The sequence below is a fragment of the Salvelinus namaycush genome, chromosome 12, assembly GCF_016432855.1.
Source record: "Salvelinus namaycush isolate Seneca chromosome 12, SaNama_1.0, whole genome shotgun sequence".
Classification (NCBI taxonomy): domain Eukaryota; kingdom Metazoa; phylum Chordata; class Actinopteri; order Salmoniformes; family Salmonidae; genus Salvelinus; species Salvelinus namaycush.
Window position 1 is genome coordinate 36,664,405 of NC_052318.1, and position 144,179 is coordinate 36,808,583.

The 144,179-nt window shown below is 42.6% G+C and overlaps 4 protein-coding genes, 1 long non-coding RNA gene and 1 pseudogene across 8 annotated transcripts; 3 read left to right on the plus strand and 3 right to left on the minus strand.

Moving 5' to 3' along the window:
* Positions 1-441: 441 nt before the first annotated feature.
* LOC120057515 lies at positions 442-1,091 on the minus strand (annotated as a pseudogene).
* Positions 1,092-5,389: 4,298 nt separating this feature from the next.
* LOC120056574 (non-POU domain-containing octamer-binding protein-like) lies at positions 5,390-9,624 on the plus strand. 2 transcript variants are annotated; one of them, XM_039004761.1, is made up of 10 exons: positions 5,390-5,503; positions 6,195-6,321; positions 6,414-6,607; positions 6,913-7,214; positions 7,323-7,418; positions 7,579-7,775; positions 8,011-8,198; positions 8,437-8,467; positions 8,925-9,022; positions 9,232-9,624. In XM_039004761.1, exons 2-10 carry the CDS (start codon positions 6,195-6,197, stop codon positions 9,337-9,339), a joined length of 1,341 nt encoding a protein of 446 aa, XP_038860689.1. In that variant the 5' UTR covers positions 5,390-5,503; the 3' UTR covers positions 9,340-9,624. The 2 variants fall into 2 exon arrangements, with proteins under 2 accessions (XP_038860689.1, XP_038860690.1); XM_039004762.1 differs by having other exon boundaries at positions 9,235-9,624.
* A 6,382-nt stretch (positions 9,625-16,006) lies between these two features.
* On the plus strand, positions 16,007-66,068 carry LOC120057516 (glycine receptor subunit alpha-4-like). The gene is made up of 12 exons (XM_039006113.1): positions 16,007-16,038; positions 16,265-16,389; positions 16,564-16,750; positions 20,140-20,267; positions 21,171-21,238; positions 21,326-21,549; positions 21,757-21,839; positions 22,039-22,176; positions 22,676-22,890; positions 23,610-23,777; positions 63,319-63,426; positions 64,924-66,068. The coding sequence occupies exons 1-12, from the start codon at positions 16,007-16,009 to the stop codon at positions 65,191-65,193; spliced, it is 1,746 nt and encodes a 581-aa protein (XP_038862041.1). The 3' UTR covers positions 65,194-66,068.
* Positions 66,069-66,787: 719 nt separating this feature from the next.
* LOC120057187 (60S ribosomal protein L36a) lies at positions 66,788-68,581 on the minus strand. The gene is made up of 5 exons (XM_039005670.1): positions 68,471-68,581; positions 68,038-68,143; positions 67,378-67,445; positions 67,061-67,183; positions 66,788-66,857 (listed from the first exon to the last, which is right to left on the minus strand). Exons 1-5 carry the CDS (start codon positions 68,471-68,473, stop codon positions 66,837-66,839), a joined length of 321 nt encoding a protein of 106 aa, XP_038861598.1. The 5' UTR covers positions 68,474-68,581; the 3' UTR covers positions 66,788-66,836.
* A 13,356-nt stretch (positions 68,582-81,937) lies between these two features.
* LOC120057189 lies at positions 81,938-87,706 on the minus strand. Of its 2 annotated transcripts, none has more exons than XR_005477888.1 (3): positions 87,341-87,706; positions 84,028-84,204; positions 81,938-82,682 (listed from the first exon to the last, which is right to left on the minus strand). It is a non-coding gene; the product is annotated as an uncharacterized LOC120057189 (long non-coding RNA). The 2 variants fall into 2 exon arrangements; XR_005477887.1 differs by having other exon boundaries at positions 81,938-82,685.
* LOC120057188 (nuclear fragile X mental retardation-interacting protein 2-like) lies at positions 87,700-95,513 on the plus strand. 2 transcript variants are annotated; one of them, XM_039005671.1, is made up of 4 exons: positions 87,700-88,002; positions 88,813-90,489; positions 94,013-94,045; positions 94,214-95,513. In XM_039005671.1, exons 1-4 carry the CDS (start codon positions 87,972-87,974, stop codon positions 94,264-94,266), a joined length of 1,794 nt encoding a protein of 597 aa, XP_038861599.1. In that variant the 5' UTR covers positions 87,700-87,971; the 3' UTR covers positions 94,267-95,513. The 2 variants fall into 2 exon arrangements, with proteins under 2 accessions (XP_038861599.1, XP_038861600.1); XM_039005672.1 differs by lacking the exon at positions 87,700-88,002 and adding an exon at positions 88,006-88,112.
* Positions 95,514-144,179: the final 48,666 nt, after the last annotated feature.

Below are 144,179 nucleotides of genomic sequence, written 5' to 3' on the forward strand. Positions count from 1 at the left end.
TGCATTTTGGAGCTGCCTTACTCAAGAAAATAAAAAAAGAGACCATGTTTGTATGCGGCTTTAATAACTCAATGATATATTATTTTTACCTTGTTTGTAAATGGATATGAGACACGTATTAATGCTAAAATAACATGCAAAACAGGCCATTTTTGCTAAAAATGTGGGGCTGAATGACGGCTCGCCACTGGATGGTTTATTTGTTCTTTTAAATCCCTCAGTCCAACACCTGTAGCCTTACATAAAAAATAGTTTGAGGGGTACACAGCAGTAAGAGGATGTGTATGTTTTCCTTACTAAAGTTCTGATTGAGTAACCCGTAGATGACAGCATTGAGACAGCTGTTGAAATAGGCCATAAAGTACCTGGTGACAAAGAGCCAATCTGAGATTTTTGCTGCCACCATTCCCGAGTTAATGGCCAGTGCCAGGCCAATAATGTTTAGTGGTCCCCAGCCCACCAAACATTAGGAACACCACAAACATAGTCAAGAAATGACTTTAGTTTCTGCTTGTCATCTGGTTTCACCCTCTGTTTCACCTGGATGATAAACACCCAGATCCTCAGGTAGCAGTAACAGACCACGAGAGGGGCACCAGGAAGTGGATCAGCACCAGAGCTGGTCTAGTAGGAGCTGACAGTCTGGGCGAAGGTGCAGGAGAAGAGGCGTGGGTCATACTGCAGAGAGCCCACTAAGAAGTTGAGCACTGTGGCCATGGCAGTGAGCAGCCAGGTGAGGCCCAGGTAACAGCAGGTGTTCCTGGTGCACAACATGTGGTCATAGTGCAGGCTGTGGCAGATGTACCGGTTGATGGAAATGGCCAAGATGTTAAAGACGGAGCCAATGATACTGAGGCCTATGATAAAGCCACTGAGCTGGCAGTGCATGTCCCCAACGATCCAGTCATTGTGGAAGATGTACAGGAGAGCCAGGGGGTAGGGGTACACTGCCACCATGTCTTCCACCGACATGCTCACCAAAGATGTTTCCTACAAGAGACAAAACAATAATTTTAGTGGTCCAACTTAGTGAATATAAACATGCAGCCGTATTAAATATATCTGGCTGTTCCAGTGCATACTAATATCATGGCCAGACAGTTACTGCGTAATATTTAGAGACACGTGTGTTATTCAGCGCATGTGACAAATAAATTTGACTTGAGACACAGTCGTCCGGTTTCACAAGACTAGGTGCATACTAATATAGTAGTATTTGTTCAGGTAAACTTGAGCAGCAAATCAATAACCTAATCTTAAAAATGTCTAATCCAATGGGACAAAATGTACTGAGCCAATTGAAGCAAAATAATTTCCTGCTGTGGACTCTATGTCATCAGTTTGATTTATGGAGCATGATTCCTCCCGACAGGAGTAGCGTCTGTATCTCTCTCTCCCTCCGATGACCAATGTCCAGCCAGAGAAACACGCACTTCTCAATAATAGAATTGTCTTGACTTGATAATCTTATCCACTTTGCCCTTGATTTTATGTAGGTGCTATTCACCTTCTTTATGTAAACATCATCCAATTTGGATTGTAGATCAGTGTATTTTTGTCATCGACAGACAAATCTGACTTGTTACAAAGAATGGTGAACAAAAATATAAATGCAACATGCAACAATTTCAAAGATTTATCTAGGGCTGTCCCCGACCCAAAAAAATATTGGTCGACCAAGAGTAGTCTGGTCTTTCGACCAATCGACTGGTTGAAGTTTTAAAACGTGTAATTTTCCATACATACACACACCCTATGTGTTTTAATAAAATCAACTATATGTAGGCGACTGAGCTTGTCTGATGCTTTAAGCACGCTGTCATTAAATAATGAAGACACACACAAATGACTCGAAGGAGCCAGAAATCAAGATAGCCTAACCAGAAGAAGAAAAAACCTGTTCCCAAACCTCCTCCTCCAGCTGCTGCTGGGCTTTGCAGATTCTCCTGTTACGCTCCCGAAGTTGCCGGTAATAGGCTACACCAGGGGTCGGCAACCTTTTCGATTTGGAGTGGCAATTTATAAAGTCTTCTCAAAATCATTGTCATGTGATTAATAAAAATGTGATCTATGAAAATTATACAAATCTAGATACAAATCTAAAAGTAATTTATATTGCCATTGCCAAGTATGTAAAAAATAGCCTACAAAAATAGCCAACATATAAAAACATTGCAGCCTGCAGGTAGAAAATATCCTAATAAAATTAAATCACATTTGCTATTCATGGCCTGTCTGCAAGGAACTTGAAACATTGTATCAACAATCAACTTGGTCTAGCCAAAGCTTGCATATTCTGAACCCTGAGAGTTTCCTGCACCAGTGAGCTCAGGACAAACACAGCTGTAAGCCATTTGCACAAGGGATAAGAAGTAAATTGGATAGGCCAATTTTCTGAAGATTCCACTGGAACAGAGCATGACATTTTTTTCCCTTTCACTCTGAATGGTTATCGACAGGGAGAGAGCTGGGAAGATGTCATTCTCAATGGATGTAAAAACAGACTTTGTTTACTTGCATGTTTGAGGTGAAGAAAAAATTACTTTGAGAAGCTTCACAGCTCATTAGTGGTGGTGAGTTAAGACAATCAGAAATACCATCAGATCCCCAAATGGGCATCCAGCATGACGACCTCTGGCAGACTCATTTTGCTGGATTAGAGGAGTTTTTCAAGGACCACATGCTCCCAAAGCTGTCTTTGCATCAGTGAACATCTAAATATCTTATAGTTTTTTCACACAGTTTTTGTTCTTACTTTGAGGTTTTATTCCAATCAGTTTTTTGGGCAGGCTCCGGGTCAGCGTTCTCGTCGCGCCTCCTGTCAGTACCTGTTTCAGGGAAGCCAATGGTTCAAAACTTCCACAAAGTTCATACACACACTAGGCTCCCAGAATAGGTTATATTATACAAGTTTTACTCAAAAGCAGCCAGCTAAAGTAATGTAGTTAACGTAAATTAAATCGCAAAGGCTGGTCTGAGTGCATCTGCTCAGTTTCATTCAGTAGTACAACACAATTCACATTGCATTTTATCATGGGCACAGTTGGAATTTATATCCATGATGTTTAAATTATGTCTTTCCCCCATCACTTCCAACAGATCTCTTTGCTGAGGGTGGCATTTATCATGCACTGCTTTCTCTTGGGGTGAGCCCGATGTTCCGCATGGCACGCCTCATGTCTAAACAACGAGGAAAAGGGGATATAAAGTCCGTTTTGATGCATCTACAAATTCAATGTTTTACACAACATTGTATCATTTGATGAGTTTGTGTCTGTATGGGGAAAACATTGAGGCCACAAGTACTTTGTGAGCTAGCTAGCCAACTTTAGCTCACTATCTAACCAAGGTGTCTAACTAGCTAGCTCACCAGGCGATATTTAGCTAGCTAGCTAGTTAACATTAGTTCACCAGGGCCTCCCGAGTGGCACAGCAATCTAAGGCACTGCAATGCAGTGCTTGAGGTGTCACTACAGACCCGGGTTTGATCCCAGGCTGTGTCACAGCCGGCCGTAACTGGGAGACCCATGAGGCAGCACACAATCGGCCCAGCGTCGTCCGGGTTAGGGGAGGGTTTGGCCGGGCCCGGGATTTCCTTGTCCCATTGCGCTATAGCGACTCCTTGTGGTGGGCCGGGCGCCTGCAAGCTGACTTCGGTCGCCAGCTGTGCGGTGTTTCCTCTGACACATTGGTGCGGCTGGCTTCCGGGTTAAGCGAGCAATGTGTCAAGAAGCAGTGCGGCTTGGCATGTTCGTGTTTCGGAGGATGCATGGCTCTCGACCTTTACCTCTCCCAAGTCCGTAGGGGAGTTGCAGCGATAGGACTATACTTACCAATTGGATATCACAAAATTGGGGAGAAAAAGGGGTAAAAGTACATTTTTTTTTTAAATAAACAGTTCATGTAGTCAGACTTTTCTAAGAGGTGACATGCTAGCTAACCAATTATCCTTGCCGTCGTAACGTTAGCTAGCAAATCTGACTACACAAATGGGGAATTAACGTTAACAAGCTAACGTTAGCTAAATATCCTTTCCCTGGTGGGCTAATGCTAGCTAGCATGTCACCACGTGAAAAAGTATTACTACCAAACTGTGAACTAACTTTAACTAGCTGGCTAGTTCACTAAATACTTGCCAATAAAAAGTTCACAACAGTCTTTATGCTAGCCTATGCTGGTTTTCTTTTTACTTGTAAGGAAGGCAACATGCGTTGTACACGTAACTACAGTCAGTGGTTATCTCGCTCATTTTCATAAACACCTAGCTAACCATAGATCTTTGACCTAACCAAAACAGCTTGTTCGCAACTAGCAAACAGGGTTTACCTTATCACACAGCTCCAACAACGCATCTCGATTACAGAGGTCGGAAAACAATAAAATGCATGTGTGCTTATCGGAGTAGTGGTTACAATCCGGTACATAGCACCGAACCATCCTGGCAGCTGGCTTCAGATCAACGGAGAGGTTAAGGTTAGCTAGTTACTACAAAGGCCAGAGGGTAATTCTAGTAACTAAAAAAATGCTAAAGGTAGCTAGCTAGGTAATTAAAAAAATGTTAAACAAGCATACACACAAGAAATACACAATTTCAAACAATAAAGGTTATAATATTTACTTGCTAGGTTACTGCATGGAGAAATGTGCCTTAAGGGATGATGTCAAAGCTTGAGACAAGATGTGTAGTTCTGTATGATAGCCATATTAGCGGCTAATTAGCGTTTCATTTCAGGCGGTAATTGCAGGCGACTATATTGATAAAAGTGACCTTGTCCATGAGAGCTTTGCACAGTTATCAAAACATCACGCCAGGGTAAGCCCACACGGAACACACCCCTTATTTTAAGTGTTTCCTATGGGAAAAATGAATGGTCGAAAAACGATTGAAACCATTTCCCTGTTTGACTGCTAGGTTTTATGGGTATTATGACTCATACTGTGGTACTATGTAGCAAAGCAGGAAGTAAAATAAGTATAAGCAGGAAGTGTACCCATCAAAATGTGCTGTGATTTGTTGATTCAACGCAACTGACGTTGCAAAAAGTACATTAAATTGCATGATCCACATGAGTTAACATTATCTGAAGGAACATTCTACATTGCATGGAAATTATTGCATCATAATACCAGGCAGCCATTGCGATTGTACCCAAGAGTTTACCAGTCAAATTGCCAGTGTTCAGAGGTTCAGAGGCCAGAGGTTCCAAAACCGTTCAATTCATCTAATTTCAATAGTCATTATTTTCAGATTTCTGACAAAATCAAGGAATGGTCAAAATAGAATATGTACCAATTAGATTGTTAGATTTACTATTCTCTATATAATTGACGGGAATTCTTCCAATCACTGCATGTCTACACTACATCCGCCTTCTCCCAGTCAGCCAATCTGCTTCCTCAGGTGGAATCAAGAGGTTGTTTGTGAAATCCATTATCTGTTCTTTGTAAAGAGCGATTTTCCCTTCTACGTGTGTTGGAATCCCCAAACATTTATTTTGTAAAGGTATGAAACGTAATAGTTGAATATGCAAAAATGTTGCGTTCATCTGAGAAGTTGCTTATATTAGCTAACTAGCAATATGTTACATACATTTGCTAGGAACAAAACGGTTGTGCTAGTTAGCTATGTTAGCTTAGTGGTGAGGATGGTTAGTTTAGTGGTGAGGATTGGTAGCTTAGGTAAGTAGCGAAATTACTAGCCAGCTTCACATAAGTAGCTAACAGTTAACGGACATGTTTTAATTCGTTAGCTAACTAACAGATTGTTCAACAATCGATATTGGTTTGCTAGCTGCCACTGCCCGTCTTGAACTAGTTAGCTAGCTATGCTAGCTAGCAAACAAAGACGTTGGCTTTCACATTTTGGTAACGTTACTCTACAGTAACTAACGTTGGCTAGGTAGTTAATTTAGCTACTGTATATTACATGTTGTTACCTAGCCAATGGTAGCTCTCAACGCCACTCGTTACCATATAAGATTTGCTTGTTAAACGTTAGCCAAAATGTGTTTTAGACTGAAATTATCTGTTATAGCTAACGTTATAACGAAACACGTTGCTAGCCAGCTTAACGTTAGCTATAGCCTTCCTCTGGCTTTGACATCTCTTGTATCCTCATGCATTTTTTTTTGCCCGATGGTATTAGCAATAAAAATCAATGTAGTGACTCTGTTAATGACTGTCCTTTTAATTAGATGCAAGGAAACCAGGGCCCCCGTGGAGAACAGCAGTATCATGGCCCATCTAGACACCAGTTTGAAAACCAGAAACATCCTGGAGTCAACAGCAATGGACAGCATGCAGATGAGCAGGAGAGCCCAAGTAAGATAGGTTTCATTGACTCCTGAGCTCTGTATTGGAAGGAAATGAAATCATCCAGTATTAGATGATTCTAATATTTTGCTTCTCTTTAGATGCAGGGATAACCATAGATCTACAAAACTTCAGGAAACCTGGAGAGAAGACTTACACTCAGCGTAGCCGTCTGTTTGTGGGAAATTTACCAACTGGTGTTACAGAGGCAGAGGTGGAGAAGTTGTTTTCCAAGTATGGCAAGGCAGCTGAGATTTTCATCAACAAGGACCGGGGGTTTGGATTCATTAGACTGGTAAGTAGTTAGTGTAGCGGATGACCAAGTGCATCACTACTGCCTTCCTGAGATGTAGAAGTACCGTCATCCCCGATTCAGAATTGCCTTAGCTTTCTGGGTCAGTTATATTGACAGTGCCTCTTGAGTTTTTGTTACAGTGGGGAGGGTTGTAAGTTTGCACCCCGGTTTGGGCTGAATTTCCACTCTGTCACAGTAGCATGTTCAAGGGATAGAAGTTATATTCCTCAATCTTAAATGAATGGGAAAGCATTCACGTGTGACTACTTTGTAAATGTTCTTATTTTATACTTTAATACCAACAGGAGACAAAAACAGTGGCTGAGATTGCTAAAGCCGAGCTTGATGACACCTCATTCAGAGGCAGACAGTTGCGCGTGCGATTTGCAACACATGGTGCTGCTCTAACTGTGAGGAATTTGCCACAGTTCATTTCCAATGAGCTCCTGGAAGAGGCTTTCTCTGTCTTTGGCCAGATTGAAAGGGCCATAGTCATAGTAGATGATAGAGGGAGACCCACAGGAAAAGGGATTGTGGAATACACAGCCAAGCCTGCAGCAAGGAAGGCTCTGGATAGGTGTGCAGATGGAGCCTTTCTATTGACTGCGTAAGTATTATGCTGGAAATAAAATGAAAACATGTAATGTTTCAAATGCATTTTGTTGTAATGTTTTCAAAATGGGAGAGGTAATGCTGATTGTTTTACGCTTTTCAGATTTCCCAGGCCAGTGACAGTTGAGCCAATGGAGCAGTTTGATGAGGATGAGGGACTGCCAGAGAGGATTGTAAACAAAAACCAAGTGTTTCACAAGTGAGTAATCATAGTTTTTGGGGTTTGGCATACTTTCTCCAAATACATTGGTCAGAACTGTGCATAGAACAATCTTGCACCATGCTGCTGAAAAGAGGTACAATCCATGACAAAGTGTTGCATATTGATCTGGTTTTCTTGTGTAAAATCTCTCTGCCAGGGAGCGGGAGCAGCCACCGAGATTTGCTCAGCCAGGGACATTTGAGTATGAGTATGCCATGCGCTGGAAGGCCCTGATGGAGATGGAGAAGCAACAGTATGAGCAGGTGGACAGGAACATCAAGGAGGCTCAGGAGAAGCTGGAGCAAGAGATGGAGGCAGCTAGACATGAGCACCAGGTTATCTTGATGAGACAAGGTATGTGTGATCTGGGTCCACTCTACCTTATCAATCCAAGGTTAAGGACACTAATAAACACAAAACAGGGTGTCTTATGGAGAAATGTATGTATTTCTTGAAGTGTCCTACCACCAGATGTAGCCCGGATGTCAATCTCATACACCACTTGAATCCAATCCTGTTGGTAATTGATTCATATGGTGTAGGTCTTTTGACTAGGTTACTAACAAATGGGGTGTTCATCTCATTACAGACCTGCTGAGGCGTCAAGAGGAGCTGAGGAGAATGGAGGAGCTCCATAACCAGGAGATGCAGAAGAGGAAGCAGATGGAGCTCCGTCAAGAAGAGGAACATCGCAGGAGGGAGGAGGAGATGAGGATGCACAGTGAGGAGATGATGAGGCGGCAGCAGGAGGGCTTCAAGGGGAACTTCCCTGGAAATGTGAGTCATTGCTATTTGACACTGGTTTAAATACTCTGATAAAAAAATATCTATCATTATTCCTCTATACATGATTGGAAGTTGCCTAAATGTGTCTAAGCACCTTTGCAATTGTGTTTGTGGTTAAACAATTGGAAAAAGGACTAAAACAATATTTTGTTTGCTTTTTCTAAGCTGTCTATTGTTTAATCTATCTGATTAAAGAATGCATTTTTTAATGTGTTATCATTTTTCTTAGCGGGAGCAGGAGATGCGGATGCACATGCAAGGTAAGGTTTACATTAGCTTTCAGATCTTCACTGAGCTCTCAAGGGTGATGGTCACCATGTTATCTAGTATATACAGTGGGATCTGGAATTATTGGAACCCTTGATAAAGATGAGTAAAAAAGACAGTGTAAAATAATTATATTGAAAAATACAGAAAATGTATAAAATATGAAGAATTCTATTTTATACTGTCTTAGATCCCTCCCAATGTGTTCTCTTGAACCCCATCTTTTTTTAGAATTTTTAAAAATTACTTGTTAAGCAACCTCTTTCGCTGAGCAATTGCATTAGGATAAAATATATATTTAGTATTTTATTTTTAGCATACAATATAGCTCAGTATTTGTATTTATTTTAGTATTTTTTTGCTAATTTTAATCAAGGGATCCAATCATTCCTGACCCCACTGTATTGTATTGGTTTGCTGATGTGCTGTCTGTTTTTTGGTTTGGTGTAGGTCAAGGAATTAACAGAAACTCGATGGGTGGTGAAGGAAACCCCAGCGTGCCCATCCCTGGAGCTGCCAACATACCTGCCGAGAACCCCCCTTTAATGGTAATGTTAGACATTTTAGAATAACAAACAATATATTTACATACCAAGATCAACACATTTATTGTGCCAACAGGGATAGGGTAACCAAATATGTATTTGATCATTTCACCTCTGTGTTAATCTTGTAAATCTCATGTAAATATATAGCTGCAAGAGACTTTCATTTGTCATTATCACTCATCTTGCGTGTCTTTTCTGTTTTCTCCCAGCAGGGGGCAGGAAACAACAACATGCCCGTAGGAGGCCAGCCTGTGTTCCCAAGAGTCCCTGGCCAAGGCCCTGCAGACTTTGGTGCCAACAAGCGTCGCAGATTCTAAAATGGTCAATTACATTTTTTTAACTTTTGAAACTGTACTATATTTAAAAATTCATACATGGTATGTTATGTACTGTGAAAATTGCATGGGAAATATTCAGAATGTTTTTGTTTTAAAATAGCATCACGAGTTGGCATTTTCGTATTTCAGATGTACTGATTCTGTATAGACTTTTTTTTTTATTCCTCCAAAGCAATGTTTTATATAGCAATAGTAAATGTGTCACTCATTCTCTCTCAATAAGCCTTTCTGAACAGTTTTAAATAAAATTGTAATTCCTTGGTACTTTTTCATGTGTTTTATTTGTGGGTTAACCGTGTTAGAATGTAATCCTTTCCTTCAAAAGGCTGGTTCAGCGAAGGAGTCAGGAGTATTTTGGTCTGTAATAAAACCCTTTTGTGGGGGAAAACTCATTTGTATTTGTTGTGTGGCACAATGTATTGCTTAAACAACTAATATAAGGACAGGACATGAGACGGGAGTAGAAATTAACGTGGGCATTGTTTAATGCGTTTCACAGGAAGAACATTCCAAGCATTTCAACGTAGGTAAGCAAGGGGGGGTTACAGGTGCCCTAAAGGGACAAAACTAGAATATCAATACACAACAGTATTGGCTGGGCCTGGCTCCCCAGTGGGTGGGCCTATGACCTTCCAGGCCTACCCATGGCTGCGCCCCTGCCCAATCATGTGAAATCCTGATTTCCTTCTATGAACGTAACTCGGTAAGATCTTTGAAATTGTTGCGTTCATATTTATGTTCAGTATACTTCAAAACACTGCTACGCTTCTCAGTGAAAATGATATGGAATAGAAATAGTATAAAGGTATATTTGTCTTATAAAATAACATTGTTCCTCTTGTCTAAAATACTGGTGTACAGTAAAATAGGGCTTTTAACTCTATGGCCATTTAAACATTGAACTCAAGTGTTTGTCCAACAAACATCAACTGTTTTTTTTGCCAGTCTACCACAGGAGGTTGGTGGCACCTTAATTGGGGAGGACGGGCTCGTGATAATGGCTGGAGCAGAATTAGTGGAACGGTATCAAATACATCAAACAAGGTTTCCATGTGTTTGATGCCATTCCATTTGCGCCGTTCCAGCCATTATTATGAGCCGTTATCCACTCATCAGTCTCCACTGCAGTCTACAACATACCACATTGACAACTTGCTCTTACTATTTATTTGCAGATCAAAACAATAGCGTAAATGTTTTGACATTTTTCAGGTCTGTTAGATTTCTCTTTAATAGTTGGCCATTAAGCAAAACAATGCGAGCTTTGAGGTATTCTGTATTTCCTGAGTCAGCAAGAATGTAACGTGACTGGACATCAGGCCTGGACCCAGATTATGCTGTTTTTAGTGCAGACCTTCATTTAGCCACGAGACAGTCCCATATTTCTCAAGAGTAGCTGGTTAGCTTGATGTGTAGTTTTGTAAGACTTTGTATGTTTCAACTCCTAAGTTACCATCCAGGATCTCAGAAAGGTCTTAGAAGTAGGGATGTATCCTGATTCAAGCTTGGACCACACTGGTGTATCTTTAGAGAAAATTGAATAAATGGTACACCAATATTCACTAGATTTGAGAGAACTTAAAGTGTTACCATCGAAACAATACATTTAAAGTAAGACACTTCAAGGACAACAAGACTAGCTCACCAAGTGTCACTTCAAAAGCACCAGGGGATAATACTAGGATCTCTAAGATGCTGCTGAATTAAAATGTCAGCGTGCAGGAAAATATCTGAAAGAGATTGTATAAACAGATGAAAGGGGGATATAAACTCAAATAATCACATTTAACCCAAAACCTATAACCCACATTTTAATTTGCATATTTGAAGGTGGAATGAAACTGTACCTTATTCTGTCCATTCCAAGTGCAGGAAATAGGTTTTGACCACTACCAATTAAAGATATGTTGATGTAGTAGATAAAATGTCCAACGTACCTAAAGGGAAAGAGGTAGAACATGCAACTGACGTGAAGTTTAGCCTTACGAAAGTATTCATACCCCTTGACTTATTCCACATTTTGATGTTACAGCCTGAATTCAAAATGGATTCAATAGATTTTTTCTCACCCATTTCAAATCAAATCAGATTTTATTTGTCACATGCGCTGAATACAACAGGTGTAGTAGACCTTACAGTGAAGTGCTTACAAGCCCTTAACCAACATTGCAGTTTTAAGAAAAAGAAGTGTTAAGTAAAAAAATAGAAAATAAAAGTAACAAATAATTTAACAGCAGCTGAAAATAACAATAGCAAGGCTATATACAGGGGGTACCGGTACAGAGTCAATGTGTGGGGGCACCAGTTAGTTGAGGTAATTGAGGTAATATGTACACTACCATTACAAGTTTGGGGTCACTTAGAAATGTCTTTGTTTGGAACGGAAAAAATAAATTGTCCATTATAATAATATCAAAATTTATCAGAAATACAGTGTAGACATTGTTAATGTTGTAAATGTTGTAAACTATTGTAGCTGGAAACTGCACATTTTTTATGGAATATCTACATAGGCGTACAGAGGCCCATTATCAGCAACCATCACTCCTGTGTTCCAATGGCACGTTGTGTTAGCTAATCCAAGTTTATCATTTTAAAAGGCTAATTGATCGTTAGAAAACCCTTTTGCAATTATGTTAGCACAGCTGAAAACTCTTGTGCTGATTAAAGAAGCAATAAAACTGGCCTTCTTTAGACTAGTTGAGTATCTGGAGCATCAGCATTTCTGGGTTCGATTACAGGTTCAAAATGGCCAGAAACAAAGAACTTTCTATTGAAACTCGTCAGTCTATTCTTGTTCTGAGAAAGGAAGGCTATTCCATGCGAGAAATTGCCAAGAAACTGAAGATCTTGTACAGCGCTGTGTACTACTCCCTTCACAGAACAGCGCAAACTGGCTCAAACCAGAATAGAAAGAGGAGTGGGAGACCCCGGTGCACAACTGAGCAAGAGGACAAGTACATTAGAGTGTTTAGTTTGAGAAACAGATGCCTCACAAGTCGTCAACTGGCAGTTACATTAAATAGTACCTGCAAAACACCAGTCTCAACGTCAACAGTGGAGCGGCGACTCCGGGATGCTGGCATTCTAGGCAGAGTTGCAAAGAAAAAAACATCTCAGACTGGTCAATAAAAAGAAAAGATTAGGATGGGCAAAATAACACAGACACTGGACAGAGGAGCTCTGCCTAGAAGGCCAGCATCCCGGAGTCGCCTCTTCACAAAAAAAATGTGCTTTTCTTTCAAAAACAAGGACATTTCTTAGTGACCCCAAACTTTTGAACAGTAGTGGACATGTAGGTAGAGTTAAAGTAACTATGCATAGATATTAAACAGAGAGTAGCAGCAGTGTAAAAGAGGGGTCTGGGTAGCCCTTTGATCAGCTGTTCAGGAATCTTATGGCTTGGGGATAGAAGCTGTTAAGAAGCCTTTTGGACATAGACATGGTGCTCCGGCATCGCTTGAAGTGCGGTAGCAGAGAGAACAGTCTATGACTAGGGTGGCTGTAGTCTGACAATTTTTAGGGGCTTCCTCTGACACCGCCTGGTATAGAGGTCCTGGATGGCAGGAAGCTTGGCTCCAGTGATGTCCTGGGCCATACGCACTACCCTCTGTAGTGCCTTGTGGTCGGAGGCCGAGCAGTTGCCATACGAGGCAGTGATGGAACCAGTCAAGATGCTCTCGATGGTGCAGCTGTAGAACCTTTTGAGGATCTGAGGAACCATGCCAAATCTTTTCAGTCTCCTGAGGGGAATAGGCTTTGTTTTGCCCTCTTCACAACTGTCTTAGTGTGTTTGGACCATGTTAGTTTGTTAGTGATGTGGACACCAAAGAACTTGAAGCTCTCAACCTGCTCCCCTACAGCCCCGTCAATGAGAATGGGGGCGTGCTTGGTCTTCCTTTTCCTGTAGTCCCCAATCATCTCCTTTGTCTTGATCAGGTTGTTGTCCTGGCACCACAAGGCCAGGTCACTGACCTCCTCTCTATAGGCTGTCTCATCGTTGTCGGTGTACTGGCCTACCATTGTTGTGTCATCGGCAAACTTGATGATGGTGTTGGAGTCATGCCTGGCCATGCAGTCTTGAGTGAACAGGGAGTACAACAGGAGGATCTGCGAGGCAGATGTGTTGTTACCTACCCTTACCACCTTGGGGCGCCCCGTCAGGAAGTACAGGATCAAGTTGCAGAGGGAGGAGTTTAGTCCCAGGGTCCTTAGCTTATTGATGAGCTTTGAGGGCACTATGGTGTTGAACACTGAGCTGTGGTCAATGAATAGCATTCTCACATAGGTGTTCCTTTTGTCCAGGTGGGAAAGGGCAGTATTGAGTGCAATAGAGATTGCATCATCTGTGGCTCTGTTGGGGCAGTAGGCAAATTGGAATGGGTCTAGGGTTTCTGGGATAATGGTGTTGATGTGAGCCATGACTAGCCTTTCAAAGCACTTCATGGCTACCGACGTGAGTGCTACGGGTCGGTAGTCATTTAGGCAGGTTACCTTAGTGTTCTTGGGCACAGGGACTATGGTGGTCTGCTTGAAACATGTTGGTATTACAGACTCAGTCAGGGACAGGTTGAAAATGTCAGTGAAGACACTTGTCAGTTGGTCAGCGCATGCTCGGAGTCTGTCTAGCCCTGCGGCCTTCTGAATGTTGACCTGTTTAAAGGACTTACTCACATCGGCTACGGAGAGCGTGATCACACAGTCGTCTGGAATAGCTGATGCTCTCATGCAGTGTTAGTTGCCTCGACGCGAGCAAAGAAGTAAATTGCTGTAGCTTGTCTGGTAGGCTCGTGTCACTGGGCAGCTCGCAGCTGTGCTTCCCTTTGTAGTTTGTAATAGTTTGCAAACCCTGCCACATCAGACCAGGTCGGAGCAGGTGTAGTACAATTCAATCTTAGTCCTGCATTGACGCTTTGCCTATTTGATGGTTCGTCGGAGCGGGATTTCTTATAAGCTTCTGGGTTAGAGTCCTGTTCCTTGAAAGCGTCAGCTCTACCCTTTAGCTCAGTGCGGATGCTGCCTGTAATCCATGGCTTCTGGTTGGGGTATGTACGTACAGTCACGTACATACGTCATCGCACTTATTGATGAAGCCAGTAACTGATGTGGTGTACTCCTCAATGCCATCAGAAGAATCCCGCAACATATTCCAGTCTGTGCTAGCAAAACAGTCCTCTAGCTTAGCATCTGTTTCATCTGACCACTTTTTTATTGACTGAGTTACTGGTGCTTTCTGCTTTCGTTTTTCGCTTGTAAGCAGGAATCAGGAGGACAGAATAATGGTCAGATTTGCTAAATGGAGGGTGAGGGAGAGCTTTGTACACATCTCTGTGTGTGGAGTAAAGGTGGTTTAGAGTTTTATTCCCCTCTGGTTGCACATTTAACATGCTGGTAGAAATGAGGTAAAAACGGATTTAAGTTTCCCTGCATTAAAGTCCCCGGCCACTAGGAGCGCCGCCTCTGGATGAGCATTTTACTGTTTGTTTATGGCGTTATACAGCTCATTGAGTGCAGTCTTAGTGCCAGCATTGGTTTGTGGTAGTAAATAAACAGCTACTTAGAATATAGATAAACTCTCTTGGTAAATAGTACAGCTTATCATGAGATACTCTACCTCAGGCGAGCTAAACCTCGAGACTTCCTTAGATATCGTGCACCAGCTGTTGTTTACATATATGCATAGACCCCGCCCCGTGTCTTACCAGAGCCTGCTGTTCTATCCTGCCGATAGATTGTATAACCCTCCAGCTGCATGTTCTTAATGTCGTTGTTCAGCCACGACTCGGTGAAACATAAGATATTACAATTTTAAATGTCCCGTTGGTAGGATATACGTGCTTTGAGTTCGTCCCATTTGTTTTCCAGCGATTGAACTTTAGCTAGCAGGAGGGAAGGCAAAGGCAGATTAGTCACTTGTTGCCTGATCATCACAAGGCACCCTGATCTTTTTCCGCAAAATCTCAGTGTCCTTCCCCAGCGAATGACGGGGATCTGGACCTGGTCAGGTGTCAGTAGTATATCGCTCCCGTCCGACTCATTGAAGAAAAACTATTTGTCTAATCTGAGGTGAGTAATCGCAGTTCTGATGTCCAGAAGCTCTTTTCGGTCATAAGAGACGGTAGCAGCAACATTATGTACAAAACAAGTTACGAACAATGCAAAAAATAAATAATAACAGCATGGTTGGTTAAGAGCCGATAAGAGACGATCCCATGGCACTAATCGTAAGAGTAGGGGTGTTAACCCGAGTGTCCTGGCTAAATTCCAAATCTGACCATCATACCATTATGGCCACCTAATCATCCCCAGCTTCCAATTGGCTCATTCATCCCCATCCTCTCCTCTGTAACTATTACCCAGGTCGTTGCTGTAAATGAGAATGCGTTCTCAGTCAACTTACCTGGTAAAATAAGGGTAAAATAAATAAATAAAACATTTAAATAATAAAACAAGCATGAAATTCAAATTTAAAAAATGTCCGCTGTCGTTTTCCAAGACATAAACCTCAGTAACAATGAAACATTTCATTTTGGAGGTACTTTGTATGCAAGTGTCAAGCCTCGAAATCAGACACAAAAATACAGGTGGCTCATAATTAGGCATGCCTCTTCATTCTTTTGTGTGAAATTGCACAAGCTAAAAAACAATGGGATACTACTTAGCTCTGAAGCCGGCAGCGTAGCTGGCTCGGTCAAAGTGGCTATCGGAGGGTCTAATGAGCCCCTACACCCTCCCTAATTTTCAATGCCTCAGCTTTGGGATACTTGTGCATATGCCAGAGGCGCATGTGAACGCACAAATGGAGGGGCGAGGGAAGGGAATAATTTGGGATTCAGCCAATGATTCCCTCTCCGTTGACCTCTGAACCCTGACTATGTATCTCATGTCCTATTGCGTCCCACAGTAGTGACCTGGGGCCTGATGTAGGCTATGAGTCCATTGGGATAGTAGAGAGTAACCTTCCAAGTGTTGGAGTGTTTGCCAAAGCCACTGCTAAGAACACCCCCAAAGCTGCCACAGAGAAGTCAGGTATGACCTTCCACAATATACTGATTTACAGTCAACATCTGATTCTACAGAAGGACCTCTGTGTACTTTACAAATCAAGAATAAATATTTAATATCCCCCCAAAACAATTGATTTGAAGACATAGACTGAGCGTCTTTCCTCTGATTGCTGTAATAACTGGAATCCGTTGAGAGAGACTGAGGGGATGACCAGTAGCCCTGTAGCCTCTTCCACCTGTGCACCCCCTCCAATACCCCAGCAGAAGGACGACTACGGGAAAGGAGTGAACTTCTATCTCCGAGACAAAGTGGTGGTAGGCACAAAGTGGTGGTCGGCATTATCCTGTGGAACGTGTTCAACAGAATGCCCGTCGCAAGGAAAGTGAGAACCGTCACAAATGTCTGAGGATAAATATTTTCTCTGTTCTAACACTTTTAGTGTCACCAAAGTGAAGTTGAAAACAGAGTTAAATATAGACTGATTTGCTTTGCATTCATGTCTTTGCAGATCATCAAAGATGGAGAGGAACATGCCGATCTGAATGAAGTGGCTAAGCTCTTCAACATTCACGACGACTGAGTCTTCTCTCCTCTGGGGAGGCTGAGCCTATGCTGGGAGATGTACGCTGTCACTACTCATGAAGGCTTTGAACTTTCACAGTCATCGCCAGGCTTTGGCAGACCCTAATATGATGATACATTTGAAAAGAAAAGGGAGACTCTCTGACACATCTACTCTGTACATGTACATTTCATGTCGCTGGAATATTTTCAATGTTGGTAATTTATATCACATGCATCTGTTTTTTTTATTTTCTATTCAAGATAGTGAATAGTAATATTCACCCTGTCTAATCAATCTATAGTTTAAATGTTGCATTTTGTGATCAAGGTGAAATTGTTCATCCCGGGAATACAGATGACGGTGTACAAAGTACTAACAATATACTGGTACGTGGAGGTTATTTTTCAGTGTGATCAGAGCAGTTCATTATGTTAAAGGCTGCAATAAAAATATTTTGAATTATCCTACGATTTGCATTATTATGTCCAAAGATATGACCTCTCAGTTAGGGGAACTGGTTCTGATATGGGATGTTAGCACTATAGTCTAGCACTTTGATACACATTTTCTTGGAAATGTACTTTATTAAGACATCACGGTTTCGCATCGTTGAAATGTTGGTAATTAAATTACACAAGCTCAAATTTGGAATCTATTATGCAAGGTTTCACCATGTTGAAACACAGTTTAGTTAATCAAAAGAGCCATTCCCAAATTTCAACCATCACTACTAACCTGCCTGCACTGCTCCTACAGACTGTTCCTGGCTTGGTAAAAGTGCCATGGCTCTCCTTGGAGTCGCTGGGAACAGGCAGTCCTGCTCAGAGAGTACCTGACCTGTGCGGGTTATAGCATACAGAACCACTCACTGGTAAAGTAGGTCTGCAGTATGCTCTGCAGAATACGTTATGCTCTAAAGAAGGCTGCCACATTAAAATTAAGGCCGGCCTACTTAACCACTATGGAACTGGAAATTGTTTTACGTGCAGAAAACTTACTGCATGATTGTAATGATTTTTCCCCATCCACTGACACTTTGGCTCTTAAACACCTTCCTGTGGGAAGGTGGGAAAGGTCTTACAGATGTGAGGGAAAGGTCTTATGACAACATGTGCAGCTAACATCCCTGTTGCTAAGGTAGTCGTAGGCATAATTACTATTTTTTAAAACTGTGTGAAATGTATTGCCGCCTTATGTCTGACTTTTACTATAAATCTGAGTTACATTTATATTTTAGTAATTTAGCAGACTCTCTTATCCAGAGAGACTTACAATTAATGCATTCATCTTATGATACTATAGCTAGGTGAGACAACTACACAATCATATCATGTACATTTTCCCTCAAAGTATTTATCAGCAAAGTTTGTACTGGTGGTAAAAGGGAAGTGTCTTTATTTTTAATATATATTTTTTTTTTGGGGGGGGGGGGGTTACTACATATAGGTGTTGTAATTTATCTAGGTGTTCAAAGATACTGAAGTGATTAACCTGTGAACAGAAAATGTAACCCTTCGAGGGAGAGTTTAATTAACTAGTTGAGACAACTAACATTTCTCATAAGAAAGAAATATGCAAAATATCTTCCCCTTTTGCCCATTTTTATTTGACTCTTGCATTTGACTGCCTTGAGTGCCCCTCTTCTCATGCTAGACTTCAAAATCAAAATCCTTTTTACCAATTAATATTTATTTAATAAATAATTATTGAAATGAATTACTATTTTAATAATGGAAGTATCTATAAATATATATTTGGGGAATGTATGTCCACGTTCTCTGTTATGAATGTGTTTTTACTTGTGGGGGGAAAAAAGGATTTATTCCACATAAAATGCCATCATAAGAGTGTGGATCCAAACTGTGCTCAAAGTCTAAAGCCATCATAAGATAAAATCTCAAGGTATTTTGGGCCCAAAAGTGCACTGAAAAGAGAGTCTAAAATGCTGCTGTCTCTTTAAATATTCCTGACGTAATTCCTGCAGCATGCATGTGGCTATGAAAAAGAGATAAAGCTTGTGGTCTTCCACACAAACTCTCATATAGCAAAACTTCCCCAGACCTTGAGTTATAGACAAGCATCGTCTTGGATGTTACACCTGCAGAGAGCGGGAGGTTCAGAGAGCTCCATAAGGATTTGTCTGGGTAGCGGAGCAATACCATGGTTCTCTGCATAGGTTCACAGACTCTTCACTGAGTTATATGCCTCTGAATACTTAATAAAATTGTCCTTTATTTGATGTGTATTGCTGTAAGCAGAGAATGCTTTCACTAGTCCCATGGATGGTATGGGTTTCGTCTGTCTGCTTTCTACAAGGCAGGTAAGACACATCTAATTATTGTCTTGCCCTTAGGCTTACTAAGCCTTTAGGTACTTATTATTGTTTTATTATGGCCTATGCCTCTGGCTGTTTTGAGTAAAATTGGGGAGGAGACAAAAAAAAAACTAAATATGTTGTTTCAGTGTACATTTATAATGTGTAATCAAATGAAGAAATATAGATCAGCTACTTTTGAAGTGAGAGAAGTTGTTGAACCATAGGGAATTTACAATGTTTTGCCAATTATATGAAAATCAGGCTAATTACCTACAGAGAAATATAGTTATTTGAAAGGTTCATGTTATTTAAATGTGCCTAAGGAACACATGTAACATATATATTTTATTGAGGTGATGAGCTAAACATGTTTTACATTGCATTTTGTAAAAGAAATGAGCAATAACTAGGATTTGTAAACTGCTGAGAGACGGAAAGAGACGATTTGGAATGTTGGGAAAGACACAGTGGAGATAGGATTTTGTCCATTGGATGAGATATACAACAGTCTACATAAAGGGGCAAGCTACATGACCTGCGTGTTTCTAATTTCAATATAATATATAACTGATCACTCCCACTGAAGTACCATCCTTTTAATTGTAATTATATGAATATTACAATTGTATTACCAAAAACAACTTTACTTTAGTGCATGTGGTTCATTACAAAAAGATGGCAAATACAAAGAGCATATCTTATTTCCTTATATTTTCTGAGAAATATTTTAGCAGAAAATCACTTGAGATACAGAGTGTAACTTCTCACCTTCACCTGTATGAATCAAATCCCTTTATCATGGCCATCATCTGAAGCAGTAGTTGCCCATCAGTTCCAGATAATAGCACTCCTGCTTTTCCTCTCACGGTTTCCTCCTCCCCTTTGGCAGGCCTGGGTCCTGTAAGGAGATTAAGCTACCTAGCAGGGTAGGGAAGGCCCCTTCCCCATCTGACTTCCTGGATAAACTTATGGGAAGGACATCTGGGTATGACGCCCGCATTAGACCCAACTTCAAAGGTATATTGCAATACATAGTACAGTAGATTACGCAGTACAGTAATAAACATTACAGTATAGTACACCCTAAACAGGTGGGTATAGTACAGTAGTTTTACAGAATAAATCTAAGACACAATGTGACATAAATCAGAAAGATTTCCACTTTCTATTTATTGTGGTACTTGAACCCAGAATAACTCAGAGTGTTTGTTTTTGGTTAGAAGTGTCATTTTGAATGCATGTTCACCCACAGGCCTAGTTCATTTTGTTTCTTCACAGCCAGCGAAGCCAGCAGATTCCCTCTGACATACTTCCTCTTCATTTCTCAGGGGTCACATCTCGTCATATATATTTCATGCTTGCTCCACATCACTGAAATATGCCAGTACATGCCTTGCAGGGTAACTCCCTGCTGATGTCTATAAATACACTAATGTAACTCAAGTAGAATTAATAAATTATACCCTCTTAGGAAATTATATTATGAAAAATGTAGGATGTCAGTAGTTGAGAGATGCAATATACTAATGGGAGTGTATTGGAAATGACAACACCATTTTATTCTGTCTGTTTGTGATAACTCAATCTAATACAAGACAACTTGCCCCAATATGCATGTAAGAGAGCTGTTATTCCATTATGCAATCGTAGACAATACAATCCTCATGTCATTGCAATTTAGATACTGTAGACCTGAAAATGTTTTCTGATCAGTTTGTGTTTGCCACAGATGCTGCATCTTTTCAGTGAGATAATAAACATGTATGAATGAACATGTATAAGTAATGCATTTTACTGTACATCTGAAGCTAAGAACACTGCCTGTTTCAGAAAGCAGCATAAAGTGAAACATGGCATTTATATTTATATTACAGATATATCACATATGAATGGCTGAGTTTCTTATGGACGATTTTTCAGGTCCTCCTGTGAACGTCACCATTAACCTCTTCATCAACAGCTTTGGATCCATCACAGAAACCACAATGGTGAGGGTCTTTTCACTATCCACCTTTCATCCAAACAGTGGCTGTTCGCTCCATTTAATAGTCTCTTTTATACAATAACTACCATAGGATTATCGTCTCAATGTGTTTCTACGTCAACAATGGAACGACCCGCGACTGGCCTATAAGGAGTACCCTGATGACTCTCTGGACCTGGATCCTTCCATGTTGGACTCCATCTGGAAACCTGACCTTTTCTTTGCCAATGAAAAGGGGGCAAACTTTCACGAAGTCACCACAGACAACAAACTGCTGCGGATATTTCAAGATGGGAATGTCCTCTACAGTATCAGGTGACCAGTGTCTCTAAAACAGTAGTCTCCTCATAATGATAGATAATAAAATGTTATAACGTGATCAGTAACAATAATTAGCAAAAGTTCACATCTTTGACTTTCTACACTCAATTTGAAGCCACAGGTAATGTTAGATTGTACAAAGCTCCCCATACCTGTCTTCGATTCATCTTCTCACTATGTGCTCCTGGTTCTGTGAGCCAGGTTAACTCTGATCCTGTCCTGCCCCATGGATCTGATGAATTTCCCCATGGACATTCAGACATGCTCTATGCAGCTGGAAAGCTGTGAGTTTTCTTTTCCCTCTTTTTATCTATTCTTTGCACTTGGCTAGTTTCACTCCCTGATGCCTCTTTTTCCCCATTCTCTACACTTGACTAGACAGGCTTTTGCTGTTGACAACTTTATAAATAAACTCCCTCTGTCGCTGGCTATACCATGAATAAAAGAAACCCATGTTCTCCCTTCTTCTCCTCTGTGCTCTAGTTGGCTACACCATGAATGACCTGTGTTTCCAGTGGCTGGACATTGGTCCTGTCCAGGTGGCTGATGACCTGATGCTTCCTCAGTTTGTGTTGAAAGAGGAGAAAGACTTGGGCTACTGCACCAAGCACTACAACACAGGTAGATTCTGGACTCCCAAATGGTATGCTATTGCCACACTTTGCTTAAAACCTCTACAGGATCGGTGTCCCCGCGCGGGACGTTTGAGCTAACGTAGGCTAATGTGATTAGCATGAGGTTGTAAGTAACAAGAACATTTCCCAGGACATAGACATACATTTTGGCCTTTCACTTGCATTTCAAAGATGGGGGGGTCTAATGTGTTATATTCTCCTACATTCATTTCACATTTCCACAAACTTCAAAGTGTTTGCTTTCAAATGGTATCAAGAATATGCATATCCTTGCTTCAGGTCCTGAGCTACAGGCAGTTAGATATGGGTATGTCATTTTAGGCAAAAACATTTTTTTAAAGGGTCCAATCCTTAAGAGGTTATGACAGTGTCGCAGCTCGCAGTTGTAAATGAGAACTTGTTCTCAACTGGCCTACCTGGTTAAATAAAGGTGAAATAAAAATAAAATAAAAAATGTCATCTCCAACCATCTGGCATGCTGGCAGGTAAATTTGCCTGCATCGAGGTAAAGTTCCACCTGGAGAGACAGATGGGCTACTACCTGATCCAGATGTACATCCCCAGCCTGCTAACCGTTATCCTCTCCTGGGTCTCCTTCTGGATCAACATGGACGCCGCCCCGGCTAGAGTGGGCCTTGGTATCACCACAGTGCTCACCATGACAACCCAAAGCTCTGGGTCCAGGGCATCCCTGCCTAAGGTCAGAGAGAAATTATATTGTATTCTGCTCAGGTGTTCTGTTTGGACAACCAACATATAGTCAATAAACATTTATTTAAAAATATGTTTTAACTCAGAAACTACCAGTTCTATACTTATTACCCAATTATCACACATTATTTATTTTATTTTTTACCCCTTTTTCGTGGTATCCAATTGGTAGTTACAGTCTTGTCTCATCGCTGCAACTCCCGTACAGACTCGGGAGAGGCGAAGGTCGAGAGCCGTGCGTCCTCCGAAACACAACCCAGCCAAGCCGCACTGCTTCTTGACACAATGCCCACTTAACCCGGAAGCCAGCCGCACCAATGTGTCGGAGGAAACACCGTACACCTGGCGACCATGTCAGCGTGCACTGCGCCCAGCCCGCTACAGGAGTCGCTAGTGCACGATGGATCAAGGACATCCCTGCCGGCCAAACCCTCCCCTAACCCGGATAATACTGGACCAATTGTGCGCTGCCCCATGGGTCTCCCGGTCGCGGCCGGCAGTGACAGAGCCTGGACTCGAACCCAGGATCTCTAGTGGCACAGCTAGCATTGCGATGCAATGCCTTAGACCACTGAGCCTATCGGGAGGCCCCCACATTATTTCAGTGGTGGGAACGTTCCTGTACTAAGAGCACCATCACCGTGTTGTTTACCTGCATGTAAAAGTTGTGATTCTAACCATTATTAATTTATTTTGTGGGTTGTGTAGGTGTCTTATGTGAAGGCCATTGATATCTGGATGGCTGTGTGTCTTCTTTTTGTGTTCGCTGCACTGCTGGAATATGCAGCAGTAAACTTTGTTTCACGGCAACACAAAGAGTTCTTCAGACTGAGGAAAAGGATCAAAGAACAACAGCGGCAGAGAACTGTGAGTACAGTACAATGATGTATATAAACATTGCATTGCTGATGCTATATATTGGCCATTGAGAGGCTTTGACGCCACTGGGTAGCCATATTTGCACTCCCCAGTAAAAGCAATCCTCCATAGGAATGAATGGAATTGTGCAGTATTTCAATTAAATGTTTCAAGGACAAAATGTATGTATTTAAGTATTTAAATGTTGTAGTGTCAGTAAGATTAGTATTACAAAACAGTATGCATTAAGGTGTCTGTAATAGAATACATTTGGCAAAAACAAATGTAGACATTAATAAATGCATTTCTATAGCTTCCAAAATGTTTTTTTTACAATGGTGGGGGAGTGCCAAGATGGCGGCATGGTGGCTTCAACTCAGTGCCCTCCTATCAGTCATCTAGTGTATAAATCATTGGTACAAGCCCCTGTGCAGCCCACCCCCTCAGGCTGCTGTCGCCTGCTATTCCATCTAAGCCCAGTTATGCAGCAGCTACACAGTTCAGCTGGCTGTCGTATCTCATGCTGGGAGATCCACAGATCCACTGGCCTGTGCTAAATTCAAGTCCTTTTCTTTCTTCTTCTGGCTATAAGTGCTCTGCACAACAGCTTAGCTTGCCGTTTCCCTTTGCATCTCAAAATAATGAGACAAATATGAAAATAAACAAGTAACGCAAAAGAGAATGATCAAAAGAAAATATTGTCAGGAATTATTTAACTGAATTGTGGTAGTAGTTTGTGTGTCGCTCCAGAGCTAGCCTGCCCACAATATTATGACAATTCTGGTAACACTTCATTTTAAGTAGTCGTTATTATAGTGTAATAGTTACATTGTAACAAGTATTGTTATTAATTGTAATAATTCATAGTTACACTGTAATAACAACTGTAACTGGTGGTAATTGCAGTCTGTAATTACAGGGGTGTAACAACGAATGCTCGTTACAAATCTTAAAGTTTCCGATAGCATCCAAACGCACCATATTTCAGCCTGCACAAACCATATGATAAGTGTAAGCCAATTGAAAACCGACCACCTCATTGACATAACTCTGCAATAAAGATCTGGAGTCTGATGCCCAGGCCCAATGGCAAAAACAGGTTCACAAACGGTTCACCTCAATAAAATACTTTAAATTGTTAAATCCTTTAACGGTGCATTTGACAATGGATCAATTACTTTAACCATCAATTAAATATTTTTAGACTCATAAACAAACTACAGTTAAAATTGTGAGATAGTCATTTGTGCTTGACAAATTGTAAGCCTATAGACGGGTTAGCTGACAACGTCATGAAAACGATGTGCGAGCTTCCATTGGGCAGAAGTCAGCTATTGTGATTCTGGGTGGCCAGATTGCTAGCAAGAATGGCAAGAAATGGCCATGTGGTGAATCGTAAGAGGCTGGTTTCATCTTGTTCTTTATAACACGTCTTGTTTTGAGGTGTTTTGATTGATTTCATGTCAATGCTAATATGGCAAAACATTTGCTAGCTAGCTAACAAACAACTGTAACAAAGTATTTGAGAGACAACAAGTGCTCATTGTGCAAATGTTTTTATGTTTTTAATAAACATTGGAAATTAAATATAGTTTACATGTCAATAATCTAAGCCAACCTCGTATGTTCTGCCCCATAGTTACCCGGTCTAGTTAAAATTTCTAGCCCAATGACTACTCAAAACGCCCTGAAAGCTAGCCAAGATGGGGTTTTTTCACAGCAAGAGAGAAGTTGCCACATTTAGCCAATAAACCCTTTTTCAATAACGTTATTGAGTGAAATAAGAAGGGATATCGACTTAACTTCTAACGACCAAAGAAGGTTTTCCATCAAAATAATCAGTCTAGTAAGCTATAATGTGACTAATAAAGGAATTTGAATATGTTGCAAGAGAAAATATAATTTGCCCTTATTAAACTTTAAAAAACTAATGTGTCACGTTCTGACCTTAGTTCCTTTTTTATGTCTTTATTTTAGTTGGTCAGGGCGTGAGTTGGGGTGGGCATTCTATGTTGTTTTTCTATGTTTTGTTCTGTTGTTATATTTCTATGTGTTTGGCCTAGTATGGTTCTCAATCAGAGGCAGGTGTCAGTCGTTGTCTCTGATTGGGAGCCATATTTAGGTAGCCTGTTTTCTATTGTGTTTGGTGGGTGGTTGTTTCCTGTGTCTGTACCATACGGGACTGTTTCGATTTTTCGTTTGTTCATTCACTTTGTTATTTTGTATTTTTGTAGTGTTCAGTTTTATATATTAAAATGGACACTTACCACGCTGCACATTGGTCCGATATCTCTTACTCCTCGTCAGAAGAAGAGGAAAGTCATTACAAAATGTTAGGCTATTTTCTAGCAATTGTGCCCTTATTATGTGCCAGATGTTATGACTACAAACCGTTATAAATGGCCTATTTGCTAGATTGACTTGTCATTTCCATAGGCATAGGCTCGGCCTACTGACTAAAATCTGGGTTTATGATTGTAATTCAACTTTGCTATGGTTTGGCTAGCTAGATGCAGGTAGCCTATAACGCCTGATAGGCCTACATCTCATGTCAGATAGCCTATAGTAGCCTAGGCAAGATGTAGGTAAGATGAATGATTTAGCAGCTTGCTTAGTTCAAATTGACAGACTAATTTATTCAACATGAATAGTGAGGAGATTGACGTAAGAAGTGCTTCCATTGCCCAATAGCCTTTTGGAATAGGGTCATCATTTCAATCACTGAATCAAATTTTAATTATATGGATATGAACTGACTAGGCCTATGCTTGTCAACAACAGCCAGTGTTTTCTTTACCTGTAGCCTAATCTGACTGACTGTTACCTTCAATCTAATGCATTCTATTAAAAATTATATAAAAAATTGTGATAGAACTGTAACCATGATCACAATTAATAACTTTCAATTTAATTTACTAAACATTGGCATTAATAATTGCATAATAACACAAGGCTACAACAACAATAAACTGAAGTTATAAAATAGCCTATTTATTAAATCAAGTGGTGTAAAGTACTTAAGTAATAGTACTACTTAAGTCGTTTTTTGCAGAGTATCTGTACTTTACTATTTATATTTTTGACAACTTTTACTAGGAATGTAGTGAAGTATGTACTTTTTACTCCATCCATTTTCACTGACACCCAAAAGTACTCGTTATATTTTAAATGCTCAGCAGGACAGGAAATTTGTCAAAATCCTGCACTTATCAATAGAACATCCTTGGTCATCCCTACAGCCTCTGATCTGGCGGACTCACTAAACACGCATGCTTCATTTGTAAATTATGTCTGAGTGATGGCAATAGCCCGTGACTATCCATAAATAAATAAAAACAAGAAAATGGTGCCGTCTGGTTTTCTTAATATAAAGAATTTGAAATGATTTATACTTTTACTTTTGATACTTAAGTATATTTTAGCAATTACATTTACTTTTAAAAATTAAGTATATTTAAAACCAAATCCTTTTAGATTTTTACTCAGGTAGTATTTCACTGGGTGAATTTCACGGGTACTTTTTCCACCACTGATTAAATCCGTTTGACAGCTCCAGGTGTCACGCCCTGATCTGTTTCACTTGTTCCTGTGATTGTCTCCACCCCCTCCAGGTGTCACTTATTTTCCCCAATGTATTTATCCCTGTGTTTCCTGTCGCTCTGTGCCAGTTTGTCTTGTATGTTTAGTCAAGTCAACCAGCGTGTTTTCCCTGTACTCCCTTTTGCTATTCTCCTTTTTCTAGTCCTCCTGGTTTTGACCCTTGCCTATTTATGGACTCTGTATCTGCCTTCCTGACCATTCTGCTTGCCTTGACCACAAACCTCTCTGCCACTCTGTACCTCCTGGACTGTGATCTGGTTTTGACCTTTTTGCCTGTCCATGACCATTCTCTTGCCTACCCCTTTGAATTATTAAACATTGTAAGACTCTAACCATCTGCCTCCTGTGTCTGCATCTGGGTCTCGCCTTGTGCCTGTCAGGTTTTGGCCAGGACTGTTCAGGTTTTGGTCACTAGATGTCCCCATTGCACCTTTTTTGTACCTTTTGTTTTTCCTTGCTCTAATTATTGTTTGCACCTGTGTGTCGTTCCCTTGTTAGTATTTAAACCCTGTGTGTTCCTCAGTTCCTTGCTCAGTGTTTGTATGTTAGCACCCAGCCCCAGCCCAAGCCTTGTTCTGAACATATGATTCTCTTATTGGATTTTCCAGAGGTTCTCTGGTTTAGTTCTTGTGTATTTTTGAGTAGTCTTTTGAGGTTTGTTTTTCCCTGCTGTTTTTACCACTTTGTGGAGTTTCTTTGTATTTTGGAGGATATCCATTTTGTGCTTCTTGGCTTTATGTTTGGACATTGTGGATTTAGATTCTTTGCCTGAAGATTTTGTTCTTTAATTAAACCACCATCTCTAGTACTGCTGTGTCTGCCTCATCTTCTGGGTTCTGACGATTATTAGTGACTGTTTCTCGCACCGGGTCCTGACAGAAGCACTACCCCCTTGCGACTTTCAGTTTCCCAACACCAGGAAGTGATGAACTTTCATCTGATCTCCTGTTCCGAGTTCCCTCTCGTCCTTGGTTACCCCTGGCTTCACAGCCATAACCCTCACATCGACTGGTCTGTGGGCACTATCAAGCAGTGGGGTCCTACGTGCCAAGCCACTTGTATCTTCCCGAGTTCCCCGAGTTCCCCTCCCGAGTCTCTAGAATTCATCGACCTGTCCCGAGTTCCCGAGTGTTACCATGACCTCAAACCGGTATTTAGCAAACAGAGGGCCACCAAACTACCACCCCATAGACCTTACGATTGCACCATCGACCTGTTTCCGGGGACCTGCCCTCCCAGGGGTCGGATCTTTTCCCTTTCTCCTCCCGAACGAGCTGCTATGGATACCTACATCAAGGACGCTCTGGCAGCAGGCCTCATGCGTCCATCTACCTCGCCGGCGGGAGCAGGGTTTTTCTTTGTGGCCAAGAAAGACGGTGGATTACGACCTTGCATCGACTACCGGGGACTCAATGCCATAACCGTCCGTAACCGCTACCCGCTACCCCTTATGGCCACAGCCTTTGAGCTGCTCCAGGAAGCAGTTGTCTTCACTAAGCTTGACCTGCGGAACGCATACCATCTTGTGCGGATCAAACCCGGGGACGAGTGGAAGACCGCTTTCAACACGCCTACTGGTCACTACGAATACTCGGTGATGCCCTTCGGCCTGACCAACGCCCCGGCTGTGTTCCAAGCGCTCATAAACGATGTGCTTAGGGATATGCTTAACATCTTCGTGTTTGTTTACTTGGATGACATCCTCATCTTTTCGAGCTCCCTTCAAGAACACACTAAGCATGTCAGACAAGTGCTCAAACGCCTCCTAGACAGCCATTTGTACGTTAAGCCGGAAAAGTGTGAATTCCATTCCTCTCGAGTACAATTCCTGGGATTTATAGTGGAACCCGGTCGAGTCCAGATGGACCCCAAGAAGGTAGGGGCGGTAGCGGATTGGCCCACCCCCAAGTCCGTTAAGGAAGTTCAGCGTTTCCTGGGCTTCACCAACTTTTACCGCAAGTTCATCAAGAACTTCAGCTCGGTGGCAGCCCCTCTCTCAGCTGTAACCAAGGGTGGCAACACAAGGTTTCTGTGGGGAAGAGAAGCTGAGACGGCCTTCCAAGGACTCAAGCAGCGCATCCTCTCTGCTCCCATCCTGACACTACCAACGGCGGATGAACCTTTTGTGGTGGAGGTAGACGCATCAGAGGTTGGTGTTGGAGCTGTCCTGTCTCAGAGGGGTGAAGACAAGAAGCTTCATCCTTGCGCCTTCTTCTCTCACCGGCTTACCCCGGCCGAGAGGAATTACGATGTGGGGGATCGTGAACTCCTAGCGGTTAAGATGGCATTGAAGGAATGGAGACACTGGCTCGAGGGGGCTTCTCAACCGTTTCAAGTGCTTACGGACCACAAAAATCTGGAGTATATCCAGCAGGCGAAGCGGTTGAACTCCAGACAAGCTCGATGGTCTCTTTTCTTCAGCCGATTTCAGTTTATCCTCACCTATAGACCCGGGTCGAAGAATCTCAAACCGGACGCCTTGTCACGAATCTACTCTCCTGCCATTCGAGAAGATACTGACATGACTGTCCTTCCTGCCGCTAAGATCGTGGCTCCGATCTCGTGGCAAGTGGAGGATACCGTGAAACAAGCTCAAGCCATCGAACCGGGCCCTGGAGGAGGTCCTGCCAATCGGTTGTTTGTTCCCAAGGCAGCAAGGTCCCAAGTCCTTCTGTGGGGGCACTCCTCTCGCCTCACCTGTCACCCGGGCGTAGGTCGCACCTTGGAGTTCATCCAGCGTAAGTTCTGGTGGCCCACCATAAAAGAAGACGTTGCCACTTTCGTCAAGGCCTGTTCCGTGTGCTGCCAGGGCAAATCTTCTCACCTCCGCCCTCAAGGACTCCTTCACCCTTTATCTATTCCCCACCGACCCTGGTCCCATATCTCGTTGGACTTTATTACTGGCCTTCCTCCGTCCCATGGTAATACTACGATCCTAGTCATCATCGACAGGTTTTCTAAGGCGGCCAGGTTTGTTCCCTTGACCAAATTACCTTCTGCCAAGGAAACAGCTGAGTTGGTGATTAACCATGTGTTCCGAGTCTTTGGCATTCCGCAAGATATGGTTTCCGACAGAGGTCCCCAGTTCGCCTCAAGGTTTTGGAAGGCCTTCTGCCAACTCATAGGGGCCACGGCCAGTTTATCTTCAGGGTACCATCCGGAGTCCAACGGCCAAACTGAGAGGATGAATCAGGAGCTGGAAACCACCCTCAGATGTATGGTTTCCAACAACCCGTCCACATGGTCATCCTTCATTGTTTGGGCCGAGTACGCGCACAACACCTTGTGCTCCTCCTCCACTGGTATATCCCCGCATGAGTGTCAGTTTGGCTATGCTCCTCTATTGTTCCCGGACCAGGAGGCAGAAGTCAGAGTGCCTTCAGCCTCGAGGTTCATCAGACGCTGTCGGCTTACGTGGAAGAAGGCACGTCTTAATCTTCTGCGTTCCTCACAGCAGTACCAACGACAAGCCAACAGACGTCGCCGTCCCGGTCCTACCCTGTACCCCGGCCAGAGAGTATGGCTCTCAACAAAGAACTTACCGCTACGGGTGGAGTCTCGCAAGCTGTCCCAGAGATTCATCGGTCCCTTTAAGATTGCCAGGAGAGTCAATCCCGTTACTTTTCGCCTGCACTTACCCAGATCCCTTAAGATCAATCCAACATTTCACATTTCTTTATTAAAACCTGTTGTTTTTTCTCCCCTTATCCCGGCAGGCAGACCTCCCCCTCCGCCCCGTGTCATCGGTGGCCAGTCGGCTTATACCGTCCACCGGATACTGGATTCCCGCCGGGTGCAGCGGTCCTGGCAGTATCTGGTGGACTGGGAAGGCTACGGTCCCGAGGAGCGCTCCTGGGTTCCTGCCAAGGACATACTGGACCCTGACCTCATTCGTCAGTTCAGGACCCTCCACCCTGAGAAGGCTGGTAGGAACGTCAGGAGCCGTTCCTAGGAGGGGGATTCTGTCAGGTTTTGGCCAGGACTGTTCAGGTTTTGGTCACTAGATGTCCCCATTGCACCTTTTTTGTACCTTTTGTTTTTCCTTGCTCTAATTATTGTTTGCACCTGTGTGTCGTTCCCTTGTTAGTATTTAAACCCTGTGTGTTCCTCAGTTCCTTGCTCAGTGTTTGTATGTTAGCACCCAGCCCCAGCCCAAGCCTTGTTCTGAACATATGATTCTCTTATTGGATTTTCCAGAGGTTCTCTGGTTTAGTTCTTGTGTATTTTTGAGTAGTCTTTTGAGGTTTGTTTTTCCCTGCTGTTTTTACCACTTTGTGGAGTTTCTTTGTATTTTGGAGGATATCCATTTTGTGCTTCTTGGCTTTATGTTTGGACATTGTGGATTTAGATTCTTTGCCTGAAGATTTTGTTCTTTAATTAAACCACCATCTCTAGTACTGCTGTGTCTGCCTCATCTTCTGGGTTCTGACGATTATTAGTGACTGTTTCTCGCACCGGGTCCTGACAGTGCCTTGATAATACGAACTGGCCATGACAGACCCAGCAGACTTGGACCAGCTCCGCCACGCTGTCTCCCTGCAGGAAGCCACCATTAGGAGACATGAGGAGCTGGTACAGGGCCTTTTGGAAGGGCTCAGGTCCTTGACGAAATACCATGACCATGGGTTAAAGGCTATTATGGAGCAAATCAGGGAGTTAGCTCAGAGGCTACCTGCCACCTCTGGAGAAAAAAAATCCCCCTATCTGTGGTGAGTTTGTACAGCCTATCCCGGCTCCCCGAGAAACCCGCTTACCTCCCCCGGAACGATATTCGGGGAATCCTGCCGGGGTTTTCTTTCTCAGTGCACGCTTATTTTTGAGCTACAGCCATCTTCGTTTCCTTCAGACAGATCGAAGATAGCGTATATTATTACGCTAATGTCGGGATGGGTGCTCTCTTGGGCTACGGCAGTTTGGGAGCAACAATCTGCCATTTGTGGTCATCTGGAGGAATTCACGGCAGACGTGAGAAAGGTATTTGAGTCTCCGGTTTCTGGGAGAAAGGCGGCCAGTAAACTGCTTGATTTACGTCAACTCCCGTAGTGTGGCAGACTATGCGGACTGATTTTCACAGGTTGGCCGCCGAGAGTGCCTGGAATCCGCAGTCTCTTTTTGATACTTTTTTGCACGGATTATCTGAGGTGAAGGATGAGCTAGCTGCTCGGGAATTGCCGATGGATCTGGACTCCCTCATCGCCCTTACCATTAAAATTGATGGATGCCTAAGGGAATGCAAGAGTGAGAGGAGGTCTGGTCTCGGGCACACTCGTGCACCCGCTTTGGCACGTTCACCTCCAAGGGAATCCGGAAGTTTCCGAAGGTAGCTCTTCAGAGAGGATTCGAAGCCAACCGAGCACTCTCGGGAATCTACGACGGGTGAGTTGGATACTCCTGAGCCTATGCAGTTGGGAAGAGCTAGGTAATCAATTGGGGAATGCTCACGAAGGATGAATAATAACTGTTGTCTGTACTGTGCCCGTTCAATTACGGATTTCTGGTAAACACAGTGAGACAATACAGTTCCTCCTCATTGCATCTCCCCATGTTTTGGGATTTTCCTCGCTTTAAAAGCACAATCCGATGATTGACTGGACCACAAGCTCCATCCTGGGTTGGAGCCCATTTTGCCATTCCCACTGCCTTCAAGCAGCACAGCCTTCCTCAAGTCGTCTTCCTCTGGATGTTAGCAAGACTGTGGATGTCTCTGCTATCCCCACAGAATACCATGACCTCGTCCTTATGATTGTGCCATTGCTCTTCTCCCAGGCACTACACCACCTCGGAATCGATTGTATTCTCTGTCCAGACCAGAGACCAAAGCTATGGAAGAGTACATAGAGGAGTCTCTGGCCACTGGGGCCGTCTGTCTGCATCTCCTGTTGGCGCAGGGTTTTTCTTTGTGAAGAAGGACAAGACCCTGCATCCGTGCATTGACTTCCGGGGACTTAATGACATTACTGTCAAGAATCGTTACCCCCCTTACCTCTCCTCTCCTCGGCGTTTGAACCTCTCCAGGGGGCCACCATATTTTCCAAGTTGGACCTTCGAAATGCCTACCACCTGGTTTGGATACGCGAGGGGGATGAGTAGAAGACAGCCTTCAACACAGCCAGTGGACATTATGAGTACCAGGTCATGTTTTCTAGGCTTTGGTCAATGATGTGCTTCGGGACATGCTAAACCGGTTTGTGTTCGTGTACCTTGACGACATCCTGTTTTTTTCCCCAATCTGCACAAGAACATGTTCTTCATGTCACACAGGTCCTTCAGCGCCTCCTGGACAATCAACTGTTCGTGAAAGCCGAGAAGTGTGAGTTCCACCGCTCTGCAATCACCTTTCTGGGATATGCCATTGCTGAGGGCAATATTCAGATGGATCCTGGAAAGGTGAAAGCAGTGGTGGATTGGCCTCAACCAATCAAGTCAAAGTTTATTTGTCACGTGCGCCGAATACAACAGGTGTAGACCTTACAGTGAAATGCTTACTTACAGGCTCTAAACAATAGTGCAAAAAAAGGTATTAGGTGAACAATAGGTAAGTAAAGAAATCTAACAAAAGTAAAAAGACTATAGGCTATATACAGTAGCGAGGCTACAAAAGTAGCGAGGCTACATAGACACCGGTTAGTCAGGCTGGTTGAGGTGGTATGTACATTTAGTTTTGTGGAAAAAGGGTTGGAAATAGGTGTCTCCATAATGACAATCTAAATAGCCTACCTACAACTGGTAAAACGACATGCACATATGCTGCTCTGTCTCCTCTCACTCATGTGGCTCAGCTGCCTGCTTGCAGTGCTCATTCTGAACGCCCTCCCCACCACTCACTTACTCAATTTAATTCAATTCAAAGGGCTTTATTGGCATGGGAAACATGTGTTTACATTGCCAAAGCAAGTAAAATAGATAATAAACAAAAGTGAAATAAACAAAAAATTAACAGTAAACATAACACTCACAAGTTTCAAAGGAATAGAGCTATTTGAAATGTCTTATTATGGCTATGTACAGTGTTGTAACAATGTGCAAAAGGGAAAATAAATAAGCATAAATATGGGTTGTATTTACATTGGTGTTTGTTCTTCACTGGTTGCCCTTTCTTGTGGCAACAGGACACAAATCTTGCTGCTCTGATGGCACACTGGTATTTCACCTAATAGATATGGGAGTTTGTCAAAATGTGATTTATTTTTGAATTCTTTGTGGGTCTGTGTAATCTGAGGGGAAATATGTGTCTCTAATATGGTCATGCATTTGGCAGGAGGTTAGTGCAGCTCAGTTTCCACCTCATTTTGTGGACAGAGTGCACATAGCCTGTCTTCTCTTCAGAGCCAGGTCTGCCTACTGCCGGCCTCTCTCAATAGCAAAGACATGCTCACTGAGTCTGTACATAGTCAAAGCTTTCCTTAATATTGGGTTAGTCACAGTGGTCAGGTATTCTGCCACTGTGTACTCTTTGTTCAGGGCCAAAGCATTCTAGTTTGCATTCTAGTTTGCTCAGTTTTTTTGTTAATTCTTTCCAATGTGTCAAGTAATAATCTTTGTTTCTCATGATTTGGTTAGGTCTAATTGTGTTGCTGTCCTGGAGCTCTGTGGGGTCTGTTTGTGATTGTGAACAGAGCCCCAGGACTAGCTTGCTTAGGGGACTCTTCTTTAGGTTAATCTCTCTGTAAGTGATGGCTTTGTTATGGAAGGTTTGGGAATCGTTTCCTTTTAGGTGGTTGTAGACTCTAACGGCTTCTATTTTCTGGATTTTGCGGAGTATCGTCCTAATTCTGCTCTGCAAGCATTATTTGGTGTTTGTACCATTTTGTGAATTCTTGGTTGGTGAGCGGACCCCAGACCTCACAACCATAAAGGGCAATGGGTTCTATAACTGATTGAGATATCATAATTGTGATGTCAAATTTTATGTTCCTTTTGATTGCGTAGAAGGCCCTTCTTGCCTTTTCTCTCAAATCATTCACAGCTTTGTGGAAGTTACCTGTGGTGGTGATGTTTAGTTATAGTTTGTTGTGTGCTCTAGGGCAATGGTGTCTAGATGGAATTTGTATTTGTGGTCCTGGCAACTGGACCTATTTTGGAGATTAACTGTCAGCGCCCAGGTCTGACAAACTGTGCAGAAGATCGAAGTGCTGCTGTAGGCCCTCCTTGGTGGGGAACAGTAGCACCAGATCATCAGCAAACAGTAGACATTTGACTTCAGATTCTAGTTGGGTGAGGCTGGGTGATAATCAAATCAAATCTTATTGGTCACATACACATGGTTAGCAGATGTTAATGTGAGTGTAGCGAAATGCTTGTGCTTCTAGTTCTGACATTGCAGTAATATCTAACATCTAACAAGTAATCTAACAATTCCACACCAACTACCTAATACACATAAGAATATGTACATATAAATATATGGATGACCGAGCGGCATAGGCAAGATGCAATAGATGGTATGAAATACAGTATATACATATGAGATGAGTAATGTAAGATATGTAAACATTATTAAAGGGGCATTATTTTAAGTGACTAGTGATCCATTTATTAAAGTGGCCAATGATTCAAGTCTGTTTGTGGCAGGTAAGATGGAGGTGATATGATCCTTGACTAGTCTCTCAAAGCACTTCATGATGACAGAAGTGAGTGCAGCAGACTGTTCTAGTGCCCTTGCCAATTCGTTGATATATATATATATATATATATATATATATGTTGAAGAGGGTGTGGCTCAAGCTGCATCCCTGTCTCACCCTACAACCCTGTGGAAATAAATGTTTTTTTTGCCAATTTTAACTGTACACGGATGTACATGGATTTTATAATGTTGTATGTTTTTCCCCCAACACCGCTTTCCATCAATTTGTATAGCAGGCCCTCATGCCAAATTGAGTCAAAAGCTTTTTGAAGCATGAGAAGACTTTGCCTTTGTTTTTGTTCGTTTGTTTGTCAATTAGGATCCGACCAGTGGAGGTGGGCTGCAGAGGTTTTGTGGCAACATCTACAACCAGACTGCTTAGAGACCTGGGAATTAAGGGCCAGAGCCAGCGTTCGGCAATCAAAGCTGTATCAGAGGCGGCAGAAGGCAGCAGTCAATGGCTCTGGATGAAGAGGAAAGACCCCAGCTGGGCCCCGAAGTGAGAGGGCCAGGAGGTATGCGGTCAACAATGCTTGACTCAGGGAGGAGGACGCCCCTGCCATGCATAGTCCCATGGGATGTTGGCTATTAACAACAAGGCAACTCCTATGACTAATTGGGAATGGGACGCAAGCGTAGGATTGATCACCCTGTCGCTGGCCGCCTTTGGGGAGGGTGTATAGTGTGAAAGGCCGAAACACCCTAGGAACCAAAGGTACACTACTGACGATGCGCTCCCCAAATTTCACCGGGCTCACTGTTCATGAACTCTTGGAAGTGCTTGCACAAAGGATAGTAACATCTCATCCTGTGTTCTTGGAATCTGAATATCTGAACTAGTCCAGTGACTGCTGAGAAAGATCAGCTGACAACAGGGGAAAGTCCTTGTGGCGGCACGGAGAGACGGCTGACAGGAGGGAATAGACCCCACTGGGACAGTCATGGGGTAGCTTCCCATTTCTGTAGTTTCCCATGCTTCGCAGTATGTTGGAAACACCCGCTTTAGCTACAGAAAGTCAACATACGAGAATACCCCTAGAGTCTGCGAGAGCGGGGGCGGAAGATGACTCATCGGCTGACAACATGGTAACGACTGGACCGGAAACGACTACGAGTAATGAGAGCACAGCACAAGAGAACACCACAGCAACTGTCACAAGTTCCGCTGCAACAGCGGGCCACAAACAGATGCAGGTATGTGTCTGTGGTTGGAGGAAAGTTACATCACACCATGGGTTGAGGATCCACCAGAGGAAGAAGGGGTGTTTGGGTAAAGAGAGACAGAGGCCTCGCATTGATCACTTTCTGCGAAAGCGATCAAATCAGTCGAATGAAGCACAGCAACTGGACGCAAACCATAGTTTGCAGTGCATCAGTACCACTGTCATGGAGGACGTAAACTCAAGCACCGAAGAAACAACTGAGGTGGAACCAACAACAGGAGTGGAACTCACCCAGCCTCCCAGACCTGCAGTCGAGAGGAGACTACCAGGGCACAGACCGTATGTGAAGTGGCCTGGCGCCAGTGACAAGGAGTTGTGGGAAGCAGTGAATACTGACCTTACCTTGACCCTCGAGAAACTTCGAGGCACAGTGGAGAAGAAGTTGGAGAGGATGGGGGACATCATCTATGAGTACGGGGCAGAAAGCTTTGGAGTGCAAGAGGCAAAAGGCGGGAGAAAGGTTCCAACCCCACCAGTTTCCAGGAGGCAACAAGAAATCAAGCGCCTCGTTCAAGAAAGGAGACAGCTTAAGAAACAGTGGAAGAAGGCCTCGGAAGTGGAAAAGGAGGGCATAGAGGCACTTCAGGCTGACATTAAAACCCGGTTGGCATCCCTCCGTAGAGCAGAGAACCTACGGAAACGCAGAAGGAAGAAAGAACAAACTAGAACTCGATTTTATAAAAATCCCTTCAAGTTCCTTAAAAGTCTCTTCACGAAGGAAAAAAGTGGAGCTCTAAAAACAACAAAGAAAGACCTAGAGGAGCACCTGATAACAACAAACTTTAACTCAAAGCGACATGACCATCTGGCCATCCCATCAGATATCCCACCCATTGAACCCCCGGAACATCATATTGAGACCAGCCCTCCGACATGGAAAGAGGTGGAAAACACAGTTCGACGGGCAAGAACAGCATCAGCCCCGGGGCCAAATGGAGTCCCGTACAAAGTGTATAAGAACGCACCAGACGTCCTGAGGTTCCTCTGGAGGCTTATGAGAACAGCTTGGCAAAAGAAGATAATACCCAAAGTGTGGCGTAGGGCAGGCAGGGTCCTGATCCCTAAGGAGAAGGATGCAGTGAACATCAGCCAATTCCGCCCAATCTCCTTACTGAATGTCGAGGGTAAAATCTTCTTTAGGGTCATTGCCCAGAGGATGGCCGAGTACCTGCAAAGGAATGCGTACGTCGATACATCTGTACAGAAGGCAGGAATATCAGGGTTCTCTGGCTGCTTGGAACATTCCAGCATAATCTGGCACCAGATCCAAATGGCCAAGGTGGAGAAAAGGGACCTCCATGTAGTCTTCCTCGACCTCGCCAATGCATTTGGCTCTGTGCCCCATGAACTCCTGTGGTCTGCCTTCAGATTTTTCCACATACCGGACACCATCACAACCCTGGTGAAGTCGTACTTCCAGGATCTGCAGTTCTGCTTCACCACCTCAGAGTTCACCACCTCATGGCAGTGCCTGAATGTAGGTATAATGGCGGGATGTACCATTTCCCCGTTGGCATTCATAATGGCAATGGAGGTTATCATCAGATCCTCAAAATGGGTTGCTGGTGGACAGCGAGTCGACTCTGGTTTCCGCCTCCCTCCACTCAGAGCCTACATGGACGACATTACAACATTGACCACCACTGTCCCATGCACCAGGAGACTGCTCAGAAAACTCGAGGAGAACATCAGCTGGGCCCGTATGAAGATTAAACCATCCAAGTCACGCAGCATCTCGATTGTAAAGGGAGTACTCTCTGACCTGAAATTCTTCATCGGAGATGACCAAATCCCAACAGTGTCTGAGCAGCCGGTAAAAAGCCTTGGAAGGTGGTATGATGCAAGCCTGAAGGACAAAGACCAGGTGCAACAGCTGCGCAAAGACATCAGTAGTAGCCTACAGTCCATCGACAACACCCAGCTACCTGGAAAGTTAAAGGACTGGTGTCTGCAGTTTGGTCTCCTACCCCGGGTGTTGTGGCCCCTAGCAGTGTATGAGGTTCCAATCTCAACAGTTGAGAAGATGGAAAGAGGAGTCACAGGCTACTTAAAGAAGTGGCTCGGAGTTCCACGATGCCTTACCACCATAGGCCTCTATGGAGATGGTGTCCTCAAGCTGCCCCTCACCAGTCTAACAGAGGAATTCAAGTGTGCAAAAACCAGGCTCCAGATGACACTGAATGAATCTCGAGACCCAGTGGTGAGCAACAACGCGCCGACCTTGGCAACTGGGCGCAAATGGAGGCCAGGAAAAGCAGTCCAGGAGGCAACAGCAGCCCTCAGACATGCTGACATTGTGGGTCATGTTCAGCAAGGGAGAGGAGGCCTTGGGCTAACTAGCCGTGCTGCTTGGAGTAAGGCCACTGCACCAGAGCGGCGGAAGATGGTAGTGCAGGAAGTACGCCATCAGGAGGAGGCTGCAAGGTGGGCCAAGGCAGTCTCTCTTGCCAAACAGGGACAGTGGACTCGATGGGACAGTGTGGAGAAGAGGAAGATCAGCTGGAAGGATCTGTGGGCCATGGAAGCGAGGCGGTTCACCAATGGTATGGTGAAGATCCGGACTGTGCCCTCTGTTCTATGCCAGCCAACCTCAGGCATATTCTCACAGGGTGTAAAACAAGCCTCACCCAAGGACGCTACACTTGGCGTCACAACCAAGTACTTAAAAACCTTGCGTCCGCCCTGGAGGACAAGCGAGCTGCCACCAACTCCCTACCACCCCCAACAGCATCACAACCCTTACGGGCGACCTTTGTCCGCGAAGGGGCTAAACCACCGAAGAGCGGCTCTACACCATTAGAGCGAGACCAGCTGCGCTTGGCCCGCGACTGGAAAATGCTAGCTGACATTGGCCGGCAACTTGTGTTTCCTCCGGAGATCGCAACCACCACCCTAAGACCTGACATGGTGCTCTGGTCCCGTTCGCTCAAGAAGGTCTTCATCATTGAGCTCACAGTACCCTGGGAGGACTCAGTAGATGAGGCTTATGAGCGAAAACATCTGTGCTATGCCGATCTAGCTGCCGAAGCACGGCATCATGGCTGGAACACAGAAGTCCGACCAGTGGAGGTGGGCTGCAGAGGTTTTGTGGCAACATCTACAACCAGACTGCTTAGAGACCTGGGAATTAAGGGCCAGAGCCAGCGTTCGGCAATCAAAGCTGTATCAGAGGCGGCAGAAGGCAGCAGTCAATGGCTCTGGATGAAGAGGAAAGACCCCAGCTGGGCCCCGAAGTGAGAGGGCCAGGAGGTATGCGGTCAACAATGCTTGACTCAGGGAGGAGGACGCCCCTGCCATGCATAGTCCCATGGGATGTTGGCTATTAACAACAAGGCAACTCCTATGACTAATTGGGAATGGGACGCAAGCGTAGGATTGATCACCCTGTCGCTGGCCGCCTTTGGGGAGGGTGTATAGTGTGACAGGCCGAAACACCCTAGGAACCAAAGGTACACTACTGACGATGCGCTCCCCAAATTTCACCAGGCTCACTGTTCATGAACTCTTGGAAGTGCTTGCACAAAGGATAGTAACATCTCATCCTGTGTTCTTGGAATCTTAGGGTGTGCAGGGTGAATACGTGGTCTGTCGTACGGTAATTTGGTAAAAAGCCAATTTGACACTTGCTTAGTACATTGTTTACACTGAGGAAAGGTGCAAGTCTGCTGTTAATGATAATGCAGATGATTTTCCCAAGGTTGCTGTTGATGCATATCCCGCGGTAGTTATTGGGGTCAAATTTTTCTCCACTTTTGTGGATTGGGGTGATCAGTCCTTGGTTCCAAATGTTGTGGAAGATGCCAAAGCTGAGGATGATGTTAGAGTTTTTAAGTATAATCATTTGGAATTTGTGGTCTGTATATTTTATCATTTCCTTTCGGATACCATCAACACCACATGCCTTTTTGGGTTGAAGAGTTTGTATTTTGTCCTGTAGTTCAGTCAATGTAATTGGAGAATCCAGTGGGTTCTGGTAGTCTTTAAAAGCTAACTCTAAGATTTTTTATTGATCATTTATATGCTTTTGCTGTTTGTTCTTTGTTATAGAGCCCTAAAGATTGGAGAAGCGGTTTATCCATACATCTCCATTTTGGATAGATAACGCTTCGTGTTGTTGTTTGTTTAGTGGGTTCCTATTTTCCCAGAAGTGGTTAGATTTCATGGATTCTTCAATTACATTGAGATGATTTCTGATGTGCTGTTTCTTCTTTTTTCATAGTGTATTTTTTTGTGATTCACCATAGTTGTCACACCCTGACCTTAGAGAGCCTTTTTTTTCTCTCTTTGTTTAGGTCAGGGGGCATTCTATGTTGTTTTTCTATGTTTTGTTCTGTTGTTATATTTCTATGTGTTTGGCCTAGTATGGTTCCCAATCAGAGGCAGCTGTCTATCGTTGTCTCTGATTGGGAATCATACTTAGGCAGCCTGTTTTCCTTGTTTTTGCACAGTAGCTGTTTAGCCCTGCAGAACTTTACGTTCGTATATATTTTGTTTTTTTGTCTGTGTTTCAGTATTAAATATCATGAACACTTTCCACACTGCGCTTTGGTCTCATTCATTCAACGACAATAGTGAAGGTGTAGCTCAGGTTTTCTGGGTCTCTGTTTTTGGTTGGATAGGTTTCTTAGGTTTTTGCATTCTTCATCAAACCATTTGTCATTGTTGTCAATTTTCTTTGGTTGCCTGATTTGAGATTTTTGATTTAGTATTGCTCTGTTCAAGTAGACTGTGATTTTGCTGTGATCTGATAGGGGTGTCAGTGGGCTGACTGTGAACGCTATGAGAGACTCTGGGTTAATGTCAGTGATAAAGTAATCTACAGTACTACTGCCAAGGGATGAGCTGTAGGTGTACCTACCATAGCGGTCCCCTCGAAGCCTACCATTGACTATGTATAGACCCAGTGTGTGACAGAGCTGCAGGAGTTGTGACCCATTTTTGTTTGTTGTTTTGTGATAGTTGGGTCTAGGTGGGCATATTTGGGAGGGAATGCTGTCACCTCCAGGTAGGTGTTTGTACCCCTGTGTGCTGAAAGTGTCAGGTTCTTGTCCAGTTCCGACATTTAGGTTACCACAGACTAGTATATGTCCTATATATATATATATATAATTTGTTTTTTTTTAAAGACTAGTACATGTCCCTGGGCCTGGAAATGTTTGAGCTCCCCCTTTAGGATGGAGAAGCTGTCATTGTTAAAGTATGGGGATTCTATTGGGGGGATAAAGGTAGCACACAAGGCCTTTTTCGCTGTTGAGATCATTTCCTTATTAATTTCTATCCAGATGTAAAATGTTCCCGTTTTGACTAATTTAAGAGTGGGTTAGGTCTGCTCTATACCCAAATTAGCATACCCTGAGTCTCTACCCTGTTTCACACCTGGTAGTTTAGTGGATTGGACTACCAGCTCTCTGTAAACTAGAAGGCAACCAGTGGGTCCGTCTCCTCTATACCATGTTTCTGTAGGATGACAATGTCTATATTTCCAATTTCTTTGAAGTCGGGGTTCCTGCTCTTTAGGCCAAAGGCAGATGACCTCAGACCTTGTATATTCCAGGGTGAAATAGTCAAAGCTTTGTGTTCCATAATGTCTAGTGTTGTTTTCGTATGGTTGAGGCTCGGACCATTACAGTAAGTGTGAGCAGAGCACTCACTCTCTCACTCACTCAGCAGCAGCAGGTCACAGTGAAAATATATTTAGAAGAAATTGCCATGGTGGCCGCAGTGCAATTTAGAAGTAGCCCAAAAATGATTTAGCCCAAGAATTAAGGCATCATGTCAAGATCTGCCCATCTGCACAACACGTTTGAAATAACGACGACCTCAAACGTGCACACGTGTTGACACTGTAGTCATGTAACAGTGCAAAAAGAACGGGGTCGAGAAGGTCAATGTGCAAAATCCAGACATGAAATATTGCCGCCAAAGAAACAAAGTGTTGTAGGTCAAAAGCCTCAACACAGGAGAGAGAAAGTATGTTTTCCATGCAATTTGTTTTACTTTTTTGGATACATGAATTCTGCTGGAGGATTTAGCATGACCAAAAGTCATGTCTGTCAGCTCGGCGACTATCTCGTTCCAAAATCATGGGCATTAATATGCAGTTTGTCCCCCCTTTGCTGCTATAACAGCCTTCACTCTTCTGGGAAGGCTTTCCACTAGATGTTGGAAAATTCCTGTAGGGACTTGCTTCCATTCAGCCACAAGAGCTGTATTAGTGAGGTCGGGCACGGATGTTAGGTGATTAGGCCTGGCTCACAGTCTGTGTTCCAATTCATCCCAAAGGTTTTCGATGGGGTTGAGGTCAGGGCTCTGCGCAGGGCCAGTCAAGTTCTTCCACACCAATCTCGACGGGTGTGGCTGAAATGGCCAAATCCATTAATTTGAAAGGTTGCCCACATACTTTTGAGTTGTATTGGAATAGATAGCACTCTACCTAGCATTCTAACTACTCCTAGCTAGCTAGCTACCTAAAGTGGGCAAATATAATATGTTCGCTACTCGCTAGCTAACTAGCTAGCTAATGTCAGCTGGGCTCGATGGTGTTATCTTCCCTGAACCTTGCTCTCAGGGTATCCGTACCCCAAGGTTATTTCGTGAGACACCACAAGCACTATTATTGCTAGCTGGATAATACAACAATTAGCTAGGCCTAGGCAGCTATATGCCTAAATTATGTAAATAATGTTTATGATAACTAGGGGTAATGTATAGTGTCTATGTTAAATTATCATAATGTTCTTCTCTACCACACATTGCCACAAGGCCTCAGACTGCAGAATGGAAAAATGCTTACAAGAAAGGAACAGATGAAGACTGAGTCAAAGTTCTCGATTTCCATTGTTTCTTGTAATGTTAAAAAGGGAAGAAAAAGACAATCCCATGTGTCTAATTTGGCTAGCTATCTAGGCTACTCACTATACTATAGGCTGCAGATTTGAGTCATCACTATAATTTTTATTTTATTGAGTAGCCTATATCTTTGTATAATTTAATTAATCAAATTATTAATCTAACAATAAAATCCTTATTATTTTGTAAGAAATGTAAGGTATTTTTATACCCTTACAAAAAAGTCCTAGAGGAATCCTGAACGAAAAATTCTGCAGGAATCCTCCAGAATATATATCCTGCAGGAATAGGAAGACCTGCAGGATATACCACAGGATTTTCGGGGCCACTTTCCTGTGGGAATCATGCAGGTAGTCTTTTAGAAAAACAATCCTGCAGAAAGTTCTCAAATAAATCCTGCAGGATTGTTTCCTCAAGGACTACTTGCAGGAATTGTCCTACACAAAAATGGCCCCAAAATCCAGTGGGATATCCTGAAGGTAATTCCACAAGATTTCCAGGGTCATTTTCCTGTCGGACAACCTGCTGAATTCCTTCCTCATCCTTCAGAAAAGTTCATGTAGGACAATCCACATTCTTTCAAAAGAATGGACGGATTGCACAAGATATAAGATTGCATGGCAATTTTATTATCCAATGAAGCAACAGCTGACATGTTTGATTGCCCATATCACCAGCACTGCATAAAATATGATTTCTAGGAGAAAGAAAATGAGATCTTGAATAAATTTGGAAAAGCATATATTGTAACAAGAGCGAGTAAAGGTGTCATCACATGAACAGCTTATGGGTATTGGTTTGAAGGGAAACTGCTATCTGCAACTTGGTTTTAATATGGCTGGTACAACAACATCTGTGAGTATGCATGTTACGCTCCGTTTTAAAGGAAGAAATGAGAGGCTGAAACTGTGTGTGGTGTTACCTGCGCCTGCATGGCTGTCTAGTGCTGCCTTCTGTGGTACTCGGTCTCACTATTGTTTACAGGCTCTGTTTTAACTGGGCAGGACAGGAGAGAGATGAGAGGGGCAGAGTTCAGAATATAACTGCAGAACATCTGTGTGTTACATGAAAAACAGTGACAAAATAGTGCAAATTATATATTGTAGTAGTAAAAGACAACCTACTCACCTTTAACTAGTAGACTAATGTACTAATTGAGCTCCAAATCAGACAAAGAATCAGAAACAGATGAATTAGTAAAAAAATTAATAAAAGACATATTGTCTTCTCATGCATTTACCATCTCTAATGCGGTATGGTGGCCTTCTGCTAAACTGTTAGAAATACAAAGAATGTAAAGAATTACAGTGAAATACTAGGTGTGTCTGTTTTCTGTGCTCCCTGTAGTTTAAGCTGTAAGGGAAAAGATAACTCACATGGTGGTGGTGAAACTGTCCAAGCAGCTAAAAGTAAAACAGAAAGAAAGTCATGTTAAAATTATACATTTCTATTTAAATCAAACTATTTGTATATTCAATTGAGACCTAATATATTTCAGTGAAATTTGTGATATTTCATAGATAAACGTTGCCTGTGTTCCAAATTGCATATGTGTTCTATCTAGAGCGTATAGCGAGTATGGAAGTGAACTGTCATTTTTCAAGTGCGATTCTAAACCTAAGAATGTGTAACGGCAAGTATGTACTAGGTTTGCCTGAAGTTCTATAAGCGTACTTGGGGGGTCTGGAAAACAAAGCTGTCACGTCGTTCGTAATAATGGTCGGACCAAGGCGCAGCGTATGTAGAGTTCCACATATTTATTTAGAAAACCAAACTTAGAAAACCAAAAACAATAAAGAATAAACGAACCGTGACGACAATGCAGTGCTAACAGGCAACTAAACATAAACAATATCCCATAACCCACAGGTGAAAAAAATGCAACTTAAGTATGATCCCCAATTAGAGACAACGATTACCAGCTGCCTCTAATTGGGAATCATACACAAACACCAACATAGAAAATGAAACCTAGAACCCCACATAGAAATAATAAACTAGACTAAAAACCCCTAGTCACGCCCTGACCTACTCTACCATAGAAAATACAGGCTTTCTATGGTCAGGATGTGACAGTACCCCCCCCCCCCACAAAGGTGCGGACTCCGACCGCAAAACCTGAAACAAAAAGGGAGGGTTAGGGGGGGTGTCTAGTGTCGGTGGTGGCTCTGGTGTGGGACGAAGTACCCGCTCATCCTGCGGATCCAGCCATGGACCCAGGCTGAACACTGTGTCTGGACTGGGCATCGGCGCAGGGGAAGGCTCCCGCCATGGAGCGGGACTGGACGCTGTGCCTGGACTGGGCACCAATGCAGAAGAAGACTCTGGCCTTGGAGCTGAACTGGACGCCGTGCTCAGACTGCGCATCGGCGCAGGGGAAGGCTCCGGCCATGGAGCTGGTGGTTCCAGACCGTTGACCGTCGAAAGGAGGTTCCGAACCGTTGACCGTCTCAGGAGGTTCCGTACCGTGGACTGTCTCAGGAGGTTCCGAACCGTTGACCGTCTCAGGAGGTTCCGGACCGTTGACCGTCTCAGGAGGTTCCGGACCGTTGACCGTCTCAGGGGGTTCCGGACCGTTGACCGTCTCAGGAGGTTCCGGACCGTGGACCGTCTCAGGAGGTTCCGGACCGTGGACCGTCTCAGGAGGTTCCAGACCGAGGACCGTCGTTGGAGGTTCTGGACTGTGAAACGTCGCCGGAAGCTCTGGACAGGGAACTGTCGCCGGAAGCTCTGGACTGGGAACTGTCGCCGGAAGCTCTGAACTGGGAACTGTCGCCAGAAGCTCTAGACTGGGAACTGTCGCCGGAAGCTCCGGACTGGGGATCGTCGCAAGAAGCCTGGTGCGTGGGGCCGGCACTGGTGGTACCGGGCTGGTGACACGCACCTCAAGGCGAGTGCGAGGAGCAGGCACGGGACGTACTGGACTGGGGAGGCGCACTGGAGGCCTGATGCGTGGGGCCGGTACAGGTGGCACCGGACTAGTGACACGCACTTCAGGGAAAGTGCGAGGAGCAGGCACAGGACGTACCTGACTGGGAAAACGCACTTGAGGGAGAGTGCGAGGAGCAGGCACAGGACGTACCGGGCTGTGGAGACGTACTGGAGACCTGGTGCATATAGCCGGCATCAATGGTACCGGTTCGATGACACACCTCGCCCGGCAAGTGCGAGGGGCTGGCACAGGACGTACTGGGCTGTGAAGGCGCACGGGAGACACGGTGCGTAGAACCAGCACAGGACTTACTGGGCCGTGGAGGAGCACTGGAGATCTGGAGCGTAAAGCTGGCACAACATGTCCTGGACAGATGACAACCTTCGCACGGCAAGTGCGGGGAGCTAGCACAGGACGTACCGGGCTGTGGAGGCGCACTGGAGACACGGTGCGTAGAACCGGCTCACATTGTACCGGAACGATGACACTCTCCTCAAAGCGAGTGCGGAGAGCTGGCACAGGTGGCATCGGACGGCTAATACGCTCCTCAGGGCGACTGTCTTGCCTCTCCGGTCAAACCAACAGCTCTCTCTCATCACTCTCCTCAACTTTCGCCAACCAGTCCTCGCTCAATCTGTCCAAATATTCCTCCTCGGTCTCTGACTCACCCCTCTGCGTCGCCGACCACCCCGTGTGCCTCCCCCCCCCCCCCCCAAAAAAAAAATTGGGCTGTCTTTTGGGCTTACGTCGTGGCCGCGAACCCTGGCGTCGTCGCTGTCCTTCCCTCACCGCTTGCGTCTGCTTCCACGGAAGGCTTTCGTCTCCAGCCATAATTTCCCCCCAAGGCCAGAATGTCTTCTCCTCCTGGGCACGCTGCTTGGTCCTGTTTTGATGGGATATTCTGTCACGCTGTTCGGAATAATGGTCGGACCAAGGCACAGCGTATGTAGAGTTCCACATATTTATTTAGAAAGTGAAACTTAGAAAACCAAAAACAATAAAGAATAAACGAACCGTGACAACAATGCAGTGCTAACAGGCAACTAAACATAAACAATATCCCATAACCCACAGGTGGAAAAAATGCAACTTAAGTATGATCCCCAATTAGAGACAACGATTACCAGCTGCCTCTAATTGGGAATCATACACAACACCAACATAGAAAAATAAACCTGGAACCCCACATTCAAATAATAAACTAGACTAAAAACCCCTAGTCACGCCCTGACCTACCCTACCATAGAAAATACAGGCTTTCTATGGTCAGGATGTGACAAAAGCACGCAAGGGATCATACATTCTCGTTCCCTTCGCCGGGAAGGCTATCCCATAAAACCTTGCGACACAGCGAAAATTCCCAAAACTTCTGAATTAATGGCGGACTGAAGTCCCGGCTTGGGAGAAAATGTTCCAGAGGAATAAGGAATAACTTTGTAAAATGCAAGTATTACGTTTATTTATTCAACAAATTACTTTAACATGAATTTTGAATTCAAATGTTGAGTCACTGCTGTTTATCAGCCTGCTAGCCAAGCTAATGGGCATGATACACTAGCACAGGATGCCTCGCGGTGAAACACCGCTTCCCATTCATAGCTCGTCGGACACGATGGCTAGCTAGCAGGCGATCTCATCCTGGTTATCAGCTGTTTAGGGATGACTAACTAATCGTAAAATTAGCGGTGTCAACTGTGAAGACCCGGACAGTTTTTTTAAAATCCTGTATTGGTGAACTTTATAGGCAGCTAATGAGAAATGTAGCAAATCTTTTTGTTCATTTGTTTTCAGGGACAGATTGCAACTGATGCGTTCATTTCAATCCATGGCATTGGCATGGATTGGCATGGCATTGGTTTAGAGGTTTGACATTTTAATGACATCTGATTAAAAACATAGGAAATGCAGATAGCCGTTGTCGTGTCTTCGGCTATGCCGGATTAAGTGATATGACATGCTATTCTATAAAATAATTTCTCTGTAATTCATATTACCTGATTAAGCTAATCCTGTCTCAGACGCCAACTGAACTGACATCATATTCATTAAGTCCCAACGCATATTTTCAACTAGTTGTATTACCGAAATATGGCTCCGTTTCCCATCTTTTGATGTCATCAAACTCTCTCTCAATGTTAACAAAGGGATTTTCAATAGTTACATCGGTAGAATAGAGAGAGGAAAAAGGGGAAGGTATTTATGGGGGTCATAAACCTCCCCCCTTAGGCCAACGTCATGACACCATGTTTTGTTCAATCTAGGCTTGTTAGCCAGCCAAGTTATTTGTGCATTCTTACATGATCAGTAAATGCATACAGTGCATACAACTTTCTTCTTGTCACTTTCCCCTCCCCTCGTGTTTCACCATTGCATACAATTTTTTTTTTTAAATAATGAAATTATTAAATAAAAGTAAATCAGTGACAACTTGATCAAGCCTATGAATATGTAAAACTGTCTACAAAACCATTGCACATTAACAAAGCTATTTGTGGTTCTCAGCAACTTGAACCAGCACTCAAATTTGAGCAGTGAGGTTCATTTCTCCTCCCTTGGCCTTATATGTCTGCTCTGTTCGCCTCAGGTTGAAGCACATCCCACCCCATCACCCAGACAGATGTAAAGAACTTGGGAACTTCCCATCCACCATGAAAATCACCCTATCCAGGAGTTTATTCAGCAGTGTGCAACATCGCTATGTTAGAAGTAGATTCACACATGTTATTCTCTATCATGCAGAATTGTCAGCTCATTATAACATATGAAGCTCATTCTAAAATACAGACGTGGATGATTTCTGCTATGTACAAGTCTTTATTCCTACCAAGCAAACACCATGTATGTTCAACTATTCATCGTCTAAAATTTAGACCACAATTAGTTGAATGAGGTGTACTGAACAAGCTTTTGAATGTTAATCTCCTTGATGTCCCTCACTTGGGGATTCTAAAATGTGTTCCATTCTACTGAGCCATTTATTTTATATCCGTATTAGCTTTTATTTCTTATTGTTGTTTCAGTGTCGAGAATGAACCTGCAAGTAAGCATTTCGTTGGACCATGTGTATCCTGTACATACGATTAATACAACTTTTCTACAATGATCTGTGATCATGCACAGATACAGGAAAACCAATAAAATGGTGAATATCTATAAAAAATGACAAGTATTGTAACGATCTTCTTTGGGAGAAAGAGAGGAGGACCAAAGCGCAGCGTAGTAAGTGTTCATGATGAAACTTTAATAGAACAAACTGAACACTGAATTACAAAACAATAAACTGAACGAACGAAAACAGTTCCGTGTGGAACACACAGACACGGAAGACAACCACCCACAAAACACAACAGAAAACAAGCTACCTAAATATGGTTTCCAATCAGAGACAATGACTAACACCTGCCTCTGATTGAGAACCATATCAGGCCAAACGAGAAACCCAATATAGAAACACAAAACATAGATAACCCACCCAACTCACGCCCTGACCACACTAAAACAAAGAAATAACACAAGAACTAGGGTCAGGCTCTGGCAGCTCCTGACTGACGGACGGCTCTAGCGGCTCAGGACAGACGGGCGGCTCTGACGGCGCTGGACAGACGGGCGGCTCAGGCGGCGCTGGACAGACGGGCGGCTCAGGCGGCGCTGGACAGACGGGCGGCTCAGGCGGCGCTGGACAGACGGGCGGCTCAGGCGGCGCTGGACAGACAGGCGGCTCAGGCGGCGCTGGACAGACGGGCGGCTCAGGCGGCGTTGGACAGACGGGCGGCTCAGGCGGCGCTGGACAGACGGGCGGCTCAGGCGGCGTTGGACAGACGGGCGGCTCAGGCGGCGCTGGACAGACGGGCGGCTCAGGCGGCGCTGGACAGACGGGCGGCTCAGGCGGCGCTGGACAGACGGGCGGCTCAGGCGGTGCTGGACAGACGGGCGGCTCAGGCGGCGCTGGACAGACGGGCGGCTCAGGCGGCGCTGGACAGACGGGCGGCTCAGGCGGCGCTGGACAGACGGGAGACTCTGGCGGCGCTGGACAGACGGAAGACTCTGGCCTGCTGAGTCGCACAGTAGGCCTGGTGCGTGGTGCCGGAACTGGTGGTACCGGGCTGGGGACACGCACCACTGGGCGAGTGCGGGGAGCAGGAACAGGGCATACTGGACCCTGGAGGCGCATAGTAGGCCTAGTGCGCGGTGCCGGAACTGGTGGTACCGGGCTGGGGACACGCACCTCAGGGCGAGTGCGGGGTGCTGGAACTGGAGGCCTGGTACGTGGCGCCGCCACCAGAGGGCTGGTGCGTGGGGCTGCCACAGGAGGGCTGGTGCGTGGGGCTGCCACAGGAGGGCTGGTTCTTGGAGAAGGCACCGGATAGACCGGACAGTGGAGGCGCACTACAGGTCTCGAGCACCGAGCCTGCCCAACCCTACCTGGTTGAATGCTCCCCGTAGCCAGGCCAGTGCGGCGAGGTGGAATAGCCCGCACTGGGCTGTGCTGGCGAACCGGCGACACCATGCGTAGGGCTGGTGCCATGTACACCGGCCCGAGGAGACGCACTGGAGACCAGATGCGTAGAGCCGGCTTCATGGCACCTGGCTCGATGCCCACTCTAGCCCGGCCGATACGAGGAGCTGCTATGTACCGCACTGGGCTATGCACACGTACTGGAGACACCGTGCGCTCTTCCGCATAACACGGTGTCTGCCCGTACGCTCGCTCGCCACGGTAAGCACGGGGAGTTGGCTCAGGTCTCCTACCTGGCTTAGCCACACTCCCCGTGTGCCCCCCCCCCAATACATTTTTGGGGCTGCCTCTCGGGCTTCCTTGCCAGCCGTGTTCCCTCGTAACGCCGGTTCCCTTTTGCTACTACCTCCGCTCTCCTGGCTGCCTCCACCTGTTCCCATGGCAGGCGATCCCTACCAGCCAGAATCTCCTCCCATGTGTAACATCCCTTGCCGTCTAGAATATCCTCCCATGTCCATTCCTCTCCAGATTTCGGCCGCTGCTGCTGCTGTTGCTGCCCGTTACCACGCTGCTTGGTCCGGTTGTGGTGGGTGGTTCTGTAACGATCTTCTTTGGGAGAAAGAGAGGAGGATCAAAGCGCAGCGTGGTATGTGTTCATGATGAAACTTTAATAGAACAAATTGAACACTGAATTACAAAACAATAAACTGAACGAACGAAAACCGAAACAGTTCCGTGTGGAACACACAGACACGGAAGACAACCACCCACAAAACACAACAGAAAACAAGCTACTTAAATATGGTTCCCAATCAGAGACAATGACTAACACCTGCCTCTGATTGAGAACCATATCAGGCCAAACGAGAAACCCAACATAGAAACACAAAACATAGATAACCCACCCAACTCACGCCCTGACCACACTAAAACAAAGAAATAACACAAGAACTAGGGTCAGAAAGTGACAAGTATTGATGTCTCCCTACTGTTCTGGTTTGAGGCTTGGGAATTTGGGCTGCAGTTCATCTGTCTAATCCCCTGTAGGGAGAGAGTAATAATATTACAATGGTGTGTTAATTTAATATTATTCCTGTTTGATATGCATGCATATAATTAAAGTGGACATTGCCAGTGTTTGTTTTGTATCCAATACATTTAGCTTACATTAGGATGAAATAGTCTAGGCCCTCCATACTCATCTGGCGGAACGGATCCGGACACAGAACGGGGTCAATACGTACCGCAGATTGACACACCCCCAAAATAGTTTTTTATTTTATTATTTATTTTACTCGGTCGGGCTTCGACCCCTGGTATACTATAAACACACACAAGACATGGAAAAATGCATATAATTGCAGGAAATGAACTTTAAAACAGCCAAAAAAATCCGCCCCGTGCTAAATGTGTAGAATTGCTGGAAATTCACTTTAAAACTGCAACCTTTTCTCACTGCCAACAAGAGGGGTGTGAACATTTTGGGGTCGCATCGGTTGCGAGGTGGGGGTTTGTTACAACGCCGATAAATTACATTATCCATCCGGACCTTTTCCACCAAGGAAATGTGTTTGACTGGACCTCAAATAGTACTTTAGTACCCCTGGTCTAGGCCTTCTAATCTAGTTGTATTGCATCATGTCGCCTATCATTTAGTTATCAATGCATAAGGTGAATATAAAACCAAGCTAATCGTGAACATCAGCATCATTTAATAATATGCATGGGTGTTATAGTTGTATGAATTTATCACAATGCAAACCTGCTCATTGGAAATAAAACACCAGTGGTCCTAAGGTGCAATGTAATTTTAGCTTCACAGCGAAACACCACTATCCTGGCTATTTATCATTCTTAAACGTAAGCAAAATAATTTATTTTACAATAATTTATTTTTTGCTTCTGCCTCTGTACAATGTATGAATGTACAATGTAGACCACATTATCGACCAAAAGAGATCTCATCTATATTATTCGTAGCAGTCTATTTATGACCACAAACCGATGCTGGCACTAAGGCTGCACTCAACCAGCTGTATAAGGCCATAAGCAAACAAGAAAATGCTCATCCAGAAGCGGTGCTCCTAGTGGCCTGGGGACTTTAATGCAGGCAAACTTAAATCCGTTTTACCTCATCTCTAACAGCATGTCACATATGCAACCAGAGGGAAAAAAACTCTAGACCACCTCTACTCCACACACAGAGTGTCACGACTTCCGCCGAAGTCGGTTCCTCTCCTTGTTCGGGCGGTGTTTCGGCGGTCGACGTCACCGGTCTTCTAGCCATCGCCGATCCACCTTTCATTTTCCATTTGTTTTGTCTTGTTTTCCCACACACCTGGTTTACATTTCCCTCATTACTTGTCATGTATTTAACCCTCTGTTCCCCCCATGTCTGTGTGTGGAATTGTTTATTGTTTCGTGTTTGCGCACGTTAGACTGGTTGCGCTGGCTTATGTCAACCCATATTGTGTTTAGTGTTCTTTGTGCCGTGTGTTTTGTTCGCCTAAATAAAAGGCTCCGTTTGCTCCCCAAATTCTGCTCTCCTGCACCTGACTCCCTTACAGCTAGTTACACATACCTAACACAGAGATGCATACAACGCTCTCCCCCGCCCTCCATTTGGCAAACCTGACCATAATTATATTCTTCTGATTCCTGCCTACAAGCAAAAACTAAAGCAGGTAGTACCAGTGACTCGCTCAATACGGAAGTGGTCAGATGACACGGATGCTACGCTACAGGACTGTTTTTCTAGCACAGACTGGAATGTGTTCCATGATTCATCAAATGGCATTGAGTAGTATACCACCTCAGTCATCGGCTTCATCAATAAGTGCATTGACGACGTTGTCCCCACAGTGACCGTACATACATATCCCAACCAGAAGCTATGGATTCCAGGCAACATCCGCATCGAGCTAAAGGCTAGAGCTGCCGCTTTCAAGGAGTGGGACGCTAATCCGGACGCTTATAAGAAATTCCGCTATGCCCTCAGAGTAACCATCAAACAAGTAAAGCGTCAATACAGGATTAAGATTGAATCCTACTACACCGGCTCTGACGCTCGTCGGATGTGGCAGGGCTTAAACTATTACGGACTACAAAGGGAAACCCAGCCACGAGCTGCCCAGTGACGCGAGCCTACCAGACGAGCTAAATGCCTTTTATGCTCGCTGAGAGGCAAGCAACACTGAAGCATGCATGAGAGCACCAGCTGTTCTGGACGACTGTGTGATAACGCTCTCGGTAGCCTATGTGAGCAAGACGTTTAAACAGGTCAACATTCACAAAGCCATGGGGCCAGATCGATTACCAGGACGTGTACTCAAAGCATGCGCAGACCAACTGGCAAGTGTCTTCACTGACATTTTCAACCTCTCCCTGACCGAGTCTAATACCTACATGATTAGACTCGTCAGTGTGGTAGTAAGGCGTAGGCAACAACACGTCTGCTACGCTGATCCTCAACACTGGGGCCCCACAGGGGTGTGTGCTTAGTCCCCTCCTGTACTCCCTGTTCACCCACGTGACCATGCATGACTCCAACACCATCATTAAGTTTGCTGACGACACAACAGTGGTAGGACTGATCACCGACAACGAAGAGACAGCCTATAGGGAGGAGGTCAGAGACCTGGCAGTGTGGTGCCAGGACAACAACCTCTCCCTCAATGTGAGCAAGACAAAGGAGCTGATCGTGGACTACAACAAAAGTCCGGCCGAACAGGCCCCAATTAACATTGAAGGGGCTGTAGTGGAGCAGGTTGAGAGTTAGGGTATCAGGGTCCAAACACACCAAGACAGTCGTGAAGAGGGTACGACAAAACCTTTTCCCCCTCAGGAGACTGAAAAGGTTTGGCATGGGTCCCCAGATCCTCAAAAAGTTATACAGCTGCACCATCGAGAGCATCCTGGCCGGTTGCATCACTGCCTGGTATGACAACTGCTCGACATCTGACCGTAAGGTGCTACAGAGGGTAGTGCGTCCGGCCCAGTACATCACTGAGGCCAAGCTTCCTGCCATCCAGGACCTATATACTAGGCGGAGTCAGAGGAAAGCCCAAAAAATTGTCAGACTCCAGTCACCGAAGTCACAGACTGTGTTCTCTGCTACCGCACGACAAGCGGTACCGGAGAGCCAAGTCTAGGACCAAAAGGCTCCTTAACAGTTTCTACCCCCAAGGCATTAGACTGCTGAACAATTAATCAAATGACCACCAGATTATTTACATTGACGCCCCACCCCCCTCCATTTGTTTTGTACATTGCTGCTACTTGCTGTTTATTATCTATGCATAGTCACTTCACCGCTACCTACATGTACAAATTACCTTGACTAACCTGTACCCCCGCACATTGACTCGGTACCGGTACCCCCTGTATTTAGCCTCGTTATTATTTTGTTGTTACTTTTTTATTATTTTTTACTTTAGTTTATTTGATAAATATTTTCTTAACTCTTTCTTGAACTGCACTTTTGGTTAATGGCTTGTAAGTAAGCATTTCACGGTAAGGTCTATTCGGCGCATGTGACTAATAAAGTTTGATTTGATTTGAAAGATTACCTGTCATACGTCCACAATGATGTAGCAGCACAAAACATTTTTTTTTTTATGTAGCAGCAGACCAAGCAATTTGTGAGAGGAGGACCCAACCTAAAATTATTCTGGTTGGTGTCAGCTTAATTCACTAACAGGTACAGAGAAAATCGATTCTGTTACTTGTTATTCATGTTAAATATTTCCATTCTGGGATAGTTGTTCACTGAATTGCTAGCACTAGTTGCTACAATGTAAACAGATGTAGCTAGCTAGCATAAAAGCTAGCTTTGTTGGTGTCGGCTGCATGATGATGCAGTTTCCTATTTAGGTTAGAGGTCATGTCGAAGTACGTTTCAAATGTAACAGATTTTAAGCGCTCTGCGCTCTCTCCTATACTAGACGGTATGCTCTCTCAGGTGTTCTTGGAAGATCACCCTTGAAAGAACGGGAAAACGCAAGTATGCAATTTGGAACATTGTTTTAAACAATGTTTTTAACCCCCCTTTACCACTTAAATTCAATCACTTCCTTATTTATACGTCATGTTCAGTCTTGTGACTTGGTTACCGTCGTCAAGTGCAAGCCAATAAGCAATGAAACATTATAGCCTAACTTGTGACAACAGTACTAAAGAGACAGAGCAGGGGGGATATCAAACCTCATTTGTCACTTTCCATGGAAGCAAAAGTTAAATGTTTTGTTTTGTCAATGCTATGTAGAGCACATGCTAGCTAAGATAGCTAATTTACTCATAAAATATTCTGCAAACATAAAAAAATAACTATGCGACCCCCTAACATGTTTATATAGACATTTGTTGCAGTTTTAGTTAGAGGTCGACCGATTTATGATTTTTCAACACCGAAACCGATTATTGGAGGACCAAAAAAGCCGATACCGATTAATCGGCCGATTTATTATTATTTTTATTTGTAATAATGACAATTACAACAATACTGAATGAACACTTTTCTTTTACCTTAATATAATACATCAATAAAATCAATTTTCTGTCACGATCGTCATAATAAGCGGACCAAGGCGCAGCGGGATATGAGGACATCTTTTATTAGAGATGACGAAACGAACACTTTTACAAAACAAAACAACAAACGTGAAGCTACAAACGTTAGTGCATACACAAGCTACAAACGTTCAACATAGACAATTACCCACAAACACCTAAAGCCTATGGCTGCCTTAAATATGGCTCCCAATCAGAGACAACAATAAACAGCTGTCTCTGATTGAGAACCAAATCAGGCAACCATAGACTTTCCTAAACACCTACACTGAACACAACCCCATACATACTAAAAACCCCTTAAACAATACACACACCCTAAACTAGACAAAACACACAAACATCCCCCATGTCACACCCTGACCTAACTAAACTAATAAAGAAAATCAATATAACAGAGGCCAGGGTGTGACAGTACCCCCCCCCAAAGCTGCGGACTCCGGCCGCAAAACCTGACACAGAAGGGGAGGCTCCGGGTGGGCCTTCCTATGGTGGCGGCTCGGGTGCGGGACGTGGACCCCCCTCCACCATAGTCACTAACCGCTTTGGTGGCGCCTTTGGAACGGCGAGTCCCGGACTGAATACCATCCCAGAGGGCGCCACTGGACGGAGGGGCAGCTCCGGACTGAGGGGCAGCTCCGGACTGAGGGGCAGCTCCGGACTGAGGGGCAGCTCCGGACTGAGGGGCAGCTCCGGACTGAGGGGCAGCTCCGGACTGAGGGGCAGCTCCGGACTGGCAGATGGCTCTGGCGGATCCTGGCTGACTGACGGCTCTGGCGGATCCTGGCTGACTGACGGCTCTGGCGGATCCTGGCTGACTGACGGCTCTGGCGGATCCTGGCTGACTGACGGCTCTGGCGGATCCTGGCTGACTGACGGCTCTGGCGGATCCTGGCTGGCTGGCTCTGGCGGATCCTGGCTGGCTGGCTCTGGCGGATCCTGGCTGGCTGACGGCTCTGGCGGATCCTGGCTGGCTGACCCTGGCTGGCTGACGGCTCTGGCGGATCCTGGCTGGCTGACGGCTCTGGTTGGTCATGGCTGGCTGACGGCTCTGGCTGGTCATGGCTGGCTGACGGCTCTGGCTGGTCATGGCTGGCTGACGGCTCTGGCTGGTCATGGCTGGCTGACGGCTCTGGCTGGTCATGGCTGGCTGACGGCTCTGGCTGGTCATGGCTGGCTGACGGCTCTGGCTGGTCATGGCTGGCTGACGGCTCTGGCTGGTCATGGCTGGCTGACGGCTCTGGCTGGTCATGGCTGGCTGACGGCTCTGGCTGGTCATGGCTGGCTGACGGCTCTGGCTGGTCATGGCTGGCTGACGGCTCTGGCTGGTCATGGCTGGCTGACGGCTCTGGCTGGTCATGGCTGGCTGGCGGCTCTGGCTGGTCATGGCTGACTGGCGGCTCTGGTAGATCCTGGCTGACTGGCGGCTCTGGCAGATCCTGGCTGACTGGCGGCTCTGGCAGATCCTGGCTGACTGGCGGCTCTGGCAGATCCTGGCTGACTGGCGGCTCTGGCAGATCCTGGCTGACTGGCGGCTCTAGCGGCTCCTGGCTGACTGGCGGCTCTAGCGGCTCCTGACTGACGGACGGCTCTGACGGCTCGGGACAGACGGGCGGCTCTAATGGCTCGGGGCAGACGGATGGCTCAGATGGCGCTGGGCAGACGGATGGCTCAGATGGCGCTGGGCAGACGGATGGCTCAGATGGCGCTGGGCAGACGGATGGCTCAGATGGCGCTGGGCAGACGGATGGCTCAGATGGCGCTGGGCAGACGGATGGCTCAGATGGCGCTGGGCAGACGGATGGCTCAGATGGCGCTGGGCAGACGGATGGCTCAGATGGCGTTGGGCAGGCAGGCAGCTCAGACGGCGCTGGGCAGACGGATGGCTCAGATGGCGTTGGGCAGACGGCCGACTCTGACCTGCTGAGGCGCACAGTAGGCCTGGTGCGTGGTGCCGGAACTGGTGGTACCGGACTGGAGACACGCACCTCAAGGCTAGTGCGGGGAGCAGGAACAGGGCACACTGAGTTCTCGAGGCGCACTATAGGACTGGTGCGTGGTACCGGGACTGGTGGTACCGGACTGAGGGCACGCACCTCAGGGCGAGTGCGGGGAGAAGGATCAGTGCGTACAGGGCTCTGGAGACGCACATGAGGCTTGGTGCGTGGTGCCGGAACTGGTGGTACCGGGCTGGGGACACGCACCTGAAGGCTAGTGCGGGGAGAAGGAACAGGGCATACTGGACCCTGGAGACGCACATTAGGCCTAGTGCGTGGTGCCGGCACTGGTGGTACCGGGCTGGGGACACGCATCTCAGGGCTAGTGCGGGGAGCAGCAACAGGACACACAGGACTCTGGAGGCGCACAGGAGGCTTGGTGCGTGGTGTAGGCACTGGTGGTAATGGGCTGGAGACACGCACCTCAAGGCTAGTGCGGGGAGCAGGAACAGTGCGTACAGGGCTCTGGAGACGCACATTAGACCTAGTGCGTGGTGCCGGAACTGGTGGTACGGGGCTGGGGACACGCATCTCAGGATGAGTGCAAGAAGCAGGAACAGGACACACCGGGTTGTGAAGGTGTACTGGAGACCTGGTGTGTATAGCCGGCATCAAATCTTCCGGAACTTTAACACAAGTTTCAAGCTGAGTACGAGGAACTGACACAGGTGGCATCGGACAGCTAACACGCTCCTCAGGGAAAATGCCATGCATACTCTGCCAAATCAACAGCTCTCTCTCTTCACTCTCCTCCAATTTCGTCAACAACTCTTCGAATGTCTCATAATCTCCCCTTCGTTCACTCTCCTCCAATCTGTCCAATAACTCCTCGACAATCTCAGACTCACCCCTCAACTTCGCCGACTGCTCCAAGTGCCCCCCCCCAATAATTTTTTTGGGCTATCTCTCGGGCTTCCTACCGTGTCGCCGTGCTGCCTCCATCTCTGCCTTGGGGCGGTGATATTCCCCTGGCTGTGCCCAGGGTCCTCTCCCGTCTAGGATTTCCTCCCATGTCCAGAAATCCTGCGATCGCTGCTGTTGCTTTTTATTCCGCCGCTTGGTCCTTTGTTGGTGGGTAATTCTGTCACGATCGTCATAATAAGCGGACCAAGGCGCAGCGGGATATGAAGACATCTTCTTTTATTAAAGATGACGAAACACGAAACAAACACTTTTACAAAACAAAACAACAAACGACCGTGAAGCTACAAACGTAAGTGCATACACAAGCTACAAACGTTCAACATAGACAATTACCCACAAACACCTAAAGCCTATGGCTGCCTTAAATATGGCTCCCAATCAGAGACAACAATAAACAGCTGTCTCTGATTGAGAACCAAATCAGGCAACCATAGACTTTCCTAAACACCTACACTGAACACAACCCCATACATACTAAAAACCCCTTAAACAATACACACACCCTAAACTAGACAAAACACACAAACATCCCCCATGTCACACCCTGACCTAACTAAACTAATAAAGAAAATCAATATAACAGAGGCCAGGGTGTGACATTTAGCCTCAAATAAATAATGAAATATGTTCAATTTGGTTTAAATAATGCAAAAACAAAGTGTTGGAGAAGAAAGTAAAAGTTCAATACGTGCCATGTAAAAAAAGCTAACGTTTAAGTTCCTTGCTCAGAACATGAGAACATATGAAAGTAGGTGGTTCCTTTTAACATGAGTCTTCAATATTCCCAGGTAAGAAGTTTTAGGTTGTAGTTCTTATAGGAATTATAGGACTATTTCTCTCTATTATACCATTTGTATTTCATATACCTTTGACTATTGGATGTTCTTATAGGCACTTTAGTATTGCCAGTGTAACAGTATAGCTTCCGTCCCTCTCCTCGCCCCTACCTGGGCTCGAACTAGGAACACATCGACAACAGCCACCCTCGAAGTATTGTTAGCCATCGCTCCACAAAAGCCGCGGCCCTTGCAGAGCAAGGGGAACAACTACTCCAAGTCTCAGAGCAAGTGACGTCACCGATTGAAACGCTATTAGCGCACACCTCGGTAAACTAGCTAGCCATTTCACATCGGTTACACCAGCCTAATCTCGGGAGTTGATAGGCTTGAAGTCATAAACAGCTCAATGCTTGAAGCACAGCGAAGAGCTGCTGTCAAACACACGAAAGTGCTGTTTGAATGAATGCTTACGAGCCTACTGCTGCCTACCATCGCTCAGTCAGACTGCTCTATCAAATATCAAATCATAGACTTAATTATAACTTAATAACACAGAAATACGAGCCTTTGGTCATTGATATGGTCGAATCCGGAAACTATCATTTCGAAAACAAAACGTTTATTCTTTCAGTGAAATACGGAACCGTTACGTATTTTATCTAACGGGTGGCATCCCTAAGTCTAAATATTGCTGTTACATTGTACAACCTTCAATGTTATGTCATAATTATGTACAATTCTGGCAAATTAATTACGGTCTTTGTTAGGAATAAATGGACTTCACACAATTCGCAATGAGCCAGGCGGCCCAAACTGCTGCATATACCCTGACTGCTTGCACGGAACGCAAGAGAAGTGACACAATTTCCCTAATTATAAGAAATTAATGTTAGCAGGCAATATTAACTAAATATGCCGGTTTAAAAATATATACTTGTGTATTGATTTTAAAGAAAGGCATTGATGTTTATGGTTTGGTTTTGTGCAACGACAGTGCTAAATCATCACCCGTTTGGCGAAGTAGGCTGTGATTCGATAAGAAATTAACAGGCACCGCATCGATTATATGCAACGCAGGACACACTAGATAAACTAGTAATATCATCAATTATGTGTAGTTAACTAGTGATTATGTTAAGTTTGATTGTTTTTTTATGAGATAAGTTTAATGCTAGCTAGCAACTTACCTTGGCTTCTTGCTGCCCTCTTGTAACAGGCAGTCAGCCTGCCATGCAGGCTCCTCGTGGAGTGCAATGTAAGGCAGGTGGTTAGAGCGTTGGACTAGTAACCGGAAGGTTGCAAAAACGAATCCCCGAGCTGACATGGTAAAAATCTGTCGTTCTGCCCCTGAACAAGGCAGTTAACTAACCGTTCCTAGGCCGTCATTGAAAATAAGAACGTGTTCTTAACTGACTTGCCTAGTTGAATAAATAAAAAAATAAAAATCGGCCAAATCGGTGTCCAAAAATATCGATTTCCGATTGTTATGAAAACTTGAAATCCTATTATATTACATGATATTAGATATTACATGTACTCTGTGGTGTACTTGTGTTTATTTTCTCACTTGGATGGGGTTTCCAGAAGCTTTAAAAATGAGGGTCAGGATGGGTAACATACAATATAAGTACACATTAATTACAAGTACCCAACATACTCTAAATTTTAACTACCTAAATCCTGTGTAGTACCTAGTATTTGCATTGGTCTTACAGATATTACATGCATTCTGGTGTACTAGTGTGCTTATCCTCCCACTTGGATGGCGCTTCCGGAAGCCTTAAAATGAGGACCAGGTTGTCAGAATGGGTAATGTACTATGTAAGTTCACCTCAAAATACACTTTATTGTAAACAGCTAAATCCTGTATCACATTGTATCACATTACATTGTACTTATGGATTCATCCTCTCACTTGGATGGCAAGGAGGTTCAGGTTGTCATAATGGGTATTGTACACAAGTTGTATTTATATATACAGTTGAAGTCGGAAGTTTACATTAACCTTAGCCAAATACATTTAAACTCAGTTTTTCACAATTCCTGACATTTAATCCTAGTAAAATTCCCTGTCTTAGGTCAGTTAGGATCACCTCAGTGGACACCCAGTGCACAAAAGATTATAGTCCTTGTGATAGTTATCACTAAATGCGATGCAGCAGGGAAGAAACGAAACACTAGATAGGTGAATTTAGTAGAAACTTGCCCATTTGTAACAAGCATGGTAACAAGCATTTGTTGTTACACCTCTGTAATTACAGACTGCAATTACCACCAGTTACATGTTATTAAAATTAACTACAATACTTAGTGTAATTACACTGTAATAAGGACGCCTTAAAATGAAGCATTACTAAAATTCTCTATCTTTCCCTGACACTTGCATCTATATCAGTTCCAGGGACCAGGTAGCCTACTGTTTCTCCTAGTTCTCCTGTTATTTTGAGATCTTTACACACTCAGTTGATATGTCGGACTTTATTAAATGTACAACATTTGAAAAATGAATGTAAATCAGTAATGTGTCACTGCATGTTGTTTAGATTGAATCACAGTATTCATGTATGCCTGCTAGACCTCCATGTTGCTCTGGGTTTATTAGCAGAGAAGTGGAAGTGGGAAGAGCAGCCAAGTGAAAGGTAACAACTTGCCAGGCAACAACTCCTCCCAGGGGACCCTGCCTGGCCCTCAGCAGTGCAGCGTCTGTGCCAGGGTAAAAAAAACTACATTTCTCATGCTGACTGGAGTTTAGTTTAATGGGGTATTCCACTGTTTGTTCACTTAGAAAAACAAAATGGTAGTGCCTTCAGAAAGTATTGACACCTGTTGACTTTTTCCACATTGTGTTACAGCCTGAGTTTAAATTGAGATTGTGTCACTGATCTACACACAATACCCCATAATATCAAAGTGGAATTGTTTTTAGATATGTTTACAAATGAATAAATGAAAAGATTAATGTCTTGAGTCAATAAGTATTCAACCCTTGTGGCTAGCCTAAATACATTCAGGAGTACAAATGTGCTTAAGTCACAAGTTGCATGGGCTCAATGACTACCCCATCTCTGTACCCCACAAAAACACTTATCTGTAAGGTCCTGCAGTCAAGCAATGCATTTCAAGCATAGAGTCAACCACAAAGACCAGGGAGGTTTTTCAATGGTTTGCAAAAAGGGCACCTTTTGGTAGATGGGTAAAGAAAAAAGCAGACATTGAATATCCCTTTGAGCATTAATTACACTTTGGATGCTGTATCAATACACCCAGTCACTACAGAGATACCGGCGCCCTTCCTTCAGGGATTTCATCATAAGGCCAATGGTGATTTTAAGACAGTTTAATGGCTGTGATAGGAGATAACTGAGGATGGGTCAACAACATTGTAGTTACTCCACAATACTAACATAGAGTGAAAAGAAAGTCTGTACAGTAGGCACTAAAGTAAAACTGAAAATGTACTTTTTGTTCTGAATAGCAAGAATTGTGTTTGGGGCAAATCCAACAACACTGAGTACCACTTCATATTTTCAAACGTGGTGGCTGCATTATGTTATGGGTATACTTTTCTTTAGCAAGGACTAGGGAGTTATTTTTATACAAATAAATGGAATAGAGAAGCACAGGAAAAATCCTTGAATGTTGACTGGTTCTGACTAGCCTAGTTTATAAAGTTTAGGTTTGAAAATCTATGGCAAGAATTAAGTGGCTGTCTAGCAATAATTGACAGAGCTTGAAGTATTGAAAAATTGTACAATCCCAGTGAGCAAAGCCCTTAGACTTACCTAGAAAAACTCAGCTGTATTCGCTGCCACAAGTTATTCTAACATGTATTGACTCGGTGAGGTTGAATATTTATCTAAGACATTTTATTTTCCATTAATAAAAAATAAAAAATAAAATTCCAATTTCAGAGTATTGTGTAGATTGTTGACAAATTGCAATTAAATATTTTTCTATCACACTTTAAATGTGGAAAAAGTCAAGGGTTGGGAATACTTTCTAAAGGCACTGTAGATCTCATTTAGTGTTAAGGTTGTCTATTTAACCTCGTGTAATGTATTTATCACAAAATCCAATTCTTACAAAGGCCTTGTTGACTTTGCAAGACTTGAATCATAATCCAGTATGCAGCAAGTAATGTGGAGAAAATATTGCAGGTTATGACTGAGGGTGACAGACATTTGGCCCTTTTCCTTTTGTTCTTTCTTAGGAGCAGGAGCTGGTGGAGCAGAGCCAGGCCTATTTTCTCCATAGTTATGGAGTAGCAGGCGATGCACCACCAGAGATGGATGCCCCAATCTTTCAGGCCTTACCTCATGGGTTCCCACTGTATGACATCCGCAGGCAGTTTGTAGATCGGGCAAAAAGGATCGACACCATATCTAGGGCTGTGTTCCCTCTGAGTTTCCTCTGCTTCAATGTTTTCTATTGGCTCACCTACAAAGTGCTGCGGAATGAAGCCATCCGAGCTACTCTGTGACAAACCAACATGAGGACTGAATTACAGCACTAAAAACCAATATGGAGTTGAACCTAGTCTTCCACAGAACTCTTTTACAGACAATGTAAAATCCATTCGCTGTGCCAATGGAAAAATAATTGACTGCATGTCCAGTTCCATTCATTTTTTCACTAAAGTTAGCAAACCTGATGTAGTCCAAGTGTCATCCTTAAGGGGGCAATCTGCAGTTTATATAATAACAAAGTTTCACCCCACCACTGATTTGGTAAACAACCATGGGATTGGGCTGGAGAAATATAACCACTCAAATGTGTAGACCGCTCTGGATGCAATTAATGACCCTCCAAGAAACTTAAGAATGTTTTTAGGCTAGTGCTTTAAGAATCAAATGTGTAGATATAAATTAAGTCCAAATGCATATTGCCCCTTTAACTTTCTATTTTTTACAATTCCAGTCGAATGCACTAATTAGCACAAATATTGTAGTCCTTGTACTATGGACACTTAATGTCACCCTCATGGAGCAAGCACAAGCCCAGATATTGAGGCAGGACTGCATGGAAATGTTGGATTCCCCTCCTCCCCGGAATTGTATTTTGTACTCGTTTCTGGCAAATTGTTAATAAATCCCTACAAATGATTTCAACCTAATATGGAATACTATGTAATGGGACAGTACTATTGGTACATGAATCAACAGAAGTGAATGCTGGACATTTTGAATTGTCTAGTTAGGCGATGTCCTTCGTTAATTGTCAGCCTTTTCTTTATGCACCTTGTCTTGGATGTTTCTTTAAATGTCAATGGCTAGCGTAAAAATGAATAATTTGTTTAAATATAAAACCATGGCTGTTGTCACCACTACAAATTCATGCAGATGTCCCAATGTTTCTAAGCTTGCTTCCATTGAGGAATTTTTTTACAAGTCAGTGAATGAAAACATACATAAGAGGGGAATGAAAGTTCAGGATGAAGCAACTATTCCATTAGAAACACTGAATAATACATAGGCATTATCTAGTTTATTTTCCTTCACAAGTATTTAACAACTAGAAACATTCTGCCCCCTAGCAAGATAACTATGTAGCAATTTGCTTCACACCATTGAAAGTCAATTCGGGCGAAGGTATCATCACCAAGCTTCACTACACATATATTGCTACAATGTATCTTTTTGGGCAACCTGACCAAATTTCACAGAAATGTGAGTTATAGATCAGTCATTCTCATTGAAAGCAGGTCTAAGAAGCAGTAGATCAGTTTTATGTGTGCTATTTCTATGATTCCCGATCTTAAGTTTCATTTTGCGTCTTATTTTCAGTTTTCTATACCAGCTTCAAACAGCTGAAAATACAATATTTTAGGTTATGGAAAACATATTTCAGTTATGGTACAATGATTCTCTACACAATTACTGTTTGATTTGTCAAAATGAAATTAGGCAAACTATTCGAATTTGAGCAACTAGGAAATGGTAGCGTAATTTCTGCATATTGCACCTTTAATGTGTAACTACATGTGCCAGACAACTCAAGATCCCTTATCTGATTGGTTCCAATGTTTCAACGCATAAAGGTTTATTAACTGACAGTAAATACAGTACAAGTTCAAGTACAGTTAGAATACATATTTTATTGACAAGTGACCCAAGAAAAGAGAGCTCAAAACTGGATGACCTGGCCCTGAAAGAGTGAGAAAAAGACATAAGAAATTGGTATTTCAGATTGCTGCAAAGAGATTCAAATCACCACCCATTAACTCAATTTCATTAACACCACCGTCTGCCTACTGCCTTATTTCCAAACAATGCTCTGGTTTGCCATTAGGCTTCGAGTAGAAGCAAAGGTTGCTGGCTCTCAAAACTGAGGAGAACCAGTATGCTTACCTTTCTCTTCTTGTCTCCTCCCAGTTCAAAGTGTTTGCATCTCTTGATGGGCACCATTCTCTTTTGCCGACAGTTGGGCTCCACACACTCCAGCCTCAAAACGATCTTCTTTGTAGTTTTAGCCTGCAGGAGAAATCACAAGGGTTTGAGCAAGTAACATAAAAAGATGGAAATGATATGTTCTGACTAGTAGACTGAGTATTGACATGGAAACTAAAACCGAAGACAGTGGCAATTTGCAAACAAACATGTCCCATCGGTAGGAGGGGAAGACGATGTGAATTTATAAATCTTTTCCCATTATGATTCTTCCATACCTTCTTCCTGAAAATAGGCTTGGTCTGGCCACCATAACCAGATTGCTTTCTGTCATATCTCCTTTTGCCTGAAAGACAGTTACCTGATAAATGCATGCCAAGGTAGATACCACACATAATACATGTTCAAGCAGACAAGGGAAGTAACGTTAGACCAAAGATGTTTTATAACTAAACCAAGATAGACCACAGCCTGTCGTTTCCAATGGGAACAAATTAGTCATATCATGCAAGGAGGGCAGAGCCAAGCACGTGCTAGCGAGATCCTACTGGCCGTTTCTAGCATGTATCTGCATATATCCGTTAGGGACTGCCTGCCCTGTGAGGTGCATGTGCAATAACTCAATTTACCTTTGCACTTCTAAATAACATTTTTTTTTTTTTTTTACTTTGGCAAAAGGTAAAGTCCACAAAATGTAGTCGACTGTTTAACAGATTATAGTTGTGGGAACAGATAACTATTGAAGTCAAATGTTTCATGGATGAGAATTTCAGAATGTCAGCCAAAATCCATCTCCTCCCACTGCCTGCCACTGGGCTTCCTCTCAGTACCATATTTGTTAGTGAGTGGAAACAAAATTTGGATGATTCACACTTATACATCCGGTGAAATATCTGTCTCGTTGCTCTATTTGTGGTTCGACTCTATAGCAAACTTACCCTGTGCATACAGAGAATCCTTCCCCTTCTTGTACTGGGTAACTTTGTGAGTTTGATGTTTCTTACATTTCTTGCAGTAAGTCCTGCGGGTCTTCGGTACGTTTACCTAGATAAGTGATACAAAAATAAGTAAATGACTGTACCAAAGATACCATAGTTAAGGCTTCTCTTCGATGTAACATTTGCCCCGTTGCGTTCTAGCAATTTCAGCAACGTTAGCTTAACCACATTGCATTGGAAGTGTTTGCTTAGCTAACGTTCGCTAGCTAATTCCTGTTAATACGCTCTAGGGCCACAACCAACTGGCTCGTATGAAACGGGAGGGAGAACAATAGTTGCAACACATTATCTCCTACATACAATATAAACTAGCTTAAATACATATTTTAAATAGTTGTGGGTTACAAATTAGCAATTGGTAGCGAAAACGTACCATGACTGCACACTCTTGATGCAGGAGGTCAAAGGAAGAAAAATAAGTCAGGAGACCGCATGTAGATGAAACCGGAAATCCGTGTGTGAGCTGCACAGAAGAGATCTGTGCAATACAATAGTGCCGTCCTGTGGATTAAGTCCGCCTAGCAGAAGAGAAAATCATTTCATGGAAAGTACTGGCACAGAGTTTCTAAAACCATACTAAACCATCTTTGTTACAGGTAAGTGATTTGTATGGCTGTTCTCAGTCCACAGATGTAAGAATGAAGAAATTACTTGTAAGCCTACATTGTGACAATGAAATCTGACTTTCATTTACTGAAACCAGTACTGAGAGACTAGAATATGTAATATTGACATGAATAACTGCATTTGGAAAATAATTATGTTAGAAACATTGAATTATGAATTCATTAATTATTGAAAATGCAAAAAATATCAACATCATGAAATATTACGTCAACATAGAACATAGACAGACTGGCCTGATACCATAAAACAACACATCAGATTTCCATCCAGTAACGTTAGACTGATTTTGTAAAACAGGGTCATGATTCTCATCATTAGCCTGTTTATTCATTTCAATGTGTATTAACCCATTCACGCCAGGGTACGGTATTTAATACAATATCAAAATGCACCACTGAACAAATTATGTTTGGTGTTATTACATGAAATTTGGTGTCAACATAGTACAAGTGTCTACACAGGCCACATTGAAATATTAAGATTGTCATTATCTATCATACTTCCACTGTCAATCAAAGTTGGGACTTTGAGACCATTTTTAAAAAATCATTAAAATGACTTCAGCATATGTATTTTAAAATACTTTTCAGAATGATTGTTTAAAAGCATATAGTATTGTTATTTGACCTGTGCCAAATATGATTCAACTCATTGTTGTTTGAACTACAGCTGTTTCTATATTTTACTATATTTAGTCTCTGGACACGAGGTAAATTTTTTTTTAAATACACATTTCACAAATCAAGTGAAGTGAATACACATTCAAATAATCAGATCTTAATAATTTGTGGTATATAGATTGTCCGGACCAATACACTGAGTGTACAAAACATTAGGAACACCTGCTCTTTCCATGACATAGACTGACCATGTGAATCCAGGTGAAAGCTATGTTCCCTTATTGATGACACCTGTTAAATACACTTTAATCAGTGGAGATGAAGGGGAGGTGACAGGCATTGAGACATGGATTGTGTATGTGTGCCATTCAGAGGGTGCTTTTGAATGGGGTATGGTAGTAGGTGGAAGGCGCACAGGTTTGAGTGTGTCAAGAATTGGGTTTTTCACGCTTAGTAGTTATCTGTGTGTATCAAGAATGGTCCACCACCCAAAGGACATCCAGACAACTTGACACAACAGTGGGAAGCATTGGAGTCAACAGTGGCCAGCATCCCCGTTGAATGCTTTCGACACCTTGAAGAGTCCATGCCCCGACAAATTGAGGCTGTTCTGAGGGCAAAAGGGGGTGCAAGTCAATATTAGGAAGGTGTTTCTAATGTTTTGTACACTCAGTGTAGATTTCACCAATTTCTAGAACTTTGGCTACCAGCTTAGTGCACAACCTCCAGATGTTTTTTCAAGTTTGATGTGGTGTTTCCGGACGAAGAGATCAATGCTGCCTTTCCAGAGTTTGTATTTGACTGATCTCCTCGATTAACAAAAAATAAATGGGAGCATTTCCACAAGGAAAAGATTTAGCAGGGTAACACAGCTGCCATCTTGCTTTGATTTTTGGCTTTACTATAGCCTATTGGAAACAAGTTAGCCTACAGAATGAATTCCATTACCATGAGACAAGGCATTAAACATGTATACTGTATATAGAGATATGCTTCAAAGTAATAAACGGGTTACTTGAAAAAGTAACTAATATTACAATATTTAAAGACAGGAACTTATATTACACCCAACACTGGTCCTGAGTGACTGTTCTGTTTTTGGAACAGAATCTGTTTTTGGAACTCTGTTGTGTATCAGAAGCAACACTACCACCTGGGCCATGTTTCAGCAATAAATTAAGAATGTTACAGATAGAAATGCAATGATGAGAGCTGATGTGATTCCTAATGAGACACGTTTGTTCTACATGGTATGTGGTGTGGATGCTCAGCTATATAGAATTCTACCGATTCCCATCTTTCAATGTGAAACAAATTTTAATTAGAACAGATAGGTGTGGTGTAATTTATGCCAAATAATGACGTTAACATATACTGCTATGAATGTGAGAGTAGGGTGACTCTTCTAGTGGGTATTGAACGCAGGCCACCAGCACCAACGTTTTCTTGCAGCGTTCCCATGAAACGTTTGTAGAACTTTAATACTGTATCTTACATTCTGAGAACATGGCAACCATGTTCTGAGTATGTTTGGTGGGAAGTTGATGGAATATTTCCCTAACCCTCAGAAAACTGGACACATGAATGTTCTTGCAACATCCCATCAAACATGTCTAGAACTAAACGTATTATGTTCTGAGAACACGGCAACAATGTTCTGTGTATGTTTGATGTGACATTGATGGAATATTCTCCAAACCATCAGAAAACTGGACACATGAATGTTCTTGCAACATCCCATGAAACGTGTCTAGAACATTAATATTGTATATTCTGAGAACATGGCAACCATGTTCTGTGTTTGTTTGGTGGAACGTTGATGTAATATTCTCCTAAGGGATGAATCAACATGTACAGAATGGTTACATGGAGGAAAATGGGGGAGGGTCATGCTTTTTCAATTTCAAGGGGAGGGTTTAGTATTTACTAAATCTAGTCCAGGGGAGGGTCATGTAATTTCAATAATTCTACACTTAGTACTGTAGTATTCTATAGTACACTTCAGCACACAACGTCCAGGGGGTGAGCACGCTCTACTACCACTAAGTAACAGTTTAGTTGGCACAACGTAAGACAGTCTCGTGTTCCAATTGTTTGTTTTAGTAGCGTGAATGGTTCATGTTCAAACCGAGGTGACATGGCCGTAACTACATAGGACACTTACCGGACCTCGGTAATCTTTTCACACTTAAAAAAAAATATATATATATATCGTTTGTACACACTAAAGAAAATCAATTACGGGTCAACATCTAAACATTGCTCCTAGCGTTGATCAAAGCTCCGAACCCTTATATTCTTGATCTGACTGAATTATATTAGCGCCTGCCTCTGCAAACGAGTGGGAATCATACACTGTGTTTTTTTCGTTATTTTCTCCTGCGTCGCCCAGATTTGACACTTGGATTTGCCTTTATAGCACCACATTCACCACTCGCTCAAACAGCTAACTCCACCCTCTCGTGGGACAAACCGAGAGCCTGAGATGTGAAACGAACTACCCCATCTTGGAGTCCGCTCAAATTGGTAACTAGAGATGCTGCAGACAGTGTGTTTGCGAGATACTGGAAAAATGCCATCTTCAAACCGTCCCGCGACTCCTGACGTGTCTACATACAACCACCAAACAAACAAAAACCAGACTCAGAGAATGAGTGCAGAACTGGTAAATAGTAGCTTATAGATATGTCATGTCAGTCAGTCAGGTGGCTAGCTGCCGGTAGAGACGTATTGCAGTAACGTTGAAGGGCTCTGGCTAGTATTACTTAGCCAGCTAGAAGGATTAAGTAAGAAGTTAACGTTAAACGGAGCCTAACTCAGCAGGAGCAAAAAATATGCTTCTAAATTCTCATAATAACTTTGCTTTACAGAGTACGCTACTGAGACAAACAGTGATGTGGCGCTCAGTGGTGAGGCTGAGGCAGGCTGCAATGCATGCAGGAGGAAGAAGAGGAGACAGAGTGAGAGAAAGCAAGCAGAGAGGTTATTAATGTCGTTCCCAAATTTGGGGTCCCCTGAGAAAATCTGTAATAATCTTATCAAACAAGTTAGGAATTTACTAAAATAAGATGTTTCAATATGAACATCTCCCCTGTAGGCCTACATTAAAATGCAAGCAATACTGTTCTAAAAATGTAATATGTTTTTATTTAGTCACTTTTTAAAATGTATTTTACTAGGCAAGTCAGTTAAGAACACATTCTTATTTTCAATGACATCCTAGGAACAGTGTTCAGGGGCAGAACGAACGATTTTTACCTTGTCAGCTCAGGGATTCAATCTTGCAACCTTCCAGTTACTAGTCCAACGCTCTAACCACAGGCCACCTGCCGCCCAGACTTGACTTCTACTTGTCAGTGTGAATAATCATATTTCCCCCCTTTCAGGGATATAACATTAGAATTGTATAGCTAATAGGCTATGTGTTTGTAGAGCGACTGAGGTGAATTAACCTACAGCAGCCAAGATGATAATGGCTGGGGTCATTTTTGCTTGTTTTTGCTGTTCTCCAAATAGCATTTTAACGTTTTTTTATTTTATAGAAATGCATAAAATGAGCTTCAACTTTCAGAAAATTTCCTGGGAGCCCCCTTCTGGACCTCACTAAAACTCAAACCCTGGTTACAGCCCATGAGAGGTGAAATGTAGAATAATTGAAGGAATGAATCCAAGCCTCACGCTTATAACCTATGGAAGGCGGGGCTTCCAGCGAGGTGCAGATTTCATTGGCCTTGTCTGGCGAGATTGTAGATGCTTCAACCGAAGTCACGAGAGAGCGACTCCCCATAGTATGTTGTACGGAAGTTGACTGAAAGGGAACTCACAGTTCTCTCTGGTCTCTAACAGGCTGACCACACCACTTGCGTCGCGTGTGATGCAAAATAAGTGTAGAAATCTATGTTATTCAATTATTGCACCCACACTGCTTGTGCGCGCCAACGAGCGCCTGCGTTGCCAAGGGCTAAAATAGAAATCAGTTCTATTTCTGACGCAGATCGCGCTGCAAGTCCTGCCTCCCATCTCCTCATTAGTTTATAGAAGCAGGTACCCACGTGCCATCTCCTCATTGGTTATACCCACGTAGGTGACTGAAAGACGAACGAGGTCAGTGGCGGTAATGCACCTAATTTATGAAAATTGCCAATCGCAATAAAGTCAAGAGAAGGAAAAGCCTAGAAGGAAGAGAGATGACTAGAAACAATTCAGTTGACCATTTTATGTGTGGATTAATTGGCAGAGTAGAGGACCTTGTGCATTTCAGGTAAAATAACTCAATGTTTATATCCCAGGACAAATTAGCTAGCAACAGCAAGCTAGCTAAATAGGACAAATTAGCTAGCAAGTGCAAGCTAACTAGCTAAATTGCCATAAATGTTTAATACTTTTCGACCTGTCCCCAAATTAATATAATTGGTTCAGAGTTTGTTTTGATATTTTAACCTGCGTGTCATGATCGTGTTTGGTGTGGGGGGACAAAATAAATGTATGCACGATGGCGCACGCGCACAGCCGGTTTGGGTTCCGTGTAGGGGAAAGACGTTCTTCAGTTGCTCTATGGCCTGTTGAAGGTGATGGAGCAGGGTGAGGCCAGCCTAAGGCCGGTCATGCTTACACAGAGGGAAAACAAAGGCATGAGGGCTCCCTTTTAGACAGGCCCCTAATGCCTTTTGACAGTTAATCCTCATATCAAACTAGCATACTATGTTACCTGGGGGTTCTGTGTTGCTGGCTCCTGTGCTTAGCTGGCTCCCCAGCTGGTCTCTTTGTAACACCGATGATGGGGTTCCAGTTTTTATATTGTCCTTGGAATCCTCTCTCTCTAAACATATACTAATATCATGAGGAAATAAAAGGATGCGCCTTCATGTGGATAGGACTGCATTCAAGGCATCCCCCTATCTGCTATCCTCTGACTGGGACTCCCTGTTGTAGAATCTCCCTGAGCCGGTAGAGCTGGGACTCTAGCTCCTTGTTGGGGTACTCCAGGATCTGCATGCAGGTTTCCAGCCTGCCCTGATGGTACCTCAGGTCCCTGGCCCCAGCCAGCAAGGCCTGGTTCTGGTAGTCCTACTGCTCCACGGAGCCCACCCTCAGATGTGGTCAGGCCTGGCCTCAGCATGCTGCCACTCTAGATGTCAGTACTCCCCCTGCAGTACCTTGGGGGGGAATTACACTTTTGTGACCCGAGGAACTTTGTGTTTTATGTCTACAACTGTGCTCTGACATGATGGCAGATCTAAGGTAAAACACTGCCTGAAGAAGACTCTTGTAGTACTCGAAACGCGTTGCAGTTGTGCGTCCTGATGTAAACTATAGGCTGATTGGCTCCTACTTTATGTATATATTATCTGTAAATAGTTCACTAAAGTTTTCTGCATCGTACTGGCCGCCTACTTGTTTTCTTTCTTAGATCTGAGGTAAACCCATTATGATTAGATTCTCTGGGCCCGGTTTTTCAAAAGTTATCTGAATTCTGCCTATTGGATAGGATTAAATGCATAAAAATAGAATGATTAGAACGGGAGTCCCCATTAAAGTCAATGATTTGTCTGTTCTAATCATTCTGTTTCTATGCATTTAATCCTATCCGATAGGCAAAATCCAGATAGATAACCATTGAAAAACTGGGCCCTGATGCCAGAAATATTTTTATTTGGGTGTGATTGGACTGACTTTGGTACTCATAAGATGAAAAGGACATGAGGGTTCGTGACCTCTCACCTGTTCTCATTCTACAGCATGGCCAGTGTTTTCTGCAGCTCATCCTCGGTCTCACAGCCTGTATAACCCAGGTAATGGTCATAGGATGCCAGGGAGTCCTGATCCAGGCGGTCAAGATACTGATCCTCAACCAGAACAGAGCGAAGGACAGAATGAACTATGCGGACGTGAGGAAACCTGAGTGAAGCTAATCTAATGTTTTCTAACACAGTCTCATCTTGTCGTATCGTAAGAGCTTTATATGATAAACTCACAGGCTCTCAGTGAAGAAGGAGCAGTTCTGGTTCTCAATCTCAACGAGTCTTGAACAGAAGCAGAGTAAAAACATAGTTCACTGTAAAATGAATGTGTCATGGGAGGGAATTCCAAGAAGTGCAAATCCAGCAGTCTTAACATTACAAAAGGGAAACCCTAGCTGTTGCTGCTAAGTCAGGTTTATGTGCTTTTCTGTAAACACTTTATTTGTCAGAATTACATTTCTGTGCTTTCTTCACTCATTGCTTACATTTTATAAACATGATCTGGCAGAGAACGAGGACACGCCCGACCAAATGTTTTAATATGATTAAACCCAAACAAAGGAGTCACGCCACTCCACCATACTCATTAGTGGCATCATGTTCATCTGTGTGGAGAAGATTATTTCATAGAAAAGGCACATTGTGGGCAGTGCTGCTGAGGGAAGAATATAATGACAAAGACTGCATGCATGTATAATGTACAAATTAAAATGAAGGTGTTAGCCTACTACAGATAACTTTTCCCCCTGACATTTAAGTAAACTGACAGATGCGTAGCTGATCTAAGACTTGCTCTGTTGAAGTAAACATAACGGTGCCGGGGCTACCCTTTGCATGCAAGTAGTGTTCACTATGCACAGTCTGCTGATGTTAACCCAGTTGGTTCAAAGTATAGTCTGCAGGAGTCATTGCCTGATAAAAACTGGGTTATGAAGTTCTGCGGACCCTGCTGATTTTCAGCGTGCTCTCCTGTGCTGTCTGGTAGGGCTGGCTCACTTCTCTGAGCCTTATTCACAGCTGTGTTACAACTTATCAATACCCCTGGGGTGAAGCCTACTCAACTAGTGGGCAGCAGCAGGCGGGTGATGCTATAAAATATTTCTTGACTCATACCTACAGGTATAGTGCTCAATTCTGGAGTGTGTGTCTGAGAGGGGAAGCCTTGGGGACGAGCTGGACCTGACGGAAGCACAGAGATGTCTATCAAAATAAGGAGTGTCAATCTGTGCTGACAGTCTCTGGATGTTCCATCACATAAGACCTCCCAGGCTTTAGGACTAATTATCCTCACTCCCTGCCACCAAGACAGGCTGTACATTTGAACTTGTAGACTTTCAAGTACTCAACCAGGTCTGATTTCATTACTACTAAAACAGTAATGAAATCTCTTACACTTCAATGTTGTGATGCGAACTTCCTGGCGAAATGCATAGCACAGAATAAAAAAGGTTTTACCAGATATTGTTCATCTTGATCAGACAGTTTTTTTTTTACATGGACGATATATTGGAGATAATATACAACAATTACTTGAAACAATTGAACATTATGAAACATCAAATATACCAGGCCTGGTCTTCAAAGCAGATTTTGAAAAGGTGTTTGATAAAGTACGACTATAATTTATATATAAATGCCTGAATTACTTTAATTTAAGTGAATCTCAATTACAATGGGTTAAAGTTATGTACAGCAACCCCAGATGTAAAATAGTAAATAATGGTTACTTCTCAAGCTTTTAAGAGGAGTAAAACAAGGCTGTCCGTTGTCTCCAAATCTATTTATTATGGCCATTGAAACGCTAGCTATTAAAATTAGATCCAACAAGAACATCAAGGGGTTAGAAATCCAGGGGATAAAAACAAAAAAAAGTGTCAATGTATGCTGATGACTATAGTTTTTTCTTAAGTCCACAATCTGGATCCCTGCACAGTCTCATTGAAGATCTTGATCACTTTTCTATCTTCTGGACTAAAACCTAATTATGACAAGTGTACCATAATACGTATTGGATCATTAAAAAGACAGTGTTTACACTACCTTGTAGTTTACCAATAAAATGGGCGGATGGTGCAGTAGACATACTTGGTATTCACATCTCAAAAAATATAAATCAACTTATCACAATCAATTTCAATAGAAAGTTTGTAAAAATTGATAAGATTCTGCAACCGTGGAGAGGTAAATACTTGTCTATTTATGGAAAAATCACAATGATTAACTCTTTGGTCCTATCACAGTTTACTTACGGCACTGCCTACTCCAGATGACAATTTTTTTTAATCATATGAGCAAAAAATATTTTTATTTTTATTTGGAATGCTAAGCCAGAAATTAAACGTGCCTAATTATATAATGAATAAGAGTTTGGGGGGCTAAAATGATTAAATATTAAAGCTTTAAACCTCTCACTAAAAGCTTCACTCATACATAATACTTAAACCTAAACTGGTTCTCCAGTAGATTTGTTCAAAAATTGCCTTTATACAGATTACAACTTCTAATTTCCGACTAATTGAAAATTACATTTTGTTTAAAGTATCACCCTTTCTTAAACAAGCCATACAAAGCTGGTTACAATTTCTGTTTTATCCTCCAGAAAAGATAGAACAAATATTACAGCAAATGTTATGGTTAAACTCAAATATACTGCTTAATAAAACAACATTCTTTATGGATTTTTTATTTTAAAACTGTATTATATTTATTAATGATATTAGGAATAGAAACGGTGGAGTTGTCACATACAGTGGGGAGAACAAGTATTTGATGACCTGCAAAATCGGCAGTGTTTCCTACTTAAAGCATGTAGAGCTCTGTAATTTTTATCATAGGTACACTGCAACTGTGAGAGACGGAATCTAAAACAAAAATCCAGAAAATCACATTGTATGATTTTTAAATAATTAATTTGCATTTTATTGCAAAAAAAAAGGTTTTCATCTTTAGCTTACAATCTGTGGAAACTAAAGCACACACATCCCTGAGTCGATCGTCTTTTCAGTTTGCTGCAGCTAGCGACTGGAACGAGCTGCAACAAACACTCAAACGGGACAGTTATCTTAATCTCCTCATTCAAAGACTCAATCATGGACACTCTTACTGACAGTTGTGGCTGCTTTGCGTGATGTATTGTTGTTTCTACCTTCTTGTCCTTTATGCTGTTGTATGTGCCCAATAATGTTTATACCATGTTTTGTGCTGCTACCATGTTGTGCTGCTGCCATGTTGTGTTGTCATGTGTTGCTGCCATGCTATGCTGTTGTCTTAGGTCTCTCTTTATGTAGTGTTGTGTTGTCTCTCTTGTCGTGATGTGTGTTTTGTCCTATATACATTTTATTTTTAATCTCAGCCCCCGTCCCCGCAGGAGGCCTTTTGCCTTTTGGTAGGCCGTCATTGTAAATAAAAATTTGTTCTTAACTGACTTGCCTAGTTAAATAAATGTTAAATAAAAATAAGAAATATACGATTAGAAAGGTTCAATGTATGTAAAACATCACAATTGAAAAGTATATGACACATGGAAATCAAACTAGGGTGGTCTATGGTGATAGGTGGGATGGGCTGAGAGTGGCTGGGATGGGCTGAGAGTAGAGGTCAACCGATTATGATTTTTCAACGCCGATACCGATTATTAGAGGACCAAAAAAGCCGATACCGATTAATCGGCCGATTTTATATATATATATATATATATATATTTGTAATAATGACAATTACAACAATACTGAATGAACACTTATTTTAAGTTAATATAATACATCAATAAAATCAATTTAGCCTCAAGTAAATACTGAAACATGTTCAATTTCGTTTAAATAATGCAAAAACAAAGTGTTGGAGAAGAAAGTAAAAGTGCAATATGTGCTATGTAAGAAAGCTAACGTTTCAGTTCCTTGCTCAGAACATATGAAAGCTGGTGGTTCCTTTTAACATGAGTCTTCAATATTCCCAGGTAAGAAGTTTTAGGTTGTAGTTATAGGAATTATAGGACTATTTCTCTATACCATTTGTATTTCATTAACCTTTGACTATTAGATGTTCTTATAGGCACTTTAGTATTTCCAGTGTAACAGTATAGCTCTCCTCGCTCCTCCCTAGGCTCGAACCAGCAACACAACGACTACAGCCACAATCGAAGCAGCGTTACCCATGCAGAGCAAGGGGAACAACTACTAGAAGGCTCAGAGCAAGTGACGTTTGAAACGCTATTAGCGCGCGCTAACTAGCTAGCCATTTCACTTCGGTTACACCAGCCTCATCTTGGGAGTTGATAGGCTTGAAGTCATAAACAGCGCAATGCTTGACGCACAACAAAGAGCTGCTGGCAAAACGCACGAAAGTGCTGTTTGAATGAATGTTTACGCGCCTGTTTCTGCCTACCACCGCTCAGTCAGATACTTGTATGCTCAGTCAGATTATATGCAACGCAGGACACGCTAGATAATATATAGTAATATCATCAACCATGTGTAGTTAACTAGTGATTGATTGATTGTTTTTTTATAAGATAAGTTTAATGCTAGCTAGCAACTTACCTTGGCTTACTGCATTTGCGTAACAGGCAGTCTCCTTGTGGAGTGCAACGAGAGAGAGGCAGGTCGTTATTGCGTTGGACTAGTTAACTGTAGGTTGCAAGATTGGATCCCCCGAGCTGACAAAGTGAAAATCTGTCGTTCTGCCCCTGAACGAGGCAGTTAACCCACCGTTCCTAGGCCGTCCTTGAAAATAAGAATATGTTCTTAACTGACTTGCCTAATTAAATAAAGGTATAAAAAAAGTTTAAAAAATTGGAGAAAAATAAAAACACATTTATTTTTTTTAAACAATCGGCAAATCCGCGCCCAAAAATACCGGCCCTAATTAACATGCATGAAACCAAGGCTTTTACAGTTACAGAAGTCAACAACTGATAACCCCCAGTTCCACTCCTATTCCCCAGGTGCTACAGGGCCTGCGTTAACCTCTTCATCACCAGAGGAACAGAGAAGGAGTAGCATTAAGGGTACGGCTAAAGGCTATAAAGACTAGTGTTAGGGTTGCGAAAGTTCAACTGAGATAGGAACAGTAGCACACCTGAACTTGGTTAAAATAATTGTTTAATTCAAAAGTTAATAAATGGCAAATACAATTTCCGTATATACGGGTTCAATGTTTCATCACGCAGGATAAGACAGAACTGATTTTTTTCTGACAAAGATAGTATATTATACTCGTGACAGAGGTTAGTTCCCGCTTCCGAGCCGGCCTGTCAGAGTAGAGACTGGGCGTGGTTTAGACTCACCCAGCCTATCGTTGATGTTGGCACATAAGCTGGTCCCAGCTTCTTTGCGCTTTCTGGTGTCCTTTCGCTGTTGCTGTGTAGATTACGCTCCCTCACCCCAGAGACTGGGGTCAGACAGTTTTATAACATTGTCCGAGATATCTGCACCTGTATACAATGTCCACTGTTCTCGCTCAAGGCTAACTACAGCTTCCCAGCACTCTTATCTGAGCTAACTGTTACTTCCAGCACACACACACAGACATCCAGGCGCCCAGGCCAACAGTTAGCTAATATTCAATCACATATGATATAGTTGCTAATCACGTTTGTTATAGTATTCAATCACATGTAATACAGTTGCTAATATTCAATCACGTGTGTTATAGTATTACTCAGAACCTCACATATGTTCTTCGTGTGTATAGCTTATCTGTTATAGTCCATTGTACACCACAGTCAGCAGTCTCATGATTCACCCCCTCCTGTGTCTCTCTAAGATTAGCACAGTCTCGGTCACACAGTACAGCTTCACACTACTGATACATTTGTTGCATACACACACATATTTCATACACACACATATTTCAGGCTGTGGCCTCATGGTTAGACAGAGCACTGGTAAGAGTAGAGACTAATGGAAAATGCAGGTTCACATGAGTCAGTAATTCAAACTTTAATGCATAAGAAACCCTACTAGCTTATAGTTAGTTAAGCATGTCAAAAAAAACTTATAAAACCCCACACTAGTCATCTAGTACGTTGGGGACAGAATAAGAGGAGCAGGTTTCTGGGCGTGGTAGAATAGATTCAAGGCATAATGTACAGACAAGGGTATGGTAGGAGGTGAGTACAGTGGAGGTACACCTATGTGTTGGGTGACGATGAGAGATGTTTCGTCTCTGGAGGCATCAGTTAACCAGGTGAGGTCTCTGCATGCGTGTGGGGTGGGATGAAATAGCTATCCAAGGCATTTTGAGCGGGACTGAGGGCTCTACAGTGAAGTAAAACAATAAAAACTAGCCAAGACAGCAGTAGACAAGGCATATTGACATTAGAGAGAGGCATAATGCAATCACAGGTGTTGATCAGGAGAGCTAAGACAACGGGTAAATGGTGATGAATGGGCAGAGCGGGTCAGTTAGTTACATACAGGACCTGAGTTCGAGGCTGGGGCCGACAGGTAAACAAAAAGAGGTACCGTGTTATTGAAACAGTCCAGGGGCCATCAGCTGCGTAGCCGAGTGATAATAGGTTCAAAAGAGCAGCAATAGGTGAGTCAGGGTGCTGTTCGGTCACTACTATGCTAGGCGAGCAGGGGACACAGCGTTCAGAAAAGCTAGCGGGTCGGGGCTAGTAGATGGTTCTTTGTGATATTGTAACAGAATAGCCTGTTGAGACCACATCGGTCGATCACGTCGGCAGTCCAGTCGTGATGGATCGGCGGGGCTCTGTGTTGACAATAATGGTAAAGAACATCTAGCCGGTCAAGAGCACCCTTACCTGTCGATCTATAAATTACTTCTCCGTAATCTAGCATGGGTGGGATGGTCATCTGAATCAGGGTTAGTTTGGTAGCTTGGGGGAAAGAGGAGCGATTACGAGGAAACCAAGTCTAGATTTAACTCTAGCCTGCAGCTTCGATATGTGCTGAGAGAAGGACAGTGTACCGTCTAGCCATACTCCCAAATACTTGTATGAGGAGATAAATTAATGATGTACTGTAGCAAACGCTGTAGTCTCATTGATGTCAGAGAGAGTCGCCAATCCTACACTGTGTGGATAGGAAATACATTTTGAAACAAACACTAATCTTGTATTTTTAAATATAGCATTTCTCAAAAATCATGTGAAAAGTTTGAATCTGTGAAATCATTGTGTGGGGGGGGGGTTAATGGATGTGTTTGAAATGTACTGTAATGACTTCCTCCTCACACCAGACCAAGCCTACCAGCTACAGACAAAGATGCCCTAGTGACACATGACCTGACCTCAGCCTCCAGAGCCAATCAATACCCTGACAGAGGCCGCCTCTGAGCCCAGCAGTCTGAAAGATGGAACCCTCAAACGCTCAATCCAACATGGCAATGACAAGTAACACTCTTCCAGGGCATGTTTCCCTCTGTTATCTATGATTGAGCAACGTCTACTTTCTGTCAGTTCAACGTCAACACCAGCAATCAAAATGCTAAATCCAGCCTGTCTAAGTGCTGTGAGAGTCAGTGGGGGTCCCTTCATGGTTCATGTGCCAATTAAAGCCTCCGGGATAAGCTGTGTGTTAGCGCAAATTTCTCCGCTCTCCATATAACTCTGGCTGGTTCAATGAGATCCATCCTCCTCGGTAGGGACAAAAAAAAAAAAAAAAAAGCACAAATGAAGTAACAATTTACCAAAACTGTAAACCATAAACAAACAGGAAAATATGGAATTGACAAACAGGGCCACAGTAACAGGTACAGAATGTCAGGGGCTAAATGAGCAGATAGCAGATAAGTCACATGATATAAACACATCTAGAAGGGCACATCACAGCACATTTGCTAAAGACAACACACCCCAGTTAAGGATACTGTGGACTAAGTATCTATTATGTGATGTTAGCATCACACAAAGGCATCCTTCAAACTATCCGGGTTGAGCTTGACTTCTACTGGCATCACAATAAAAAGCAAGATGGGTTGTTCTGTATTGAAGCTGAAAGCTAATGCCAGGGGAAACGCATGGTTGCGTCTCTTCTTCTGCTTGACTAGCTTACCTTATGTATTCATTAACCCAGAAACAGTCTTAGCATCAGCGTACACAAGGCACACACATGAACAGGCACAAACAAGCAAGCACACAGACAAGTACACACACACTACACAAATACACATGTTCTTTGTGGACTCTTATAGACCAAGCTCGTATAAAGACCCAACTCATATACATAATATTATGCAAACACATTCATGCAGAATATTTTACATTAAATACAGTTCATAGTAAGTATGTATGGTCTCTGCAGACCCAAGGCCAACAATAACATTTCAGACAGGGCCCATCAGAGATAAATCCCTTCTGCTCAGTGCTATACAATTCTCTCTCTCCAAGCATTAGGAATAATGCGTTATACACAAATCTAATACATCAGACTGTGATACCTCTGAGACAATGCTGTACATTTATTTGGAAAATGTACTCTCACGAGATCTACAAGCCAGAATGTTGAATAAATGTCATTTGAACTACCGGTTGTCTACCGGTTTTCTGTGCTGTTGGTCCTTATGAATCTACAAATTTGAGAAAAAATATCCACAGGATTATTAAACTGACTTTTCAAAACACTGGTACTGCCATTGAGATTTCTATCACCTGACATGTGCAAAACCATGTAAACACCTGCAAGACTTCCAATAGTATACACTTCCGTCTTGTGCATGTGCCTCAAACAAATTGAGAGAGACACACTTGGAGACCTGCATTTTGAAGCTGGTTTAATAATACTTTCCTGTTGATATTTTGGCTAAAATGTTCAACGGCAGAAGAACAACATAAAGCAGACAACAGGTAGAGTAAATTAAAATGATGTTTATTCAACATTTTGACTTGTAAAGGGACTGTATACCAGAGACGAGTAAGGAGACTTCCACACTCGGATTCAAAAGAGGCCAACACAAACCTTCCATTTGCACTGTCCTACCTGGTGTTATGAGGATTCTGTTGGACTTCCCTACACCAGAACCACATCTGAGTCTACAAACTGCCTTCCCTGCTGGTTGGCTGGTCCTCTGCCAGAATGGTCCCCAGCACCCCACTGACCCCCCAGGGTGTGGCTGTGGCTCACACGGACACTGTGGCATGGAGAGGCGTGCCCGAGCTAGAGGAGACAAGCAGGGACACATGACAGTATAGTCAGATGGCCATTAAAATACAGATAACAAATATAGACACATATGAGTGAATCTTAAAGTGATTTCTTCCTGCAAACCATATACTGTATCTGTTCTGACCTTTATGAATGGTTGTGATACTGTTATGGGATTTTTATGAATAATGACTAAATGATGTATACATTTAACTAGAAATATAACTAACAGAATTATATTTCTGTCTGATGAAGAATGTTTGTCCATAAGAAAGAGGGACTGTTAGTAGGCAAGGAACTGTGGCAGACAACTTGTGACCACTGTGGAACTGATAACAGGGAAGGAAGTCTCTCCAACCAGGGAGGGGAGAAACCTTGGGCTTGTACAACAGGTGGCAGGCAATATATGAGAAGGACTTGTAAACTATATTATCATTGTATTAGAGGGACATTTATGACGAAATGAGAGGTATATAAACCAATGTACATGTAATGATTGGCAGAACGTTCCAGTAAATAAACATTTGACTATTGTAGACTGGGCCTCTGTTTTTATTTCTATCAGTATCCTACAAATCCTGATATAGCAGACTGAGTAATTTAATTGGTTAAAGAATGAGAACTTAATTCTCCTAACAGATACCCACTAAGCCACTGTACACACTACAGTATGATTTGTTATTATTTTATTTAACTAGGCAAGTCAGTTAAGAACAAATTCTTATTTACATGACGGCCTACCCTGGGCAAACCCTAACCTGGACGACGCTGGTCCAATTGTGCGCCGCCCAATCACGGCCGGTTATGATACAGCCTGGAATCAAACCAGGGTCTGTAGTGACTCCTCCAGCACTGAGATGCAGTGCCTTAGACCGCTGCACCACTCAGGAGCCCTGAAAGATGTGCCACTGCAAATAAGGAAACCATTCTATGAGACTTGGCATTACTGCAAACTGGGTAAGGGGGGATACCTAGTCAGTTGTACAACTGAATGCCTTCAAATGTGTCTCCCGTATTTAACCCAACCCCTCCGAATCAGAGAGGTGCGGGGGGCTACCTTAATCGACATCCACTGCTTTGGCGCCTGGGGAACAGTGGGTTAACTGCCTTGCTCAGGGACAGAATGACCCTGTCAGGGTCGGGGATTCGATCCAGCAACCTTTCAGTTACTGACCCAACGCTCTAACCACTAGGCTACCTGCCACCGGGTGTCATGCGCTCCAGCACTACTACCATAAGGCATGGATTATGGTAGTAGTGCTGTTTGTGAGAGGATTACCCTCTCACAATATTAAAAACATAATTTTGATAACAATTGAGAACCTTGCCTATGGTTGCAAAATGAGTGATGTTTCCAAAGGAACATGGGGATTGGCTAGTGCGGGAAGAGCTCTGTTGCCTGACAAGAAGCAAGTTTGTCTCACACTGTCTGCTCTTTGATACGTGACCTGATACAAGCCTTTTAGATGCTATTTACGGCTTAGGACCAGAACTTTTGAATGAGTGAAATGCCCTTAATTAAGAATGAACATAAAAATAAAACTTGTTGGCACTTACAAGTGCAACCTAAGGAATTACATGACAGAAAAAAGTGTTGGCATGTATGCATATGAATATCTGCTGCTGTGATGAGCACACAACTCATTACATCAAATTCCCTGAGTGAGATCTGATCTTCTCTGATTGAAAGGGTTTTGTCAACAGTTTCCACAATGGTGGTGGTCCACACACAAACCCACACCAAGGACCACCAAACCTCTATGTGGCTCCTGTGAGAGAACGTCCAGTCCGCTCACTGCCACCCGTCCTACTGCATCACCCACAGTGCCAAAATGGAGGAGCGAGATTGAAAAGCAAATGAAAGAAAGAAGCCAGCAGCAACGGAACCGACGAGGTATTTCACATTGACGCATCTTCACTGCACTCAAGTAGACTTCCAGACGGCAACACAAGCACAGTGACCTCCGGCACATTAGAGAGCAGGCTGGGAGAGGAGGGGTGAGGGTGGCTGAATTACTCGGACTTGGTCCTCTATGTGATGTGCATAAACCAATATTACATCTCTGTGGTGAGATGTCAAGTGGTGCTGGTGCCTTATGTTCATCAATAGGTAACGGGAAATACCGGGTCTATCTTCATGGTGTATGAAAGCTATTCACAGTTTAATCCTTCTTATGGCATAGTAGTACCCTTAGGTTATATGTCTGTACAATAATTTGTTTCATTATGTGCTTTTAAAATACAAATTGAGTGGTCACTTAGTGGTCAAACAATGACTACCAGTATTTGAAGATTAGGGTGGGATGAAATCTCTAAACTACGAAATGCCACCACCTGGTGCCTGGATAGCAATTTACAGTAGCTCTGACAGGAAGAGCTGTCCACCACACCATGTCAGATGGCTACAAAGCATATTCCAAATGTGTTAAACTATATTTTATAATTGGTATGCTTTTTACACAGACAGTATTTGTATCTTGATTAAATTGTTTCCCGTGTCAGTTGAATGCCGGCTAGAATGATGCATGATATAGAATTATGTATTGTAAAATCCAACCAACCACAATGTGATACATGCATAAACCGTATATGGACACGTCTCAGCAGGTCTCAATGGTGTGTGTGACTGGACCACTTAGGGCAGTTCAGATTTGTTTGAATAAAATATAATCTCTACGCTTCTGATTTATATAATATTTCCAGTTGTTCAACCTGCATGAATGTATATATTGACAATACCTTCGCAATGTTGCTGGGGGAACCACCAACATTTTTTAAATACTTCTTAGATATACAGCTGACGAATACAGAGACCTCGAATAGCTTCCGTTTGTCAGTGGCGTTGATTGGACAGTTCAATAGTCTGCTTTCCCACTTGCCCAGTGAGCGGTGCACACTGGTAGACGAGCTCGGATATTATATTACACTTCAATGGAGGAACAGCCCAAAGATCGGGCACAAGAGAGACGATATCACCACCATGGAGAAGAAAGAAACCCCATTCAATACAAAACATCTCTAAAAAATGATCAGATCTACTTCCAGTACCAGCATCAGGAAACGCAGACGAAGAAAACAGGTTGGGCCATCCGGAAAAGTTAGCAAGCTAGCTAATGTCAATGACTTAGCTAGCCAGTTTATTACTTACGTCGATGTAGCTTGCGTGACTCATAGCAGAGTGGTTGCAAGCTGTTAAAAAAACATATTTAGCTCATTAGTTAGCTGGGTCAAGCGCTGCATATTGCTGGATGGGGTAGTTAAACGTCGCGTGACAGCTGATGGTTTGACAGATGCGGATTGACCTTGTGCGCCGGTTTCCCCACCCATTTCTACATTTATGCTACTCCCTGACAAAATTCACCTGTGTTACTAATTAGTCATTTTGTAGTTCAATTATTTTGTCACGTGCATACATTGACTCTGTCAAAAAACTCATGCAAATTTGGTCGGAATTCCGTGAAATATTTTGCTAACAAAAACAAGCCGGCTCCACTGGAATGTTCTGAGTTGCCATTTCCCGTCGGCCATGTTAGAAAATGCGAGATAGAAAGCTAACGAGCTAGCTAGTTAATCCTAGCAACGAGAGTGAGATTTGTCCATAAAACAAGTTTCAATTTTATTTTGTTTACTACCACCTGGCTGCAGACAGGTCTGCAAAAGCAAGATGGCTAACTAACTAACTTTTGAGACTTTTCGGGGATTAAGTAGCTGGTTCGTGCCAGACATTTTACACTTGCAAGCAGGTTCGGCTGGGTCGGGCCTGTTGCGTTTATTTAACCATGATGAAGCCACGCAAACATGTTAGCCTGGGTAGGTGATTTGACGACATAGCATTTTCTTGCTAGCAAGCGGGCTGATTCATGGGATTTTTATTTTAATAAACAATTCAGAACCAATTTCTGCTTGTTTTAGCTAACTAAGTACGTGACTTGAAATGTAATTGTAGCCAGTTTCTTTCGATAAGTTCACACTTGATGGCATGCATAAAACAAAATGTTACATACCTTGGCTTCAGTTCAGAAAAGAAACTAGAACACCATTTAACACAATTTTTGTTATTCTGGCTATAACATTAAGATGTTATTTGTTAATCAATATTTTATACAGGTATTTTAGGCGCAATGACATAATCTTTCATCTAGTTTAAAATGTTGTCTTTAGATGCTAGTATGGAACGTATTTTAGTATTAGCTAGCGAAGTCAAGCCTAGTTACATTGTCAACCACCTTCCCCTTATCAAACGTTATAGGACAATGTAATGGTAATTTCTACCTACAGCACACATTTTTCTTCAGTGATTTATGTATGGTATCTAGTCACAAGTAGGCTATGGGACTACTATGTTCAAGGGAATCTGATCTGGCACTGGTGTGTGGTTGTTTGCTGCCAGCTGACCTATTCAGTCTAAATAGTCATGATACAGCATTTTATTAAGGCCTTGCCATGTTTCCTGTAAAAGGAGCTGCGAGCTTGCATTCTTGTAGACAGATTAGGTATGTTAGTCCCTTTTGATATATTTGGAGAGTGAGGTGGTAGGGAATTATGGACTTTGCTTGGACTTTATAGTCTAAAAAAGTATTATTGACAGTGCAACTAACTTTCTTTTGTTTTCTTTTACAGGCAATGGAAAAATAAACACCGGGGAGGTGGCGGGGGAGAAGATTCTGTCTGCAAAGGATTTTGTTGGTATCCCTCTTCCCACCAACAGCAATGGTAACAGACATTTGATAAATGCTAACGTAAAACAGAAGTCAACACGAAATGTTTTTACCACTCTTTCAAAAGTGGGCAGCAAAGTGGGTCTTGTTCACAAGAAGAATATGGACCGCATAAATGACAAGGCCCTGGATTTCACTAATCACTATGAGGGAAAGTTTTTGGACAAAAAGGAATCTGCTTTGTTTCTGAATGGGGTGGTAAACTCTGCTCATATTACAAATGGTTACTCCAGCAAGACACCCCCTGATAATGATGGCAGTGGCTCAGAAGGTGGATATACTACTCCTAAGAAACGCAAGACCAGACGCAACAGCATCAAGAACACAGAGCATGTGACAAGAGAAAGGGAGAGAGTCATGCAGCAGGGCAATGCCACACAGGAGCCAGAGGTTTCTGGACTTGAACCAACAGAGAAATTGGTGAGCTCGCGAGTTGTCCATAAAGCAGACGCCCAGACAGCAGTCAAGCGGATGGATGCTCCAGAGGTGGCTATGGGTGAACTGCAGAAGAAAAACTCAGACAGTAAGACTGCTGCAGGTGCCTTTGGTAAAAAGTTTGAGAATAGGCCTAAAGCCAAGCTCTCCTCCTCTTCAAAAGAGGACTCTTGGACTTTATTCAAGCCCCCTCCAGTATTTCCTGTGGACAACAGTAGTGCTAAGATAGTGCCCAAGATTAGTTATGCAAGTAAAGTTAAGGAGAACCTCAACAAAGCAGCCCAGGCTGGAGGAGAGGTGCAGCCTCCTCAGGTGCCTGGTAGACTCTCACAGGTCCCCATGTCTGCTATGAAAACCATCATCTCAGCTAGCTTTACTAATGGCCCCGTTTCTGGAGATGGAAATAGTTGCCCGTCTGTTGGTACCTTCTTCACTCCCGCTGCTAGTAGTATTCCGCCAGCCCCCTCTCTCCCATGTGGGGAGAACGTAGCATCCACTTTGGACAATGACTATAACTCTTTAACCAACCCTGCAGCTGTAGATCTGAGAAAGTGTACTCTTTTCATTTACCCCCTAAACCCTTTAAATATGCAACCTGTGCTTCCTAGTGCTCGCCAATTGGACACCCAGGCTGCTCAGACAAATCAGAAAGCCTTGGGGGACATTTTCCAGAATCAGTGGGGGCTGTCTTTCATCAATGAGCCAAACGTGGGGCCAGAAGGAGGAAGCGGGCCGGTGGCTGCCGTGGAGGGCAAGGCTGCGGTGGTAACATTTCAAGGGGAGCAATGCCCTGCTGCCAAGCCAGGCCTTGACTCTAATCTATCAATCCCAGAGCCTTTGCCTCTCACTTTGGCTCAAGACTCAGAGAAAAGGACTAGTGCCCCAGCTTGCCCACCTGCTACAGTGAAGGGTGAGGATGGGGAAAAGGCTCAGCTGTCTAGACAGGACAAGACAAAGGGTGAGGCTAAGAGTCCAGGTGCAGTTTTTTTGGCCTCTTGTAAAGACATTAGTGCTGTGCCTGCCCAGGCCCCCCTGACCAACCTGGTGTTGGGTCTGTCTAAAGAGCCGCCCCATTCTAAGAGCCTGGACAGAGGTAGCTGGGGGTCGTTTGATCTGAAAGCTGCTGTTACTTATCACACTAAAGGTAACTCCTCTTCCCCTGCTTTATCAATTCTATGAACATATTAGAGGTCGACCGATTTATGATTTTAACACCGATAGCGATTTATTGGAGGACCAAAAAAAGCCGATACCGATTAATCGGCCTAAATATTTATATATATATATATATATATTTGTAATAATGATTATTACAACAATACTGAATTAACACTTTTTTTATAATACATGAATAAAATCTATTTAGTCTCAAATAAATAATGAAACATGCTCAATTTGGTTTAAATAATGCAAAAACGCAGTGTTGGAGAAGAAAGTAAAAGTGCAAAATGTGCCATGTAAAAAGGATAAAGTTTAAGTTCCTTGCTCAGAACATGAGAACATATGAAGCTGGTGGTTAAATATTCCCAGTTCTTCAATATTCCCAGTTAAGTTTTAGGTTGTAGTTATTATAGGAATTATGACGCGTCGACCATTTCTCTACCATTTGTATTTCATATACCTTTGACTATTGGATGTTCTAATAGGCACTTTAGTTTTGCCAGCCTATTCTCAGGAGTTGATAGGCTTGAAGTCATAAACAGCGCTGTGTCTCAAGTAGAGGTCGTCCGATTAATCGGAATGGCCGATTATTTAGGACCGATTTCAAGTTTTCATAACAATCGGAAATCTGTATTTTTGGACCGATTTGGCCAAATTTAAATATATTTTTTAACACCTTTTTATTTAACTAGGCAAGTCAGTTAAGAAAACATTCTTATTTTCAATGACGGCCTAGGAACGGTGGGTTTACTGCCTTGTTCAGGGGCAGGACAACAGATCTTTACCTTGTCAGCTCAGGGATTCAATCTTGTAACCTTACGGTTAACTAGTCCAACGCTCTAACCACCTGCCTCATGAGGAGACTGCCTGTTACGCGAATGCAGTAAGAAGCCAAGGTAAGTTGCTAGCTAGCATTAAACTTATCTTATAAAAAACAATCAATCATAATCACTAGTTAACTACACATGGTTGATGATATTACTAGTTTATCTAGCGTGTCCTGCGCTGCATATAATCGATGCGGTGGCATTCGCAAAAAAGGACTGTCGTTGCTCCAATGTGTACCTAACGATAAACATCAATGCATTTTTTAAAATCAATACACAAGTATATATTTTTAAACCTGTATATTTAGTTAATATTGCCTGCTAACATGAATTTCTTTTAACAAGGAAAAATGGTGTGATTTCTCTTGCAACAGAGTCAGGGTATATGCAGCAGTTTGGGCCGCCTAGCTCATTGCAAACTGAGTGAAGACTATTTCTTCCTAACAAAGACAGCCAACTTCGCCAAACGGGGGATGATTTAACAAAAGCGCATTTGCGAAAAAAGCACAATCGTTGCACGACTGTACCTAACCATAAACATCAATGCCTTTCTTAAAATCAATACACAGAAGTATATATTTTTAAACCTGCATATTTAGCTGAAAGAAATCCAGGTTAGCAGGCAATATTAACCAGGTGAAATTGTGTCACTTCTCTTGCATTCATTGCATGCAGAGTCAGGGTATATGCAACAGTTTGGGCCGCCTGGCTCATTGCGAACTAATTTGCCAGAATTTGACGTAATTATGACATAACATTGAAGGTTGTGCAATGTAACAGGAATATTTAGACTTATGGATGCCACCCGTTAGATAAAATACGTAACGGTTCCGTATTTCACTGAAAGGATAAACGTTTGGTTTTCGAGATGATAGTTTCCGGTTTCAACCATATTAATGACCTACGGCTCGTATTTCTGTGTGTTATTATGTTATAATTAAGTCTATGATTTGATAGAGCAGTCTGACTGAGCGATGGTAGGCACCAGCAGGCTCGTAAGCATTCATTCAAACAGCACTTTTGTGCGTTTTGCCAGCAGCTCGTCGCTGGGCTTCAAGCATTGCGCTGTGTATGACTTCAAGCCTATCAACTCCCGAGATTAGGCTGGTGTAACCGATGTGAAATGGCTAGCTAGTTAGCGGGGTGCACGCTAATATCGTTTCAAACGTCACTCGCTCTGAGACTTGGAGTAGTTGTTCCCTTTGCTCTGCATGGGTAATGCTGCTTCGAGGGTGGCTGTTGTCGGTGTTCCTGGTTCGAGCCCAGGTAGGAGCGAGGAGAGGGACGGAAGCTATACTGTTACACTGGCAATACTAAAGTGCCTATAAGAACATTCAATAGTCAAAGGTATATGAAATACAAATCATATAGAGAGAAATAGTCCTATAATTCCTATAAGAACTACAACCTAAAACTTCTTACCTGGGAATATTGAAGACTCATGTTAAAAGGAACCACCTACTTTCATATGTTCTCATGTTCTGAGCAAGGAACTTAAACGTGCTTTGTTTTTGCATTATTTAAACCAAATTGAACATGTTTCATTATTTATTTGAGGCTAAATTGATTTTATTGATGTATTATATTAAGTTAAAATAAGTGTTCATTCAGTATTGTTGTAATTGTCATTATTACAAATACATTTTTAAAAATCGGCCGATGAATCGGTATCGGCTTTCTTTGGTCCTCCAATAATCGGTATCGGCGTTGAAAAATCATAGTCGGTCGACCTCTAGTCTCAAGCATTGCTAAGAGCTGCTCGCAAAAGCAGTAAAGTTTGAATGAATGCTTACGAGCCTGCTGCCGCCTACCACCGCTCAGTCAGACTGCTCTACCAAATCATAGACTTAATTATAATAAAGACAGAAATACGAGCCTTTGGTCATTAATATGGTCAAATCTGGAAACTATAATTTCGAAAACAAAACGTTTATTCTTTCAGTGAAATACGGAACCAAACCGTAATTCTGGCAAATTAGTTCGCAACGAGCCAGACGGCCCAAACTGTTGCACATATCCTGACTCCGCTTGCAATGAACGCAAGAGAAGTGACACAATTTCCCTAGTTGATATGGCCTGCTAACATGAATTTCTTTTAACTAAATATGCAGGTTTAAAAAAATACTTCTGTCTATTGATTTTAAGAAGGGCATTGATGTTTATGGTTAGGTACATTCGTGCAACGATTGTGCTTTTTTCGTGAATGCGAGTTTGTTAAATCATCCCCCGTTTGGCGAAGTAGGCTATGACTCGATGATAAATTAACATGCACCGCATTGATTATATGCAACGCAGGACAAGCTAGGTAACCTAGTAATATCATCAACAATGTGTAGCTAAATAGTGATTATGTGAAGAGAAGTTTTTAATGCTAGCTAGCAACTTACCTTGGCTCCTTGCTGCACTCGCATAACAGGTGGTCAGCCTGCCACGGAGTTTCCTCGTGGAATGCAATGTAATCGGCCATAATCGGAGTCCAAAAATGCCAGTTACAGATTATGAAAACTTGAAATCGGCCCCATTTAATCTAATATGTATTACACATTAGTAGCGTTAACCTACTATTTCACTTGCACCAAAAGCTTTAAATCCATTAGCTTCACATTAAAGACAATGTGTCTAATAATAAAATTGTCTTATGCATCTGGAGATGATAATCAGTTTTTTTTTTCTCTACAGAAATGGAATATGTTTTCAATTTGCAAAAACAAGGTAAAGTAAAAGGTCTCTTTTCTGTGTAGTGTATTTTTAAAGATGTGAAGTTGGGTTTTCTATTTGATGTTCAAAGGTATACAGCTGAAGTTTGAATAACATGCATTATGCGTTAACTAAGTTCCCCAGGGCCTACACACTCAATTTCTGTCCTTCTCCCCCCCCCAGATCCAAAAAGAGTAGTCTGTTATGACAAGACCAAGGATGGACCTGATCTGTGAGGTAGTGCATGTCAACAATTACATGTACCTTCTCCCTACCTGGGTGCTGCAGATGTCTTCTTTGGCGGTTATGATCCCTTTGGAAAACAAAATTGAGTCAACTGTGATATTGGGACAGAAAGATGTGTGTCCTGTGACATACATTTATTGGAATACAGAATGGGATAATGGGATTCGTTTTTGGGGGGTGCGTCAGAGAAGAGGAAGATGACAAGGGAAGGTGTAATATGAGGAAATATTAATCCAATTATTGGCATTAAGTTGAGCGCAGGAGCTTTGGCTGACGCTCTGGACTACACAAAGACTCAAACACTTGAAAGAAATTTTGGGTGCCTCTCCCATGTGAATGGACACTTGTGACACTTTCTGCTGTAATAGATGTTGGTCTCATAGCTCCTTCCTCTGGGTGTTGGGGACATAAGACTGAGGAAGGTGCAAACTGCACCTCCCGAGCCTTTATCCTCTTGCCCATTGAACTGTGGTGACTGTATGACAGTAGGATGCCTCAATCGTTTTATTTCCTCATGCATTCAAATTAGTCCAATATATGTACATTTGTGTATGTGTTATGATTTATGCATACACATCAGTATATGTGCACATTTGAATACATTTTAAAAGAAAATTAACTCAATTCTAAGAACGCCTTGAAATTTACAAAATGTGAAGATTATGAGAAGGCTGGTAGTATTGATAGTCCTGTTAGGCTGCAGGTTAAATGAGAAATATATATGTTGAGGGAACGCATTTGTCTTAATTACTTTAGTGAAATAACTATGCCCAGCAAAGACCTGACTGCTTGGTATCAGTTTTGACAACTATTTTACTCTGTTTTGTATGGTTTAGCGATTTCAGATGTGATCTACAGTAGCAACAAGCTCCCAGAGCACAGATAGAGACGTGTCAAATCAGAATGAAACTAAAGCCATGTCATAATCTCGTGGTTCGGTTGTCAGTTTTTGGTAGCTGTGCTAATCAGTAAAAAAAGTTTTGGCATTAATTGTCTGAGTTTAGCTTTATTTGTACTTTTATTTCTTAACACTTGCTGTTTTCAGTCTACAAATTTCATTAATTTCAGATTACGATTGATGTAGGCTGTTCCTTAATTTTAGTTGTAGGTTCTCTTGAGCTTTTCACTTGATTGTGGGAGTTTTCGGGAAGATGAGAGAAGTGACATTGTGGAGCAAGGGCTATCTATGTAAGTGATATTTCAAAAAAAAAAAAAAAAAAAAATGTTTGGTGTATTTCATCAGTAAGGAGGTTCAAAATGTCTAATTCATTAGGCCTGTCTAAGCTATATTTGCTGACACCATGTGGAGAAATGGCAAATTTCCTATTTTCTTTCTCAAGCAATTTGCTTTTGATTTGCTGACCAACCTGTTCAGCATATGATACTATTTGCCCTTTCAGCATTTGGTCTTTAATCTCTCTCTTATGACAATGTATTTCTTGCATGTGTGGATGAGATGTGAGAAGTTGCAGTATAATATAACCAAGCAAATTTTAGACAGAAAACAATCGCAATAGTAATCATTTCATGTCCCAGACCAGCCGCTCTTTGTTATACTGTGCATAGAGATTTGGTGGTGATGACGTTTCATAATACTGTATCATCGAGTTAGTCTTTGATCAAAGTGACTGTGTCAAGAGGCCTAAACATTTCAAGGCAGGCCAAATTTGGCAATACAATGAGTGGACAACCACGATGTCATTGGTACTACCATCTCCCTCTGTTGGGTTTTTGGTTTTGCGCTAAGGAAGGACATTAGTTTCTTTTCTCTAGCATAAATTATTTGGTTGTGTGGATTAATAGCACTTTATTTAACATAGTTTTTAAAAAATCTTTCAATTACTACAGATATACAGTACCAGTCAAGTTTGGACACACCTAGTTGTTCAAGGGTTTTTCTTTATTTTTACTATTTTCTGCATTGTAGAATAACAATGAAGACCTCCAAAACTATGAAATAACCAAAAAAGTGTTAAACAAAGTAGCCACTCTTTGCCTTGATGACTGCTTTGCACACTCTTGGCATTCTGTCAACCAGCTTCACCTGGAATGCTTTTCGAACAGTCTTGAATGAGTTCCCACATATGCTGAGCACTTGTTGGCTGCTTTTCCTTCACTCTGCGGTCCAACTCATCACAAACCATCTCAATTGGCTTGAGGTTGGGTGATTGTGGAGGCCAGCACTCCATCACTCCTTCTTGGTCAAATAGCCATTACACAGCCTGGAAGTGTGTTGGGTCATTGTCTTGTTGAAAAACAAATGATAGTCCCCCAGATGGGATGGCATATCGCTGCTGTGGTAGCAATGCTGGTAAAGTGTGCCTTGAATTCTAAATAAATCACTGACAGCATCACCAGTAGAGCACCATCACACCTCCATGCTTCACGGTGGGAATCACACATGCGGAGATCATCCGTTCACCTACTCTGCATCTCACAAAGACACAGCGGTTAGAACCAGAAATCTTACATTTAGACTCCTCAGACCAAAGGACAGATTTCCACCAGTCTAATGTCCATTGCTCGTGTTTCCTGGCCCAAGTAAGTCTCTTATTATTGGTGTCCTTTAGTAGTGGTTTGTTTGCAGCAATTAGACCATGAAGGCCTGATTCTCCTCTGAACAGTTGATGCGGAGATGATTCTGTTACTTGAACTTTGACGCATTTATTTGGGCTGCAATCTAATGAACTTATCCTTTGCAGCAGAGGTAACTCAGGGTCTTTCTTTCCTGTGGCGGTACTCATGAGAGCCAGTTTCTTCATCAGCGCTTGATGGTTTTTGCGACGGCACTTGAAACTTTCAAAGTTCTTTACATTTTCCGAATTGACTGACCTTCATGTCTTAAAGTAATGAGCTGTTCTTGCCTTAATATGGACTTAGCACTGTTTGGTAAAAGACCATCTTCTGTATACCACCCCTACCTTGTCACAACACAACTGATTGACTCAAACACATTAAGAAGGAAATAAATTCCACAAATTAACTTAAGGCACACCTGTTAATTGAAATGCATTCCAGATGACTACCTCATGAAGCTGGTTGAGAGAATGCCAAGAGTGTGCAAAGCTGTCAAGGCAAAGGGTGGCTACTTTGAAGAATTTAAACTCTATTGATTTAACCCTTTTTTGGTTATTACATGATTCCATGTGCTATTTCATAGTTTTGATGTCTTCACTATTATTCTACAATGTAGAAAATAGTGAAAATAAAGAAAAACCCATGAATGGTGTGTTCAAACATTTGACTGGTACTGTGTATATATTTATATAATGGCATACTAACTTCTTTTAAGAATGGCTTTGGTTGGGCTGTTCTTTTTAAGAAAAATAAATGAATAAATACAAAATGTCACTCAGGTAGCATTGGTAAAGCCATGACAAAGTTGGAACAATTTTGTTTTCTGCCAAATGGTTCAGAACAAGATCCTCATATTGTGCTAAAATATTGAATTGGAGTCATATTTAATACTAAACTACAGAGCTGTGATAAAATACCAAAATATTTAGCTTACAGAAAACACTGACATTGCTTGCAAGCAGCTGTCATACATGTTATGTAGGCTTCAAACCTTTTAAGTTCTCTGTTTAGGCAATTTCACTTTAAGCACACTGATTTGCACCGTTTTCCACCTGTTATTGGACAGGGTGATCTCTTACTGTCCTTGATTCTTTTGTCATTCATGACCTGAAGCACTTCTCTGTGTTCCCAGTCCAGGTTATATGCAATGGCAGGAATCTATGTCTGTGCTTCCTAGTCCAGCCCTCTCTTGGGTTTTCTGGTCACGTCATGGCTTGTTCTTGCAGACTGAGAGGGAACTACAAGAAGGTCACACATACCCCTGCTGTGTACAAAACTGTGTCTCACATACACTTAAAGGGCAATTCTGCCACTTTTCAACCTCATTCATCATCTCCGCACCATACCAGTGTCTACATATGAAAAACGCACATTTCTGTGTTTTAGAAGAAAGGTCCTAAAAAAATGCTTCTCTGTGACATCACAGGGTAGGTTTTAAAAGTAAGAAACTGATTTTCCAAAACCTGCAACAAGTTTCTAGCCAGAGGGAGGGTATTTTCTTGCTCCCCATGTCATTGTGAATCTCATTGCATTTGAAAAATTGCTGTTATCAGGTAGAACTTTTTAGTAATGCACCATTTTCACATATGTAGACACTGGTATTGTGCTGGAGATAATGACAATTAGGTTGAAAAGTGGTGAGATTGCCCTTTTTTAAGTTACTTCGCTGTGGAATTCAAAGCAAAGGATAGACCTCTGGATGTGGTATTTTACTAAGTGTTATCAGATGGGGAAACTCTTATCGAGCAAAATAATATCTGATTTGGCTAATGCTGGACAATGGCGAAATTGATCTGTTTTATTTTGTCTTGATCGGCAGTGGGAATTGTTTTTGCGATGGGCAACCAAGTTTGAATAGTTTGCAATGGTGACATTGACAGCAAAAAAATTAAATGTATATCTTTTTGAATTTTTATTACTTGTACTCTGAATGTTCATGCAGTCGATTTATGTTTCTTTACTTGGTTCCCCAAAATATTGGAATAGAAAACACCAGATCATACCACGGAGTAAAAAAACAAAACAAGTTTGTCATTTTCATAACCCTAACCTCTTTTTTTTAAATTTTATTTTTATTTTTTAATCCTGAGTGGGAGAACAAGTATGCTTCTTTGTGAAAGCGGGCATGCAATCTCTTTGGAGCCGGTGTGCTCTAACAGTCCTAAGTACATATTATGTTCATTGTTTTGATCCAGACAACAGTCCCCTTTTATTTGATTCTTAAGAGGGCTCATTGATCTCTAGGGAAATAACACAAAAGTTTTCCCCCTTAGATATTTTAAAGCACTTAAGTAAAATGGGTATTTTTTGTATTTAAGAAAATAATATAGCTATATTACTTGAACGATAGTGTAGTAGGATGTAAACCAAAAACTGGTTCTTAATAGAGGAGTTGGTTTGAGAAATACTCTGCTACAAGAGAGCGCGTTTGTGCTTTGTGTGGTAAAAGAAAATCGAGAAAGTGATTTCTGTCTGTATTTTCATCCTCCTTAGGACGTGCAATCACCTCAAGGATACTCGCACAGTCCTCTGAGTTCTGAATAGGAGGACTGCTGTTTGATGTGTGTGTAAAAGTGAGCTCTTCCAATTATATGCAAGTTTCCCCTTTTTTTTCAAGACCCTTGTATCATGTTTATGTGCCTGTGTGAAAAGTATGCTTTTACAGTGATTAGGATCTTTTCTTCTTTTAAAAAATAATAATTTGTGCCATGTTTTTTTGTTTAAAAAAAAAATCTACATTTGCAATGCTGTTTAACATTTTTTACAGCTTCCTTTGCTGCTTCCTTTCACTGACATGGAAGAAGCTGAAAGCAATGTGCGTTTTTAGATGTTTTGAAGGAAAATTTCACAGCTCAAAATCGAATGATGTGCAAAATCTTTCAGTGAGCTTGCATTTTAATGAAAACTGCTTGGTGGTATATTATAGTCTGTCCGTCGTTAAGTTAGTAGAGCAATTTTGAATTTTACTTTTGAATTGATCTAACGCATTAATGTATTAACTTTGTATGTTTAATAAGCTGTTTTTGTTTTATTTTGTGTCACTTTAATTTATTTGTAGATGCACAACTAGAATGGAACTATTTTGCGTCAAAGGAAAATGATGGGGAGAATTAGGCTGTCTCATTTTTTAAATCTTAACAAGTACCTACTTTTTAAAGACCATTTCATTATTGAATCTCAATTCTCATAATTTTATATACAGCCCCAATGTTCAGATCTTTGTGTCTGAAAACAAATGGTAATGGTGGACATATGAGCAATGAAAGAAATCCAGAGTGTTCCTATAAAGAATTTGTACTGTTTGACAACTCTTATTTCGCGTTCGCCAAAGGTACACTACTCGGATATTCAGCCGCTGTATGGTCCATGCTCTTAGATTGGAAAGACTGATGGTTTAAGCCAGCCTTTGTCTGAGCCAACAGCAGCTGAATGCCACTGTGGGAGTCTGTGTTGGTATGAGTGAGGACAAATCTAAAATAAAACAACAACATGTAAATAGAAATCACAAATACCGAAAGTGCTGCTTCTTCATCCAGTTATCGATTGTCTGTAATGGGAAATGCTGGACTTAAGGTGAAAATGGAGTGAACATGGTCTCCCATGCCTCCTGTAAAAACATTTTTTTTTGGGGGGGGGGTTGGGATGGGGCCATTTTGTTTACTCTCTTTGGCACATGAGAGCTATTTGTAGATGCACATTATGTTAAAGACAAGGGAAAAGTGTTTATTTCTGGGGCTCCACAGTGCTACTGTTCTTTTTGAAAGGTGGTGTGGTCATACTGAGATGTGTGTCTGAAGAAAACAGCTGTGTGTGGTGCCAAGTCCATCTTTGTACTCTCTGTGCCTGTTGATGGTTTATCAATTGGCCCCTAGGAAATTTGTCCCTCAGAATTTGAGGCATTTACAAGTTGACATTTACAAGTTTTAGAGTGTGAAATGGTTTCATTTTCTGAATTTAACAAATGCTTCTTTTTTTTTTTTGCATGATAATATCCCTCAATTCCCAAACAAATGTAATAAATGAAAGAAATTCAGTGTTCACAATTTCAGTTTCCATTAAAATGTAAAATTTTCTTTAAAAATCCTCACTGGTTTGTTTTTTTGTTCTCCCCTAACATTTTCAATTGAGATCTCATTGCAGGAAAACAAAGGATTTCACAGTAGGTCCGGTACAAGGCGTGGAAAATTAAGTGCACCTCACTCACCTATTGCTGAATTTTCCATGAAAATGGAAGTTTGCTGCAGCACCTAACGTCATGGTACATAGGCTATGTTGGTGAGCATTGATATCATGTTTGATTTCTGGTACCATTCTGCCATTTATATCAGTATTTTGGGATTAACAAATGTTGAAACATTTGCCCTGGTCTGGCAAGTAACAACAAAATGTTGTTTGTAATTCTAAACACAGTTCCTTCTATGCTACAGGTAGAGGACAAAACATGGAAACTGGGAAATGAGGAACAAGTACCCAAAGCAGAGGCTACTTTAGAAAGCAGGGAAATACTTCAGATAGCAGAGAAACAGTCTGTCATTTGTGTATGTCTAAAAAATGAACACGGGTTGTGAAGCGCTGTCTGTTACCCTGAGAACATCCCCCCATCTCCTGGCTGTTCTGAACCACTACAGTATAGCCAGTCATACATTGTGGCAGGCAGCGCCTTGGGATTGAGTTTGCTGTTAGCTGGAATGATGTGTAATGATGCCTGTGTCTGGGCTTTCTGTTTCTCTGACTGTCACAGGGGCTGCATAGCAGATCTTAAATTTTTCTCTGATCTAGTTTGACTGTGTCTGCCTCGCTCGGTGGCATTGGTGGCATCCATCCGCAAAGCCCAACTGGAGTGTAGCAACAGGAGGGAAGAGAGTGGATTTGAACCTCCATTCCTGAAGCCAGAACAACAACCCACTTGTCAAATATTGGTCTCTTCTCTGTTTCATCCATTGCCTCCTGTGCTTTCTGTTATCCTTAGTTTAGTATTTTACTACTTTTCTTTCTGCATGTGTATAATATGTTTGTAGCTAAGTTAGTTGTGGTTGAAATTAATCACATCTGTTATCTGACAAATCCTCTTCCAGGCCCACAGCCTCATCCAGCAAGTATGGCTGCTGTTCAAACAAATTCACTGTAGACTTGATATTTATCTAAGAATTAAGGCAATATGAATAAATAATACATATTTATTTTCAATAGTGTATGATCCATGTACTGTATGAATACTGCTGAAGTTTGATTTGGTACAAGGGACGCTTGGTTCTAATAATATCCTGTACAGTTCCTGCTGGGCCTTGCTCTCCCTCTCCATCCCCCATCCTTTCCTGTTCACTGCCACTTTGAACCTGCCTCAGCATTGTTTAAGCTAGGGGCAAGGCCTCCAAATTTGAGGTAGCTGAGGTAGAACAAAACAGTAACCATGCTTTTTCATCTCCTATTTATGAAATGGATGGTTGTGTAAAAATATATTACTGAAAAAGTGGTTAAATTAACCAGATTTCCATCCAACCTTTTTGTGTAAGTAAAGTACATGTTGAATAAAAAATGTAATGACAGGCCTGATGGAAAATCTTAACTACACTACTCACTGTTTAGCACATGACCTCACATGTGACTCCTTAAAGAGATGGGTGAGGCAGGCTTAAGAGGGAGTGAAAAATGCTGAATGTGTGTAGACAAAGCTCTCCAGTAGGTACCAAAACAAACAAGGTGGGATCTTTTTGTATCGATGAAATGAATTATGCGAGAAATGTTGGTGGAAAAGCTTTTATGCGCAATTATGGATATAATAACCATATCGAAGTAAACTTGGAGTCAGTCACACGATGAGCTTCATGCTCCTTTCCAATAAATATCAAGGGTCTTATTCTGGTGACATATTAATTAGTGCTTGACTGCCGTTTTAAAAATACAACTTATCTCGCTCTTTTGTCCATAATAATCTCACCATGTAGGCTATACGTGCGCTCCAGCCAGCAGCGCTGTTGGCTAGGGCGCACCAGAGTGGGCACACTCACTATAGCCTCCTGAGACCCAGCAATTCATTTTTGTCCTCTAGTGGACATCAGTTCTTGGTCCGTATCTCTGAGGCCATACAAGCCACTGTATTAAGTCCTATTGTCCTTTTGAGAGGACATTCTGGGCTTTTCAATTATATATGTGTGGGGGTGTGACCTTGACAACTTTATCTCCCTGGTTTTTAAAAAACCTCTGCCATCAAAATGTGCACATTTTATGGAAATTTAAAATGAAGTGTGTGTAATTATTAATTAGAATGAACAAAAATATAAACGCATCATTCAAATTGTTGATCCCATGTTTCATGAGCTGAAATTAATGTTCCATACGAGCAAAGCGCTTATTTCTAAAGAATTTGGTGCCATACCTGTTAGTGAGCATTTCTCCTTTGCCAAGATAATCCATCCACCTAACAGGTGTAGCATATCAAGAAGCTGATTAAACAGCATGATCATTACACAGGTGCATCTTGTGCTGGGGACAATAAAAGGCCACTGAAATGTGCAGTTTTGACACACAACACAATGCCACAGATGTCTCAAGTTTTGAGGGAGCGTGCAATTGGCATGCTGGCTGCAGGATTGTTCACCAGAGCTGTTGCCAGATTGAATGTTCATTTCTCTACCAACGTCGTTTTAGAGAATTTGGCAGTACGTCCAACCGGCCTCACAACTGCAGACCACACGTAACCACACCAGCGCAGGCCCTCCATATCCGGCTTCTTCACCTGCGGGATGGTCTGAGACGAGCCACCCGACAGCTGATAAAACTGTGAGTTTGCACAACCGAAGAATTTCTGCACAATCTGTCAGAAACCGTCTCAGGGAAGCTCATCTGCATGGTCGTAGTCCTCACCAGGGTCTTGAACTGACTGCAGTTCGGTATCGTAACCGATTTCAGTGTGCAAACGCTCACCTTCGATGGCCCACTGGCACGCAGGAGAAGTCTGCTCTTCACAGATGAATCCCGGTTACAACTGTACCGGGCAGATGGCAGATAGCGTGTATGGTGTTGTGTGGGCGAGCGGTTTTCTGATGTCAACATTGTGAACAGAGTGCCCCATGGTTATGGTATGGGTAGGCATAAACTACGGACAACGAACACAATTGCATTTTATCGATGGCAATTTGAACTCACAGAGATACCGTGAAGAGATCCTGAGGCACATTGTCGTGCCATTCATCCGCCACCATCACCTCATGTTTCAGAATGATAATAATGCATGTTAAGGATCTATACACAATTCCTGGAAGCTGGAAATGTGTCAGTTCTTCCATGGCCTGCATACTCGCCAGACATGTCACCCATTCAGCACATTTTGAGATACTCTGGATCGAGATGTACGACAGCGTGTTCCAGTTCACGACAATATCCAGCAACTTTGCACAACCATTGAAGAGGAGTGGAACAACATTCCACAGGCCACAAACAACAGCCTGATCTACTCTATGCGAAGGAGACGTGTTGTGCTGCATGAGGCAAATGGTGGTCACACTAGATACTGACTGGTTTTCTGATCCACGCCCCAACCTTTTTGTTTAAGTATCTGTGACCAACAGATGCATATCTGTATTCCCAGTCATGTAAAGTCCATAGATTAGGGCCTAATGAATTTATTTAAATTTACTGATTTCCTTATGAACTGTAACTCAGTAAAATCTTTGAAATTGTTGCGTTTATACTTTTGTTCAGTGTTGTTACGGCCGTCTGAAGAATAAGGTGACTAAAGCGCAGCGTGGTAAGTGTTCATGATTTATTAATAATACTGAACACTGAATAACAAAACCAACAAAGAGAACGACCGAAACAGTTCTGTCTGGTGCAGACACAAAAAACAGAAACAACTACCCACAAAACACAGGTGGGAAAAGGCTACCTAAGTATGGTTCTCAATCAGAGACAATGATAGACAGCTGCCTCTGATTGAGAACCACACCCTGCCAAACACACAGAAATAGAAAACATAGAACACAAAACATGAATGCCCACCCCAACTCACGCCCTGACCAAACCAAAATAGAGACATAAAAAGGATCTCTAAGGTCAGGGCGTGACAAGTGTATAATTTGTGTGAGTGATATTGAAATTGTTTCTTGTAAGTGAATATATCAGAAATAGTTAAGTGAGTTGTCAGGGCTGTGTAATAATTGTTTCATTGTATAGCTTATCAAGAAATGTCCTTTGTAGTGGATACCCAGATGCTGTAACTGTTTTTAACCTACTGTACCCATTGACTGTAATGTAAATTCTTTTATATTTACATCCTAATGACCACTACAGAGGACAATTAGATTTTAAAAAATCCCAATTTTTGGGGGGGGTCGGGTCTCAGAATGCAATTTTTTGTGAGAAAACCATCAGTAGAGTTGCGATGGAAACCCATTTAACAAAATGTATTTTTATGTGCACTATGTCATCACGCACAGCCTTTTATGTGCAACATGTCAATTTGATGGAAACATCTCTGTTGGGAAAATATACATATTTTTATGCGTATTTGAGAATATTCGCATGAAAATCTGTAACCAATTGGATGGAAACCTAGCTAGCTAGCGATAGATATTGTGAGACCCCCTAAACTCAGTGCATTCGGAAAGTATTCAGACCCCTTGACTTTTTCCACATTTTATTACATTACAGCCTTATTATAAAATTGATTAAATCGTTTTTTTTCTCTCATCAATCTACACACAATACCTCATAATGACAAAGAAAAAACAGGTTTTAGAAATTTGTATTAAAAATAAAAACTGAAATATAACATTTAAATAAGTATTCAGACCCTTTACTCGGTACTTTGTTAATGCACCTTTGGCAGTGATTACGGCCCCGATTCTTCTTGGGTATGAGGCTACAAACTTGGCACACCTGTATTTGGGGAGTTTCTCCCATTCTTCTCTGCAGATCCTCTCAAGCGCTGTCAGGTTGCATAGGGAGGGTTGATGCACAGCTATTTTCAGGTCTCTACAGAGAAGTTTGATCAGGTTCAAGTCCAGGCACTGGCTGAGCCACTTAGGGACATTCAGAGACTTGTCCCGAAGCCACTCCTGTGTTGTCTTGGCTGTGTGCTTAGGGTTGTTGTCCAGTTGGAAGGTGAGGCTTTGCCCCAGTCTGAAATCCTGGGTGCTCTAGAGCAGGTTTTCATCAAGGATCTCTCTGTACTTCGTTCTGTTCATCTTTCCCTCAATCCTGACGAGTCTCCCAGTCCCTGCCGCTGAAAAACATCCCCATAGCATGATAATGCCACCACCATGCTTCACCATAGGGATGGTGCCTACGGTGAAGGAATAAGGTTTTGAAGTGTCTCCTATATCTAGGAGATATAAGAAAACTAAGGATATATATTTTTTGTACCCTTTATTGAGGGGCACAAAAGTACCTCAATTTTTATTTATTTTTTAAAAACCGGTACCGGTTACCTTCGGAGAAGTCGTAGAGAACACCATTGTGTTCATGAGAATCTCCCCATTCCACAATGGAGTCACATTCGTTTATAGCCCAAACCGTTTGGACGCTATAAACAGAAGTTGGCACATCAACCATACCGACATCAGACGAGTCCCGTCTGGCTTGTGGGGGTCATAGGGCAAAACGGAGATTCTCATCTTTCCATAGAGTGGTCATATTAGTTTGTAGGCCCACCCTTTCGGATGCTACAGACGTTTTCGTGAGAATACCGATTTCCAGGATGTCTCATGGTCTGACAAACACCGCTGTTGCTCGACCACCTTCCACCGCTGATATCTCTAGCTTGAACTGACTGATTTTTTTATTATGTTACTAACAGTGCTTTCGGAAAGTATTCAGACCCCTTGACTTTTTCCACATTTTGTTACGTGACAGCCTTATTCTAAAATGGATTAAATTTCCTCAGCGATCTATACACAATACCCAATAATGACAAAGTGAAAACAGGTTTTAAGATATTTGGGTCAATATCACAAAACAGTATCATTTGGACCATGCAACATTTAAAAAATTGTAGAAAAATATGTTGGCCAAGCTCCAGGAGTTAGATAATTATAAACACATTTTCAGTGAATCAGCCATATTGTCACGGCCGTCGAAAGAAGTGGACCAAAGTGCAGCGTGGTAAGCGTACATTTCCAAGAAACCAAATAAACGACCGTGAAGCTTCCGAGGGCTATAGTGCCACTAACAAAGTCAACTACCCACAATCACAGGTGGGAAAAAGGGCTGCCTCAGTATGATTCCCAATCAGAGACAACGATAGACAGCTGTCCCTGATTGAGAACCATACCCGGGCCAAAACATAGAAACACAAATCATAGAAATAAAGGACATAGAATGCCCACCCCAAACACACCCTGACCAAACCAAAAAGAGACATAAAAAAGGCTCTCTAAGGTCAGGGCGTGACACATATGCTATATCCACCCTGTTACGGACATGCACTTAACTGTCTTTAATTACTTTCATTCAACTATTTTAATAATATTTACATTTTCATAAAGCTATTGTGTCCCCTTGTCAACCCTGTCCAGTTGTTCTGGTCAAAATATAAAGAAATAACAGATTTTGTATACAATGCGTGGTTTTATACAGAGCTTCATCTAATTTGCACCTTATCTTTCTAAATTGAGACAGGTATTAATGATATTTTATCCAAGTTTATAATTGTGTTGTGTTGTGTTGTCTTACTCTTTAAAATACATTACACACATTTTTGATATTTGACAATGTAACTGAATTAATTTGAAAAAGATTCCAAGATAACAGGGTGGATGGCTGTAACGGGACAGAACATAAATTAAACCCTGAACACTGAATACTGAACACTGAATAGACATCTACATAGTAATAGATGTACATTGGAACTGCTATTTAGTTACATTTTCAAAAACAACAACACAAAAATACATATGCCGGTACAAAATCATTGGAATTAGCATTAAAACACATTCTTGTGCCTCTCTTCCTCTCCCCCTCTCCCCCTCCCCCTCTTTCCATCTCTCCCCCTTTCACCCCAAATGCTCTTCCACATGCTTTATTTTTCCATCTGCACAGAGCGTTTAACAGCCTGTGGCTCTGGCATCAGACAAGGTATCTGTCCATCAGAGTACCAACAAATATCTTCCTTTGGACTTGGCCAGAATAATTTGTTGATGCCATTCCGGTGCATGCACTTCACCTTACTGTTGTGTTCCTCTACATCCATGATGATGCCAGGGTATCCTTCATGGTCATAATGGACACACCACTCCCCTACGTGATTAAGTTCAATGGTGCCAGGTCGCCATGTGGTGTCAGCCTTGTCATGAGATGCAGGGAGCTGGTTAGATGCTGCAGGGTCACCCAGAGTTGCCTCTTAAAGTTGAAAACAAGGACAGTCCAACATGCCACTATCCTTGCACAGTAATGTCCCTGTATTTTATCTGGCCTGGTGAGACACTGACAACCTGATGAATATTCATCGTTCCTTTAATGGCATCTAAGGCAGGCATCTGAGGTGAGAAGAGATAGCATATGATAAGATATAAAGAGTAACAAACACCTTACACATTTCAATACTCAACCAGCTACTGTACAAAAAAAATGTATGTGTGTAAGGGGAGGAAGGAGGGTTACCTCTGCAGACTGCAGCAACGCATTAGCCTTGGCCCTGGCTCTGAGTATCCTTTTTGAATCTCTCCATTTCTTCCTTTCTGCACACTGCACTCTGTCACTGAGTTCAGCTATTGCCTTCTTCTTCCCTGTCTCTTTATCTTTCCTCCATTTCTCCCTCTTTTTCTCTAGATACTCTCTCCTTCTTTCTGGGTCAGCATTATGTCGTTCTCTGTAATGCCGCTGTCTTTCAGATGCGCTAAGAGGAGGTGCCATTCCTTCAGAAAGAACTGATTCAATTGATATGTATTTATTCTTAAAATACTATACATGCTATATATACTAGTAATTATGTAATACAATTTATGAACAAAAACACATATTTTGCAAGATATCCATTTGTCCACCCTGTTGAGTGCATGTCCACCCTGTTACACGTACATGGATAAAAGGGTGGACAATAACAGGGTGGACATTTTTAGCTAAAATGAGCAACTATGCTCCAAGTGATCGTGATGAAGCTAGGATAATGGCTGCCGCTTGAAAAGGAATTTGCATTGTTTGACAAATAAATATGGAAATTATGAAATTCGATTGTCATCTTTTGTATTTTTGCTTAACAGGGTGGACATGTTATGCTTTCCCACATCACATCACCAACATATAATGATGAAAATATAATAGTATGAAATCTAGATACTCACCAAGTTCCCCACAGTTGTTTTCCCGCTAAGGAAGTGACATAATTTCCTGTTTGTGATGTCATTGACTTTGAGGACGTACAGAAAATAGTCAATATTCTTATAAAAAGTGCAGCATTTCACATAAAAAGACTATACACAAGATAACATTTAATGAAGAAAATTAGAAATTGTTGAAATATTTTTTTTTATGTAGAATTTTACTCCGAAATATTCTCGTTGAAGTTGATTGTGCAGCACTTGGGACATTGAAAAATTGCCATCTTCCACTGAAATAAAATAGTAAAAAAATTATAAAATTTACTTTGAAGTTTATGTCATTATGCTTCTATTATCATGAAGGCATACACACATAAGGATCCTTTTGAAATTTGATCCAGTGTATATTTTTTATTTAGAATGATTTATCTTGCGGACAAAAATAACACTTTTAATGATATTGACCCATTTTTTGCCAATTAAAAACAAAAACAGAAATACATTATTTACATAAATATTCAGACCCTTTCCTATGAGAGTCGAAATTGAGCTCAGGTGCATCCTGTTTCCGTTGATCATCCTTGAGATGTTTCTACAAATTGATTGGAGTCCACCTGTGTTAAATTCAATTGATTGGACATGATTTGGAAAGGCACACACCTGTCTATATAAGATCCCACAGTTGACAGTGCATGTCAGAGCAAAAAGCAAACCATGAAGTCCAAGGAATTGTCCATAGAGCTTGGAGACAGGATTGTGTCGAGGCACAGATCTGGGGAAGGGTACCAAAACATTTCTGCAGCATTGAAGGTCCCCAAATACAGGTGTGCCAAGCTTGTAGCATCATACTCAAGAAGACTCGAGGTTGTAATCGCTGCCAAAGGTGCTTCAACACTGAGTAAAGGGTCTGAATACTTATGTAAATGTGATATTTCATTTTATACATTTGCAAAAATTTCTTAACCTGTTTTTGCTTTGTCATTATGGGGTATTGTGTGTAATGGGTGCGTGTTGGTTGCAGGGAAGTCAGGCGCAGGAGAACGAACTTGGTAATAATGGAGATGTTCAATAAATGCTGATAAAACTCCAAAAACCAAAATGTACAAAATAACAAAAGTGGGTACAAAACCCGTCGCACACCAACATAATACATGCATATCACATACAATCAAACAATCTCCGACAAGGACATGAGGGGAAACAGAGGGTTAAATACACAACATGTAATTGATGGGATTGGAACCAGGTGTGAAGGAAGACAAGACAAAACCAATGGAAAATGGATCAGTGAAGGCTAGAAGGCCGGTGACGTCGACCGCCGAACACCGCCCGAACAAGGAGAGGGACCGACTTCGGCGGAAGTCGTGACATTGTGTGTAGGTTGATGAGGGGGGAAAAACTGTTTAATAAATTTTAGAATTAGGCTGCAACCTAACAAAATGCGGAAAAAGTCAAGGGGTCTGAATACTTTCCGAAGGCATAGATTGATGCACCGGTGCGTCAATAGACTCTTAATTAAGTATGCTCAGGTGTGTTGGAAGCTCCAACTAATTTGCCACACCTGATCTTAATGAGTGCTTGTTGCCTTTGAAATGGGGACCATTGGAATAGACTAAAATGAACAGCTTTGTATGTGTAAAAACATGTCTTGCTATCTCCATCCTGGTGGTGCCTAAGACTAATTCCATTGATAGAGAGCAGAAGATTATAGGTTCAAATCTCACAGATGTCGTGTAACAATAATAAAATAAATGTGTTTGTGTGATTAAGGTTTAAAGAAATCAATTTCCATGTGTGCTATCTGTGCTTGGAATAAATAAATAAAAAATAACCCAAATACACTAGCAGTCTTATTAAAAGTCTTACTGAAACATTCAGTGAAAGTTTTAAGGAAGTTATTAAAAAACCTCCAAATACCCTATAATTTTTGTTCCCAGAGCGTTAATAAAACCTCCCAGGAAAACTTTCAACGAACCGAGTAAAGCATTCTCAGAACCTCCCTGCAAACTAAAAATATATGTTCCCAGAACAGGCAAAATATTCACTTCTGTTACCAGATCGTAATTTTCTTCCTTCAGTTTTACATGTCAGGAAACGTATGGCTTTGTTCCCACAACCAATGTGAAACCAAAAACATACAGTATGTTCCCACAACTTCCAAGGAAGCAAATGTGCTAGCTGGGGAGTGTGTGCTAACAGAGTGAGAAGAGAAAGTAGCCAGTAGTGGTTGTAGTCCTGGGGCCTGACTTGCGCAGCTAACTGGGCATTTTGGGCAAGCTGCAGCGACAAGGGCAGTAACCTTCCTGTATGGCTGGCAGGGTATTCAAGGCTGTGTGGTGATCAGTTTCCATTTCTATAACAGTTGGGTGCAGGCACTCAGCAGATGCAGCTTGCATGCCAATAAGTAACTGGAATGTTATCAAATGGTTGGTTGTCTGGTTGTGAAGGAGAGTCTGTGAAAGGGCTGTCACAAACAGACCTGCCTGTACATCTTTCCAACACTTTATTGACCTGCGGTTGAAGTTTTTTATGTTGAATGTGGCAGAAAGTCCTGCAGGTCACATGCTCAATATTGCTTTATATTTCTTTGGAATCAGGTACACTCTTAGAAAAAAGGGTTCCAAATGGTTCTTCGGCTGTCCCCATAGTAGAACCCTTTTTGGTTCCAGGTAGAACTCTTTTGGGTTCCATGTAGTTCTACCAGGAAGTTATACCAGGAAGCAAAAATGGTTATTCATAGAGTTATCCTATGGGGACAGTCAAAGAACCCCTTTAAGGTTCTAGATAGCACCTTTATTTCTAAGAGTTTAGGATGATTATTTGGCTGATATTTACTGTGGGTAGTTGGTTGTGATTATTGGCTGGGGCAGGTCAAGCAGAAGATGAAGAGAGTGACAGAACCTAGAGGTTACTTAGAATGTAGGTCATAGACTATGACTATAAAGCATTGGTTATGAGGGACGTAGCACATAAACATTTGAAGATGGTGCATGGGCTTTGATGGAAAGTAAAGGGGTTGAACAGGTGGTGGAACTGATCAAACATGGTGCACAAAGACCACTCTCACAGTCAATACCCAGCCACCGTAAACAATCACATACAGCATCTTTGTTTAACTTTGACTATCCTAAGGGGCCATAGATGGAATTTTTGGGCTCCCGAGTGGTGGAGTGGTCTAAGGCACTGCATCTCAGTGCTAGGCGTCACTACATACTCTGGTTCGATTCCAGGCTGTATCACAACTGGTCGTGATTGGGAGTCCCATAGAGTGGTGCACAATTGGCCCAGGGTCGTCCAGTTTAGGGTTTGACCGGGGTAGGCCGTCATTGTAAATAAGAATTTGTTCTTAACTCTTTTGCCTAGTTAAATAATTTGTATTTTATTTCAAATTATGTCCTTGTTGGGATAATTGAACAGTTTCCCAGACCAAAACATAAGTCACCACAGCATGAAAGCTCATTCAAATTTTAGTTTTTTACATTTTATTTATTGAATATTGAAACATACAATATACTTGCAGCGAAGCCGCTCAACAACTACACCATACCAGTCATCCAACAGACTCCCATTCAGAGCAACACACATAAGCATCCGGGGTCAATGCCCTGCTCAAGGGCATGTTGACAGATCTCCCACCAGGCCAAAGAATGTGAATCCGAACCCTCCAAGATCCCTGCACAGTTCCCCAATAGCTGTCCCTCAACCATTCGAAACCCCTCCCACAGTCCCCCCCCAAGAGGAAAAAGAAAATAACATTTTTAATTAATTCCATTCCCCACCCCCAAGAACCCCCCAATGCACCAACAATCAAGAGAATGAACTAAAGAGAAAAAAGAAAAAGACAGAAGAAAACAGCAAACAACAATGCAAAATAATAATTTTAAAAACAAAGGACATCAAGGACAACTACAATCATAACAGCAATGCCAACTGTATATGTTTGTGTGCATGTCTGGCACTATTACATGTATGTGTGTGTTCTTTTATGCGTTTATTTGAATGAGAGTGTGTATATGCACAAACACCTGCACGGCATCAGCCTCAGGCAAACTGCATTAGCTGTAAAAACACTGCCCCTCACTGTCATTCAAACATACTTTTTAATACACTGCTCAAAAAAATAAAGGGAACACTTAAACAACACAATGTAACTCCAAGTCAATCACACTTCTGTGAAATCAAACTGTCCACTTAGGAAGCAACACTGATTGACAATAAATTTCACATGCTGTTGTGCAAATGGAATAGACAAAAGGTGGAAATTATAGGCAATTAGCAAGACACTGCCAATAAAGGAGTGGTTCTGCAGGTGGTGACCACAGACCACTTCTCAGTTCCTATGCTTCCTGGCTGATGTTTTGGTCACTTTTGAATGCTGGCGGTGCTTTCACTCTAGTGGTAGCATGAGACGGAGTCTACAACCCACACAAGTGGCTCAGGTAGTGCAGCTCATCCAGGATGGCACATCAATGCGAGCTGTGGCAAGAAGGTTTGCTGTGTCTGTCAGCGTAGTGTCCAGAGCATGGAGGCGCTACCAGGAGACAGGCCAGTAGGCTGCCACCTCATATCACCGCCGCTCAGCTTTCGCTGCCTCCAGTTCTTCCTTGGGGCAGAGATATTCCCCAGCCTGTGCCCAGGGTCCCTTACCGTCTAGTATCTCCTCCCATGTCCATGAGTCCAGAATCCTCTGCTCCTGTTTACCACGCTGCTGGGTCCTTGGTTGGTGGGTAGTTCTGTAACGGCTTTCGTTGGTGGAAGGAGAGGAGGACCAAAATGCAGCGTGGTAGGTATCCATAATAACTTTTAATGAGAATGAATACAAAATACAAAAAGAACAAGAGAATCAAAATGAAAACCGAAACAGTCCCGAATGGTGAAAACACTAAAACAGAAAACAACTACCCACAACCCATAGTGGGAAAACAGACTACCTAAGTATGATTCTCAATCAGAGACAACGATCGACACCTGCCTCTGATTGAGAACCATACTAGGCCAAACACATAGAAATATAACACACAGAACAAAACATAGAAAAAACAACAGAATGCCCACCCCAACTCATGCCCTGACCAAACTAAAATAAAGACATAAAAAAGGAACTAAGGTCAGAACATGACACACCTTTCTTTAACCAGGTAGGCTAGTTGAGAACAAGTTCTCATTTACAACTGTGACCTGGCCAAGATAAAGCAAAGCAGTGTGACACAAACAACAACACAGAGTTACACATGGAATAAACAAACATACAGTCAATAATACAATAGAAAAAGTCTATATACAGTGTGTGCAAATGAGGTAGGATAAGGGAGGTAAGGCAATAAATTGGCCATAGTGGCAAAATAATTACAATATAGCAATTAAACACTGGAGTGATAGATGTGCAGAAGAGGAATGTGCAAGTAGAGATACTGGGGTGCAAAAGAGGAAAATAAATAAATAAATAACAGTATGGGGATGAGGTAGTTGGATGGGCTATTTACAGATGGGCTATGTACAGGTGCAGTGATCTGTGAGCTGCTCAGACAGCTGGTGCTTAAAGTTATTGAGGGAGATATGAGTCTCCAGCTTCAGTGATTTTTTGCAGTTCGTTCCAGTCATTGGCAGCAGAGAACTGGAAGGAAATGCGGTGACCAGTGAAATGTACCTGCTGGAGCGCATGCTGCGGGTGGGTGCTGCTATGGTGACCAGTGAGCTGAGATTAGGCGGGGCTTTACCTAGAAGATACTTATAGATGACCTGGAGCCAGTGGGTTTGGCGACGAATATGAAGCGAGGGCCAGCCAACGAGAGCATACAGGTCGCAGTGGTGGGTAGTGTATGGGGCTTTGGTGACAAAACAGATGGCACTGTGATAGACTGCATCCAATTTGCTGAGTAGAGTGTTGAAGGCTATTTTGTAAATGACATCGCTGTAACGGTGTTCCTCCTCCTCTTCATCCGAAGAGGAGGAGCAGGGATTGAACCAAAATGCAGCGTTGGAATATGACATAATGATTTATTAAACAAGACGAAGACGAAACGAAATACACTTGATAAACTACAAAACAAATAAACGATGTAGACAGACCTGGACACGAACTTACATATAACGTGAAGAACGCATGAACAGGAAACAGACTACATACAAAAACGAACGAACGAACGATACCGAAACAGTCCCGTGTGGCGCGACAAACACAGACACAGGAGACAACCACCCACAACAATCAATGTGAAAACACCTACCTTAATATGGCTCTCAATCAGAGGAAATGAAAACCACCTGCCTCTAATTGAGAGCCATATCAGGTCACCCTTAAACCAACATAGAAACACATAACATAGACTACCCACCCAAACTCACGCCCTGACCGTCAAACACATACAAAATAACAGAAAACCGGTCAGGAACGTGACAATCGCAAAAGTCAAGGATTGGTAGGATAGTCAAGGATTGGTAGGATAGTCAGTTTTACGAGGGTATGTTTGGCAGCATGAGTGAAGGAGGCTTTGTTGCAAAATTGGAAGCCGATTCTAGATTTAATAAATACTTGAGGTTGCCATGCCAAGCAGTCTGCTGCCTTCTATATCCAAACAGTGGTCTTTGAGTGTAATTATGGCAGGCCTATTGATTCCAAACATAGTTGAATTACACAAAAATTGTATTACGTACAGGTCATAAGTACAGTACACAAATCTGAAAAATGTCTCTCATTTAAAACATGCAGTGATTAAACCACCATTTAATGGTATTGTTTAATTGTAACCATATTGGATTTGGACACCATAATGGATTTGCATTCAAATCTAGGGGGGGGGGTCTCCTAACGTAATTGCAAGAAGCTGAACATATAAAATCCACACAGGAACCTTTGACTGAAAACAAATGACAGTTTTCAATGTCTCAGCCCACTTGTTTTTCTTAGAGCCGAAATGCCTTTAAAAAATATATATATACACTACCGTTCACAAGTTTGGGGTCACTTAGAAATGTCCTTGTTTATTAAAGAAAAGTGTTAAAGAACTGGTGTTTTGGGGGTACTATTTAATGAAGCTGCCAGTTGAGAACTTGCGAGGCGTCTGTTTCTCAAACTAGACACTAATGTACTTGTCCTCTTGCTCAGTTGTGCACCGGGGCCTCCCACTCCTCTTTCTATTCTGGATAGAGACAGTTTGTGCTGTTCTGTGAAGGGAGTAGTACACAGCGTTGTACGAGATCTTCAGTTTCTTTGCAATTTCTCGCATGGAATAGCCTTCCTTTCTCAGAACAAGAATAGACTGACGAATTTCATAAGAAAGTTAATTGTTTCTAGCCATTTTGAGCCTGTAATCGAACCCAAAAAATGCTGATGCTCCAGATACTGAACTAGTCTAAAGAAGGCCAGTTTTATTCCTTATTTAATCAGCAGGACAACAGTTTTCAGCTGTGCCTTTTAGCCTTTTAGCCTTTTAAAATGATAAACTTGGATTAGCAAGCACAACATGCCATTGGAACACAGGAGTGATGGTTGCTGATAATGGGCCTCTGTACGTCTATGTAGATATTCCATAAAAAATCATCTGTTTCCAGCTACAATAGTCATTTACAACATTAACAATATCTACACTGTATTTCTGATCAATTTGATGTTATTTTAATGGACAGAAAATGTGCTTTTCTTTCAAAAACAAGGACATTTCTAAGTGACCCCAAACTTTTGAACGGTAGTGTATATATTATGTACTTTTACCCCCAATTTCATGATATCCAATTGGTAGTTACAGTCTTGTCCCATCCCTGGGCCAATTGTGCACCGCCTCATGTGTCTCCCGGTCACGAACACCTGTGACACAGCCTGGGATTAAACCCAGGGCTGTAGTGACGCCTCAAGCACTGCGAAGAGTCTAAATTTCACTTTGAAAGCTGTCTATTAATCAGCTACCAAAAGGTAAAGCTTACATTTGTGATAAATATTCATAGTTGATTTTCCCGCCTATTGCATCTCTGTGTTTACAGGTCTGTATGTCCAAGCTGCAATAAAATATCCCAATGCTGTTTATTTGTGTATGTAGTCCAGACAACTGACTAATGGTATTCCACATTTTAGCAACATCAGTGCTTGTAATATTGGGTTAGATATTGGCTTATGTGGTCAACCATGCATTATTCTGCACTTTTTGCATTTAGGGAGTGTCACAATATCTATACATTTAACCACTTTGGCAGTAAAATATTTTTTTCACAACCATCAATTTCATAAATGTATAGATGTGAAAAAACATGGTTGTGTTTTGATCTACCACGGGTAGGGGTATCTCAAAAACTAAAGCCCTTTTTGAGGATTGGCCATTATTTTCTTTATTTAGCTTCCTCTCAGTCATGAGGTGTTTTTACCTATACAACTTGCCTGTTTAACCCATCGCTTATACTCTTTAATAATCATATTTTTGTCTTTAATGACGAAAGGTCTCTGAATATTATTGTTGTTGATTTCTGTCTGCAGGAAGTTGCCCCACTGTGTATGATGATGTAATTGCTGAGTCTACCTTTGAGACTTTTTTCACTTAGCCTTCTGACACTCAGGTGTCAGTTACAGCTCTAAACAAAGAGGAGTGTGTTCAGGAGGGAACCGTGAATGGAACTGCGGTGGGAGTATTAGTATGTTCCATAGTGTTCGATGGATTATGTATTCTGTGGAGCATGGACATGATATTGCTATTTCCTGGCATAGATTTTTGGGGAACTATGTAAAGGCTTAGATTCACTTAGCTGCAAACGACTAGCATGTTGTTATCTTGTTCTGAATCAGCTAGGCATCCTGCTTAATTCCAGAGATTTTTTGTGTATCCCGTCAAGTCTGGAATGGCTTGAAGACAGATTAGCATCAGCAAAGCTTAAATCTGTGTTTTATTGTGGTTCCTTTAGAATCCTCAGGTCTGAAAGAAAGTCTGGCAGTCCCAGGGTAGACCAGAGGTGTGGAGGAGAGGACTGAGATGAAAGGAAAGTCAACATACTTTAGTTCCCAGACTGCCAGTGTCTGGGTCTCTATCTCTATCATTCAAAGACACACTTAGTGTTTATCTCATTTCTCTTCAGCTCACTCTCTCTGTATCTCTTTTTTCCTCTAAAGGGTGGAGGGGGTAAGGGTGCCTACAGATGAGAAGAAAAGTGAGAGAGGAGGTGGGTGACAGGAGTGGTGCAGTGAGAAGATTTGTTGATAGCCGGAGTGAGGCTTGAGGCGACCTTGGCGGGACAGATGAGGCCTCTCAAGATGTAGTCTTAGAAGTTCAATATGAAGGAAATGGCGAGGGGAAGGAAAGTTGAAAACCCAGAGATTTCTGACAGTAGAGTTCACACAGCTCTGAGATATCTCCAGCCCATTTGGGACTTTTTTGGAGTAAGTCAGAGGACAACAATTATGGAGGATGTAATTCAAGGGTCCTCCTTTTGACTTCCTAGGGCTCCTAGCCGCCTCTTTCATGAACAGCCCCTGCCAGTCCATGACCTTTGCTCTTATCAGTGTGTGGATGGGTTGGTATAGCAGAGCTACTGTTGCTATCTGTTTTGATGAAGTGGGTTTAGGAGGGCAGTAAGCCATCACCTCATGAGTGAATCACCAGTCAGGACTTTACTACACTTCTGGCTGCTCATGAAAATGCAATCAAGATGAAAAAGTATAATTGAAGCTCATTTTTAAATGCCACTGGGAGAATGTGCAGAGAGAAATGGGAAGGATTGGCCATGCACCCAGCTAGCACATTTAGTTCCTTGGAAGTTGTGGGAATGTACGTTTTGGGTTTCCAATTGATTCTGGGAACAAAGCCATATGTTTTTTTTACTGTTTTTTAAACGCTCTGAGAGCGGAAGTGAAAATTTAGCCGGTGAATGTTATTTTGCAGGTTACAGGGAGGTTCTGAGAACGTTTCACTATGGGTCCCTGAAAGCTTTCCTGGGAGGTTTTATTAATGTTCTGAGAATGGAAATTATAGGTTATTTGAGGGTAATTAATGTTCTGAAAACATGTTTCAATAAGAATTGTAATAACATTTCTATCTTAGGTTAACTGTTTTGAACTACAAGCACAGATAGGACACATGGAAATTAATTTCCTTAGGCATTAATCATGCAAACACTTTTCTTTTTTATTGTGGCATGGCGTCAGTGAGATTCAAACCTTTGATCTTCTGTTCTTTATCTATGGAATTAGTCACCAGGATGGAGCTAGCATGCCATGTTTTTTCTATTCAAACAGACCCCATTTCAAAGGAAACAAGCACTCATTTAGATCAGGTGTTGCCAATTAGTGGGCGCAGCCAACACACTGGAACACATTTAACAAGATAGAGGATAGAGAAAGGTTTGTAGACGCTGAGAATGAAATGTATATATTTTTTAAATAACTCTTTATCATTATTTGAATGTTACTGTCTTCTTGTGGTTTTTATGCAGTTTTCTTTATGTTCTGAAAACATGACTTTAAATAGAACCATGAGTAAACCTGCAGAAAACGTTATTGAAACGTGTATGCTAAGAATCAGGAAGCAAGTACAGGGAGTGTATTTAATAATAAATGACAGAACATGGAACAAAACAAGAAACACGAATAGCGTACAATAACGCCTGAGGAAAGAAGCAAAGGGAGTGACCGATATAGGGGAGGTAATCAGGAAGGTGATGGAGTCCAGGTGAGTCTCATGAGGCGCAGGTGCGCGTAACGATGGTGACAGGTGTGCGTGTGCGTAATAATGAGTAAACTGGCGATGTCGCGCGCTGGAGACGGAGTAGACGTGACAGCTATGCTGAAGTACTGAAATTCCCACCTAAGAAACATCTCACTGGGCACAGATGCCAATTCAACGTCTATTCCAAGTTGGTTCAACGTAATTTAACAGCATTGATTCAACCAGTGTGTGCCCATTGGGATATGGTTCTCAAAATGTCATGTGCTATCTGGGTATCGTGCACCATTCCCAGAACATTGTGGGAAGGTTTTATGAAAAATAACCATAGGACAACCACGCTCTCACCAAGCTCTAAGAAACATATGGTTCTCAGAATGTTATGTGCTACCTGGGCAGTGCATTATACCTCAACCCATCAGTGTTCCCTGAATACAGCAACTCTCATGTGGGAAGTCATTACAATCGATATGTATTTAAGTGAATGGTTGATGAAAAAGGTTGATAATGTTGATGTTCACCCTCATAGGCATTACTTTATATCCTGTTCTACTTATCCAACTAGACCTCTCATGAGGCTGGTCACCACCTTTGTTGGATATTTGTGCTTGGCCTCTACCAGCCAGGTCTAAACATGCCACTTTCAGCTTGTCACTGCTTATAAGTTCTATGATGGCGTTGTAAGAATGACCTCTCTGCTGTCTGGAGGGGTGAAAGGTCATCCACCAACAAACGTGTTCCATGTAACTCTCTCTCTCGCCTCCCCTTCCTGCCTCCTGGTTAGCGGTTCAGACTGCTGTTGGGCTCTGCTCTGAGCCTTCCGGTGCCTCACCTCCTATGTGAGCATATGGCGCATCAGTCAGTGTTTATGACACTGATCCATTCCCGAGGCTATTACTCTGCTGATAGTAATAATGCTTCCATCATGGCCTGGTGAAATCCCCCCAGGGACGTGTGTTTCTGTCATGGACTGTCATCCTGTGCCACGGCCTTGGATTTGTGGCCTAGTCTGTCAGCAGGTATTAGAAGGCTGTGGGCTTAAGGCAGACTTTCTACCAAAATAAACTGGGTCTCCTTCCTCTCTTTCTCTGGGCATTATCTCCACCAGGGGATTAGCTTGTCTCCTGGTAGCCAACTGTTTGCTGACATAAAGTCCTATGCCTGGTACATATGACTGGTGTACAGTATGGGGTGTGGTGTGTGTTCTTTGTGTGACCCTATGATTGATCATCCAGTCCCTCGGGATGGCCATGAGTTCTTGCCATGTACCAGGGAAAGGGAAGATGCATGTAGCATCTTGAAGACTTTGCTGCTTTCCACAGCATGCGTTGATTTAATCATTTTTCTTTTCCACATTGTGGATTTCTTATCTACCCATATCTCAGCCTAAGCAGTGTATCTGTCCCCTCCTACAATTTGGACTATGTGTTTTACCTGGCTAGTCTGTCTACCTCTCCTTAAAGTAGAGAGTTGGTTTGTGACTTAGTGTATTGAGACCTTGGGACTATAAGTTTCAGTCTGCGCAAAGCATAATTTTGAGATGTTGAGTATCAAAGTTTCTCATCCTAGATCTCAGAATTGTTTTGTAGTAAATTCTTCTTTCATAACCCATTAAGGTCTTTACCTTAAAGCTACCTGAAGTGCAGAGTATCAAAATCCAAAAATATTTGTAAATCATTTTTCTTATGTAAATGATTCAGCAATTACTACATGTAATTTGGGTTCAGCCATAAGGTTCTATCTGGGACAGAATGTAAATATTATTTCAATTTCAATAAAAAAGAATACACTTCCTTCTTTCTACTCACATCATCAATATATTAATTCATGTTCATCACACATTTGTTAAAGTGATAGTTCCCTAAAATGACAAGTACACTATATCCTATGGATAACTAGCAACATCGCTAAAGCTTAGCACTGGATGAATAAACTGATATTTTTTTTGGTCTCTGACACCCAAAGTTAGTAAACTACTTGTTATTAATCTATAAAATGTTGTAAGTTTGTCATTTTTGTGAAGTACACCTCCATGGAGGTTTTTATATTGATATAGAACAAGACCAAAAACAGCAGTCTCTCCTAAGGGACTTAAACATGCTCTAAGGCACATGTATTTATTTGTTTTTACCACCATAAAGAGTTTACATTACGGCCTTTCTTCTGAAAATGTGGTGGGAAAAAATCTAAGTAATTGAAAAAGTGGACCAGAACCTATGATATTAATAATCAAGGACTTGGGACTATAAGGTTCTATCTGCAAAATGTATAGTTTGAGATAATGAGTCTTTTCCAAGTCCCAGATCTCAGAGCTGTTTTGTCGTTGTTGCTCAAAAACGTTTCAACTTTACAATAACAACACCTATACACGTCAGCAACGGGTGTGGCTGAAATAGCCGAATCCACTAATTTGAAGGGGTCCTCATATTTTTGTATATATAGTGTATCTCACTATAACAGCAACTCTATGTGAATAACTCATTTTTGACCAAAATGTCAGATAGAACCTTCTAGTCAGTCCCAAGGTCACGGTATGTCCTCTAGCTGTGTTGTATTAGACCTATCAGGGCCAACCTACACACACATCCTTCCACTGAGCAGGAGCTGAAGCTATACGCATTCACTAGAGACCAAAAGAAACAAAGGGGATGCCATGAATACTCTGAAAAACCCTTGCTAACGGATGCTGGAATGAAATGGCCATGAGTATGAACAGATTACTCCACCAGCCCTTGACAGCATATCCACTTGAGTGGTACATACAGTGGCCTTTATTGGACTCTGAAGCAGTCCCGTTTCTTTTGAATCACTTCCCTGTGTTGTGGTTTAGTTCTCATCCACTCACCTGGCTAAACATTGGCAATGTTTTAGCATGTCATCCCATCCTGTTTGACTTTTAATAAGGTTTCCAACGAATGACATCAACAGCAGTGCTGTTTTTTTCTTGTTCTTCTCTTAGTTTTTTCTTGTAGATGAGAGCAAATTCACAGCACCAGGAGGTGACATTATTAATGGAAAATGATTATGTAACATTTTTGGTGATAAAAAAGAGAAACGTTTGAGCCCCCTAATCTTGTTTGAGTCTCACTACAGCTGTACTACCACTACCAATGGCTACCATAAATGCTGATCCCCTGTAGATGGTGCTGTGGGCCCATGATTATTCCTAAGGAAAGGAAAAGGAGAAGCCCCTTCAACATGCCTCTTAAAAGCTTTTCAGCTCAAACATGTTATCTAATAAAGCTTGATATGACCGGCTGCAGACATAACAGATGTGGTTGGGTTTAAATGGACTTTTATTCAAATATTTACATGTACAGTATGGTATGCGTTTGATTATGATTTTGTTGTCTGCAATGCAACAAGGCTTAAATACAGTAGAGGGTACTGTATGATGGCCATCTAAAAATATGTCTATTGACATATACATAGTGCTGAATCCTGAATAAGAAGACAGGTCACCTAAGATAGCAGCACGGATACACTGTGCATGTTTGTATGAGCCGTCAGTGAACTGTTCAAATCAAATGTGAAAACAGATGTTCTATGAAATAAGACTATATGTTGCCAAAATGTGACCTTTGCAAAGTGAAGCAAGTATTTGTTATTCATTGTATCATTGAAAGAATGCACAGATAAAGTTTTTTTTGAAAAGATGGCATCCAGATCTCTTGGCTTTGAATGCAAGAGATAGTGTTGTTGATGTTGTTGTCCGTCCCTTTCGCCCTCCCCTTTCTCTCAAATCTCTCACTTTAGCTTTATGTTGACAGTATCTGTGGTCCAACACGGGTCCTCTCTGTTCACCATCACTGTCCGTTTTTGTCGGCCCAGGCAAGAGTGATGATGCCTCTCATTGTGGTGGCCAATATGACGAACAGGGAACAAGATTACCCTTGACATGGGGGCGGGAAGGATAAGACTGAGTTGTCTCAGATAGTGTCCTTGTCTGTGACATGAACCTCTCTTATTGCATGGTGGAGCAACCTGGTCTCAGAGCATTTCGTATTATTCTGTACATAAATCCGAGGGTACTCCATTTAGTATGATATATTACGTTTTGTATGGCATGTATTAATTTGTGGAAGTCCATCACCCATTTCCTATGATATGTTATGAATTACAATTTTTATTATATGTTAAGAATTTGCAAAATCTACAATATGTTAGGAGTTTTCAAAATGTGTGATATATTTTTTATTTAACCTTTATTTAACTAGGCAAGTCAGTTTAGAACACATTCTTATTTACAATGACAGCCTAGGAACAGTGGGTTAACTGCCTCTTTCAGGGGCAGAATGACAGATTTTTACTTTGTCAGCCCGGGGATTTGATCTTGCAACTTTTCGGTTACTGACCCAACACTCTAACCACTAGGTTACCTGCCGCCCCAGCTTACTGATCACTGCACCTGTACACAGCCCATCTGTAAATAGCCCACCCAACTACCTCATCCCCATATTGTTATTTATTTTTGCTCTTTTGCACCCCAGTATCTTTACTTGCACATCATCATCTGCACATCTATCACTGCAGTGTTAATACTAAATTGTAATTATTACGCCACTATGGCATAATTATTGCCTTACCTCCCTAATCTTTCTACATTTGCACACACTGTATATATTTTTTTCTATTGTGTTATTGACTGTACGTTTGTTTATCCCATGTGTAAGTCTGTGTTGTTGTTTTTCTCACACTGCTTGCTTTATCTTGGCCAGGTCGCAGTTGTAAATGAGAACTTAATCTCAACTGACCTACCTGGTTAAATAAAGGTTAACAAAAATAAGCTGCTCTGACAGCTGATGCTTAAAGTTAGTGAGGGAGATATCAGTCCCCAGCTTCAGTGATTTTTGCAGTTCGTTCCAGTCATTGGCAGCAGAGAACTGGAAGGAAAGGCGGCCAAAGGAGGACTTGGCTTTGGGGATGACCAGTGAAATATACCTGCTGGAGTGTGTGCTACGGGTGGGTGTTGCTATGGTGACCAGTGAGCTGAGATAAGGCAGGGCTTTACCTAGCAAAGAGTTATAGATGACCTGGAGCCAGTGGGTTTGGCGACGAATATGAAGCGAGGGCCAGCTAACGAGAGCATACAGGTCGCAGTGGTGGGTAGTGCAGTCGTATGAAAAAGTTTGGGCACCCCTCTGAGGTTGCATAATAATTTACTCTGTCATCACAGAAAATGATCACAGTGGCATGCCATTCATTTTCTAATAAAAGCTGAGTACTGGGGTATTGTCCAGACAAAGATTTTTAGTGTAGCAATATTAAGTTGTATGAAATTAAATCAGATGTGAAAAATAGGCTATGCAAAAATGTGGGCACCCTTGTCATTCTGTTGATTTGAATACCTGTAACTACTTAGCACTGAATAATTGGAACACACAATTGGTTTGGTGAGCTCATTAAGCCTTGAACTTCATAGACAAGTGCATCCAATCATGAGAAAATGTATTTAAGGTGGCCAATTGCAAGTTGTTGTTCTCTTTGACTCTCCTCTGAAGAGTGGCAACATGGGGGCCTCAAAACAACTCTCAAATGACCTGAAAACAAAGATTGTTCAATATTATGGTTTAGAGGAAGGCTACAAAAAGCTATCGCAGAGATTTAAGCTGTCAGTGTCCACTGTGAGGAACATAGTGAGGAAATGGAAGACCACAGGCACAGTTCTTGTTCAGGCAAGAAGTGGCAGGCCAAGTAAAATATCGGAGAGGTGAAGGATGGTGAGAACGGTCAAAAACAGCCCACAGACCACCTTCAAAGACCTACAACATCATCTTGCTGCAGATGGTGTCACTGTGCATCGTTCAACAATTCAGCGCACTTTGCACAAGATGAAGCTGTATGGGAGAGTGATGCGGAAGAAGCCTTTTCTGCACACACGCAGAAAAGGCTTAAAGTTGAGGGTCGCATGGATTCCACTCAATATCAGCAGATTCTTGGGAATAATGTTGAAGAATCAGTCACAAAGTTGAAGTTACGCTGGCGCTGGATATTTCAACAAGACAACGACCCAAAACACTGCTCAAAATCTACCCGGGCATTTATGCAGAGGAACAAGTACAATGTTCTGGAATGGCCATCCCAGTCCCCAGACCTGAATATCATTGAGAATCTGTGGGATGATTTGAAGCGGGCTGTCCATGCTCGGCAACCATCAAACCTAACTGAACTGGAGATGTTTTGTAAGGAGGAATGGTCCAAAATACCTTCATCCAGAATCCAGACACTCATTAGAGGCTATGGGAAGCGTCTAGAGGCTGTTATTTTAGCAAAAGGAGGCTCTACTAAATATTGATGTGATTTTTCTATTGGGGCACCCAAATTTATGCACCTGTCTAATTTTGTTTTGATGCATATTGCACATTTTCTGTTAATCCAATAAGCCTGTCACGTTCCTGACCTGTTTTCTGTTATTTTGTATGTGTTAGTCGGTCAGGGCGTGAGTTTGGGTGGGCAGTCTATGTTATGTGTTTCGTGTTGGTTAATGGGTGACCTGATATGGTTCTCAATTAGAGGCAGGTGGTTTTCATTTCCTCTGATTGAGAGCCATATTAAGGTAGGTGTTTTCACATTGTTTGTTGTGGGTGGTTGTTTCCTGTGTCAGTGTTTGTCGCGCCACACGGGACTGTCTCGGTTTGTTTGTACGTTCGTTCTTTTGTGTAGTCTGTTTTTCCTGTTCGTGCGTTCTTCGTTACATGTAAGTTCTTACGTTCAGGTCAGTCTACATTTGTTTTGTTATTTTGTTTAGTATAGTTCGTTTTTTGTCTTGTTTCAATAAATATCATGTCATATCACGAAGCTGCATTTTGGTTCAATCCCTGCTCCTCCTCTTCGGATGAAGAGGAAGAGGAACGCCGTTACAAAACCTCATTTCACTACTGAAATATTACTGTGTCCATCAGTTATTTGATAGATCAAAATGAAATTGCTGATCCAAACACCCAATTATTTATAAATGGAAATCATCAAAATTGTCAGGGGTGCCCAAACTTTTTCATACGACTGTACATGGGGCTTTGGTGACAAAACGGATGGCACTGTGATAGACTTTATCTAATTTTCTGAGTAGAGTGTTGGAGACTATTTTGTAAATGACATCGCCAAAGTCAAGGATCGGTAGGATAGTCCGTTTTACGAGGGTATGTGTAGCAGCATGAGTGAAGGAGGCTTTGTTGCGAAATAGGAAGCCGATTCTAGATTTAATATTGGATTGGAGGTGCTTAATGTGAGTCTGGAAGGAGAATTTACAGACTAACCAGACACCTAGGTATTTGTAGTTGTCCACATATTCTAAGTCAGAACCGTCCAGAGTAGTGATGCTAGTCGGGCGGGCGGGGGCAGAGATCGGTTGAAAAGCATGCATTTAGTTTTACTAGCATTTAAGAGCAGTTGGAGGCCACGGAAAGAGTGTTGTATGGCATTGAAGCTCGTCTGGAGGTTTGTTAACAGAGTGTCCAAAGAAGGGCCAGAAGTATACAGAATGGTGTCGTCTGCGTAGAGGTGGATCAGAGAATCACCCGTAGCAAGAGCGACATCATTGATGTATACAAAGAAAAGAGTTGGCCCGAGAATTGAACCCTGTGGCACCCCCATAGAGACTGCCAGAGGTCTGGACAACAGGCCCTCCGATTTTACACACTGAACTCTATCTGAGAAGTACTTGGTGAATCAGGCGAGGCAGTCATTTGAGAAACCAAGGCTGTTGAGTCTGCCGATAAGAATGTGGTGATTGACAGAGTCGAAAGCCTTGGCCAGGTCGACGAAGACGGCTGCACAGTACTGTCTTTTGTCGATGGCGGTTATGATATCGTTTAGCATCCATGACCAGCTCGGAAACCAGATTGCATAGCGGAGAAGGTACGGTGGGATTCGAAATGGTCGGTGATCTGTTTGTTAACTTGGCTTTTGAAGACTTTAGAAAGGAATGGCAGGATAGATATAGGTCTGTAACAGTTTGGGTCTAGAGTGTCTCCCCCTTTGAAGAGGGGGATGACCGCGGCAGCTTTCCAATCTTTAGGGATTTCAGATAATACGAAAGAGGTTGAACAGGAAAGAGAGGGTCCAGATTGTCTAGCCCGGCTGATTTGTAGGAGTCCAAATTTTGCAGCTCTTTCAGAACATCAGCTATCTGGATTTGGGTGAAAAAGAGGGGGGGGGGGGGGGGGGGGGGGGCTTGGGCAAGTTACTGTGGGGGGTGCAGAGCTGTTGGCCGGGGTTGGGGTAGCCAGGTGGAAAGCATGGCCAGCCGTAGAAAAATGCTTATTGAAACTCTCGATTATCGTGGATTTATCAGTGGTGACAGTGTTTCCTAGCCTCAGTGCAGTGGAAAGCTGGGAGGAGGTGCTCTTATTCTCCATGGACTTTACAGTGTCCCAAAACCTTTTGGAATTTGTGCTACAGGATGCAAATTTCTGTTTGAAAAAGCTAGCCTTTGCTTTCCTAACTGACTGTGTATATTGGTTCCTGACTTCCCTGAAAAGTTGCATACCGCGGGGGCTATTCGATGCAAATGCAGTATGCCACAGGATGTTTTTGTGCTGGTCAAGGGCAGCACAAAAAGTGAATCTGTTCTTAGTTCTACATTTTTTGAGGGTATGCTTATTTAAGATGGTGAGGAAAGCACTAGAAAGGCCTGCTCGCTGAAGTGTTTGTTACGAATATGTTACGAATTTAACCATAACAAATGTAACATATGATACTAAATGGAGTGTCTCAGATTTACATACAGAATAATATGAAATACTCTGAGACCAGGTTGGGTGGAGGCAGTGAGGGTTTGTTGATGGATCTGATCCTGCAGGATGTGGACAATACAAATACAGGTGTGTTTTTAGTGCTGTGATCTGTCCTTTCTATCTGCCCCCCCCCCCCCCCCCCCCCCCCTCTCTGTCAGCTCCAGTCCTGCTCTCAGTGTATGGATGGAATACTGTGAATGGAGGAGGTTGATATAAGCTGTTAAATACAGCCATGCACACATTGTCACTGTACTATTATTTCATTTGAGTGCAGCGAGCCAAAATACCACAGCAAGTAAAAATAATGATGGTATTGTGTCAGCACTGAAAGTATAGTGTGGATACACACCCGAGGATATGGTAGAGAAAAAGGAGAGCATGTTACATCGTTTTGCATACCATTCTGTCTGTGTGTATTCAGTATTCTTAAAGGGATATTTGTGTGATGCTGTAATAGAATAACAGCATTAAAAATAGACATGAGAAAAAGTGATGCTCACCACATACTGTAAGATATCTGCTAAAAGCTGGCATTTAAATTATACTTTGATTTTCAAAAAACCCTAGAAATATCTTTGCAATATTTCCAGTTCATACCATCAGAATCTACCAGTCTGTTATAACTGAAGTCCTGTATAAAATCTATAGTGAAGTAATTAGGATTGGCAGAGCGTATGAATGGCCTCCCTCCCTACCTGTTCCTAACCAAAGGAGAATTCCTTTCCATGTCCCAGCACCAGAAGGGAGATTGATCCTATTCATTTCTGGTCTCTACACTCAGGTCTCCATTCAAAAGGACCCAGCGAGTCAGGGCTTACAAAGCCAAGGGGTTAAATGAAAGGGGCTTTTGTGGTGTTTGGCTTCATGAAAGCTAGAGATTTCCCACTGCCACAATTTCTCCAGTCCCTGTAGCTGACAAAGGAGATGTTTGAGATCAGGCTAAGCGTAATTTGAAAGCAATGACCTTGTCCCTGTCTTTTATTATTAACCTTATTTTTGCTGTGAAAAAAAGACAGTGGTTTTCTTGATGCTCCCTCTCACCCTGTTGTACCTGGAAAAATGCCTCCATGATAATAGAACCTGTGATTGTTCGCGCACAATCGACTGGAAAGCAATCCTGACGGTAAGAGGCCTATCTTTGGTGTGGAGATGAGTTATAAACACAGCAATGAAAATGATAGATATGAGATTGTAAAAAATAGTCTATGAATTCCAGAGCGACTGAGGACAATAATAACATGGCTCAACAGAGGATCTCATTTAGAGTTTTTAAGCTCAAAATGAAGTGAAAAAAGCCCTGGCTCTCTTTCCTGTAAATACACCTTTAAACATACAGACTGGGTTGTAGTCAAGTCAGTTGTGATCCATCATGATCAGTAAGTTGCAAATAATTCCTCAATTAAATATTCTACCTGCCGTTGATGTAGCAGTGGTGTAAGCCAACCTACTGTAATGTGAAGAAAGTGAGAGACTCTTATCATACTTTGCTCTTCAAAGCTCAGTCTCAATGGGACTGCTAAAATAAAAGTAAAATAAAAAATGGAATAAAAGCATATGATTTGTATACACTGTACTACTACAATACGTGCGTGCTTTGATGGAATGAAGATGGACTAAAAGTGTGCTAGGTGTTGTCAGTGTGTGTGTGTTGATGCTACAAGGACTGCAACACTCTGTACACACTGTATTTCCTCCTGCTGGCACCAGTCCAAGCTTTCCCAATATTTCCTTTGAAAACGTCTTCCCAGGCAGGTAATTAGGTTTTTTCGGTTAGATTCCTGGCAAGGACCTGTAGTGTAGATATAAATGATGCCAATGGAGCATGGACTGGAATTGAATTGATCAGAATGCCTTCTACTCTGCCACTCAAGTGGACTGAGTGTAATAAATGGAGAAAAGTTTATGGCGCCTGGTGGTGCCAAGCAGCAGCGGGGGCTGTGCCAAACACACCAATTAATATCAGAATCCACGTTGAGTGCTGAGTGTGGGCCTTCAATGGAGCTGTCACATCAGGAGGGCTCGTCCCTTATGCAGGTGATGCAGCAACACTGGCCCTCATTTGATTACCACCCATCAATCCGCCCCCCACTGCCAGCCCACCCAGCCACCCTCCAACTAAGATAAATGGAAAAATGGCTCACCCATGGGAGACCCAGTACCCAGACATCATTCCTCCTCCATGGGGCAGGAGGCAGGCCTGCCGTAAGACCTTATGGATGAGCAGGGCCCAGGGGCCGCATTTATAACTGTTGCATAAATTTCACACTTAATATCTATGTGTACCATTTCCGAAAGGAAAACGTGTAAAAAAAGATTTATATTTATAAACTTTATAAATTAGCATTATAACTCTGACCCTCCATCCACCATTTATGATGAAAATTACACCCTTTATTTGCAGTATAATTTGGAACTATTGGAATTATGCTGTGTTCATAACCAAGTGGGAAGGTGGTAATTTCCATTTGTAAAGTAGTAAATACGAGTTGGATGCGTTCACATGCTTTGAACTTGTTGAGAAACTCAGATTGGCTAATGGCAAACAAGCTGCGGCAAATTATTTTATAAAAAGAGCTGCACACTCTCTATATATATAAACTCCAAGTCATTTATTGGGTAAAACACCAATGTCAAGCTGCGTTAACCATAATCTAAAAGTACAGCTATCACGCTCGCAAACAAATTATAGTGTTCAAAAACCATATTAATATATTGCTTTTAATAAATAATGTTTTGTTGTTGCATTTAAAGATGCAGTCCGGGATCTTAAGCACTTACAAATTCGTAACATATTGTACAAATTGTAATTCGTAACATATCATACGAATTGCCTCCCAGGGATGATAGATGAGTTTCCCACTAGTAATGCCGCGTTCACATCATGTTGGAGTGATCGGAGGAGCGACTTGTGTATTTCGGAGGAAGGACTTGGAGTGTTCACGTGCTTGGAGTGTGGAAGGTACTAATGAACTATTCTCACCATTGACAGTTGAAATCACGTCCATTTTTGCTTCCATTTTCAGTGGTTCATGGCGTTAGAGTTCAGCATGTGGGAAAGATCGGGGTCTTCCTAGTTGTAATTACGAGTTGGAGGGGCAGCATTATTATTAGTTATTAAGTGGATTTTTCCCAGTCGAATGTGGTAAGTACCACCTTCCCACTTGGTTATGAATGCAGTTTCTAAAACAAAAGAGCAATTGCTAATTTTATCACATTTATGTAGCTGTGTGGGTAGAATGTTTTGATATTTCGCAGTGACTTTTTCAAAACATGCATGCTGCCTTTAGCGAGTGCCATACACTGTCTGCACATTCTGCAAGATTGATTGTAATTATAAACTGGGTGGTGAGACCTGAATGCTGATTGGCTGACAGCCGTGGTATATCAGACCGTATACCATTTATTTTTACTGCTCTAATTATGTTGGTAACCAGTTTATAATAGCAATAAGGCACCTCTGGCATGTGTGTCTGTTTGCGTGCGTGTATTTGTGCGTTTTCTAATTAAGCAATAATGCCTAAGGGGGTGTGGTATATGGCCAATATACCGAGGTTAAGGGCTGTATCTATGCACTCTGCGTTGCGTCGTGCCTAAGAACAGTCCTTAGCCGTGGTATATTGGCCATATACCACACCCCCCCGGGCATTATTGCTTAATTAGAAAACGTAAATGCTACATTCCGCACTTCTATGCAAAATACGTTTTTCAATATTTTGTTTATCAATAAATTATTGTGTTTCTATCTCTTGCCTTGGTATAGGCTCTATTCAATCTGTATCGCTAAAGTGTTACAGATTGTGCGATAGAAATGTAAAGGTAATTTCTGATTGAGCCGACACATTTTTGTCATTAAATATCTAAGGTGTCCCCAAAACAACAATGAAATAGGCATGGTGTCTGTAATTATCATAGAAAACAGGATATTATTCTATATCGAAAGCACAGTTGTTTTTTGTGTGTTATCGCTGAAGAGGGACTGGCTGCCAGTCACTTTGACGGACAGCTCTAAAATGTAACTATATCGCGGTGTGTGAAATGGAGAGGAAACGGCTTTGAGTGACTTATTTTATCTGTTGACTTATATCCTGCTCATATTTACCATAACCCCCCTATCATCACACCTCACTCCATCATCCGCCTCCTCAACTGCTTTGTCTTGCACAAGAAAAGAATGGGAATCTCATGGGGCCTTAAAGCTTATTAGCTTATGAACTATGACTGACATTTCACCATTCTGAGCCTGATGTGCGTTTTGTTTTGTGGTGTTTATGTGTTTCTTTGATGATTTGCATAGAGAGAAAGAAACCAAAGTAAAGAGAGGACATTTTCTCACCTCATTGTCTTGTATGAGAAGATTGGATGTCTAGGAAATGTAATCTAATAATGTCTGTCACACATTTATCAATTCATTGATGTAGGCTAAGTTTTCATTGTGAAATAGTTGATGTGAGACGTGACAACTGACATATGCACACACACGCACGCACGCACGCACGCACGCACGCAGCACGCACGCACGCACGCACGCACGCACGCACGCACGCACGCACGCACGCACGCACGCACGCACGCACGCACGCACGCACGCACGCACACACACACACACACACACACACACACACACACACACACACAATGGTATATGTGCGCTTAGAACTCCAGCTATTTCCAGGGACAAGGATCAGGCTGTGTTGACTGCCAATGATGAGATATTGATTAGCCGGGAAATGTCATTGTTGAATAATAGCCTGAAGCCATGAGAGTTTCTCTGACAAGAGAGGGTAACGTTCCTCTGCTGCCCCTGGGTGAAGCTGTTATCATTCAGCTCCATCTGTGACTGGACAGGAAGGCCTTTCAGTCTAAAGTGCGTGCAGCACAGTTCACTGAGCAGTTGTCATCTGTAGCAAATTGAAGGGCAGATGCCTGCTGCAGTGTACTTCCTACTGAAACCATGCGAAGCAGCACGGATGTTTGGAAGGCCTTTGATTTTGGCTTCCCTTTTTGTTCTGTATTTTTGAATCTGTAGTTAAGTATAGTGTAACAAAGAAACTAGGTGCCGTGAAATCAGACGGAAGGCTGAAAACGTACAGATCATCTCTGTCCATCTTCTCAGTAAAGTGCCCAGAATGAGAGAGATGATGAGACAGAAGCTTTCAGAAATTGCCTTCACAATTGCTATCCATACTGTATGGCAGACAGAGTAATTGTCTTCTTTTCTGAGCATTCTCTCATATGAGATATACTGTACAATAGCATTCCCGCTTGTGCACATTTCTATACTGAACAAAAATATAATCACAACATGTAAAGTGTTGGACCCATGTTTCACGAGCTGAAATAAAAGATCCCAGAAAAGTTCCATATGCACAAAAAGCTTATTTCTCTCAAATGTTTTGCACAAATTTGTCTGTTAGTGAGCATTTCTCACTTGCCAAGATAATCCATCCATCTGACAGCTGTGGGATATCAAGAAGCTGATTAAACAGCTTTATCATTACACAGGTGCACCTTGTGCTGGGGACAATAAAAGGCCACTCTAAAATGTGCAGTTTTGTCACACAAAACAATGCCACAGATGTCTCAAGTTTTGAGGGGGCGTGCAATTGGCATGCTGGCTGCAGGAATGACCACCAGAGCTCTTGCCAGAGAATTGGATGTTAATTTCTCTACCATAAGCCACCTTGAATGGTGTTTAGAGAATTTTGCATTATGTCCAACCAGCCTCACAACCGCAGACTAAGTGTAACCACGCCAGCCCTGGATCTCCACATCCGGCTTCTTCACATGCAGGATCGTCTGCGACTAGTCACCTGGAAAGCTGATGAAACGGAGGAGTGTTTCTGTAATAAAGCCCTTTTGTGGGGAAAAACTCATTTTGATTTGCTGGGCCTGGCTCCCTAGTGGGTGGGCCTGGCTCCCTGCGCCCCTACCCAGACATGTGAAATCTAAAGATTAGGGCCTAATTAATTTATTTCAATTGACTGATTTCCTTTTATGAACTGTAACTCAGTTATTGCATTTATATTTTTGTTCAGTATATATATTTGAGATATCTATTAGTGTGTGTGTGCTTGTGTTTGTGTTTTGTGCATGTGTGCGTGCTTGTGTGTGTGCCTGTGTGTGTGTGTGTGTGTGTGTGTGTGTGTGTGTGTGTGTGTGTGTGTGTGTGTGTGTGTGTGTGTGTGTGTGTGTGTGTGTGTGTGTGTGTGTGTGTGTAACTAGAGTGACAGCTGTGAATCTGGGAGCAGCTCAGAATTGAAAAAGCCAGGTGTAAATATGAGTTTGGGAATAACAGGCCTGTAAGAGGTAAATCTGGCAGTGCATGACAATTATTCGGAGCGTAGCAGAGCAAATTAATACATTTAAGATCAGCCTTTAGAGAGGCATGCATCATCCACAAAACAACCTCCCCCCTCCCCGGTCCATCACCATATCCCAATAAAACTGGAGAACGAATAAATAAATAAGAATCCCCATGACAACTGAGAGAGAACAATTGTCACGCTGCGTGCCGGATGACTGGCATCGCGGCCGCTTCATCCCTCTTAAGACCCCCGACGGCAAATGCCAGAAGATATATTATTCATGGAGCCTCACTCCAAGCTCTATTGACAGGAAGCCGGGGAAAGTTCCCTGGTGCATATTCCTCTGTGTGACTGTGGCGTCTCCGGACCACACCGTTTCCAACAGGTAGCACCTCCCAAAGGCTATTTCAAAGGAGACGTTTATGGGTAAATGTGCCCTCGTGCTTTGACGTTGGCCCCTGGCGTTCTTCATGCCGGTCATTCAGGCATGAGGACGGAGGGGAAGAGGCTTCAGTTTCAGATAAACAACATGAAGTTGGCTGCCATGACTGAGTTCTCGTTAGCTAGGTGCCTCGCTCTGGGTGCCACCCCAAGCAATGCGTCATGGTGCTGCCAAAGTGTCAGTCAGAGCGAACAAAAAAGAGAGAATGCCTCTCCGCAAGCTTTAGTTATTCAAATCCTTCTCCACCGTACCCCCAGCACCCTCCCATCCCCAACACCACCCTGTTAATTCCTGAAGGAAGATTAAGCCTTTTGCAAACCAATTAGATCATAATAACAATGAATTATGCTGAAGACTCCCCAGGTAGGCAGTCATAAATGGGTTGTAAATGAAGACTGAATATTATAAACATATGGCCCTGCTGTTTTAGTCTCATTTTGTTCCATGCAGAGCGGAGAAGAGAGATGTGCGTTCATGGAAAACCTCTGAGCTAGTCTCTGTTTAACTGAGAATGACATCAGCACAATCAATTGTAGGCATGAGGGACTCTCTTAATAGGGCAATGGGCTACTACGAGTCGCCAGAACAGCTTCAATGCACCTTGGCATAGATTCTTCAAGGTCTGGAACTCTATTCGAGGGACGCAACACCATTCTTCCATGAGAAATTCCAGGTGCCGCTCTCAGGCCGTCTCAGGCGCCGTTCCAGAACCTCCCATAAGTATTCAATTAGGTTGAGATCTGGTGACTGAAACAGACACACACACATACCCTTTAAACCCCCTATGCCCCTTTAAAACCACTCTTTCAAAGTCACTGAGATCTCTTCCTCTAGCCATGGTAGCCAAAATAATGGACAACTGGGCATTTTTATACATGACCCTAAGCATGATGGAATGTTAATTGCTTAATTAACTCAGGAACCACACCTGTGTGGAAACACCTGCTTTCAATATTCTTTGTATCCCTCATTTACTCAAGTGTTTCCTTTATTTTGGCAGTTACCTGTAGATTCAGAGAAGCATTGACGTCGTAGACACACCATCCACTATATGTTGTCAGTTTATCTTTTTGGAAAAACTTAACAGACAGTTGCTGTCTTGAAGCCTACTTTAACCAATCATTGTGGCCTGAAGCAAGGCTAAATAAGTTAATTAAAGTTTATGCATGTTATTCAACAGGTCAGAGAAATATAATCCTCCAGGTTTCTTTCCAAGCAGATGATCTCTCCTTTTCCGTTTTGGTTTGTAATAGTATTTGCAATTCACAGCAGCATGCTATTTTGGTCATAGCTCTTAATGATGATCGGTGTGTTATTGCTCACCAGAGCATAGCAAATTGCTGTTATGTTGTTTGCCTGGGTCTAATCTAATTGGCACATTGTCACAAAAGTAATTATCTGTCATTTAAATTGATGCCATAACTACAAGTTAGGGACGCACCTGCTGCCACCAGCCTGGCTGAGAATAAATAAGGATGCAGGCCCAGTCCCCCTCCCTCCCTGTGTCCCTGTAGTACAGGAGAATGTGAAGGAACTCAGCCAAACCGGCCTCTGTTTCTCAGCCACTGACTGTATCTAATGTAACACATATAACTTCTTCGAGCCACCCCTGCTATGATGGCGAGGGCTGACAGGGTTGCTCTTACTCTCATCATCCCCAAACTAACAGTATCTCTACCTCCCCTGATTGACAGGACAGTAGCCCAAGCTGCATGTGTCAGAATTAAGCTTGCCTTGCCTCTAATCAGCACCAGTGTGGCACCACAATGAACATGGATCTTGAGATATGATACTATATTACACTGATACAGTGTTTCTAATGTCTGATGTCAACAGGCAAAAATAAGTAATGTTTCAGGAAAAAGAGATAGCATGTGTAATGAATGTACACAGACACCTGTGGGTGTGGGTTAGAGAGGGCTAACATACCTCCCCCTATAAAGCCCCTAAGAGCTTCTTACATATGAGAGAGCTGTGTGGGCTGTATGTGTTTGTATGAGAGAGAGTTCAAAGACAGGGCCTCCTCCACCAAGCACAGCACTGCAGGAGCATCTGAATACCGCTGGAAAGATCCTGTCTCACCCAACACTATGAGCACCGATGCTGTGAGGTTTGAGTAGAAAAACATATTTTTGGGGTTAAAAAAACCCACTCTAGAATGTATAAAACTAAATAGGAAGTATGTAGAAATTATAATGGAGCTATATGTTTTCAAATAACTGCACTTTGCTGGCCCACAAATTGCTTTTGACAAACAAATCGTTCTGAAAAAAATCTGTGTGGCACTCTGTTAATTTTAAAATCCCAATGTGGCCCTCGAGGCAAAAATTACACCAACCTGTTTGTGAGCATCAAGGACTTTTTTCATGAGCCTGGAAAAGCTGTCAGTAATTGGTTGAAGCAATCCAAATGCCCACTTCATCCACTTCAACAAGACTACCCACGAATGATCATTTAATGACCATTTCATAAGAATGTCTTTAAAAAAAGGATTATCTCTAGTTGGGACTGGATGAAAACATCTTGAGGTCTAAGATATCAAGATATTTAACTGTATTATTCTTTCTTCGGCATTGGTGCAACCTCTTTTTTAAATGTTGTGCTAAAAGTTAGAGCCTTGATATAAACTGAGAGTCATGAAATACTTATTTTTGATTTCTAAATTGCTTCTGCCCTTGGGAAGGGCTCTTTCTCTCGGGATCAAAAATAACCTTGAAAACAGTGTCAATCCTCACAGTCGGTACCAGGTCCTTGCTGCTTTAAGTAGTTGCATTCACAGCACCTACCAGGCCTACGCAGATATATGAGTCCCAGAGTGAGAACTCATGAGTAATGGGATATCACAGATCAGGAATGGAGGAGAAAGCTTATTTTTGTCCCCTGAATAACATGAAAAATTTAAACTATGAGAGGAAGAACACTATGATGAATCTGACCTTATTCATTTGTGCTTTAAATAAACCAGGATTCATTTCTGACAGTGGTAGGAAATGGTGATGACCGAGCCTCAGCCCAGAGTCCCACTTACCAACTCTGTCGCTCACTAAAATGGAATAAAGTCAAACGGAGACCCAATATGATATTGAGATGAAAGGTCTACATTATAAGGTAAGTGATATCCCTCACCAAAGCATGGCTGCACAAAAACTGCATGGGTATGCATTGTCATGTAATACTCCTTCACTGTAGCTCTTTGTACTGAAATGTTGATGTGGTCTCCTTTGTTGTGTGTGAGTCTAATATTATTCAATGTTAGTCGGGGAGAGTGGGGTAAGTTGAGCCATTTTCTACATTCAGCAGCACTCCGTCAAGGGAAATATATGCTGAGTGTACAAAACATTAGGAACACCTTCAAGCCTTGCAAGCCTTTTTTGCCGTCAGAACAGCCTCAGTTCGTCAGGGCATGGACTCTACAAGGTGTCGAAAGTGTTCCACAGGGATGCTGGCCCATGCTGACTCCAATGCTTCCCACAGAATGGTGGACCATTCTTGATACACACGGGAAACTGTTGAGCGTGAAAAACTCAGCAGCATTGCAGTTGTTGACACACTAAAGCCGGTGTGCCTGACACCTACTACAATAACTCATTCAAAGGCACTTAAATATTTTATCTTGCCCATTCACCCTCTGAATGGAACACAAATCAAATCAAATCAAATGCATTTATATAGCCCTTCTTACATCAGCTGATATCTCAAAGTGCTGTACAGAAACTCAGCCTAAAACCCCAAACACCAAGCAATGCAGGTGTAGAAGCACGGTGGCTAGGAAAAACTCCCTAGAAAGGCCAAAACCTAGGAAGAAACCTAGAGAGGAAACAGGCCATGAGGGCTGGCCAGTCCTCTTCTGGCTGTGCCGGGTGGAGATTATAACAGAACATGGCCAAGATGTTCAAATGTTCACAAATGACCAGCATGGTCAAATAATAATAATCACAGTAGTTGTCGAGGGTGCAAAAAGTCAGCACCTCAGGAGTAAATGTCAGTTGGCTTTTCATAGCCGATCATTAAGAGTATCTCTACCGCTCCTGCTGTCTCTAGAGAGTTGAAAACAGCAGGTCTGGGACAGGTAGCACCTCTGGTGAACAGGTCAGGGTTCCATAGCCGCAGGCAGAGCAGTTGAACAGTTGAAACTGGAACAGCAGCACGGCCAGGTGGACTGGGGACAGCAAGGAGTCATCATGCCAGGTAGTCCTGAGGCATGGTCCTAGGGCTCAGGTCCTAGAGAGAAAGAGAGAAATGGAGAATTAGAGAGAATTAGAGAGAGCATACTTAAATTCACACAGGACACCGGATAAGACAGGAGAAGTACTCCAGATATAACAGACTGACCCTAGCCCCCCGACACATAAACTACTGCAGCATAAATACTGGAGGCTGAGACAGGAGGGGTCAGGAGACACTGAGGCCCCATCCGATGATACCCCAGGACAGGGCCAAACAGGTAGGATATAACCCCACCCACTTTGCCAAAGCACAGCCCCCACACCACTAGAGGGATACCTTCAACCACCAACTTACCATCCTGAGAAAAGGCTGAGTATAGCCCACAAAGATCTCCGCCACGGCACACCCCAAGGGGGGGGGAACCAACCCAGACAGGAAGATCACGTCAGTGACTCAACCCACTCAAGTGACGCACCCTTCCTAGGGACGGCATGGAAGAGCACCAGTAAGCCAGTGACTCAGCCCCTGTAATAGGGTTAGAGGCAGAGAATCCCAGTGGAGAGAGGGGAACCGGCCAGGCAGAGACAGCAAGGGCAGTTCGTTGCTCCAGAGCCTTTCCGTTCACCTTCACACTCCTGGGCCAGACTACACTCAATCATATGACCTACTGAAGAGATGAGTCTTCAGTAAAGACTTAAAGGTTGAGACCGAGTCTGCATCTCTCACATGGGTAGGCAGACCATTCCATAAAAATGGAGCTCTATAGGAGAAAGCCCTGCCTCCAGCTGTTTGCTTAGAAATTCTAGGGACAATTAGGAGGCCTGCGTCTTGTGACCGTAGCGTACGTGTAGGTATGTATGGCAGGACCAAATCGGAAAGATAGGTAGGAGCAAGCCCATGTAATGCTTTGTAGGTTAGCAGTAAAACCTTGAAATCAGCCCTTGCCTTAACAGGAAGCCAGTGTAGGGAGGCTAGCACTGGAGTAATATGATAAAAAATGTTGGTTCTAGTCAGGATTCTAGCAGCCGTATTTAGCACTAACTGAAGTTTATTTAGTGCTTTATCCGGGTAGCCGGAAAGTAGAGCATTGCAGTAGACTAATCTAGAAGTAACAAAAGCATGGATGAATTTTTCTACATCATTTTTGGACAGAAAGTTTCTGATTTTTGCAATGTTACGTAGATGGAAAAAAGCTGTCCTTGAAACAGTCTTGATATGTTCGTCAAAAGAGAGATCAGGGTCCAGAGTAACGCCGAGGTCCTTCACAGTTTTATTTGAGACGACTGTACAACTATCAAGATTAATTGTCAGATTCAACAGAAGATCTCTTTGTTTCTTGGGACCTAGAACAAGCATCTCTGTTTTGTCCGAGTTTAAAAGTAGAAAGTTTGCAGCCATCCACTTCCTTATGTCTGAAACACAGGCTTCTAGCGAGGGCAATTTTTTTTTAATTTTTATCCCCTTTTCTCCCCAATTTTCGTGGTATCCAATCGCTAGTAATTACTATCTTGTCTCATCGCTACAACTCCCGTACGGGCTCGGGAGAGACGAAGGTCGAAAGCCATGCGTCCTCCGAAGCACAACCCAACCAAGCCGCACTGCTTCTTTAACACAGCGCGCCTCCAACCCGGAAGCCAGCCGCACCAATGTGTCGGAGGAAACACCGTGCACCTGGCCCCCTTGGTTAGCGCGCACTGCGCCCGGCCCGCCACAGGAGTCGCTGGAGCGCGATGAGACAAGGATATCCCTACCGGCCAAACCCTCCCTAACCCGGACGACGCTAGCCCAATTGTGCGTCGCCCCACGGACCTCCCGGTCGCGGCCGGCTGCGACAGAGCCTGGGCGCGAACCCAGAGACTCTGGTGGCGCAGTTAGCACTGCGATGCAGTGCCCTAGACCACTGCGCCACCCGGGAGGCCCAGCGAGGGCAATTTTGAGGCTTCACCATGTTTCATTGAAATGTACAGCTGTGTGTCTTCCGCTAGCAGTGAAAGTTAACATTATGTTTTCGAATGACATCCCCAAAAGGTAAAATATATAGTGAAAACAATAGTGCTCCTAAAACAGAACCTTGAGGAACACCGAAATTTACAGTTGATTTGTCAGAGGACAAACCATTCACAGAGACAAACTGATATCTTTCCGACAGATAAGATCTAAACCAGGCCAGAAGTTGTCCGTGTAGACCAATTTGGGTTTCCAATCTCTCCAAAAGAATGTGGTGATCGATGGTATCAAAAGCAGCACTAAGGTTTAGGAGCACAAGGACAGATGCAGAGCCTTGGTCTGACGCCATTAAAAGGTAATTTACCACCTTCACAAGTGCAGTCTCAGTGCTATGATGGGGTCTAAAACCAGACTGAAGCATTTCGTATACATTGTTTGTCTTCAGGAAGGCAGTGAGTTGCTGTGCAACAGCTTTTTCAAAATGTTTTGAGAGGAATGGAAGATTCGATATAGGCCGATAGTTTTTTATATTTTCTGGGTCAAGGTTTGGCTTTTTCAAGAGAGGCTTTATTACTGCCACTTTTAGTGAGTTTGGTACACATCCGGTGGATAGAGAGCCGTTAATTATGTTTAACATAGGAGGGCTAAGCACAGAAAGCAGCTCTTTCAGTAGAGCTGAAACACACTCCCATGTCTCAATTGTCTCAAGGCTCAACATTTCTTCGTTAGCCTGTTTCCTCCCTTCGTCTACCAGTGGTTGCCAAACTTTTTATCGTCCCGTACCCTTTCAAACATTCAACCTCCAGCTGCGTACTCCCTCTAGCACCAGAGTAGGCGCACTCTGAAATGTTGTTTTTTGGCATCATTGTAAGCCTGCCACACACACACTATACAACACATTTATTAAACATAAGAATGAGTGACAAAGAGCTCTTATAGGACCAGGGCACAAATAATAACATAATAATAATCAGTCATTTTCTCTTTATTTAGCCATCTTACATATAAAACCTTATTTGTTCATAAAAAATAACTCCCCACAGGTTAATGAGAAGGATGTGCTTGAAAGGATGCACATAACTCTGCAATGTTGGGTTGTATTGGAGAGAGTCTCAGTCTTTTTCCATACACAGTCTGTGCCTGTATTTAGTTTTCATGCTAGTGAGGGCCAAGAATCCATTCTCACATAGGTATGTGCCTGCAAAGGGCATCAGTGTCTTAACAGCGCGATTTGCCAAGGCAGGATACTCTGAGGATACTCTGCCCAATCCAGAAATCTAGCAGTGGCTTCTGATTAAAATCAATTATTACAGAACCACTTGTTGCAATTTTGATGAGGCTCTCTTGTTCAGATGTCGGTAAGTGGACTGGACGCAGGGCATGAAAGGGATAACGAATCCAGTTGTTTGTGTCATCCGTTTCGGGAAAGTACCTGCGTAATTGCGCACCCAACTCACTCAGGTGCTTCATTAATTTGCACACAAAAAATCATACAATGATGGAAACACCTGTGTGTTGTCCTTGTTAATGTTGACAGAAAAGAGCTCCAACTTCTTAATCATAGCCTCCATTTTTTCCAACACATTGAATATAGTTGCGGAGAGTCCCTGTAATCCTAGATTCAGATCATTCAGGCGAGAAAAAACATCACCCAGATAGGCCAGTTGTGTGAGAAACTCGTCATCATGCAAGCGGTCAGACAAATGAAAATTATGGTCAGTAAAGAAAACTTTAAACTCGTCTCTCAATTAAAAAAACGTGTCAATACTTTGCCCCTTGATAACCAGCGCACTTCTGTCTGTTGTAAAAGCGTTACATGGTCACTGCCCATATCATTGCATAGCGGAGAAAATACACGAGAGTTCAGGGGCCTTGCTTTAACAAAGTTAACCATTTTCACTGTAGTGTCCAAAACATCTTTCAAGCTGTCGGGCATTCCCTTGGCAGCAAGAGCCTCTCGGTGGATTCTGCAGTGTACCCAAGTGGCGTCAGGAGCAACTGCTTGCACGCGCATTACCACTCCACTATGTCTCCCTGTCATGGCTTTTGCACCATCAGTACAGATACCAACACATCTTGACCACCAAGTCCATTTGATGTCACAAAACTGTCCAGTACTTTAAAATATCCTCTCATTTTGTCCTGGTTTTCAGAAGAGAATGTCTTCCTTAATTGGCCCCCCATAAACGTAACGGACATATACCAGGAGCTGTGCCAGGCCCGCCACGTCTGTTGACTCATCCAGCTGTAATGCATAGAATTCACTGGCTTGTATGCGAAGCAGTAATTGTTTCAAAACATCTCCTGCCATGTCTCTGATGCGTCGTGAAACAGTGTTGTTTGATGAAGTCATTGTCTGTATAGTTTTTTTGGCCTTTTCCCCCAGCATTGTCCCAGCCATATCCGCGGCAGCAGGAAGAATGAAATTAAATCAAATCAAATTTTATTAGTCACATGCTCCGAATACAACACCTTACAGTGAAATGCTTACTTACGAGCCTCTAACCAACAGCGCAGTTTTCAAAAATACAGATAAGAAAAAGAGATAAAAGTAACAAGTAATCAAAGAGCAGCAGTAAAAAATAACAATATATACAGGGGGTGCTGGTACAGAGTCATTGTGCGGGGGCACCGGTTAGTTGAGGTAGTATATACATGTAGGTAGAGTTAATTAAAGTGACTATGCATAGATGACAACAGAGAGTAACAGTGATGTGGAGAGGGGGCAATGCAAATAGTCTGGGTAGCCATTTGACTAGATGTTCAGGAGTCTTATGGCTTGGGGGTAGAAGCTGTTTAGAAGCCTCTTGGACCTTGACTTGGCGCTCCGGTACCG

Excerpts from the sequence above, each read along its gene's own strand:
- LOC120056574 (XM_039004761.1), top strand. The coding sequence starts at position 6,195 with ATGCAAGGAAACCAGGGCCCCCGTGGAGAACAGCAGTATCATGGCCCA. Across the intron at positions 6,322-6,413 it reads AGATGAGCAGGAGAGCCCAA|ATGCAGGGATAACCATAGAT; the intron begins GTAAGATAGGTT and ends GCTTCTCTTTAG. Across the intron at positions 7,419-7,578 it reads AAAAACCAAGTGTTTCACAA|GGAGCGGGAGCAGCCACCGA; the intron begins GTGAGTAATCAT and ends TCTCTCTGCCAG.
- LOC120057188 (XM_039005671.1), top strand. The coding sequence starts at position 87,972 with ATGATGAAGCCACGCAAACATGTTAGCCTGG. Across the intron at positions 88,003-88,812 it reads ACGCAAACATGTTAGCCTGG|GCAATGGAAAAATAAACACC; the intron begins GTAGGTGATTTG and ends TTTCTTTTACAG. Across the intron at positions 94,046-94,213 it reads TTTCAATTTGCAAAAACAAG|ATCCAAAAAGAGTAGTCTGT; the intron begins GTAAAGTAAAAG and ends TCCCCCCCCCAG.
- LOC120057516 (XM_039006113.1), top strand. The coding sequence starts at position 16,007 with ATGGGATACTACTTAGCTCTGAAGCCGGCAGC. Across the intron at positions 21,239-21,325 it reads CCATCACAGAAACCACAATG|GATTATCGTCTCAATGTGTT; the intron begins GTGAGGGTCTTT and ends TAACTACCATAG. Across the intron at positions 22,177-22,675 it reads CACCAAGCACTACAACACAG|GTAAATTTGCCTGCATCGAG; the intron begins GTAGATTCTGGA and ends GCATGCTGGCAG.
- LOC120057187 (XM_039005670.1), bottom strand. Across the intron at positions 67,446-68,037 it reads GGATTCTCTGTATGCACAGG|GCAAAAGGAGATATGACAGA; the intron begins GTAAGTTTGCTA and ends ACTGTCTTTCAG. Across the intron at positions 67,184-67,377 it reads AGCCTATTTTCAGGAAGAAG|GCTAAAACTACAAAGAAGAT; the intron begins GTATGGAAGAAT and ends TTTCTCCTGCAG.